Genomic DNA, 144,179 nt, shown 5'->3' with positions numbered 1-144,179 from the left:
TTTCTTTTCCTGTGATAAAAAGCCTTCTGTTTCGACCGCCAAACCTTTCAGGGGAGCATATGCAACCGTTTGGCACCATTTTTGAGTGAGTTTCAGAAAGTCAGATTTTTGATGAAATTGTGACCCCGGGGCTTAAGGATTTTTTCAAAAAAAATCTTTTTCTGCCGGTTAAGTTGTCTAGGGCTGATTTCTTTTCATGTGATAAAAAGCCTTCTATTTCGACCGCCAAACCTTTCAGGGGAGCATTTCCAACCGTTTGGCACCATTTTTGAGTGAATTGCCGAAAGTCAGATTTTTGATGAAATTGTGACCCCGGGGCTTAAGCATTTTTTCAGCATTTAAGCAAGCGTTTTTAAGCATTTGCAAGCGTTTGGCACCATTTTTGAGTGAATTACCGAAAGTCAGATTTTTGATGAAATTGTGACCCCGGGGTTTAGGGTTTTTTCAAAAAAAATCTTTTTCTGCCGGTTAAGTTGTCGAGGGCTGATTTCTTTTTCTGTGATAAAAAGCCTTCTCTTTCCACCGCCAAACCGTTCAGGGGAGCATTTGCAACCGTTTGGCACTATTTTTGAGTGAGTTGCTGAAAGTCAGATTTTTTATGAAATTGTGACCCCGGGGCTTAAGGATTTTTTCGAAAAAACATTTTTCTGCCAGTTAAGTTTTCAAGGGCTGATATCTTTTCCTGTGATAAAAAGCCTTCTGTTTCGACCGCCAAACCTTTCAGCGGAGCATTTGCAACCGTTTGGCACCATTTTTGAGTGAATGGCCGAAAGTCAGATTTTTGATGAAATTGTGATCCCGGGGCTTAGGGTTTTTTCAAAAAAATCTTTTTCTGCCGGTTAAGGTGTCAAGGGCTGATTTCTTTTCCTGTGATAAAAAGCCTTCTGTTTTGATCGCCAAACCTTTCAGCGGAGCATTTGCAACCGTTTGGCACCATTTTTGAGTGAATTGCCGAAAGTCAGATTTTTGATGAAATTGTGATCCCGGGGCTTAGGGATTTTTTCAAAAAAATATTTTTCTGCCGGTTAAGTTATTGAGGGCTTATTTCTTCTCCTGTGATAAAAAGCCTTCTGTTTCGACCGCCAAACCTTTCAGCGGAGCATTTGCAACCGTTTGGCACCATTTTTGAGTGAGTTGCTGAAAGTCAGATTTTTTATGAAATTGTGACCCCGGGGCTTAAGGATTTTTTCAAAAAAATATTTTTCTGCCGGTTAAGTTGTCGAGGGCTGATTTCTTTTTCTGTGATAAAAAGCCTTCTCTTTCCACCGCCAAACCTTTCAGGGGAGCATTTGCAACCGTTTGGCACCATTTTTAAGTGAATTGCCGAAAGTCAGATTTTTTATGAAATTGTGACCCCGGGGCTTGGGGATTTTTTCAAAAAAATATTTTTCTGCCGGTTAAGTTGTCGAGGGCTGATTTCTTTTCCTGTGATAAAAAGCCTTCTGTTTCGACCGCCAAACCTTTCAGCGGAGCATTTGCAACCGTTTGGCACCATTTTTGAGTGAATGGCCGAAAGTCAGATTTTTGATGAAATTGTGATCCCGGGGCTTAGGGTTTTTTCAAAAAAATCTTTTTCTGCCGGTTAAGGTGTCAAGGGCTGATTTCTTTTACTGTGATAAAAAGCCTTCTGTTTTGATCGCCAAACCTTTCAGCGGAGCATTTGCAACCGTTTGGCACCATTTTTGAGTGAATTGCCGAAAGTCAGATTTTTGATGAAATTGTGATCCCGGGGCTTAGGGATTTTTTCAAAAAAATATTTTTCTGCCGGTTAAGTTATTGAGGGCTTATTTCTTCTCCTGTGATAAAAAGCCTTCTGTTTCGACCGCCAAACCTTTCAGCGGAGCATTTGCAACCGTTTGGCACCATTTTTGAGTGAGTTGCTGAAAGTCAGATTTTTTATGAAATTGTGACCCCGGGGCTTAAGGATTTTTTCAAAAAAATATTTTTCTGCCGGTTAAGTTGTCGAGGGCTGATTTCTTTTTCTGTGATAAAAAGCCTTCTCTTTCCACCGCCAAACCTTTCAGGGGAGCATTTGCAACCGTTTGGCACCATTTTTAAGTGAATTGCCGAAAGTCAGATTTTTTATGAAATTGTGACCCCGGGGCTTGGGGATTTTTTCAAAAAAATATTTTTCTGCCGGTTAAGTTGTCGAGGGCTGATTTCTTTTCCTGTGATAAAAAGCCTTCTGTTTCGACCGCCAAACCTTTCAGCGGAGCATGTGCAACCGTTTGGCACCATTTTTGAGTGAATTGCCGAAAGTCAGATTTTTGATGAAATTGTGATCCCGGGGCTTAGGGATTTTTTCAAAAAAATATTTTTCTGCCGGTTAAGTTATTGAGGGCTTATTTCTTCTCCTGTGATAAAAAGCCTTCTGTTTCGACCGCCAAACCTTTCAGCGGAGCATTTGCAACCGTTTGGCACCATTTTTGAGTGAGTTGCTGAAAGTCAGATTTTTTATGAAATTGTGACCCCGGGGCTTAAGGATTTTTTCAAAAAAATATTTTTCTGCCGGTTAAGTTGTCGAGGGCTGATTTCTTTTTCTGTGATAAAAAGCCTTCTCTTTCCACCGCCAAACCTTTCAGGGGAGCATTTGCAACCGTTTGGCACCATTTTTAAGTGAATTGCCGAAAGTCAGATTTTTTATGAAATTGTGACCCCGGGGCTTGGGGATTTTTTCAAAAAAATATTTTTCTGCCGGTTAAGTTGTCGAGGGCTGATTTCTTTTCCTGTGATAAAAAGCCTTCTGTTTCGACCGCCAAACCTTTCAGCGGAGCATGTGCAACCGTTTGGCACCATTTTTGAGTGAATTGCCGAAAGTCAGATTTTTTATGCAATTGTGACCCCGGGGCTTAGGGATTTTTTCAAAAAAATATTTTTCTGCCGGTTAAGTTGTCAAGGGCTGATATCTTTTTCTGTGATAAAAAGCCTTCTGTTTCGACCGCCAAACCTTTCAGGTGAGCATTTGCGACCGTTTGGCACCATTTCTGAGTCACTTGCCAAAAGTCAGATTTTGGATGAAATTGTGACCCCGGGGTTTAGGGATTTTGTCAAAAAAATCCTTTTCTGCCTGTTAAGTTGTTGAGGGCTGATTTCTTGTCCTGTGTTAAAAAGCCTTCTTTTTCGACCGCCAAAACTTTCAACGGAGCATTTGCAACCGTTTGGCACCATTCTTGAGTGAATTTCCGAAAGTCAGATTTTTGATGAAATAGTGACCCCGGGGCTTAGGGATTTCTTCAAAAAAGTATTTTTCTGCCGGTTAAGTTGTCGAGGGTTGATTTCTTTTTCTGTGATAAAAAGCCTTCTCTTTCCACCGCCAAACCTTTCAGGGGAGCATTTGCAACCGTTTGGCACCATTTTTAAGTGAATTGCCGAAAGTCAGATTTTTTATGAAATTGTGACCCCGGGGCTTGGGGATTTTTTCAAAAAAATATTTTTCTGCCGGTTTAGTTGTCGAGGGCTGATTTCTTTTCCTGTGATAAAAAGCCTTCTGTTTCGACCGCCAAACCTTTCAGGGGAGAATTTGCAACCGTTTGGCACCATTTTTGAGTGAGTTTCAGAAAGTCAGATTTTTGATGAAATTGTGACCCCGGGGTTTAGGGTTTATTCAAAAAAAATCTTTTTCTGCTGGTTAAGTTGTCTAGGGCTGATTTCTTTTCATGTGATAAAAAGCCTTCTTTTTCAACCACCAACCCTTTCAGCAGAGCATTTGCAACCGTTTGGCACCATTTTTGAGTGAATTGCCGAAAGTCAGATTTTTTATGCAATTGTGACCCCGGGGCTTAGGGATTTTTTCAAAAAAATATTTTTCTGCCGGTTAAGTTATTGAGGGCTGATTTCTTTTCCTGTTGTAAAAAGCCTTCTTTTTCGATCACCAAACCTTTCAGTGCAGCATTTGCAAGCGTTTGGCACCATTTTTGAGTGAATTACCGAAAGTCAGATTTTTGAATAAATTGTGACCCCGGGGCTTGGGGATTTTTTCAAAAAAATATTTTTCTGCCGTTTAAGTTGTTGAGGGCTGATTTCTTGTCCTGTGATAAAAAGCCTTCTGTTTCGACCGCCAAACCTTTCAGGTGAGCATTTGCGACCGTTTGGCACCATTTCTGAGTCACTTGCCAAAAGTCAGATTTTGGATGAAATTGTGACCCGGGGGCTTAGGGATTTCTTCAAAAAAATATTTTTTTTTCGGTTAAGTTGTCGAGGGCTGATTTCTTGTCCTGTGATAAAATGCCTTCTGTTTCGACCGCCAAACCTTTCAGCGGAGCATTTGCAACCGTTTGGCACTATTTTTGAGTGAATTGCCGAAAGTCAGATTTTTGATGAAATTGTGACCCCGGGGTTTAGGGTTTTTTCAAAAAAAATCTTTTTCTGCCGGTTAAGTTGTCAAGGGCTGATATCTTTTCATGTGATAAAAAGCCTTCTGTTTCGACCGCCAAACCTTTCAGTGGAGCATTTGCTACCGTTTGGCACCATTTTTGAGTGAATTGCCGAAAGTCAGATTTTTTATGAAATTGTGACCCCGGGGCTTAAGGATTTTTTCAAAAAAATATTTTTCTGCCGGTTAAGTTGTCGAGGGCTGATTTCTTTTTCTGTGATAAAAAGCCTTCTCTTTCCACCGCCAAACCTTTCAGGGGAGCATTCTCAACGTTTGGCACCATTTTTAAGTGAATTGACGAAAGTCAGATTTTTTATGAAATTGTGACCCCGGGGCTTGGGGATTTTTTCAAAAAAATATTTTTCTGCCGGTTAAGTTATCGAGGGCTGATTTCTTTTCCTGTGATAAAAAGCCTTCTGTTTCGACCGCCAAACCTTTCAGCGGAGCATTTGCAACCGTTTGGCACCATTTTTGAGTGAATTGCCGAAAGTCAGATTTTTTATGCAATTGTGACCCCGGGGCTTAGGGATTTTTTCAAAAAAATATTTTTCTGCCGATTAAGTTGTCAAGGGCTGATATCTTTTTCTGTGATAAAAAGCCTTCTGTTTCGACCGCCAAACGTTTCAGCGGAGCATTTGCAAGCGTTTGGCACCATTTTTGAGTGAATTGCCGAAAGTCAGATTTTTTATGCAATTGTGACCCCGGGGCTTAAGGATTTTTTCAAAAAAATCTTTTTCTGCCGGTTAAGTTATTGAGGGCTGATTTCTTTTTCTGTTGTAAAAAGCCTTCTTTTTCGATCACCAAACCTTTCAGCGCAGCATTTGCAAGCGTTTGGCACCATTTTTGAGTGAATTACCGAAAGTCAGATTTTTGAATAATTTGTGACCCCGGGGCTTGGGGATTTTTTCAAAAAAATATTTTTCTGCCGGTTAATTTGTCGAGGGCTGATTTCTTTTCCTGTGATAAAAAGCCTTCTGTTTCGACCGCCAAACCTTTCAGGGGAGCATTTGCAACCGTTTGGCACCATTTTTGAGTGAGTTTCAGAAAGTCAGATTTTTGATGAAATTGTGACCCCGGGGTTTAGGGTTTTTTCAAAAAAAATCTTTTTCTGCCGGTTAAGTTGTCTAGGGCTGATTTCTTTTCATGTGATAAAAAGCCTTCTGTTTTGACCGCCAAACCTTTCAGGGGAGCATTTGCAACCGTTTGGCACCATTTTTGAGTGAATTGCCGAAAGTCAGATTTTTTATGCAATTGTGACCCCGGGGCTTGGGGATTTTTTCAAAAAAATATTTTTCTGCCGTTTAAGTTGTTGAGGGCTGATTTCTTGTCCTGTGATAAAAAGCCTTCTGTTTCGACCGCCAAACCTTTCAGGTGAGCATTTGCGACCGTTTGGCACCATTTCTGAGTCACTTGCCAAAAGTCAGATTTTGGATGAAATTGTGACCCGGGGGCTTAGGGATTTCTTCAAAAAAATTTTTTTTTTTCGGTTAAGTTGTCGAGGGCTGATTTCTTGTCCTGTGATAAAATGCCTTCTGTTTCGACCGCCAAACCTTTCAGCGGAGCATTTGCAACCGTTTGGCACTATTTTTGAGTGAATTGCCGAAAGTCAGATTTTTGATGAAATTGTGACCCCGGGGTTTAGGGTTTTTTCAAAAAAAATCTTTTTCTGCCGGTTAAGTTGTCAAGGGCTGATATCTTTTCATGTGATAAAAAGCCTTCTGTTTCGACCGCCAAACCTTTCAGTGGAGCATTTGCTACCGTTTGGCACCATTTTTGAGTGAATTGCCGAAAGTCAGATTTTTTATGAAATTGTGACCCCGGGGCTTAAGGATTTTTTCAAAAAAATATTTTTCTGCCGGTTAAGTTGTCGAGGGCTGATTTCTTTTTCTGTGATAAAAAGCCTTCTCTTTCCACCGCCAAACCTTTCAGGGGAGCATTTGCAACGTTTGGCACCATTTTTAAGTGAATTGCCGAAAGTCAGATTTTTTATGAAATTGTGACCCCGGGGCTTGGGGATTTTTTCAAAAAAATATTTTTCTGCCGGTTAAGTTGTCGAGGGCTGATTTCTTTTCCTGTGATAAAAAGCCTTCTGTTTCGACCGCCAAACCTTTCAGCGGAGCATTTGCAACCGTTTGGCACCATTTTTGAGTGAATTGCCGAAAGTCAGATTTTTTATGCAATTGTGACCCCGGGGCTTAGGGATTTTTTCAAAAAAATATTTTTCTGCCGATTAAGTTGTCAAGGGCTGATATCTTTTTCTGTGATAAAAAGCCTTCTGTTTCGACCGCCAAACGTTTCAGCGGAGCATTTGCAAGCGTTTGGCACCATTTTTGAGTGAATTGCCGAAAGTCAGATTTTTTATGCAATTGTGACCCCGGGGCTTAAGGATTTTTTCAAAAAAATCTTTTTCTGCCGGTTAAGTTATTGAGGGCTGATTTCTTTTTCTGTTGTAAAAAGCCTTCTTTTTCGATCACCAAACCTTTCAGCGCAGCATTTGCAAGCGTTTGGCACCATTTTTGAGTGAATTACCGAAAGTCAGATTTTTGAATAATTTGTGACCCCGGGGCTTGGGGATTTTTTCAAAAAAATATTTTTCTGCCGGTTAATTTGTCGAGGGCTGATTTCTTTTCCTGTGATAAAAAGCCTTCTGTTTCGACCGCCAAACCTTTCAGGGGAGCATTTGCAACCGTTTGGCACCATTTTTGAGTGAGTTTCAGAAAGTCAGATTTTTGATGAAATTGTGACCCCGGGGTTTAGGGTTTTTTCAAAAAAAATCTTTTTCTGCCGGTTAAGTTGTCTAGGGCTGATTTCTTTTCATGTGATAAAAAGCCTTCTGTTTTGACCGCCAAACCTTTCAGCGGAGCATTTGCAACCGTTTGGCACCATTTTTGAGTGAATTGCCGAAAGTCAGATTTTTTATGCAATTGTGACCCCGGGGCTTAGGGATTTTTTCAAAAAAATATTTTTCTGCCGGTTAAGTTATTGAGGGCTGATTTCTTTTCCTGTTGTAAAAAGCCTTCTTTTTCGATCACCAAACCTTTCAGTGGAGCATGTGCAACCGTTTGGCACTATTTTTGAGTGAATTGCCGAAAGTCAGATTTTTGATGAAATTGTGACCCCGGGGTTTAGGGTTTTTTCAAAAAAAATCTTTTTCTGCCGGTTAAGTTGTCAAGGGCTGATATATTTTCATGTGATAAAAAGCCTTCTGTTTCGACCGCCAAACCTTTCAGTGGAGCATTTGCTACCGTTTGGCACCATTTTTGAGTGAATTGCCGAAAGTCAGATTTTTTATGCAATCGTGACCCCGGGGCTTGGGGATTTTTTCAAAAAAATATTTTTCTGCAGGTTAATTTGTCGAGGGCTGATTTCTATTCCTGTGATAAAAAGCCTTCTGTTTCGACTGCCAAACCTTTCAGGTGAGCATTTGCGACCGTTTGGCACCATTTCTGAGTCTCTTGCCAAAAGTCAGATTTTGGTGAAATTGTGACCCCGGGGCTTAGGGATTTTTTCAAAAAAATATTTTTCTGCCGGTTAAGTTGTCGAGGGCTGATTTCTTCTCCTGTGATAAAAAGCCTTCTGTTTCGACCGCCAAAACTTTCAACGGAGCATTTGCAACCGTTTGGCACCATTCTTGAGTGAATTTCCGAAAGTCAGATTTTTGATGAAATAGTGACCCCGGGGCTTAGGGATTTCTTCAAAAAAATAATTTTTTTCCGGTTAAGTTGTCGAGGGCTGATTTCTTGTCCTGTTATATAAAGTGTTCTGTTACGACCGCCAAACCTTTCAGCGGAGCATTTGCAACTGTTTGGCACCATTTTTGAGTGAATTGCCGAAAGTCAGATTTTCGAGGAAATTGTGATCCCGGGGTTAGGGATTTTTTCAAAAAAATATTTTTCTGCCGGTTAAGTTATTGAGGGCTTATTTCTTCTCCTGTGATAAAAAGCCTTCTGTTTCGACCGCCAAACCTTTCAGCGGAGCATTTGCAACCGTTTGGCACCATTTTTGAGTGAATTGCCGAAAGTCAGATTTTTTATGCAATTGTGACCCCGGGGCTTGGGGATTTTTTCAAAAAAATATTTTTCTGCCGGTTAAGTTGTCGAGGGCTGATTTCTTTTCCTGTGATAAAAAGCCTTCTGTTTCGACCGCCAAACCTTTAAGCGGAGCATTTGCAACCGTTTGGCACCATTTTTGAGTGAATTGCCGAAAGTCAGATTTTTTATGCAATTGTGACCCCGGGGCTTAGGGATTTTTTCAAAAAAATATTTTTCTGCCGATTAAGTTGTCAAGGGCTGATATCTTTTTCTGTGATAAAAAGCCTTCTGTTTCGACCGCCAAACGTTTCAGCGGAGCATTTGCAAGCGTTTGGCACCATTTTTGAGTGAATTGCCGAAAGTCAGATTTTTTATGCAATTGTGACCCCGGGGCTTAAGGATTTTTTCAAAAAAATCTTTTTCTGCCGGTTAAGTTATTGAGGGCTGATTTCTTTTTCTGTTGTAAAAAGCCTTCTTTTTCGATCACCAAACCTTTCAGCGCAGCATTTGCAAGCGTTTGGCACCATTTTTGAGTGAATTACCGAAAGTCAGATTTTTGAATAATTTGTGACCCCGGGGCTTGGGGATTTTTTCAAAAAAATATTTTTCTGCCGGTTAATTTGTCGAGGGCTGATTTCTTTTCCTGTGATAAAAAGCCTTCTGTTTCGACCGCCAAACCTTTCAGGGGAGCATTTGCAACCGTTTGGCACCATTTTTGAGTGAGTTTCAGAAAGTCAGATTTTTGATGAAATTGTGACCCCGGGGTTTAGGGTTTTTTCAAAAAAAATCTTTTTCTGCCGGTTAAGTTGTCTAGGGCTGATTTCTTTTCATGTGATAAAAAGCCTTCTGTTTTGACCGCCAAACCTTTCAGCGGAGCATTTGCAACCGTTTGGCACCATTTTTGAGTGAATTGCCGAAAGTCAGATTTTTTATGCAATTGTGACCCCGGGGCTTGGGGATTTTTTCAAAAAAATATTTTTCTGCCGTTTAAGTTGTTGAGGGCTGATTTCTTGTCCTGTGATAAAAAGCCTTCTGTTTCGACCGCCAAACCTTTCAGGTGAGCATTTGCGACCGTTTGGCACCATTTCTGAGTCACTTGCCAAAAGTCAGATTTTGGATGAAATTGTGACCCGGGGGCTTAGGGATTTCTTCAAAAAAATATTTTTTTTTCGGTTAAGTTGTCGAGGGCTGATTTCTTGTCCTGTGATAAAATGCCTTCTGTTTCGACCGCCAAACCTTTCAGCGGAGCATTTGCAACCGTTTGGCACTATTTTTGAGTGAATTGCCGAAAGTCAGATTTTTGATGAAATTGTGACCCCGGGGTTTAGGGTTTTTTCAAAAAAAATCTTTTTCTGCCGGTTAAGTTGTCAAGGGCTGATATCTTTTCATGTGATAAAAAGCCTTCTGTTTCGACCGCCAAACCTTTCAGTGGAGCATTTGCTACCGTTTGGCACCATTTTTGAGTGAATTGCCGAAAGTCAGATTTTTTATGAAATTGTGACCCCGGGGCTTAAGGATTTTTTCAAAAAAATATTTTTCTGCCGGTTAAGTTGTCGAGGGCTGATTTCTTTTTCTGTGATAAAAAGCCTTCTCTTTCCACCGCCAAACCTTTCAGGGGAGCATTTGCAACGTTTGGCACCATTTTTAAGTGAATTGCCGAAAGTCAGATTTTTTATGAAATTGTGACCCCGGGGCTTGGGGATTTTTTCAAAAAAATATTTTTCTGCCGGTTAAGTTGTCGAGGGCTGATTTCTTTTCCTGTGATAAAAAGCCTTCTGTTTCGACCGCCAAACCTTTCAGCGGAGCATTTGCAACCGTTTGGCACCATTTTTGAGTGAATTGCCGAAAGTCAGATTTTTTATGCAATTGTGACCCCGGGGCTTAGGGATTTTTTCAAAAAAATATTTTTCTGCCGATTAAGTTGTCAAGGGCTGATATCTTTTTCTGTGATAAAAAGCCTTCTGTTTCGACCGCCAAACGTTTCAGCGGAGCATTTGCAAGCGTTTGGCACCATTTTTGAGTGAATTGCCGAAAGTCAGATTTTTTATGCAATTGTGACCCCGGGGCTTAAGGATTTTTTCAAAAAAATCTTTTTCTGCCGGTTAAGTTATTGAGGGCTGATTTCTTTTTCTGTTGTAAAAAGCCTTCTTTTTCGATCACCAAACCTTTCAGCGCAGCATTTGCAAGCGTTTGGCACCATTTTTGAGTGAATTACCGAAAGTCAGATTTTTGAATAATTTGTGACCCCGGGGCTTGGGGATTTTTTCAAAAAAATATTTTTCTGCCGGTTAATTTGTCGAGGGCTGATTTCTTTTCCTGTGATAAAAAGCCTTCTGTTTCGACCGCCAAACCTTTCAGGGGAGCATTTGCAACCGTTTGGCACCATTTTTGAGTGAGTTTCAGAAAGTCAGATTTTTGATGAAATTGTGACCCCGGGGTTTAGGGTTTTTTCAAAAAAAATCTTTTTCTGCCGGTTAAGTTGTCTAGGGCTGATTTCTTTTCATGTGATAAAAAGCCTTCTGTTTTGACCGCCAAACCTTTCAGCGGAGCATTTGCAACCGTTTGGCACCATTTTTGAGTGAATTGCCGAAAGTCAGATTTTTTATGCAATTGTGACCCCGGGGCTTAGGGATTTTTTCAAAAAAATATTTTTCTGCCGGTTAAGTTATTGAGGGCTGATTTCTTTTCCTGTTGTAAAAAGCCTTCTTTTTCGATCACCAAACCTTTCAGTGGAGCATGTGCAACCGTTTGGCACTATTTTTGAGTGAATTGCCGAAAGTCAGATTTTTGATGAAATTGTGACCCCGGGGTTTAGGGTTTTTTCAAAAAAAATCTTTTTCTGCCGGTTAAGTTGTCAAGGGCTGATATATTTTCATGTGATAAAAAGCCTTCTGTTTCGACCGCCAAACCTTTCAGTGGAGCATTTGCTACCGTTTGGCACCATTTTTGAGTGAATTGCCGAAAGTCAGATTTTTTATGCAATCGTGACCCCGGGGCTTGGGGATTTTTTCAAAAAAATATTTTTCTGCAGGTTAATTTGTCGAGGGCTGATTTCTATTCCTGTGATAAAAAGCCTTCTGTTTCGACTGCCAAACCTTTCAGGTGAGCATTTGCGACCGTTTGGCACCATTTCTGAGTCTCTTGCCAAAAGTCAGATTTTGGTGAAATTGTGACCCCGGGGCTTAGGGATTTTTTCAAAAAAATATTTTTCTGCCGGTTAAGTTGTCGAGGGCTGATTTCTTCTCCTGTGATAAAAAGCCTTCTGTTTCGACCGCCAAAACTTTCAACGGAGCATTTGCAACCGTTTGGCACCATTCTTGAGTGAATTTCCGAAAGTCAGATTTTTGATGAAATAGTGACCCCGGGGCTTAGGGATTTCTTCAAAAAAATAATTTTTTTCCGGTTAAGTTGTCGAGGGCTGATTTCTTGTCCTGTTATATAAAGTGTTCTGTTACGACCGCCAAACCTTTCAGCGGAGCATTTGCAACTGTTTGGCACCATTTTTGAGTGAATTGCCGAAAGTCAGATTTTCGAGGAAATTGTGATCCCGGGGCTTAGGGATTTTTTCAAAAAAATATTTTTCTGCCGGTTAAGTTATTGAGGGCTGATTTCTTTTCCTGTTGTAAAAAGCCTTCTTTTTCGATCACCAAACCTTTCAGTGCAGCATTTGCAAGCGTTTGGCACCATTCTTGAGTGAATTGCCGAAAGTCAGATTTTTGATGAAATTGTGACCCCGGGGCTTAGGGATTTCTTCAAAAAAATATTTTTCTGCCTGTTAAGTTGTCAAGGGATGATTTCATTTCCTGTGATAAAAAGCCTTCTGTTTCGACCGCCAAAACTTTCAGCGGAGCATTTGCAACCGTTTGGCACCATTCTTGAGTGAATTGCCGAAAGTCAGATTTTTGATGAAATTGTGACCCCGGGGCTTAGGGATTTCTTCAAAAAAATATTTTTCCGCCTGTTAAGTTGTCAAGGGATGATTTCATTTCCTGTGATAAAAAGCCTTCTGTTTCGACCGCCAAAACTTTCAGCGGAGCATTTGCAACCGTTTGGCACCATTTTTGAGTGAATTGCTGAAAGTCAGATTTTCGAGGAAATAATGACCACGGGGCTTAGGGATTTCTTCAAAAAAATATTTTTCCGCCTTTTAAGTTTTCAAGGGATGATTTCATTTCCTGTAATAAAATGCCTTCTGTTTCGACCGCTAAACCTTTCAGCGGAGCATTTGCAACCGTTTGGCACCATTTTTGAGTGAGTTGCCGAAAGTCAGATTTTTTATGAAATTGTGACCCCGGGGCTTAGGAATTTTTTCAAAAAAAATATTTTTCTGCCAGTTAAGTTGTCGAGGGCTGATTTCTTTTCCTGTGATAAAAAGCCTTCTTTTTCGACCACCAAAACTTTCAGCGGAGCATTTGCAACCGTTTGGCACCATTTTTGATTGAATTGCTGAAAGTCAGATTTTCGAGGAAATTGTGACCCCGGGGCTTAGGGATTTCTTCAAAAAAATATTTTTCCGCCTGTTAAGTTGTCAAGGGATGATTTCATTTCCTATGATAAAATGCCTTCTGTTTCGACCGCTAAACCTTTCAGCGGAACCTTTGCAAGCGTTTGGCACCATTTTTGAGTGAATTGCCGAAAGTCAGATTCTGGATGAAATTGTGACCCCGGGGCTTAGGGATTTTTTCAAAAAAATATTTTTCTGCCGGTTAAGTTGTCGAGGGCTGGTCTCTTGTCCTGTGATAAAAAGCCTTCTGTTTTGACCGCCAAACCTTTCAGCGGAGCATGTGCAACCATTTGGCACCATTTTTGAGTGAATTGCCGAAAGTCAGATTTTGGATGAAATTGTGACCGCGGAATTTTTCTGCATCCAGAATTGTGCCCTTCTCAGCTCACCCTCCACCATCAACCTCCCTATTTTGACGTTCTGGGTATGTTTGCAGCTCCTCTGTGTGGTAAACTACAAATTATTTATTGTTGTTATTTATTAAATTTGTATACCGCCCTTAATCTGCATCTCTCTCCCCCCCCCCAGCTATAGAGTGGCGTAATCCCTGTTTATCAGAGAACTTGGGGCATTGTAGTTTTGGGAAGGACAAGGGGCCTCATGGCAACTGTCAGCAATCTTAACAAACTACTGTTCCTAGAATCCTTTGGGGGAAGCTATAACTATTTCAGGTGGCAAGTTTAAATGTGTAGTGCACATAGGGCCTAAGTCAGACTGCCCCTATTGAATAATTCATCCGCCATCTGAAATGGTTGTTGTTGTTGTTTAGTCGTTTAGTCGTGTCCAACTCTTCGTGACCCCATGGACCAGAGCACGCCAGGCACTCCTGTCTTCCAATGCCCCCCACAGTTTGGTCAAACTCATGCTGGTAGCTTCGAGGACACTGTCCAACCATCTTGTCCTCTGCCGTCCCCTTCTCCTTGTGCCCTCCATCTTTCCCAACATCAGGGTCTTTTCCAGGGAGTCTTCTCTTCTCATGAGGTGGCCAAAGTATTGGAGCCTCAGCTTCAGGATCTGTCCTTCCAGTGAGCACTCAGGGCTGATTTCCTTCAGAATGGATAGGTTTGATCTTCCTGCAGTCCATGGGACTCTCAAGAGTCTCCTCCAGCACCAGAATTCAAAAGCATAAATTCTTCGGCGATCAGCCTTCTTTATGGTCCAGCTCTCACTTCCTTACATCACTATTGGCAAAACCATAGCTTTAACTATACGGACCTTTGTTGGCAAGGTGATGTCTCTGCTTTTTAAGATGTCTTTTTTTAAGATACTTTTTAAAAGATGTCTCTGAAATGCTACATAACACTATTAAAGACTGCAACCTTGTGAGTTCCTCATTTACTGTCACTGTGAGCTGACAATAACATCTTACAGCACATGCAATATTATGATCTAGCACCTGACTAGTTCACTATCTTTGTATAGCTGCAGACCCACAGAAGTGTGCAGATATGATTTGCCTTTTGCAATCCCTTCTTTGTGCCCATATCCCATTCGCTCCTTTGCATGCACGATCCACACATTGACACTGGGGGGTGGGGCGGAACTAATGGCCTTTGGTGCAATGTTCCCACATTGAGATTGTCTCCGGGGAAGGAAACAGTTTTGTAAGCTGAAACAAGTTTCTGGGCTCTATAACAAGAGTCAATACAATTATCACAATTTGTGGGGTACAACCTAGTCAGTTCACTAAGACTGCATTTTTATTCGTTTATTTATTTATTGCAAAGAAATAAACCTAGCGATGCTAGTAGTGCTATAGCGCAATTTTAGTAAACTAAGCATAATCCTTGTTCTGCACATTACAGCAATTGGATTATTTTATTATTGAGGTTGCTCAGACGTTTCAGCACCACAGATAGCTCCAGGTGAGCAACTTGTTTCAAGACAGGTTGAGCGCAGACTGAGCCTCTTTTGCTCATAAAACATCTGTTTCTACCCTTTTGTAACTACAGTGCCTGGATCTGGAGACTTCTCTACTCCTCAACCTTTTGCCTGGTGCCCTCCCTTCATCACTGACCGGTGAGGTCTCAGGGGGAGCAGGGGTTAGTTCCTCAGGCTCAGAGGAAGGTGCCTCTGAAGGTTCAGGTTCAGGCCCTATAGATCCAGGGGGTTCTTCTAGGGCAGGGGTCAGCAAACGTTTTCAGCAGGGGGCCGGTCCACTGTCCCAAAGACTTTGTGGGGGGTCGAACTATATTTTGAAGGGGGTGGGAACGAATTCCTATGCCCCACAAATAACCCAGAGGTGCATTTTAAATAAAAGGACACATTCTGCTCATGTAAAAACATGCTGATTCCTGGACCGTGCTAGACACTGGGGGCCATGACACCCACCAAAGTACAGTGGTACCTCGGGTTAAGAACTTAATTTGTTCCGGAGGTCTATTCTTAACCTGAAACTGTTCTTAACCTGAAGCACCACATTAGCTAATGGGGCCTCTTGCTGCCGCCGTGCCGCCAGAGCACGATTTCTGTTCTCATCCTGAAGCAAGTTCTTAACCCGAGGTACTATTTCTATGTTAGCGGAGTCTGTAACCTGAAGCATCTGTAACCTGAAGCGTCTGTAACCAGGGGTACCACTGTACATTTAATAGCTGGTATTTGTACTTCAGCAAAAAAAAGGTATGGCACACAACCTCCCGAACCCCCAATTGAGAAATGTCTTGGAGCATGACACCATTGAAATTCTGATTCAGCAGATAGTCACAAATCCAATTTCCACGCTACACATTTATGAAAGCCTGAATGAGGGGGTGCTTTGCTATCTAGCCCCATTCTGGAGTGGCGTAGGAATTATGATTCAGCAGAATCTTATTCAGTGGGACCCCCCCATGCCACTGTATTGGCCAGGAAACCATGGCTTTAATTGCATATTACCCTCGGCTGCTACTCACATCCCACTCACTCACTCACTCATTCACATACACACACACACACACACACACACACACACAACCCACACAAACTAATAGCTGGCTACCACTGTGACAATGATGCTTCCCTCCTCTGCATTCTTTCCTATTAACAGCCCCACCGATCCCTATATCTCTCCTTATAATGTAGCAAACACAACAGTAATTGTTCACACTTTTATAATCGCCCTGTAACTTCAGCAGCTCAGCTGATGGGGAACAGGAGATATTTCATTCAGCTGAATCTAGATTGGCTACTAACCCTGACGGCTAAGTTCTCCTTCCACTATTGGACGGTAGTATACTTCTGAATAGGGACACAGGTGGCGCTGTGGGTTAAAGCCTCAGCGCCTAGGACTTGCCGATCGAAAGGTCGGCGGTTCGAATCCCTGCTGCGGGGTGCGCTCCCGCTGCTCGGTCCCAGCGCCTGCCAACCTAGCAGTTCGAAAGCACCTCCGGGTGCAAGTAGATAAATAGGGACCGCTTACCAGCGGGAAGGTAAACGGCGTTTCCGTGTGCAGCTCTGGCTCGCCAGAGCAGCGATGTCACGCTGGCCATGTGACCCGGAAGTGTCTCCGGACAGCGCTGGCCCCTGGCCTCTTGAGTGAGATGGGCGCACAACCCCAGAGTCTGGCAAGACTGGCCCGTACGGGCAGGGGTACCTTTACCTTTACCTTATACTTCTGAATACCAGGTGTGGCGATCACACAGGGTCCCCGGATGTTTAACGGTCTATTGATCCCTGTGCCACCACTGTGATCGCTTCCCCGCTGCCACCAACCCATTACTCTCGGGTAAAACACTGAGTCCAGTCAGTTGTTAAAAGTGAACAAAAAAACCCAAGTTTATTTTACAAACATTAACAAGTTTATGGTTTCTCAGATAATATTCCTGTCAGTATCTTAACTTTAAGGTCCGTATAGTTAAAGCTATGGTTTTCCCAGTAGTGATATATGGAAGTGAGAGCTGGACCATAAAGAAGGCTGATCACCGAAGAATTGATGCTTTTGAATTATGGTGCTGGAGGAGACTCATGAGAGTCCCATGGACTGCAAGAAGATCAAACCTCTCCATTCTGAAGGAAATCAGCCCTGAGTGCTCACTGGAAGGACAGATCCTGAAGCTGAGGCTCCAATACTTTGGCCACCTCATGAGAAGAGAAGACTCCCTGGAAAAGACCCTGATGTTGGGAAAGATGGAGGGCACAAGGAGAAGGGGATGACAGAGGACGAGATGGTTGGACAGTGTTCTCGAAGCTACCAGCATGAGTTTGACCAAACTGTGGGAGGCAGTGGAAGACAGGAGTGCCTGGCGTGCTCTGGTCCATGTGGTCACGAAGTGTTGGACACGACTAAACGACTAAACAACAACAACATCTTAACGTTAGTTTCTTTACCAGCCTATACCTTCCTAATACCTTCTGACTGGTTATCTCAACTGTTTGACTGACTCCTCGTAACAAATTCTCTCCCTCTCTCACACCAGACTAGCCCAACCCACAAACTTATCTTCTCTGTCTCTCCTAACTCCAGACTGTCTTCTCAACAACTCTAACTCCCTCCAAAAAAACTCTGTGCTTTAAACCTTATACAAAGTTAACTCCATCCCTTGGGTTCCCATTGGTTAGTCATTTCACAATTAGCTATCCCTTTCCTTATGAACCCAGTATGATGTCACACACCTAGGAGGACAAACGCCACACCAGGTATTAGAAACGGAAGGAGGGGAGAGTGCTTTGGGGCTCCAATCCAGCTTGCAGGTTTCCTACAGGCATCTGGTTGGCTGCTGGGAGAACAGCTGGGCTGTTTGGGCTTCTGGCCTGACCTAGGAGGTTCTTCTTATATTCAGAGCTGTCGGTACAAACAAGCTAAGAAGGCTTCAGAGACCGAAACATATTTCTCCTCTTTTTATCATTTTCCTTCTTTGCCACTTTCTTTTCCTTTTTAGCCTCCAAATATTCTATTATATTCAAAATATTCCTTATATTCTCCTTCATTTGTCTTCCTGGTAGGAACCCGGCTTGATCTTGATGTATATATTCATTTAATATTTTTTTTAATCTGTTAGCTAGAATATTTGCAAACAATTTGTAATCGTTATTTAACAAGGAGATAGGCCTATAGTTTTTAATTTGCAGCAAATCTGCGCCTTGTTTTGGAATTGCTGTTATATAGGCCTGTTTCCATGTTTCTGGGATTTCTCCTGTTTTCAATATTTCATTCATGACATCTTTCAACGGGTTCGCTAATTGTTCACTAATTGTTTATCGTTTTCCTTCTGTGCTATACAGTGGTACCTTGGCTTGCAACCGCTTTGGATTACAACCGTTTTGGATTAAAACCACGTCAAACCCTGAAGTGTGTGTCCCCTTTTTTTGGATTACAACTCATATTTTTTCAGATTACAACCATTTTTTGGCGGGGGGGAGGCCCAATTGGCGAACGCGCGCCTTGGGTTACAATCTGTTTTGGTTTACAACTGGACCTCCGGAACAGATTATGGTTGTAAACCAAGGTATCACTGTATTATGAAATCAGATTTGTAGTGTTTGCTTGAAATGGATCCCTGTTTCTTTGTTGTAAGCCTCTTTGAGCACAAGCAACTGTCAACCCATGCCACTTGGAGCATTATTATTTGTGTGTGTGGAAAAGCAGCATACAAATAAATCGAATAAATGAATGAAAGAATGAATGCCAGTCACCTCCAAACCCTACTTAGCATCCCATGGGCTGGCAGTCTGGCTGGAGCAGGATGTTAGTTCCATTATTAGGAAATGTTAGGAAAAAAGAAATTTCTGCCAAATGTGTAATTAGTGTTTATTGTGATTTAAAAGCCCATTTTTCATTCACTCTCTCTCATATGCCATCTAAAATGTCCTCCTATTTGGTCCTTGGCTATTCCCCCCTTTTTGTTACTGCATACCCATTTTTAAACATCTATTTTTATTTCATTTTTTCCTCCTTTTTGAATTATAGGCATTTAGCCTGATTTCTGAAGAGAGCAAGTTATCCTTAGCCTCTGTACCAGATTGAAGGAGTGGGTGTTTGGCAGAGTTCACTCTCATAGTGAGCAGTGAGAATCAGCTGACTTCCTTTTTTCCCCTTCAAATAAAGTGAAAGTTGATTAAGCAAATTGTTCTTTTTTGACATGTGAAAAGATGTCACTCCATTTATGCAACATAAAGGTAAAAGACCCTTGGACGGTTAAATCCAGTCAAATTTGCCTTTGTGTGCAGTGCTCATCTCTGCTTCCAGGTTGAGGGAGCTGGCGTTTGACCGCAGACAGCTTCCTGGGTCATGTTCCCAGCATGACTAAACCACTTCTGGCACAACAGAATATCGTGGCAAGTGCCAGAGCACATGGAAACATCATGTACCTTCCCGTCACAGTGGTACCTATTTATCTACTCGCACTGGTATGCATTTGAACTGCTAGGTTGGCATGAGTAGCCAAAGTGATCCACTCTGGACATGGTTGGATTCCAGTTCTCATCAACCCCAGACAACATGGCCAAGGGCCAGGGATGATGTAACCCAGCAATAGTAGGGACGCGGGTGGCGCTGTAGTCTAAACCAGTGTTTCCCAACCTTGTGCCTCCAGCTGTTTTTGGACTACAATTCCCATCATCCCTTGCCACTGGTCTTGCTAGTCAGGGATGATGGGAGTTGTAGTTCAAAAACAGCTGGAGGCACAAGGTTGGGAAACACTGGTCTAAACCACTGTGGTCAAACCTATCCATTCTTAAGGAAATCAGCCCTGAGTGCACACTGGAAGGACAGATCGTGAAGCTGAGACTCCAAGACTTTGGCCACCTCATGAGAAGAGAAGACTCCCTGGAAAAGACCCTGATGTTGGGAAAGATGGAGGGCACAAGGAGAAGGGGAGGACAGAGGACAAGATGGTTGGACAGTATTCTCGAAGCTACAAACATGAGTTTGACCAAACTGTGGGAGGCAGTGGAAGACAGGAATGCCTGGCGTGCTCTGGTCCATGGGGTCACGAAGAGTCGGACAACAACAACAACAACAACAAATCTCCCTACAAACAAATTGGGATGTATGCTATCTATCTACAAACAGGAAGTATCTAGTCAATGTGATATGTGGGCTGGAATTTAAGAACAAGCCTTGAAGGTGATCTTGAGAACTATTACTGATTTAATAAAAGGCGAAGGTCCATAACCAAAAATGCCCAATATTTTCCTTCTCCTTATAAACCAACATGGCTCCCTTTGCTCCTAACCTTCTAGCTGTCAGCAAGCTGTAAATGTTAAATAAAGCAGTACAGATATCACTTCCCTCTCCATTTCGTTTTCGCTGTCCTTTTGTAAGTGTCTTCATAGACCATGTCTGAAAACTGTTGGCTTGTTTACCGGGAAGATTTGTAGGCATGTAGTGTCGGCTGTTGGGTCCCAGATCTTCCCGACAAGATTTGTGGCTTTCATTATAACTTTCTGCAAACTGGATTGGTTTGGCAGCTCTTGCAGGCACTGAAGCAAGGTTTCCCCATTGGGACTTGGAGGAACATTTTAAAGTTTGAAGCAGCCATCCTGACATCTACCCCTCAAACCCTGCCAGCAGCAGCGTTTGAAAAATGATCTGTAGGGGAGTTGACTGACACATGACTCTTTTTTTGCCATTATCTTTGTTTCTTACCTGCTTAACTGTCAGCCTATGATTCATGAACTCATCCGCTACCTTGCAGATCTGTCTTTCGACAAAGACAATAGGTTGTTTTTTAAAAGCAGGAATAACGAACGATTTTAACATCTGTCAGAGCATTGTTTCTTCTCCGGTAGATGCCGCAATGCAGTCGGGGGCGAAAGTGGACAGGAACGGAGAGATATGGAGCACTAGGGAAACAATTATGAAGCGTATAAAACAAAACGTTTGATTGCAGCACAGCGGTATGGGATTGCAGGGGAAAGACGTTAATCAAAGATTAATTGGAATGGGGATACACTTATGTGATGTACTGAAGTTCTCACCCTGGGCCAGCAGGGGATACTATAGTATAGATAGTTCAGGTCCACATATGCAAATAAGGGATCGAAAGTGACGTTCAGTGATTGGATAGTTACAGAAAGTTGTTACAGTTACATTGTACTGGAGCTCTATATAAGCAGGCTGGCTGAACCCTTCATTTCAGTTCTGTTCTGGCCTATGAATAAACAAGAGCTGTTTGAAGAATCGCTGTGTCGTCTGATATGTTCACCCACAACTTAACAACTTACACCATAGCTCCATGGTAAAGCATTGGTTTTGCACACAAAAGGTCCCAGTTTCAGCCCCCAACATCTCCAGGGAAGGCTGTGAAAGGCCCCTCTGTCCCCAAACCCCTAAAACTCAGACCTTGGTGATTTGGCTGCCATATAATGTCCAGGGTCTAGCACCAACTGTGCAAGGTAATACACTGCCCCTACTCCTCAAATCCAAGCAGCCTAGGCCAGGATGTTAGAATTCCTGCTCCATGATTGCAGTCATGGGATTGTTGTCTATCTCATGATGGTATATGTTTTGACTCCACAGAGTGGGAAGTGAGGGAGACAGGATGTTTGTGTGTTACTGTGTTTCCTGAAGTGGGACTATTGTCTTTTTTCTATTTGTTGTCTGATGCTAGAGAGAGAAGGAGCTATTTTGCAGTACTCCGTGTGTGTTTATATGTAAATAAAGTAGATTAGCCAATATGCTGAGTCGCTGAGGTCTGTCACGCGCATGATGCGCAAACTCTGCGGATCCCTAAGTGTGCCGGCGTTGGTTGGCATCGGTCGCTGTGATGTTTGGGCTGAAGAAAGCTTTAAGCAGAGGCTTGGCAACCATATGTCAGGAGTGCTCTGATGGTGTTTCCTGCTTGGCAGGGGGTTGGACTCGATGGCCCTTGTGGTCTCTTCCAATTCTATGATTCTATGATACTTATGAAGCTCCCAAATGATCAACCAGAAGGGAGGGAACGGGCCAGTTGGGCATGTGTCTCTGCCAGGGTCCTACTCAAGTGTAGGCTGAACACCTGACACAGGAGACTCCCAGGCCTTACCAGACACCCCTAAGATTCCAGAAAAGAGCTAGCGTCTCCCTGAAACTCAGGTAAAGAACTTACGCAGTAACAAATAATAAAGAAGTTAGAGGATGTGGGCCCAGTACTAAGGCTTGACCCAAAATGGAAGCCAGTTTTAAATGAGATAGATTTATTTTTAAAGAAAGGAGTAAAATCGAATAAAAATAGTGCATGTAAGGCGACGGAAAGGCCCAAAAACTACAGATCTAAAATACAGTTGACAATGATGGGCATAAGAATCAGTCCATGACACACACAATATAATCTCCCAGAGGTTGCATAGAAACAGGTAAGAGACAAAGGAGACAAAGGCGAAAGCTAGCTTTATGGTAAAAAGTACTTTCTGGCACTTGGGTAGACGGTTTTTCCACAGAAATGAGTCCCTAATTAGTAGGCTTCCTCCATGGCCTTGAAGCCCAGAGAACACAGGTGCTTCAACTCGATGAGATCATCCTAATTACTGGGAAGTAGCTCCGTTCCAAAAGGCCAGCTTTTTACCCAGAGACCCAAGCTAGGGAACAATTTTCTTGGCAGTTTCCAAATGCATAGTGAACAAACAAACAACTTTCCAAAATACATAGAAGATTCTGACTGGCAGAAACACTTCAAGGTCATTACAGATGGTCACACAATATTAATGGGAAGGCTACTTGGTGTGTTATAATCATATTATTATTATTATTATTATTATTATTATTATTATTATTATTATTAATACCCAGCCCATCTGGCTGGGTTTTCCCAATCACTCTGGGGGGCTTACAGAATATATAAAACATAATAAAGCATCAAACATTAATAATTTCCCGTTATAGGTGTCTTCTAAAAGCTATGTAGTTCTTAATGTCCTTGACATCTGAAGGGAGGGCATTCTCCCATGTTGGCAAACTTGGAAGCATTAGCACATCCGTAAAGTTCTAGCATTTTTCAGAAGCTTTCCCCCCCCCCCTTTGACTGTTAGTATATGTGGGTGGCGCTGTGGTCTAAACCACTGAGCCTAGGGCTTGCCGATCAGAAGGTCGGCGGTCGTTGCGCGGTCCCTGCTCCTGCCAACCGAGCAGTTCGAAAGCACGTCAAAGTGCAAATAGATAAATAGGTAAGGTGGGAAGGTAAACGGCATTTCCGTGCGCTGCTCTGGTTTGCCAGAAGCGGCTTAGTCATGCTAGCCGCATGACCCGGAAGCAGTACGCCGGCTCCCTCGGCCAATAAAGCGAGATGAGCGCTGCAACCCCAGAGTTGGCCACGACTGGACTTAACAGTCAGGGGTCCCTTTACCTTTACCTAAAGTTCTAGCATTTTTCAGATGCTTCCACCCCCCCCCCTTTGACTGTTAGTACATGCTTTATTTTATTTTATTTTTAAAAAAAACTTAATACAAAGTTAACGTACAGTGGACACTCGGGTTGCGAACGTGTGCATGTGCGACTGCCTAAACTCGGAAGTAACCCATTCTGGTACTTCCGGGTTTCGGCGGGTCCGTAACCCGAAAAAATGCAGCCTGAAGCATATGTAAACCGAGGTATGACTGTATACTAAAATTACCCATAAATACCAGAAGAAAAGTATATTCACAGTTCTATTATCCTATTTTCTCTTTGGTCAGGAAAAGTAGTTTTATCCAGCGAAGCCAAGAACTGGCATCCCAAATGGTACTTAGAGGTCCCACACTTCTGCATAATGTGAAGACGCTCCTCTGTTGTATTCTTTCTTATTTATATGTGCACGAAAGTCTTACCAGTCCACTTTAAAGATGCCCAAGTGTTTTTTTTCCTTCTAAAAAGCAAAGCATCCGAGTAAGTTTTTCTCTTAAGGCAATGTGCCACATTTTGCTTTACCACTTTCCCAGCGTTGCTCCTTTCATATCCTTCCAATACAGCTTTTATTTAAAATGCATCTCTGGGTTATTTGTGGGGCATAGAAATTCGTTCATCCCTCCCCCCAAAGTATAGTCCGGGCCCCCACAAGGTCTGAGGGACAGTGGACTGGCCCCCTGCTGAAAACGTTGGCTGACCCCTAGAGGAACCATTTAGGTGGATTCCTCCCTTTTACTTTGTGTTTTATCTGTTGTTTTCCAGTTTTTTTGTTTTTATATTTATTGTTCTTAGTCTTGAGACCTTGAGGCTGTCGTGAAAAAGCGAAAAGCAAAAGTGAGCAAGCGAGCGGGCAGAGTAGCAGTCTTCAAATATTAAATAAATTTATATCTGTGCCCAAAGTTAATGGAAGCAATCCTTTCGGTTAACAGATCTGCTTCTGCTTCAACAGAGGACAAAAGAAATATCACAAGTGGCAGTGTCATATGGTACATTCTCCCTCTTGCCTTGTCCCTCAAAGCTGGAGAAGAAAGCATTCCTCATTCCTGCTCCAGGCTACAGAGATGACTGTTTGTTTTGGAACATGAAAAAGAGTTCCTTTCACTATTCTCCTTTAAGTCATACCCTGGATGCAGTAGGGAACTCATCTGGATTTATTTAATCTCCACAGACAGTAATGGGGGAAAAGAGGTTTCCTTTACTCTCAATTTTGCTACAAAAGCTTCCTTAGGCGCTCTCCATAATTCAGAGATATTAATTGCCCAGCCAGCTGGATGAGTAACTGATCCTGGGGCAGCCTGACTCGACACACCGCCATCAGCTTTCTCCTGCAAAGGTCTTTTCAATTATCGCTTCAATTAATCGTTTTTCCAAGAATGCAATAGTGAATCACCACCGGAATGAAGGCAAACTTTTTGCAGCTTGAATATTTTGCTGAAGGTTATTACGGATAACTTCTAGTCTCCAGGATTTACCTGTGATAGCAGCACCTCACAGGAGATGGAATGGCCTGTTTTCCGTGAAAAAAGAGGCAGGTGATTCATGCTCCTCCTTTATCTTACATCATAGCTGTCAAGTGTCCCTTATTTGAAGGGACAGTCCCTTATTCCAGCACCATGTCCCGCTGCTGTCCCTTATTGATGGATGTCCCTTAAATGTCCCTTAAATGATGTCCCTTAAATTTCAAATGAAGCAGCTCCTCTCCCTCCCTCCCTCCCTGCTGGCCAGGGAGGAGGGAGGCTCCAACTGTGTTGCTTGGCTGTGTTGCTCACCCAATAAGAAGTCTAAGAATGGCTGGGGGGTGGAGCTTGCATGCCTTGTGTGTGGCTAGTTAATGCAAGCTGAGGGGTTTTTTGAATGCTGGACGCCATTTTGTTGCACGTGCTGCTGCAAACTTTGCAGTGCAAAGCCAGGCCGGGGAGCCATCTTAAGTTGAGGCTGCATAGGCCTTGTGGTGCATGTGATTCAGATTCTGTTCAGTTGAACCTCTGGTTACAAAGTTGGTTGGACAGTGTTCTTGAAGCTACCAGCATGAGTTTGACCAGACTGCAGGAGGACAGGAAGACTGGATGCCTGGAACAGGTGAGGCTGCAGGTCCCTTATTTTGGCTGCAGGTCCCTTATTTTCAAGGCTGCTGGTCCCTTATTTTCAAATCTGTAAGTTGACAGCTATGTCTTACATTACCCCTGCCCCATTGTAGCAGGAAACACGTATAGGATTGCCCCAGACAAGACCCAGATGTTTGAAATATATTGAAAAGAAACTCATCTGATTTTCCAATTATCACTTTTTTTAAAATGTGTGTGAAAATAACTTTTTAAGGATTTTTCCGTTTGTAATCTAATCGAGCACATCTTATTAGATCCTTCCGTGCATAATCTTTTCCCCAGTGCAGCTGCATGATGAACAAGTCTGGTCTTGGGAGTAATGATTTTTAATAACATCTTGTTCCAGAAGAAGCCAACTGTAGCAGTCACTATCATGTGATGCTCGCAGATGTAGCCTGCCCTACTGATTAGCTTTCTTTTCTATGTCGTCTTCCACAAACTGTGCAGCACACAAGGCTTAAAAGGGTAAAAAAAGTCAACTGAAATGAAAGAGCTGGTCTTCTACCACATAAAAGCCACTCCTTAAACCAACGGTCACAAGGTTGGAGTAGATTTTAAATACGTTGCATGTCAGTAGATTATTTGATACATCCTTACAAAAGAATATATTGTGCTCTAGCAAAGCAAAATGTGCTGTAGAGGGCTTGGTGCAATTATTTGCCTGTAGCAATGCAAACCCACTACTGGATTTTTGGTTAATTTGGACAGAATTTTCTACTGAAGCTGTTCCACAAAAGCATTTAGTGCACACATTGCTGAAGAACCTGGGGCTCTTCAGCTAGTATTCTGGAATAATATATACTCAAAACCCCGCTTTTTCTTGTAACACCCAAAATCTGACTTTGTGAAAGATCTGGCATGGATCCTCGATATTTTGTAGTGTGGCGCGTGCACAAACATCATCCCACTTTTTATAGGGAGGGGTTGGGGTTATGGTTTGGGAGACTTCTCTGTCTGTGCAAGGTATCTGCTTGCAAGCTCAGTTCAGAGGAGAGAGATGGCTGAGAAAGACAGTTGTACTGAGTCCATGACAAAACTTCACTCTGATAACCAGGTTTGCCATAGCTCAGGAAGACGTGTAGTCCCTCTTCTAATCCCCTATGCTCCTATAAAATCAGCAGATGGTATAAAGGTAAAGGGACCCCTGATCATTAGGTCCAGTCATAGCCAACTCTGGGGTTGCGGCACTCATCTCGCTTTATTGGCCAAGGGAGCCAGCGTACAGCTTCCGGGTCATGTGGCCAGCATGACTAAGCCGCTTCTGGCAAACCAGAGCAGCGCACGGAAACGCCGTTTACCTTCCCGCCGGAGCGGTACCTATTTATCTACTTGCACTTTGACGTGCTTTCGAACTGCTAGGTTGGCAGGGGCAGGGACTGAGCAATGGGAGCTCACCCCGTCGTGGGGATTCAAACCACCGACTTGCTGATCAGCAAGTCCTAGGCTCTGTGGTTTAACCCACAGCGCCACCCTTGTCCCTAGCAGACGATATACTAGGCATTAAATAGGGGGAGGGGAGAGAGGACTGTCACTGTGCCCATAACCATAACTCCCAACATTTACAGAGTGGGGGAACATGAGGGTACATTAAGAGTGTGAACACTGGAACATTGGAAATGGAACATTTCTCAATTCAGGCACAACCCACAATTAATGTGGAAAGGAAACACAGTGACATACGAGTAAAGGGCAATGTGTGCCCTGAGAAGGCTTATGTGTAAATGATAAGGAACTATACAGTATGTGTCCACTCCAGTCTGGAGGAGCTGAGAGATTCAATTTGCTCTATCCCGTGTTCTCTTTCATCTGCAAACCCAGCTCAAATGATTTCATTTACCCATGTGTCACTCACGGGACATCTATTTGACAGGAAGAATGTGAGACTTGCTGCTTGCTGCTAAAATGATCCGTTGGTTGATTTTGCTTAATGAGATTTTAATTTGAAGATCACAGTATGCTTCATTTCACAGAAGGAGCTGAAAGTTATTTATTTATGTAGGACAGACACGCATACTTACACACCGCCTGCAACCCAAAGGTTTCCAGAGTGATGCACACCAGCATACAAAAGGTCAAACATAACTATTCACAGTAAATAAAAGCATTAAAAACAAACAAACACATTCGCCAATGTATTGAAACTATAAAGCAATTTATAATGCAAAACAGCACCTCAGCAGAAAGAGACATCAGTTCTTTAAATGCCCCCCAAAAAAAAATCAGAAAGGTAAATGTCTCGATGTCAAAAAGCTGTTAATGTAAGGGAGAAGCATAGCTCTAATGGCAAAGAGATCCAGGGTGCCACAACAGAGAAGCCCCTGCTTCACATTATTGCACAGTGAACTGCAGTTGTTCGTTGAATGACAAGCATAGCTTCCACCCCCAGATCTTAAGGCACAGGTTGGTAGCTATGGGGAGAGGTGCTCTTTCATATGTTTGGGTCACAAATAATTTAGGGTATATACTGTGTTCTTTTGAACTATGGTGCTGGAGGAGACTCTTGAGAGTCCCATGGACTGCAAGAAGATCAAACCAATCCATTCTTAAGGAATTCAGCCCTGAGTGCTCACTGGAAGGACAGATCATGAAGCTGAGGCTCCAAGACTTTGGCCACCTCATGAGAAGAGAAGACTCCCTGGAAAAGACCCTGATGTTGGGAAAGATGGAGGGCACAAGGAGAAGGGGACGACAGAGGACGAGATGGTTGGAAAGTGTTCTCGCAGCTACCAGCATGAGTTTGACCAAACTGCGGGAGGCAGTGGAAGACAGGAGTGCCTGGCGTGCTCTGGTCCATGGGGTCATGAAGAGTCGGACACGACTAAACGACTAAACAACAACACCTTAAACTGGGCTTGGGAACCAACAGGCATCTAGAGCAGCTCTTGTAAGACTTGTGAAATATGACCCCATTTTGTAGTGCCAGTGCACTTTGTACCAGCTGCAGTTTTCAGATCTGTCTTCAAGGGCAGCCCCATGCTGAATCACTGCAACAGACTAAACATGAGCTTGCCAGAGTGTTTGCAACCATAGCCAGGCTTTCCTGGCCCAGAAAGGTTCATAGTTGGCAAAAACAGCTGGAGCTGGAAATAGGTGACGTACCTGAGCCTCAAGTGACAATCGTGACTCTAGGCATACCTTAAAGGTATAAAAGTGTAAAGGACCCCTGGATGGTTAAGTCCAGTCAAAGGCGACTATGGGGTGTGGCACTCATCCCACTTTCAGGGCAAGGGAGCTGGCGTTTGACAACAGACAGCTTTCTGGATCATGTGGCCAGCATGACTAAACCGCTTCTGGCGCAACAGGACACCATGACGGAAACCAGAACACACAGAAATGCCGTTTACCTTCCTGCCACAGCGGTACCTATTTATCTACTTGCACTGGTGTGCTTTCAAACTGCTAGGTTGGCAGGAACGCAATGAAAGCTCACCCCACTGCGGGGATTCGAACCGCCAACCTTTCAATTGGCAAGCCCAAGAGGCTCAGTGGTTTAGACCACAGCGCCACTCGCTTCCCATGACACCCTAAGCCATGAGCCTTCTCCTTTAGGGGCAGCCCAACACCTCCAGAACATACTGTCAACCCAACTCTTGGATTGAGAACTGCCTACCATCAACAGGGCCTCCATTTTGGGTGGTTTCATCTTCAGTTTCCGGACTCTCATTCAGCCACTTTCTGCCTCCAGATACTGTTCTAGAAACCTGAACAGCATCTCATGGGACTTTCTTTGGAACATTCATAATAGGATTATGCTGTTAAGTGATTATTAAATGACAGGCTTTTGAATTAGGTGATTCTTTTTGTATTCAATTATCTTGTTGTTGCGTTTGCGCTTCTCGTACAGACCGGTTTGCTGCACATTTCATGAGTTCTCGGCGTTATTGAAACGATAACTTTACAAATAACTGTTTTTCAGACTGTGGAGGTCACTGAGGAATACCATGTTCTTTTCAGCTAAGCCTATTTGCAGTGCAGGCGGGAGTTTTCTGTTTGACACATAAGAACATAAAAGGTCATTCTGACATATGCTCGTTCTCTGGTATTTCCAAGCAGAAGTGGTATTTCTCTGGAGACTCTTGTGAGACAGGCAGCCCAGTTCCATCTCCTGCTGCTGCGATTCTGGAGCAAGCAGAAGATTGTGCCTCAGGGTGAAAGTGGCAACTTGAGCAAGTAGAGCAGAAGCTATCTAGCTCCCTATCAGCACCCCTTCAATGGGATCTTACACAGCTGAATGCGTGATTTTACTATTCTCCAGAAGCTCTGGAGCCAAGTGAGGATTCCCAGGTAAGATCCTCCCTCTATTGTGTGGGCAGGTAATCTCTCCCCTACCTGGCCTGGTCTCCTTGGCAATGCTTCCCCCAGGTGGGATTGGGCAACTGGCTGAGGTAGGCGGAGACCTCCAGGTATCCCACCTGAGGGAAGCCAAGCCAAGCCTATGCTGATGGAGCCGCTCCAGATCTAGGGGCTGCGCGCGTCCACGCAAAGGGCGCCCCCCGTTTTAAGCAGGGAGCGGTCATTCTGTTGGGAGCCGCCCAGAGTGGCTGGGGAAACCCAGCCAGAGGGGTGGGGTATAAATAATAAAATTATGATTATTATAGTTGTAAGATGGAAAGAAGCAAGAGGGGCTACCAATTGGTTTGGTTTCACACTGCAGGGCAGACAAAAATGTGTTTACCTCACAGGAATGCTATGGAATGGATAATTATTATAATGTTGATTTTCACAAACAAGATGGGGGGGGGAGTGGTTGAATGGTGGGTGGAAAACAGATTTGAAATTTACGGCATGTTGTTCATTGAAAGAAGACTACATGAAAATCATGTACCGGTAGTATTTAACTTCAGTCAAATTAACAAAGATGTATAGAACGAGCTCAAATACTTGCTAGAAATGTAAAGAAAAAGAAGGTACTGTACCTTTCACCATATGTGGTGGACGTGTAATTAAAAATTTCTGGGGAATGATATATAATGAAATGAAAAAAATATTTAAAATAACTTTTGTTTAAAAAACCAGAAGCTTTCTTATTAGGGATTATAGGTACTGAGATTCCAAAGGACCAGAAAAGACTGTTCATGTATGTGTCTACAGCCGCACAGATACTTTTAGCCCAGAGATGGAAAGAAGAGACAACCCCGACCAGAGAAGAATGGCAAACCAAGTTGATGGACTATGCCGAAATGGCAAAATTAACTGGGAAGCTCAGAAATCAAGAAGACAAGAACTTTAAAAAAAGAATGGGGAAAGTTTATAATTTATATATGAGATCATCGTAAGCAATTTTAAACACTGGCAGGATTTTAACCACACTTGTAATGTAACGGAATGTATGGATAATTTAGAAAGACGAAAAATTGGAGAAGTATTGATATGCAGTTGAAAATATTATCAATACGACCCGTCGAAGGAATGAATGGAAGTCAGGAGATTCAGAGTAATCTCAATATTTGGATTCTGAATTGGTTTTTGGTGTATGTTTATATTTTTGAAAATCAAATAACAATTTATTTATTTTTTAAGTGGTTGAATGGTAGCATATGGCTGTCATGAACTTTTATTGTGTCAAAAATAAGGCAATTTCCTATAAACATATTCTCTCTCTTCGCTCATGCATTCATATATCATTGGTTTAACTGCCGATGCCATGTCCCACACTTGGTTTAACCAGCCCATTATTGATGGGGTATATTTTAAAGAGGTATTCTTGCACCCATCTTACATAGGTGGCACTGATTGTGTGTCACCAAAACCAAGGGAGGTGGAGAAATGCCTTGTTATGGCCTTAACTACTGAACCTAGCAAGGCCTTCTTTACTCATTCTGCTTGTTCCTGTGACTTGCTGAATCCCATAAAAATCTCCTTCATTGCATGCTTTAATTCCCAGGGACAGATCCCCTGAGAAAAGGACACTGTTAGTCCAACCCTGTGCATTCTTATTCCCAGGTATGTGGATATTGTTAAATTGTGGGTGAACGTATCAGATGACACAGCGATTCTTCAAACAGCTCTTGTTTATTCACAGGCCAGAACAAAACTGAGCTGAAGGATTCAGCCAACCTGCTTATATAGAGCTCAACTACAAGTCAACAGTAACAATTTTCTGTAACTATCCAATCACTAGGGACGCGGGTGGCGCTGTGGGTTAAACCACAGAGCCTAGGACTTGCCGATCAGAAGGCCGGCGGTTTGAATCCCTGCGACGGGGTGAGCTCCTGTTGCTCGGTCCGTGCTCCTGCCAACCTAGCAGTTCGAAACTACATCAAAGTGCAAGTAGATAAATAGGTACCGCTCCGGTGGGAAGGTAAACGGCGTTTCCGTGCGCTGCTCTGGTTCGCCAGAAGCGGCTTAGTCATGCTGGCCACATGATCCGGAGGCTGTACGCCGGCTCCCTCAGCCAATAAAGCGAGATGAGCGCCGCAACCCCAGAGTCGGTTACGACTGGACCTAATGGTCAGGGGTCCCTTTACCTTTACCTTATCCAATCACTGAACGTCACTTTCAATTCCTTATTTGCATATGTGGACCTGAGTGAAAACTATCTGCAGTATCCCCCTGCTGGCCCAGGGTGAGAACTTCAGTACATAACAGATATAGGATTGCAGCCTCTAGACAAGCAAAACTTGTCATTCATTCATTCATTTGATGGCACTGCTCTTATGCCTTCAACAGTATCCTACACAAATATAAACTAGGACAAACTTTTCCCACTTCTTTCATCTGTGTCAGGAAAAGCTTTACCAGTTTGTTTCAGGCAAAAAATACAGTGGAAGGGCCAGTAAAAATGGGATGTCCACGTAAATTTGAGTGTCGTTCTACTATATTATTTGTCATGATATAAACTTTTTTTAAAAAAATCTTCAGTCTTAACTTTTTATTTCCCTTCCCATTCTTTCCATCAGATAAGTTTGCTAAGAAGAAAAACCGCAACCCAATAAAAATGTGCTCAAAACCTAAAATCCAACAAAAGAATTCTTTCTAGAAATACAAGGCTAGGTTTGTATCACACCACAGGGAAGAATGCCCCCCCTCATTCTCCTTGAAGGCTGGTCAAAAAGCAATGTGCTAAAAGGTTTCCTTTGAAAAGTCAGTGTTCCATCAAATTCTATTATGTAGATTTGTGTTATCCTTTATTGTACATCATCACAATAATCCATGGCTCTGAAATGCAATCCCCTCCGTTTTCCACATGTACAGACGAAAAGCTCTCTGTGGGTATCCATTAAATGTTTTTCATATTTATTACTTTATTATTTTAGAGATGTTAAGTATAATAACAGCAATAAATTGTTTGGTAATCCTGTGGTGCCAGCTGAATAGAATAAACATTACTATTTTTACCTTCGTAGGAATGACATGCTTTAATCCTTTGGAAAGACTGTGCTTAAAAAAAAAGGAACTAGAATTCTTGGAATAGAAGCAGAGGGCCTTCCGGAGATTAAAATAATGGTCTCTCAGTGCTAGATAACAAAAATATCAGAAATTAAATATGAGCAATGATATACCCTGTGATCTTCAGCAATACTAACTCATAAACAAAGGATTAAAGAACTAACAGAAAATCTAAGAATCTAAATTGTTTCATGGGATCTACTTTAGATTAATTTCTTACGGTCTTTCTAAGTCAATGATGCTGCTATAATGATCGCCGATGGACTATTTCTTCACAAGTGGAAAAAAAACCTTGTAAGTATCTACTTTTTTTATTGGTTGAAATGCTAAAAGAGTAAAAGACAAAAACTACATGGCCTCATGTACCTTGAGACCATATTCTGGGCGAACACATCCAGCACAACCAAGAACCTATTTCAGTTGTATCCATTGATCAGGTGGAGGATGAATGGAGAAGAAAATTAAGTAAGGAATTGTTATGTACTGAGTTGAATAGGATCCAAAATGCAGCAGTCTGATTGGTCCTAGAACAATAGGATCCAAAATGCAGCAGTCTGATTGGTCCTAGAACAATGCAGCAGTATGATTGGTCTGCAGGAGCCACCCAATCCAGCTCCAGATTGAAGTGAATCCACAACCTGATTGGCCTACAGGAGAATTCCGGAATTAGCCAATCACGTGCAGCCCATTGTGTAAATAATGTATATAAAGCAGATACTTTGGGGAAACTTTCATTCCTCCTCACCAAGCTCATTCAGCTCCCTATGAGCTGAATAAAGAGCATGAAATCCACTCTCGACTCTGAGTATATTTCAGGAATGCCTGCATTTATCTTTCTTTTGTGATCTACTTCAGTGACTGCAGCATGCTTGCTTGGCTAAGGCAGCCTTGACTAAAGATCCTTTACTGTCATTGGAATTGCTTCCGCAATGAGATTTGTTGTTGTTTTTTAATTGGCACTAATTGTGAAGTATAAAATCATTACTGTTAGTTGTTTAGCAGAAACTTGAAAGCTTGCATATTTTAAAAGGAATCATTTTTACCTGTTTAGAAACTTGTGGGTGCAGTTGAAAGAAAGTTGTCCTCTCTGAGATTAGCCGTTGCTGTTATCGCATTACAGTGGTGCTCACTTGCCCAGTTAAAGTTCCTCCCAAACTCTTCTCCCCATGTAAAATTGGACACAAGAACTGATTAAGAGACAGGTAACAAATCTCATAGTCAGTGAGCTTCATCTTCTAAGCCATCATCTCATTGGCGTAGCGTGGGGGGTGCAGGGGGGGCCGGCCGCACCGGGCGCAACATCTGGGGGTTAGGGGGCGCAAATCCATGGGTTAGGGGTCGCAAATTACTTGCCTTGCCCCGGGCGCTGACAACCCACGCTATGCCACTGCATCATCTTGATTTTAGAGACCGCTATCAAATCTAGCGGTGGGGGAGCCTGTTTTGCTATAATTGTGCTATCTAACATGTGTCAAAAGTTTACTGGATGGAACCCAAGACCCTTTGACTTTGGGAATCAAGACACATGGGGATTTCTCTTTCTTAAGTCTTGGAATTTAAAGACTTTTCTTAAGATATTCGCATGCACGGTTCTACATTTATCTTAATCTTTGTAAGCTAATCAAATGAATGAAGGTAGCCTTGACACATGCAGCTATAAGACTAATTGTGGGGGATATGGCCATGATGGAGGCAGTGTGCCTCTGAAGACCATTTACTGGGAATCACAAGGGAAGAATGCTGTTTTTGCGTGTCGATGTCCCCAAGCCACCCACCTAAATCAATCACAATTCACAAATAATTTTTGTTTAAGGTTTTTGGCATAATTTTGGCCACAACTTTATTAAAATACATAATGTGAGTGGTTCCTTAGGCATTGGTTAAGACTATCTGTCCCCGCTCCTGGACAGAACTGACTTCCAGATTCCAGTGAAACCAGTAAGGGAAAACAATATTGGGGAGAGAATGGGACTGGGCACCATACCGTCACCCCTCCCTGCATGCTCCCAGGGGCTTGTACGACCCTAGCTCCTTGCCGGGGATACTGACAAATGTATGGCAAACCCCTGGATTCCTTTAACGGAATTCCCTTGCAGCAGCATTGGAGGGGCAGGCACAGCCAACCCTTACCCCTCCACCAACCAAATTTTAACCAATGCCTAACCGCAACCTTACAAGTTGTGACAATTTGCTACGCAGTAGGCAAATACCAAATGGCACCAGCCAATCTGCCAAATGAACAAAAATCCTACCAGGCCCCTGCCCCAAAAGCAGATGACCCCATGATAGGCATAGCAAGGTCAAACGCAACAGCCCTAAATTAGGGAGGGTGGGCGGGCGATCCGATGCATGCAGCAAAAGAGACTGAAAAAAGCTGTGTGCCAAGGATATATAACCTTTGTGCCAACCCTCTAAATTGTAACATCAAAATCTCCCCAACAACCCAACTTGGCCCAATCACAGTCATGGCCACTCAAACGGTTCCACCCAGAAACCTAGAGGGGGTGTCTTGCTAGACCCCACCGCAACACGTGCTCTCCATGAAGGAGAACATGCTTTCCCTAGTATTACTTTTCAGCTTCCCGTAGATATCTGGTTGTAAAAACAGGGTGCTTGACTAGTTGGCCCATTAGCCTGATCCATCAGGTTCTTCTTATGTTTTTAAAAATCTACCATGATAGGTTCTGAAGTGTAAGTGGGTTCCCACAAGGCAAGACACAGTGATAACAGCAAGAACCTTTATTGAGCTAACAGAACTAGACAACAGGGGCAAAGCAACTGCTTATATAAATTTCTGAAGGCCTGAGCCACTCCCAACGTGATTGGCTATCTAAACTTCCAAGCTGCAAATCATAATTCGGAGTTTAAGGGCCAGTGGCAGAGGCCCCAATCCTGAATTGTTCTGTGATTGGATATCATGTATCGAATCAGAACATGGGGACTCAGAATCCTTAGTCCAGACTCAAGCTCAGGCAAACACAGGCCACTGAATATATAACAGGTACGGTCATGTATTTGCCATCTAATGCATAAGCTGTCTACTTCCTTATAAGCTCACGCAATACTACACAGATAACTTACGTAACCAGGAGGCAAGTGAAATGTGTATTACTACTTAGCTGGGAACAAGTCCCCAAGATCAGACCAGATTGGGCATGTTCAGGGTAGTATGGATTGATGGCGAAATCCAGCATCACCTGAGCTCTGCAAGTGCGGCTTTCTCCCAATTGAAGTGCGGAGTGTTTGAGGAATGGGACATTTGCAGGGAAACAAAATGTTTGTTTACAAAGCTATTGTACGACCAATCTTACTGTATGCTTATGAAACACGGACCACTTATAAACGCCATCTCCAATTCCTCAAAAGATTCCATCAGTGGTGTCTCCGAAAAATTTTACACATCACTTGTGAAGACAGGTGAACTAATTACCAGTGTACTGGAAGAAGCAAAGATCACCAGTATTGAAGCAATGATTCTTCAACATCTACTTCGTTGGACTGGTCATGTTGTGCGGATGCCTGATGATCGTCTTCCAAATCAACTACTCTATTCCAAACTTAAAAATGGAAAGCGTAATACTGGTAGTCAACAAAAGAGGTTTAAAGACTGTCTCAAGGCAAATCTTTAAAAATGTAATATAAACACCAACAATTGGGAAACACTTGCCTGTGAGCACTTCAAATGGAGAACAGCCTTTACCAAAGGTGTCATGGGCTTTGAAGACACTCGAACTCATGACGCAAGGGAGAAACATGCTAAGAGGAAGGCACGCTTGGCAAATCCACACTGTGATCAACTCCCGCCTGGAAACCAATGTCTCCACTGTGGAAGGACCTGTGGATCCAGAATTGGCCTCCACCGTCACTTACGGACTCATTTTTAAAACCATGTTTATGGAAGACAATCTTACCTGGCTACGAGTGATCAAAGAAGAAGAACAAGTCCCAGTGAAATCAAGAGGACTTGCTTCTGAATAAACACACATTGGAATGGGGTGCAATGCAGAACCTGGGAATACTTGTCCCTTGCAATGCGTTCAGAAAACATTCTGAGCTGAGTGAACTGTCCTCTGTATATATGAATCAGGGATGTAGTTGGCAGGGATGACAGTTTTGTTATTTAAAAACCCAACAAAACAAAAAGCCTTGTTCTGGAAAGAATAGAACCAGGCCTTATACTATATATTTTTTATTTGTTAAGCCTAATTTTTCAACCACTAGGAGGCATAGTGATCCTACCAGTACTACTTTCAGAGAGTTTCAGACATGTAATTTAAACCCTCAGAATGTCATTGCATCTTCTTTTGTTTACCCCTGGCTCTGTCTCCCCTCATTCTCTGTTGTTTCCCTTTTGTCTATTCTCCTTAAATGCATTAACATTTCTAGAGTCCCATCTATGCACTACCTGGAGTGTCACAGCTGTGCCACGTACAGAGGTGGCGCTTAGATAGATTGATAATATGCATACTTTCTTAGGAATAAGTCCCATTGAGCATTCTGAAATTTACATCCATACAACTGGGTTGTATTTCATCCTGCTCCATGTTTTATTCCGTATTATTTCATTGCTATGTTTTTATTGCAGAATGAAGATTTGAAAAAGTTTTTGCGAAACGAAGAGATCTAGTATTTTAAAATTTTCACTGACAGGCCTCTTTATTTTCTTAGCATCCTGTTAATTTTCAGACTAGGGCGTATATCAAACATGCTTTCATAAGCCATCCAATTAAAAATGTCTAAAAGTGAGAGAGAATGTGAACCTGAAAGGTTTGTTTAACAGAGCTGGATGAAGCAGAAGCAATTTTAAATGAAAAGACACTCAGCTGAGGCTTTGCTGGTTTAATCTGTTGTTATAAAAATAAGGAGCATTTTTGCAACCCTCCTAAGAAAATAAATTAGAAATTGTCCTCTTTCCCACTGAAAAAATCTTGCCCATGGGCTATTTGCATGCTTAGCTTCCAAGCTAATGAGTTAACAGGGAAAAGAAGTTTGGCTACATGAGAGAAAACCAGCTAGACAGGTTCAAAACCAGTTAAGTAGAACTAATGTCATTTGCCTTATATTTTAGCCCAGCAATTCTCTATTCAGAAGCAAGTTCTATTGCACCCACATGTCATTGGTGTTAAAATACCATATTTTTTCTCATTTAATCTGGATTTACCCTTTTTGCGGGGGAAAACAAAACTTTTTTTAAAAAAACTGTTGCCAACAGCTTGTTTTCTATATCTGAACAACTTGTTTGCAGTATTAAGCCCCCATCTGGAAGCACTATAGGGATGGGGAAGGGACGAAGCAGAGGAAGGAAGGAAGGAAGGAAGGAAGGAAGGAAGGAAGGAAGGAAGGAAGGAAGGAAGGAGAAAGAAAGAAAGACTTTCTAACTGGTAAGGGAAGATCCATACACTCAGTAAATTGCATCCTCCACTGGAGTTTTACACAAGACTTCCATCCCCACCTTTAAAGAATTTGGGGTTCTAAAATCTGAGGCCTAACTGTGCATCCTCACTTTTGACTTTCAGGAGTCTCTTAAAGACTTTTTTATGTCAACAAGCCTATCTAGTTATTTAAAATGTGCCTTAAGCAGCCAGCCATTTTAACCATCGCTTCAAACTGCTTTAAAAATGTTTTATGCTGTTGTGCACTGCCGTCACGCTTTGTGAAAGTGTGCCATATGAATTTTTTTTTATATAAACAAAACAACAATCTACTCAAAAGCAAGTCCTATTGAATTCCAAGAGAGTGTGCAATGGAACAAATTTTCTACTGTAGGGATGGCGAACCTACAGCCCTCCAGATGTTGCTGGATTGCAACTCGCATCAGTCCCAACCAGTGTACGCGATGTTGGAAATACTGTATCTGAAGCCGGAGTTGGAAATACTGTGTCTGAAGGCCCACAAGTCTCCTATCCCTATCCTACTGCAATTCCTGTACTCAGTGAGATTTGCCACAAACTACTCAAGCTGCCAACGTGAATGGGATTGACATTTTACAGCCTGATCCTGTTCATATTTACTCAATAATAATTGCAGTCTTCATTTTGGTGGTTCAAGCTGTTGTCCCTAGTGCAGTTAGGTAATTTCAGACTTAACAGTTTTCTGTTTTCTGGAAGCCCTTCTTTAACATTTTACTTCACTTTGGAGCCCCTATTTTATGGGAGGGATTCCAGCACATACCGGAAATTTAGGGTTGCACAGTTAGTGGATCAAAGTGCTCTGTTGCATTGGCAAACTTAAACAAAAATGGCTTTGGGGGGTTAGCATAGCGAAGGGGATGCCGGTGGCGCTGTGGATTAAACCACAGAGCCACTTTTTTTAAGAGCCTAGGACTTGCTGATCAGAAGGTCGGCAGTTTGAATCCCCGCGACGGGGTGAGCTCCCATTGCTCGGTCCCTGCTCCTGCCAATCTAGCAGTTTGAAAGCACGTCAAAGTGCAAGTAGATAAATAGGTACCGCTCTGGCGGGAAGGTAAACAGCGTTTCCGTGCGCTGCTCTGGTTCACCAGAAGCAGCTTAGTCATGCTGGCCACATGACCCAGAAGCTGTACGCCGGCTCCCTCGGCCAATAAAGCGAGATGAGCGCCGCAACCCCAGAGTCGGCCATGACCGGACCTAATGGTCAGGGGTCCCTTTACCTTTATAGAGAAGGGGAAACACACTGGAAAATGTGGAATGAAGATTTTTTAAAAAATAATCAAACAGCAACCCGCAACAAAATCAGGATGACACCTCTTGGTTGTATAAGTCCTCCAGGAAACAAATCAGAGCAGGGAAGGCGTGGGATGAATGCTTCAAAATGTGACATATGAGTTGAAAAAAATGTTTAAAATAACCTTTTCTGAAAAGAAAAAAAGCCTTCCTTTTAGGATTCTAGGTGCCGAAATCCCATAGGAGCAGGAAAGACTATTTATGTATGTGACCACAGCTGCGCAGCTGTTATTGGCCCAGAGAGGGAAAGAATAAAGTCCTACCAGAGAAGAATGGCAGATCAAGTTGATGGATTATGCTGAAATGGCCAAAATGACCGGAAGAATCAGAAATCAGGAAGACCAAAATTTTAACAAGGAACGGGGGAAATTGATAATTTATCTTAAAAGACCATTGTAAACAGTTAAAATCCTTCATAGGATTGGAACATGGGTAGGCAAACTAAGGCTCGGGGGCTGGATGCGGCCCAATCGCCTTCTAAATCCGGCCGGAATCAGCATGTTTTTACATGAGTAGAATGTGTCCTTTTATTTAAAATGCATCTCTGGGTTATTTGTGGGGCACAGAATTCGTTCGTTTTCTTCCTTCAAAATATAGTCTGGCCCCCCACAAGGTCTGAGGGACAGTGGTCCGGCCCCTTGCTGAAAAAGTTTGACAACCCCTGGATGGGAGTATCACTTGTACTTTAATGGTGAATTTTGGAAACAACAGTTCTGGATTATTATAAAAGATGCAGGAGGAAATGATGGACAATAGGGCCCACGAAGGGGAGGAGATTTCTTGGAATCTTGTTTTCATGTCGCATGTTGGATATGTGAGTGTGACCTTTTAATCTGAAAAAAACCAAATAAATATTATTATTATTTTAAAAAAGAATGCTTCAAAATGTGCTGGCATTTGGGCCCCTCCTACAGAGCGGGGGGGCCTGATCCCCCCCCCGCCAGTCCTGCCGTGAGTTCCAGGGGCGGGATCCCCGTGACGCGTGGGCGTCCAAACCCACGCGATCCCTTGCCACGGATTTCAAAGCCCCACGCGGACCCCTGAGGGAGCAGGAACGGGCCATTTCCCCCCCCCCTCAGCGACCACTCCGCGCGTGCTCAAAATACGCCTTCCCCGCGCTTGCTCTGTGCCTGCGAGGCGGCGGGGACGACGACGACGGGAAAGGGATATTTATTTATTTTCCTGAGGGAAAGAATGTATAAAAAAAAGAGGTGGGCGGCTACACACCAAACACACGCACAGGCCGCCCCGCCCTTCGCCCCGCCTCATGGCCGCCTCGCTCGCTTCCTCGCTGGGCCAGTCACGGGCTGAGGTGGCAGCTCGCTCCTGGCTCCTTCCCTCGCTCGAGGCCCCGGTGGGCGTGAGGCGGCGGCGACGGTGGCAAGCGGCGCTCCTTCGCCTCAGCGAGCGAAGAAGAGGAGGAGGATGAGAGGCGGCTGCAGCAGCGGCGAGGCGCCTCGGCAGCGAGTCGCGCACTGAGCCGCCTCTCGACACACGCCGCCCGCCTGACCGCCATCCCGAGCGGGGCTTTTACCTCAGGGCGCTTCTTCCCGCGCCCGCCAGCAGAGGCCGCCGAGGAGGGCTGGCGGCGCCGGCTGCCCCATGTCCCGCAAGGCCAATGTGGAATATACCCTGAAGAGCCTCAGCAACCTGATGGGGGAGAAGCGCCGACGGCAGCAGCAGCAGCAGCCGGCGCCCGCCGCCGAGGGCTCGGCTAGCCTGGGCGAGAGGAGCCTGCTGGCCGCCGCCGAGTCGTGCTCCAGCCTCCACAGCCAAGCGTCCGGCGGCGGCAGCGGCGGCTGCTCGGACTTGGAGCGGGCGGCCCGGCGGCAGTTCCAGCGGGACGAGACGCCCAGCTTCGTGTACGTGGCGTCGGTCTTCTCGGCGCTGGGCGGCTTCCTCTTCGGCTACGACACGGGCGTGGTGTCCGGGGCGCTGCTGCTGCTCAAGAAGGAGCTCCACCTGGACGCCTTCTGGCAGGAGCTGCTGGTCTCCAGCACCGTGGGCGCCGCCGCCCTCTCGGCGCTGCTGGGCGGCGTCCTCAACGGCTGGTGCGGCCGGAGAGCCTGCATCCTGCTGGCCAGCGGCATCTTCACGGCCGGGGCAGCCGTGCTGGCGGCCGCGCAGGACAAGGAGACGCTGCTGGCCGGGCGCGTGGTGGTGGGGCTGGGCATAGGTAAGCCACCCTCCCCTCGCTCCCCCTGGGAAAACTTGTGGCATTGCTGTCATCTTTATTTTTTGCATCCTCCGCGCACCCCTTTCCCTCCAGTGTTGTTGTTTAGTCGTGTCCGACTCTTCCTGACCCCGTGTATATTATTTTGGGGGGTCATCTTGTTCGCAGGATTGTTAAATGGTGGCTGCCTTAAATATGTATTGAATTCCGAAGCATCCTAGCATGTTGTGAAATAGGGTAGGATTGGAGGACTTACTCAGACTAAGAGAACTTGTTGTTGTTTAGTTGTGTCGGACTCTTCGTGACCCCATAGACCAGAGCATGCCAGGCACTCCTCTCTTCCACTGCCTCCCGCAGTTTGGTCAAACTCATGCTGGTGGCTTCGGGGACACTGTCCAACCATCTCGTCCTCTGTCGTTCCCTTCTCCTTGTGCCCTCCATCTTTCCCAACATCAGGGTCTTTCCCAGGGAGTCTTCTTCAAAGTATTGGAGTCTCAGCTTCAGGATCTGTCCTTCCAGTGAGCACTCAGGGCTGATTTCCTTCAGAATGGAGAGGTTTGATCTTCTTGCAGTCCATGGGATTCTCAAGAGTCTCCTCCAGCACCTTTATTCAAAAGCATCAATTCTTCAGCGATCAGCCTTCTTTATGGTCCAGCTCTCACTTCCATACGTACATCACTAGTGGGAAAACTCAGTGGTCCTTAACTCATTCACATGTTGTTGTTGTTGTTTAGTTGTTTAGTCGTTTAGTCGTGTCCGACTCTTCTTGACCCCCTGGACCAGAGCACGCCAGGCATCCTGTCTTCCACTGCCTCCCACAGTTTGGTCAAACTCATGCTGGTAGATTCGAGAACACTGTCCAACCATCTCGTCCTCTGTTGTCCCCTTCTCCTTGTGCCCTCAATCTTTCCCAACATCAGGGTCTTTTCCACGGAGTCTTCTCTTCTCATGAGGTGGCCAAAGTATTGGAGCCTCAGCTTCAGGATCTGTCCTTCCAGTGAGCACTCAGGGCTGATTTCCTTCAGAATGGATAGGTTTGATCTTCTTGCAGTCCATGGGACTCTCAAGAGTCTCCTCCAGCACCATAATTCAAAAGCATCAATTCTTCGGCGATCAGCCTTCTTTATGGTCCAGCTCTCACTTCCATACATCACTATGTTCTGCACTGCACACACCACACTTGCCCCCCCCCATTTCAGCTCCACTTTGGGGCATTGCAACAGACCTGCGTGCCTGTTTGTTTCAGTGGAAATGGACTGAGACTGTTTCGTGAAGGAATCTTGCAGCTCGCCTCTTTTAAGTCTCTCCCCCCCCCCAAAAAAAAAGCTAGTTTCTTTGCACATATGTAGAGTTTCCCCGGCTATTGTAACCAATGCTTTTCTTAGAGAAAAAGGTGCCTGTGGCAGTGCTCGCCATAAAGTGGTTACAGTAAGTGCCACACTTTTAACCAGGGATTTTCTTCTTTGGCGATCACCTGTAGCCGAGTAAGATTGTCTTCCATACATATGGTTTTACAATGAGGCCTATTCTGGATCCACATGTCCTTTCACAGTGGGAACATAAAAAAGGTGCCAGAGCTTGCCGTAAAGTCGTTAAGTGCCACACTTTTAACTAGTGTTTTTCTTTTAGAGAAAAAAAGTGCCAGTGTTCACCATAAAGTGGCTACAGTAAGTGCCACACTTTTAACCAGGGCTTTTCTTCTAAAAAAACGTGCCTGTACCTCATGCCCTTGAGTATCCCTAGAAAAAAAAGCACTGGCTGTAACATACAGCAAACATTTCTTGAGAGTAGTATTGGTGGGGCTAGAGGAGAGAACTCCTCTTCCTCAAAAGGCCCCCAATTCTGTGGTGTGTGCAGTGCAGAACAGGTAACTTTATCAAACTGCTCGGGGTTTGCACCCTTGTAACCTCAGCGTTTTTCCATTTAGAGCGAAGAGATGGCTCTCCCCAACACCTCCCCTTTCATCTGTCCACTGCTTAGTCTGGATAACTTTAGAAATTAAGACTTCAGCTCTTAATGTCTACTGCCAAGTGAAGAGCCTGACTCTAATGTAAGAAGGAAGTTGTTAACAGGATGTTAGTCATTATTATTTATCATCATTGTAATTGTCTTTTTAAAAGAAAAGCCCTATGTTTATCTGTTCTCAAAGGGAACTGTTTGTGCTGTTAAGTGACCCTCATTGTCCTTTTGCAAGTCAGAAATTCATTTTAAAGGTGATCATTGTTGTCACTGCCAGTGGTGCTTTCTTTAGCATAGAATATTTAATGTAGTCTAGCTGGCAAAATACAATTATATTGTAGCTTGAAAGTGGTGCTTTATATTTTTGAAAGATGTTCAGGAGGGCTAACCTTGGCTCAAAAGACCCTGAGTTAAAATTCAGATGATGCAACTAATGGTATTGTGGGGAGAAACGTCACATCTCTGAAAATGCACCATTTATCTGTACAGCTGGGAAAGCAATTCCATAGTTAACTTGTAGCATTACTTAAGTAAGTTTAAGTACAGTAATGGCAAACAGTCTTTACCTGTTTCATTTTTTTCTCCTAGCATATTGAAGGGTCCTTGCTGTTTCTTATGATGCCATCGTTCAGTAATGCACAGTATCTGAAAGTTGAGCTTTCCCAGAACTTACTTTATGAATTGACGTTGGAGAATAAACTTGCTAAAGTCTTTTAACAGTTGACAACACATAACCTCCAACCATACAAACTTGCCTCAGAGTAAGTCTCATTGAATCATGTGGGACATCTGCATAGATGTGTGTAGGATTTTGCATTTAGTGGCATATATTTTTGTAGAAGGAATATTTTTTGTAGAACTTTTATTCAGTCCTCCTGGCAAGGAGTTTAGGGAAGCCTATATGATCTTCCCACTCTCTTTTCCCCATAACTCTCTAGGATAGGCTAGGACTGAGAGTGTAACTGTGAAAATAGTTTTAAACCCAGGCATCAGCCCTGTACAGCTTACTATTTGTGTAGAAAAATGCTGAGGAAGAAAGCCTAGTGATAAGTGCTGGTCAGATGATCAAATTATTAACAATGGAACACGTACACCTTGTCTACTTCATTTTTTAACAGTTCATTTGGAATTTTGTTTAAGTATGTCTAGGTGTCTACCTTCGGTACTCTCAATCTTGGACAAAGGCAAGATGGCGATAGAGAAACCTCTTTTCTCTATCTTAAAAGTTTGTGGTTTTGTTATTTTGCCCTTATTTACCTTTTCTTCTCTTGGTATATTTTCTTTTTTTCTGGCTGTTTGCAGTGTGAAAACTTTGTCACTGATTCAGCCCATGCCTTCAGTTACATCTTTTCTTGGAGATCATTCAGCACTATGCTGTTCTTTTTGTCATACATATTCTGATTTCAATCTTACTTCCATTTGTCTCCTCTAATGTGGTCTGTTAGAATTGGATCCTGTGGGCAGAGTCTGTTTCCATTTTTTTAACCCTTTGACAATATACAGTGGTGCCTCGCAAGACGAAATTAATCCGTTCCGTGAGGCTCTTCGTATAGCGGTTTTTTCGTCTTGTGAAGCAAGCCCATTGACAGCTTAGCGGATTAGCGCTACAGCTGTCAAGCGGCTTCCAGCGATCAGCTGTTAAGCGGCTTATCAGCGGAAAAGCTGATAAGCGGCTTAGCGGCTTAAAAAAAAGGAAGAAAAAAGCGAAAAAACCCCGCAGGGGGATGCAAGATTTTTTTCGTCTTGCGAAGCAACCCCATAGGGGAATTCGTTTTACGAAGCGCCTCCAAAACGGAAAACCCTTTCGTCTAGCGGGTTTTTCGTCTTGCGAGGCGTTCGTCTTGCGGGGCACCACTGTAAATGAGAACTAAACCTTGTAATCAACAAGTACTACAAATACGTGAGATCATACTTGTCTCTTGCCATTGGTTTTTCATTACATAATTGTTTATTACACTCCTTTTTTTTAATAACTTGCTCAGTTGTGATGCATACTTCAAGCTTATTTCTTGTTGGGAGACAGAACCAGCTAGTTGAGAACCATTGTTGCATTGCTTTTCACAGTTTGCATCTGTGAAGCTGTACTGTTGCAAGCTTTTGTTATCAGAAGCATGGGATGTGCTTTTCAAACAGAGCAGCAACTTTTTGAAAACAGATAGAGGGAGCCTCTGCTCTCAGCCATTCATTGAACAATTACAGGAGTTTGTAGAATACTCCTTCTAAGAAGTTAGTGTAATTGTATTGGCATAAGGCTGGTGAATCGTGAGTAATAATTCATAATTATTCATACTGCTCAGCTGTGTTTATTTCTGGGAATTCATAATTTAGTGTGTTTACACTTGAAGTACATATATTTGACTCTTCGTTCGTTGTACAAAGCTTTTGGGTACTGTAATTATTGGGACTGAAGTGCAGTTAGACTGGATCTAACCCTCTGCAGAAAAGGTAATTTGGCAATTAGTCTTAAAAGTAAAAATGAGCATTATTGTTTTTCTCTTTTTATGTGCACCTACTTTTAAATTGATATAATTTGCATAGACTAACTAACCTGTATGTCAGTCTGTGTTCTGCACGTCTTGTAAAGGAAAATTAATCAACATGTTATCTCCTTTAATAGGTTTGAGTTATCAGGTTTTGGTCCAAACACTTACGCTTTAGTGGGAGTGAAAGCCTGGCTTGCTGCCCTTCTTTATTTGTTTGATTCAACCAGATTTGCCCATTGAGTCATGAATAGCATGGATTTAAACAGTAGTCCATTTAATTCAGTAGTCCTAGGTCACCAGATGGAACCACTTCAGTGTGAATAATGGATTTCAGCCTTAGGTGCTCAGCAAATGTATCTGATGTGAATTACTTGGTTGTAAAATGGTCTAGAAAAATAGTGAAATAGTTTAATGATGGTGTCTGTGTGTTTATAGGTGTAGCCTTCAGCAGGCTTTGTTTTTTTCCTGGTGGTAAGATAAGAACTTAAAAAACTTGCTTTAGTCTGCAGGGTGTCTTAAAAGTGCCTGTTGCAGTATAAAAGCAAGCAGGAGTGGACCTAGTTTGTAGCAGGATGCTTGGAAGTCAACTGGGTTCTTTGTAGAAAAAGATAATTAGTTCAATTCTTGGGTGGAATGCAACATCTCTGAAAGGCTTAATCAATTATTTTCAGGTTCTGATAAGCTGAACACAACAGCTAATGGAAAAAACGTAATCATACCAACCAAATGGAAATAACCCAAGACTACTTCAAGTATAAAGTATTCCTGTGACTGTAATTTGTTTTGAACTGTTTTAAATACAGAATTTAAAATTGATGTAACCTGTCCTGGGACATTATTGTAAAGAGTGGGTAATTAAAAAATAATAGTAGTAGTAGCAGCAAGATTTAGAGCAGAGATGAGAACCTGTAGACTTTTAGAGGTTGTTAGACTAAGTTACCATTGACCATGCAGGTTGGGACTGATGGGGCTTGGGAATTCAACAATATCTAGAGTGCTTCTAGTACCATATCCCTATATTTAAAGGCCTCTTTTCTGTTCTTGGAAAAAAAAAATCACAATTAACTTTTTCATTGTCAAATCGACCATCAGAGGGAGCTAAGGGGCTTAAGTAACTTCTTGAGGACTGTAAAAAAACCAATAAACATAGCTGAACAGTAAGTGTATGTTCAAATTAGACATAATAGGTTGGAACACTAAAGAGCAATAAGGAAAACTGACTCATCTTTTCTGTGTTCTTGAGCTATGGGGCACTAGTAGAAGTTTTCATTTTTTGTGTATTGTGGCTTAAAGTTTTGGACAAGGCTATTGTCTTTACTGATTTTATATTTTATCTTTCAACTTTCTTGTTTTGATATATTAAAAACTGAGTTAAATACTCTTAAATAGAGGCACCGTATTAAATTATCACCTCTGCTCTCAGTATGAACATAGTTGGTGATACTGAATTAATGCCAAATAACTGCTATGTAGTTGATTAGTATAAAGTGCTAGACATTATAATTCATGTTGTCATGTTGATTGTTGTTCAGTAGAGCAGCTTTGCAATTAAGTCCACAAAACTTAATAGCCAGCACACTTGTGTCAGTGCTTTTGTGGAATTCTGATGGAAAGGGGAGAAACAGAGAATCCAGCTACCTTTGCCGATAAGAGGTTTATTGCCTTGTTGTATGGTAAAAGTTCTTATTTGCCACTGGTATATACACTAGCTCCTGCCAACCCAGCAGTTTGAAAGCACGTGCAAATAGATAAATAGGTACCGCTCCGGCGGGAAGGTAAACGGCGTTTCCGTATGCTGCTCTGGTTCGCCAGAAGCGGCTTAGTCATACCGGCTCCCTTGGCCAATAAAGCGAGATGAGCGCCGCAGCCCCAGAGTCGGCCACGACTGGACCTAATGGTCAGGGGTCCCTTTACCTTTATATACACCAGCATTTGAAATTTGCCAGGTACATTTTGCACCTGGCTATCAGCCACCTGCGACCAAGTGAAGATGCCTGGGTGCCATCCTGGCGCCTGACGTCACCACCATCTGGAGTTGCGTGCCTGGGGATCCTTGGATCTTGACTATTTTCACAGACTAGCAACACATATCTGTTATATTTTATCTGCACAATCAGAATGAATTTCAGGATCAAAAAAGTCATATTGAAAAATGACTTTCGAACCGTCTGGAACCAAAATGACAACTAGGCATTTCGTTTGTGAACTGTGTAAACGTTTGCTTGTGACTGTAAACCTGGTTTAAAGAGCCATTTGGCACCTAGCTTATATATCTGTGTTTCTAACACTAATAGAGTGGTACCTTGGGTTACATATGCTTCAAGTTACATACACTTCAGGTTACAGACTCCACTAACCCAGAAATAGTGCTTCAGGTTAAGAACTTTGCTTCAGGATGAGAACAAAAATCGTGCTCCGGCGGTAGCAGGAGGCCCCATTAGCTAAAGAGGTGCTTCAGGTTAAGAACCATTTCGGGTTAAGAACGGACCTCTGGAACGAATTAAGTACTTAACCCAAGGTACCACTGTACCAGTATGTGGCTATCAGCTAGCCACATACCTGTGATTTAGTAAAATGGCTGTATAACAACATCCAGCTCATGCTTCCTCCCCAACAACAGATTAGTGCTTAATAGCTTTAAATGAAAAACTTGTAGTGAGTTTGCTTCTAATTTTGCATTGAAAATACAAAGTATAACTGTATGGGATGCAGGTACAAACTACTGTTTAATGTTTTTGTTTAAGGAACAGTGCGTGTTGTATCCATTTTCTATAACCTCCACACTGACAAGTGAGGAGAAATGCTAGAGGTTTGCCCTTGGGTGAGTTGTATGCATTAAAAAAATAAAACACTTCCATATAGGCTTGTTTCTTAATTCCAATTCCAGTTAGCTTTCGCCAGAGCTTGCTTGTGTAGATGTTGCTGAAGTTTTTGCAGGCAATTAACATACTTTGAACACTGGAAACTATAGCAGCCTGAAACCTTCTAATATGTCAGCTTTTAAAAAATCACTTAAAACTCTAATGCCCTGAACGACCACTTTTGAAGTGAAATATTTATCTTTTTAGGGACGCAGGTGGCGCTGTGGGTTAAACCACAGAGCCTAGGACTTGCTGATCAAAAGGTCGGCGGTTTGAATCCCTGTGATGGGGTGAGCTCCCGTTGCTTGGTCCCAGCTCCTGCCAACCTAGCAGTTTGAAAGCACGTCAAAGTGCAAGTAGATAAATAGGCACCGCTCTGGCAGGAAGGTAAACAGCGTTTCCGTGCGCTGCTCTGATTTCGCCAGTAGCGGCTTAGTCATGCTGGCCACGTGACCTGGAAGGTGTACGCCGGCTCCCTCGGCCAATAAAGCGAGATGAGTGCCGCAACCCCAGAGTCGGTCACGACTGGACCTAATGGTCAGGGGTCCTTTACCTTTATTTATCCTTTAGTAAAACAGAACCTTGAAATTTACTGCTGAATGCTTAAAAAAATGTTTTACATTTAAAGCACATTTCTCTTCCCTCCCCCTAAGACATGGAAACTGTAGTTTACCCTTTACAAAGCTACAATTCCTAGCACCCTTAACAAACTGCAAACAAACTGTCTGATGTGTGCTGCCTCTCACATTGCCTGAGGGTATCCTCTCCCTCTCGTCTTGGAAAAACAGATTCACCCAGTGAAGCAGCTGAGTGAGTTCTGGTTTGTGATGGCCATCTCCAGTTAAGAATTCTATATGTGATATTTAAATAATTGTAGCTACGAATGGCCCAAGACATTACCTTCTTGAAGCATAAAGTTCCAAATTTATAGTGAATGAGCACACTATTTCCCATTTGATATCAATCCAAATTCAAGTTGCTTATGCTGATGTGTGAAGCCCATGCCTGACAGAAATCACTGTAAAAGTGACTTGTTTTTCTCATTATCATGTTAGACAGCCATGACTCTGTACAAGGGTATTACATATGCAGGAAGACCACTTGTTTGAAGGTGAAGTTTGCAATCCTGGGCATACATATTTCAAACTATTGAACAAAGTAGGATTGACTTTGAGGAGATTTGCACAGGCAGGGCTCTAACACAGATCCAGGTATAACGCTGGACAAAATGGAATGAGATGGAAAGTACATACCTATGCTGGTTGAGTAGTCAAATCATAAATAGTCAACTAGACAATGGAAAATAGTGCAGAACTCAAATAGTTGGAAGGCATAAAAAAGGAGTAGAAATGTGGCCTCAGCAGGTGTCCTGATATGCGGGAGGGTATACCCTAGATTCTAGGATTTGTGAGTTGCTACTCCCTAAGCCTGGGCATGGGACGCAGGTGGCTCTGTGGGTAAAACCTCAGCGCCTAGGACTTGCTGATCACATGGTCGGCGGTTCGAATCCCCACGGTGGGGTGAGCTCCCGTCGTTCGGTCCTAGCTCGTCGTTCGGACCCGGAAGTGTCTGCAGACAGCGCTGGCCCCCGGCCTCTAGAGTGAGATGAGCGCACAACCCTAGAGTCTGTCAAGACTGGCCCGTACGGGCAGGGGTACCTTTACCTTTAACCCAGGGCATGATACAGTACATGACACTATCTCATTTTTCTATTCAGAACACCACTGATTTTTAACTCTTGGTTTGGCAGATATTTATGAATAATTTTTAATACCTAAGTTAAGACTTGAGCATCTTTTTTATTCTGTTTCCTTTCAAATTAGGTTGCTTTGAAACATGCTTTATTTGTTTTTGTTTTTTAAATCTGATTTTAAAAATCCATTCCATCCACTCAGTGTGGCTAGGAGCGATTACAGTACGAGAGGTCAAACTTAAAGTGCAGCAGCTACCAAATTAATGGGGGCTATGTACTGACAGCCAGTATCTGCAGTAAATAATGGGAGTGATGCTTATTACTAATGCATGAACAGATTTCTGTTGTTACTTGACAGTCAACCTATGTTGACTGTTGTTCTTCAGTACATCTTCTGTACAGGGACTACTTTGTAAGACATACAAATGAGGTGTGGGTTTTCTGTTCCTCTTTGGAAACTGCATAATGAGCATTCCAGTATTTGAACTGCTTCTGGTTCATTAGGGAAATCAGTAGATGCACATGAATTTAAATTAAGATGTGTAAGTTATTCAAATTACTTGACTGCTGTATAACATCTTGCCCTTAGAAGGCGACAGATATTTTCAAGGTGAAAAACTTGAGCAGAATAATTGGAAATCTACAGAAATTGAGGTCCCTATTTCTGTCTGTGGGATTGATATTTGGAGTGTTTAAGCATGTCATCCATGTTGTAATGAAAATCCAGAGACTGGTTGCAAGAAGGTTGCTACTGATGTAGTAGTAGAACAGTGAAGATAACCCAATTTTCCTGTTCGTAGCATGCTGGAGTTGCCGAACTCTGGACTTGAGATACTCATGTTTTGCAAGTAGAAGCACAGTAGATAGATACACTAAATTTCCTTTACTGTCCAGCTTAGATGCTTTCTATAGTACAGTATAGACAATAGAACGACTTCTATTGAAAATATTTGTCTTTTTGTGTATGTGCTTGAGAAAACCTGGGATTCTCAGATAAGTAGAAGGGGAAGATGCAGAGTTGAGGCAATGAGGCTTGTAGTGACTTCTCTGTCCACTTCTACTAGTCCTTTACATTTGTTTTATGCTTCTGTTTTATATTTGGGAAAACCTAAGACTTGAGATTTAACAGAAGGGCATAGGTTTCAATGCTAAAACAGTTTCAGATTCTTAATGACTGCAGTAATGTCAGCTTCCAGGGAAGTCAACTTGGAAAGTGCAATTAATTACCAAATACATTTTGGTAATATGCATTGTTTCTTTGCCTGGAAAACAGCAAGCAGATGTTTGACATGATTCATTGCACTTTGAGTATTGCTTCATGTCGGCGTATTAAATCTCTGAAATTATACACATAATCTACTTGGAGATCTGATTACAGTTCCCAGTTTTTAATGACATAGTACAAGAACCCTTCCACGGGGATGCGTTTTGTTGTTCCATGGTTTCTCATTCTGTTGCATGGTGATGTGAAAAAGATAATGAAGCATTCTGTCAAGCAATAAGCTTTTTGGAAACTGAGTGTGAAGTGACATGTGTCATCGAGAAGCTGCATTGTAGGGTTGTTTTAGTTATCCTTGAAATGGTTGGTTACCCAGACAACCAGCAGCACTTTTTCTATTTCCCTGGGCGCGGACTGTTGCCCAAATAGATGTAGAGCTGGTACAGACGTAATGCTGCTGATCTCTTCACCATGGTTAAAAGATCAGGAGCAATTCATGGACTCCCTTCATTTGCTAGTGTTAATTAGGGTGTAGTAATATTCCTGCAGTGAAGGCAACCAGCATTCATTTCCTACTGATCTGATGGTGATTTTAGAGACTTGTTCCTTGCACATTCCTTATTCACATAACCAATAAAACCAGTAGAACAGTAAAATATAATGTGCACCCCTGCAGCAGAGTAAAAGCTGCTTTTTAAAAAAAAGATGTTAGGTAGCAAGAAGCCACACAGTTGGAAAGGCATTTTATTATTATCGCTACCTGCAAAACTGTTCATACAATCTATTAAGCATTGTAAAAGATTGGTAAAACATGCCTCAAGCAGGCCGGTGTGGCGCAGCCACAAGCCCGTGTTTTGGTACGATAGGGTGCTCCTCAGAACGGCATTGGTTTTTCAGCATTTCGGTGTCTGCTTATAGACAATGTGTTTTTGCTGCGTAATTGCTTTGAGTTTATTTACCTCTCTTGCCCCAATATGAAAAAGTATTAACTGAGAATGTTAACCATCCATGTCATAGGATAGGACACTTGATGCAGGTACTTTTACATGTTGTAGGGGCATAAGCTTTTATTCAGAAGCTGTGACTAGTTTATATATAGATTAGACTTCATGAATTAAGATTTTGTCTTTTTTCTTTATTTGCCCTCGGTGTTCATTGCTTTTATGCTCTCTTTAATTATTGGCTCGAGGAGCAGTCATTAGACAAAGGAAGATAAAGTTAATCACTTCATTGTCCCCAATGGGAAGTGACTGAACACTGGACCAAAATTGACTTGAGTGGGTCTCTGAACTGGAGGTTACCAGGTTCAGTTAATTAAACAGGAAGGATACCACTCCTGTGTCTGATTGTAGTTGGACTTGAACCTGTGGAATAGGGACCTTTTTAAGGGACTTTTTAAGGTCTGTAAAGCTGGTGTAGAAGTGAACATGCAAACTACCTTCTTAAAGTCCCTCATATTAACAAAGCTTGATAAATAGCTGTCAGTGGAAAAAGCCTTTTGTTACTGTGACAAACCTCAAAGATACCAGCAAAGAGGGAAGGAGACATCAGGGTTTCCTCTGGCAAGACTCTCAGCTCCCCATGATAAGAGTCTGTCACTCGGCTATGCTACTAACAGCTGCCATGATGGAAGGATCCTGATGACACCAGTATATCCATATTATTGTGATTTTTTAAAAGTAGTTAAATGTTACTTGGAAATTGCCTTTGAAGGACTTGTATCCAGGAAAACAGGATATAAATACGCTTCTAAAAATGATATCCTTGTTCGTTTTTGCTTTGTATAATACTATTCCTGAGCAGTTGGTTTAGTAGGTACATGATAAAAATATACCTCCTTCAAGATGTTAACTTTCTAGTGAGTTTAAGGTATCATTTTTATCCAACTTTTCCCTCTCCCAGTCACTTTCCATTCAATAACAATGATTCATACTCAAGCCTAGGGTGTAGTTCATGAGCACAACATTGAAAGAAAATTATTAATGAAAGTGTCTTTTGGTCTGCAGAGAAGCAAAAAAGAAGCTGAAGGCACTTGAAGATTAATATTGGATAAATTCTCTTGCATCTTCAGTGTTGGATTTCCTCTAAAGTGGCTAAGTATCTTAAAACCTAGTTTTATATGTAGAAGGAGTCCTTTTGAATTAGCTGTGGAGATTGCATTTTAGGAAATTTCCACGCTCAAATGCAAAGCCTGAGAGTGGTTCATATATTAAAGTACAGGAGTTGTCTTCCTCTGCTATTCATGGTGCTGTACTTGCTCTGCTATTCATGCTATTACCTCTGCACTCTCCCCAATTTTACAAAATCAGTTTATCATGAATGAGCCACTGTGGCATCCTGGCAAATAAATACCTTTGGTCTCCTAACCACTTTATAACTATGCTGCAAAATTGATATTGAAACACCATAAGAAAGACAGGCTACAAGAAGGTAGAGTGGAAATTAAGTCAAGCACCCTTCAAACCTATGGATGAATAGGAGAGATTTCAGCACATGCTTAATCCTTCCGTTGAAATAGACATAAAAAGTGCCAAACCCTAGTAGGGCACAATTCAGCCAATCACTTATTACTCTGCCACTTGGGTTATTTTTCAGTAATCCCTCATATTACATGCATTTGTATGGGCGGGGTATAAATAATAAATTATTATTATTATTAGTCTTGCACGATTTCAAACAAATGTGGTAGAAGGCAGGATGGTTAAAATTCCACAAATCAAATCCCAAGCATAACAGAGAGTTTAAAAGCTCTTTTCATTCTGGGTCCACTTGTGGTTACCTGAAGCAAAAATATCTTTTAAGCTCTCCACTTTGCTTGCTGGGCAATGTCTGCTCAGCGCACCACCTATGCAAGGCTCAGGGATGCTTTTGCAGGACAATCTCTAGCCTTCCAAAACTGGCACATCAAGTGGGCCTCCCCCCCCCCCCCGCAAGTCCAAGAGCTTGAAAGCTTTTTTTAAAATGTGGGTAATCTAAACACGCATCAGCAGTGGTGACCACATGCTTGAGGTCCTAGACAATTTTGTCTGCCTGAGCTCCACCATAACCAGCAACCTTTCCATTGATGCTGAGCTACACAAGTGTATTGGCAAGGCTGCTACAGCAATAGCTCGCCTCTCCAAAAGGGTATGGGAGAATGTGGTGCTAATGACCAATACCAAGATGAAGGACTACCAGGCTTGCATGCTGAGCACACTGCTTTATGGGAAAGAGTCGTGGGCAACTTACATCCACCAGGACCAATGCCTCAATGCCTTTCATATGTGCTGCATTACAGGGGCGCCGACTTATAAAAAATATTGGGGGGGCGGGGGCCCATACCGACTTATAAAAAATATTGGGGGGGCCCAAGACCTCCAAACCGCTGCTGCTGGGGGAACGAAAGCCCGGGCTGCCCCGACCTTAAGTGAACCTGTGAGGGCCCGCCCTTTGCGGCAGCCGATTGGCTGCCGCCGTGGGCGGTGAATATTAATGAGCTAGGGGGAATCCCCGCTTCTCGCGGGGCTGACGCCAGCCCCACGAGATTGTTGATGGGTCGAGAGCCCGCAACCCCACCCCCTCTCTAGATCGGGAGTGGCTTTGTTTTAACTCATTACTGAATGTATTTTAAAAGGTAACTATCGTCAAACAAGGAAAATAAAAAATAATTTTCTTAAATTATTGGGGGGGCAGAGCCCCCCCAAACGAATTTTTGAGGGGGCTTGGGCCCCCTCAGGCCCCATGGAGTCGGTGCCTATGCTGCATTAGGAAAATTTTGAGCATTGCATAGCAGGACCAAACAGTGATATGCTCTCTGAAGCACGCATTCCCAGCATCTTTGTACTCTGATCTCAGTGACGTCTATGCCAGCTTGGTTATGTCCACAGAATGGAAGATTTATTTATTGAATTTATATGGCAGGATCACCAAGGACATGCTCTATGGGGAGGTGGCTTCAGGCACTAGGCCTGTTGGCAGACCAACTCTGTGTTACAAAGATGTCTGCGATCTTGACATGAAGGCTGGCAACATTAAACCCGCCATAGGAGAATCCCTTGCAGACAGTTACAATGCCTGAAGGCAGGTCGTGTATCCATAGAAGTGACCAGAGGAGGTATGACTGCTGGGCGGAGTGCAAACTGAAGAAACACCATTGTGCATCCGTCATCTGACCCTGCTGCAACAATACATGTCTCTTCCATATCGGTCTCTACAGCTATAGCAGGTGCTGTAACTCACCAACAGTTTGATTTTACCCCTGAAGGTGCACCCTTCCATTGTCTCCCAAGACAGATAGATGCCAGCAACAAGGACAACAAGAGACTGAATATAACCTAAGAACACATTTTTGTGTTCATCTTTGAATCATGCTGCTGAATTTTATTTGCTTAGAAACAGCAGCCAGATTTCTGTCGGGTGCAATCCTTATGGATTTGCAGTTCTTATGGATTTGGCATTAAAGACTAGTGAACAAAGTGGGACTGAGTTCGGAGTATATGGCCATAAGATGGCTGTAACAAGTGTTTTCAAGAAGCAGCAGATGGTAGTAACTGTACAAAATAGTGCTGGCTAAAATAGAATGTGATGGAAAGTAAATATCCTTGTTGAAGTACAGGACCATCCATATGGGCTCAATGGATGATCTTGCCAAGTTACACTTCCTAAATTTCTGCACCGTGATGAGTAGCTAGTCGTGGGTTCATTTGGAAACTCATAATGATAAATACAATATGCAGCCTACTGTATTTATAATGCCCACACCTAAAGTAGCTTTTATCTGTCTGACAGATGGTCATGATTCAGTTTTATGAGATAAATGTAGACCAACATATTTATATTCAGGTTATTTTTTTTTCAAAAAATACATACTAGAAAAACAGAGTTCAAATTGGTTTTTAAAGCTCTTCAAATTATTATCCCATTGATGTTTGGAATATTTGGATTTGTATGATAAGCTCAAGAGCTCGCAAGGCTCCAAGCAGGTGAAAATATGATGGCACCCACCTTAACGGTCATGTTGTGTAATCCTAAAGTTTTGTAAATGTAAGCATTGATTTCCCACTTCCACTATACCATGTTGGCTCAATTTGCCATGAAAAAATATACATATAAAGCAAATTTTACGAATGTAATAGTCTAGAGTCTACTGTTGCTAATATTTTTATTTAAGACTTACAACCCTTAGTTTCCTAAAAGTAATCCAAGGGAGCTAGCATCTAAAACAGTGCGACATGGGGGGGGGGGAAATACAAAAGTTTAAGCAGCATACATCAGTGAAATAAAACAGAACAGATAAAAGCAGCAGAAGGAAACAAAACGAATGATTGATACCAGTATCATAAAACCATCTCAGCCAGCCAAAAACCAACCAGAATGTCAAAAGGGAGAGGATGAAAGGTAATGGGCACATGGCTTGGAATGCTATTGCCCCCAAAATAAACACATAGAAGGATTAAATCGCTTGTTCCTTATGGTGATACTCAATTATATTTTATTCAGAGTAGACCTGTTGAAATGAATGAACATTACTAAGTTAGGTCCATTAATTTCAATGGGTCTACTCTGACTAAAATTTAGTTACTACCACCAGGACCTCCATACACACTGTCCAGGCTAGCACCATAGGAAGGTCACTTCGGTGTTGCTATTGCAGTGGTTTGACTTCACCCCCAGAGGTGGTCTATTATCTTTTGAGCCAGAGGATACCAACAATATGATAGCGAAGCAGCCAGGTCACACTCAACTTCTAACTGGTAAGAGCAGTTCTTAATGCCAGTTGTTTTATTGGTGGCTTTTTTGTGCAGAAAATACTACAGTATATTGTTGAATCCACACCCACCCACCCACCCACCCACACCCTGCCACCTCTGTGTTTCTACTGCGTCTATTAACACTCCTTCCAGATCCTGCAATTGAACAGTAAAAACTCTTATCTCAAACTGTCATGCAAGTGATGGAAAAATCAGAAGTGTTAATAGACCTTTCTGCCCAGCAGCTAGCAAAAAGCCTGAGGATTTATTCATCCCATGTGATTTGGAACTGAGAGTTTGCTAACCAGGAGGTGAAAGAGATGAGGCAGCACGTACTGAAATTAAATATTTGTTTAAAAGGTAGAACTTCATTAGTTACCAGCAAGAGCAAGTTGGGGAAATGATGCACTCGGAACAGCTAAAGGTAATCTTTTATAACCAGCATAGCTGGGAGGGCTGAGCTGAAGTGTAGCCTATTAATTTTGGGGAGAAAGGGAGGTTTTCAATGGATGCACTGTTTCCTGAATAGTCCCTTTAGCGTAGCTCTTTACATTTTCATCTGTTTGCAGGGATTGTTTCCTCCTCTGTGTTGCTGCTGTTCCTAGTGCCCCTTTCCTCTGGCTTTGCTCTTTTGAATGATCCTAGCCACTCAAAAATAGTGAAAGGTAAAGGACCCCTGGACGGTTAAGTCTAGTCAAAGGCGACTATGGGGATGCAGCACTCATCTTGCTTTCAGGCTGAGAGAGCCGGTGTTTGTCCGCAGACAGTTTTCTGGGTCATGTGGCCAGCATGAGGAAATGGCTTCTGGCGCAACGGAACACCATGATGGAAACCAGAGCACACAGAAATGCCGTTTACTTTCCCGCCGTAGCGGTACCTATTTATCTACTTGCACTGGTGTGCTTTCAAACTGCTAGGTTGGCAGGAGCGCAATGGGAGCTCACCCCATCACGGGGATTCAAGTTGCCAACCTTTCAGTCAGCAAGCCCAAGAGGCTCAGTGCCATCTGCATCCCTTTTTAATACTATTCAAAAATAGTATAATAAATGTGGCAGTATCATAAAGCTATGTCACCAGTCAGATTTTGTTAATGGCAAAGTCTCAAATCCAAATCTGAGGGGTGATTGGCTGGTCGTATCCTAAGATATTTAGCAGCACAATAGGATAACACTGCACTTATATTGTTTACATTTTAAAGATTTGTCTAGTATCCTTCCGGTTGCCTAATCTGACTTGAATTTGTCTTGAATTATACCACTGATTTAATTTATGAAACAAGTCGTTTCAAAGTAGATAATTGTTCATGGAGCATTTTTGACCCCACATCAGTGGCTGTTATATTCATAGCTTCTTCCTTTATACTGATGCTGATGTACTTGCCCAGAGCAACTGCATTTATTTAGACAAACAAAAGCTTATTGGAAAATGCCAAGGTGTAATTTAAACACCCCCTTTTGGAACACAGGGATAATTAACTTATCTTTTGTTAGGAATGTCCTGTATTATCTAAATATAGTTCACATAAATTAATGTGCACTGCTTGATATGACATTAATTGATTCAGTTAATGTGTATAAGAAGCAGCACTACTTTGAAGTGACCTGCCTATTATCTTCACGGCCACATCTGGAACATGAGTTGGTGGATGTGTCCTTTAACTCATTAAGTGTAAGCTCTGAGCTTGATATGACACATCTTTTGTTATTTTCGCTGTTGGATGCTGCGTGTTGTTTAAGTAATCTTGTTATCTTTGTCATGTTGAAATGTGGGGGTTTTGTATATTAGTATATTTGCTATCGTTTTGTGGTATGTTATTATGAATTTTTTTTGTGGTGTTTGTTTGAAATGTATTCCTGTTTTCTTTGTTGTAAGCCACTTAGAGCATGATTTTTTTGTTTGTGGAAAAGCGGCATACAAATAAAATGCATAAATGAATGATTATACAACCAAGTTTTTGTATTTCTCTTGTAAGAAATACAGAGGGGCTTCTCGGTAGTGGCACCCGCCATGTGGAACGCCCTCCCAGCATCATCATCATCAGTATTATTATTATTATTAAGTATTATCATCATCATCATCATCTTAGGACATACGATATCAGAAGCTTGCTAACATTGGCAAAAGTATTATTTTAATAAGACTATCAATTTCTTTTTAAAGTTATCTACTAGTGTGTTTGTGATCCATGAACTTCAGATTGACTTTGGCATTCGAATATACCATCGTAACTAACAAACTTCATGTTAATGCCTGTCATTTCTGATACATTTCTGAAGCATGTCACGGTTCTCTATTCTGAACATGAACTCAAGTTTTCCATATTGTTTTATTTTGTCTAAAAGTTAATGAAAGGTTTTGGGGATGCAGCCCCATCAAATAATTTATGGGGGGGGGGGCACAGTGGGACCTTGGCCCATAGGAGTTGGCTCTTATGAGTATAGCTAAGCAGCCATATTTCCTTGGTTGTTCATTAACTTGTACATCACCTGAAAACTTTTATCCGCTGCAAATTCTTTCCCTAGAATGAAATATTCTGCCATAGTGCAAACATTTCACAATGAGAATGATAGACTTTGAAAAGCAGTGTGTAGTGTTAATAAGTTGAATTAGCTGGAGGATCTTAAAGGGGGAAAATAGACATTAAAATGTTCAAAGCTGCCACCATTCCTCCTACCTTGTAATGTGTAATGTAAACATTGTGTAATGTGTGAATCACCATCTGCCATCCCCTTGATTTCTGGCTGGCAGGGAGAAGCCAAGTCTTAGAAAGAAGGCAGAGGAAAAAATATATAGAAAGACAGTGCAGATAATGCACATTTTGTAATGTTTAGTTTGGCTCTAACTCTTATTAGGTCCGTAAGCATTAACTTGCACTCCTTCATCCCATTTCAGTTTAACATGGTGGGACAGAGTTGGCAGAAGAGAGGTTCCAGCAACTTTGTTGTGTGGAACTGAAAACCATAACCAGCTCTTTTGTATCTTTCAATTTATCCTATCTCATAATTTCCTGTAATTGGTGGTTTAGGCCATCTGTTTGGCTAGCATAATACCGTGTACAATATGCTGCTGGCAGGTATCTGTTGAACGGTGGCCACAAATTGGGGAAGCTGACATGAGTAGCCTGGGCTCATCTATCACAAAGCATTTGAAGATGAAAGGGATTTCATCTTGGTTGTAACATGTACAAATGGCTGCTGGGAGAGTTTCTGCCACATGTTTCTAGTTTGTCCCTTGCGGAGTCCTGCAAGCTTAGTACACAGTGTTCTTCAACCATGGCTGCCCAGATGTGGTCCCATCATCTTCAGCTATAGCTTAGGGATGATGAGAGTTGTAGCCCAACAACATCTGGGTACCCAAGGTTGAAGAACATAGAGTATGGCAGTTCAGCTTATTGAGGCTGTTCAAAAGAAAGCTTATTTTGTTTGTTCGTTGCTGTCTTTAAAAATCTTAGTGTTCTTAGGTTCAAGATATTAGTCGTGCAACAAAATCCATGCCAAGGCAGCCAAATTGAGAACCAAGAATAGTGAAGAGTGTAATTCAGATAAAATACAGCTTGTCCCACAGAGGCTGCCTGGCGCTCAACTCACCTGGAATTGAATTATTTCTGCAAGCTCATTGCAGATAAAGTATGGGCCGACAATTCAGTGGGTCACTGGACTTCTTAGCATTAATAATAATAATAATAATAATAATAATAATAATAATAATTCTTAAGACTCCATTTCTGCAAAAGGTACTTCAGGCACAGAGATCTGCTCTATGCCCTTCCCTGTGAAGACAGAGACAAAGTGTATCTGATACAGTTCTTCTGGCTTTGGTTTCGAAAAGGGGTTGGTTTCTAGCATCTGACTTGATACAGCTGAATTGGCAGAATAAGTAAGTTTTCGATGGATATAAGATTATAATATTCTTAACTCTCTAAGTACTTAGACTAATCTCTAAGTACTAGGTGTGCTTTGAGACATGAGCTGGAAAAAACACAACATAAAAAATACAGCCACAAAAACCAGTTAGCTTACTTTTTTCTTAGGAAGTTTTAGCAATTTGGTAAGATGCCTGTTACTGAAATCTGTTTTAATAAAGTGCTTTGTGGACCTGCTGGTAATTTAGTTCATGTCAATGGAAATACACCAGTATGAGGGAGTCATAATGTAGCCCGGGTTGGTATTGGGCTAAGATATGTTAAGGTGCCAGATGACATATGCCCTGTTTTATTAGGCTTTAATTGCCTTTGATGATTTTTAATGGTTACAGATATCCCTTAATGGATTGCTTACAACTCATTCCTTTTTTAGTCGGTTATGTTGTTTGCTACTATTCTTTTGTATTATGCTTTGAGATGAGGGATATAAATCCCTTCAAACATATAAATAGTCACCACGCTTCCTACATGTTCAGCTTCTGTTTGCTTATCTATTGACAATCTCTTTTATCTGATTATTTTCAACTTGCAGTGCAATTCTCTATGCTGTATTCACGATCAAATGATTTCTCCTCCGTTTGGAACTCTGATCTTTCAGATGCGCTGTAAACATGCTATATTTATATAGCATGTACTTTGGTTTGATTACTTATTTGAAAGGTAGAACGTTTCCTCCTGTTTATGATTGAGTGTCATGATTGTAGATAACACATGCCAATGATAAAATAATAGTTCTTCTTTGTAAATAGGTTCATACTGAATTTTAATTACTTTCTTCCAGGTATTGCTTCTATGACAGTCCCAGTATACATTGCAGAAGTTGCTCCACCTCATCTAAGAGGCAGATTAGTTACTATAAACACACTCTTCATCACAGGAGGACAGTTCTTTGCAAGCGTTATAGATGGAGCCTTCAGTTATCTTCCAAAGGATGGATGGAGGTTAGTGTAACCTTTTTGTTTGTTATTGAAAGTAAAGTTAGAGCTGCACTGCCATTTAGATTCACATGCTGTGTGTGTGAAATGTGTGTGTAGTACACACAAATATTTATTTGTATACACACATGATATATATACATTTTTTGTTTGCAATGTCTTTTGGACTCTTTAGTGAAAAAAATTAATTACCCTTTCTAAATCACAATAAGGAGCAATAATAATGATAATAATAATAATAGTAATAATAATAATAGTGGCAAAGTTTTTATCGGTGGTTGCAAGAACCAGTGATCCCTATATTCTGAACAAAATGCTTGTTTAACCTGGAGGTAGGCTGTATGAATTGTGTATTGCTTTGTAACGATTTGCTGGGTCTTTGGATCGTAATAAAGATTGATGATGATGATGAATAATAATAGGTGACAAAGAAACTATCCAAATGTGTTACATTTTACAGATTACATTTTTATTTTAAACCCAACAATTTTAGATGCAAATCTAAATGATTTAAATGTAGACTTTGTTTTTGCACTCTTGGAATCTTCCTTTTTGTGGTTTTAAGTTGGTGCCCTTAGAATGCTAATTGGCTTTGAATAATGGCAGCAAATCCAGCTGAAATTTACTAATGGATTGAATTAAGGAGCTATGGATTTTATCTTTCAACATTGTAATTTGCAGGGTGGCAAGATCTATAGCAAATGTAATCAAGATGCATGCTAGCTTTCTTGGAGACCCATGGCTTCAATTCTGTGGTTCTCAGTACAATATCATGTAAAGTCTTGATTCTTCTGTTACCCAGAGAACTAATTTTAAGAATCCCCGAAGCTAATTTTTTAAAAAAATTGCTTGGTTTTGAATAGACCATCTTCTGTCTGTGATCTAGAAAAATCATTAAATGTAGCAATAGCCACCAGCTTGGATGGCTTCAAAAGAGTGCTAGACAAATTCATGGAGGATAGGGCTATCAGTAGCAATAATAATAATAATAATAATAATAATAATAATAATAATAATAATAATAATAATTTATTATTTATACCCCGCCCATCTGGCTGAGTTTCCCCAGCCACTCTGGGAGGCTCCCAATTGAGTGTTACAAACAATACAGCATTAAATATAAAAAAAACTTCCCTAAACAGGGCTGCTTCAGATGTCTATAGGATAGTTGTCTATTTCCTTGACATCTGATGGGTGGGCACCACTACCAAGAAGGCCCTCTGTCTGGTTCCCTGTAATCTCACTTTTCGCAATGAGGAAACCGCCAGAAGGGCCTCGGAGCTGGACCTCAGTATCCGGGCTGAATGATGCGGGTGGAGACGCTCCTTCAAGTATACAGGACCGAGGCCGTTTAGGGCTTTAAAGGTCAGCACCAACACTTTGAATTGTCCTTGGAAACATACTGGGAGCCAATGCAGATCTCTCAGGACTGGTGTTATGTGGTCCCGGCGGCCACTCCTAGTCACCAGTCTAGCTGACACATTCTGGATTAATTGCAGTTTCTGGGTCACCTTCAAAGGTAGCCCCACGTAGAGCGCATTGCAGTAGTCCAAGCAGGAGATAACTAGAGCATGCACCACTCTGGCGAGACAGTCCACGGGCAGGCAGGGTCTCAGCCTGCGTTCCAGATGGAACTGGTAGACAGCCACCCTGGACACAGAATTAACCTGCACCTCCATGGATAGCTGTGAGTCCAAAATGACTCCCAGGCTGCGCACCTGGTCCTTCAAGGGCACAGTTACCCCATTCAGGACCAGGGAATCCTCCACACCCGCCCATCCCCTGTCTCCAAAAACAGCACTTCTGTCTTGTCAGGATTCAACCTCAATCATGATGGCTGTGTTCTATCTCTGCATGCTTCTGTGAATGCCCAGTGCTTGGAATCACAAATGGGAAGAGCCCTGTTTCACTTAGCTCCTGCTTGCAGTCTTCCCTCGGACATTTGGTTGAGCACTCTGTGAGTGTGATCCCACAGGGTGCTTAAGTATTTTTAAATGGTATAGTTTCATGCCTGTTTAGTTAGGGAAGAGAACCTGTTTGTACTTTAAAGATGCATTATAGAACCCTGAGTGATAGCCAACTAACTCACCATAAGATTTCCTCCTGCATGGTTTGTGTATTTTTAAACTGAACTGTAATAAAAATAATATTTGAATTATCAGGGGAGGGGAGCTCCTTTTTATAGAAAATTGCAGTAGTGTGCTTGAATTGATTTAAGAGTGAGTGAGTTGGGAGGTGTGGATTTCAGATTCAGTTTTTTCCACTTGCCATTACAAGAAATTCTGTCATAATTGTGAATGGAACAAATATTGCATGTTAGTAACATTAAAGTAAAACATTTACTTAAAGCAAAACTTACTTGTATGTTAGTAACATTAAGTAAAAACATTTTAAAATATAATAACATTAACCATTTGTTAGAAGCCATTGCAATCTGCAAGTCAGTAAATATCTTGAAAAATAGAATGGCCAACTTTTGGAATACTAATTACCAAGATAAAATTCAACCATGCTGCTGGTTTTGAGTGTTTGCGTACTATAGTAATCCATAAGATTTTCATTAAACTTAAAAGTATCTGAACATTTTTGCTATTTGAAATGCAACACACTTAACAATGTAATTTTAGCAGGAACAGCAGCTTAACTTATCAAGGGACAAAAGTGAAATGGAATTTTTCTCCCCCAGAATGAAGTACTTTTATGGTTCCAGCCCAATGTGGAACAATTTGGAAAAATAGTTAATGATTCAGTATGTAAGGAATTGTCAATTAATGTTGTTTACGATGCGTCAAGCCCTGTCTGACAAACATGATGGCAGATGCGGGTGGTGGTTGCTCGTGAGTAACCAGGCAGGACTCCAACCTGTGTTTTGTCGGTGCAATAAGGTTTTATTGGTGCAAACTATTTACAGTGCATAACCACAAAGTTCATGTCCATCTTAGACACTTGCAGAATCCGGGAGTGGCCCCTTCCGGCTTTTCCCCAATGTAAGAACTTAGACACCCCAAATCTCCACCTCTCCTCCTTGGATCAGGTTTAAGGTGCTGGTTTTAACCTTTAAAGCCCTACAGGACCGCCCATCCTGGTATGTCCCACAGAGGAACTTACAGTCTTCAAACAAAAACATCTTGAAGGTCCCAGGCTACAGAGAGGTTAGGCTGGCCTCAACTAGAGCCAGGGCTTTTTCGGCTGCAGCTCCAATCTGGTGGAACGCTCTGTCACAAGAGACTAGGGCCCTGTGGGACTTGACATCTTTCCGCAGGGCCTGCAAAACAGAGCTGTTCCACCAGGCCTTTGGTCAGGGCGCAGCCTGACTCCCTCCTTTAGCAATCTTTACAGAACTTAAGCTTATGGTTGCCATCAATTTGATTTTAATTAATTTTTATAATGAAATGTTTTTAGAATGTTGCACTATTTTATTGTTGTTAGCCGCCCTGAGCCCGGCTTCAGCTGGGGAGGGCGGGATATAAATAAAATCTATTATTATTATTGTTGTTGTTGTTGTTGTTGTTGTGTTTCACATCCCTGTGCAAGCTGGGCGACGGAAGTGGCGCACATCCCTCCTGGCCAGCCGGGCTAGGTGAGGCGCTTGGGCTCTCAGTAGCATCTTTGAGCCCTCTCCTCGCTTGGCTGGCCCCTTCCCTCTCTACTCTACTTGAGTTATGGCTTTCCCCACCGCTGGAGCTGGCGTCGAGGTTCTCTGTATTCCCCTGCCTCCCTCCCCTGTTCCGATGGCAGTCCCCTGACACATGACAGCTGTGATTGTCTTCTATATTAGATCCATAATGGGAGAGAATAATATGTCAGCTGTCATGCCACTGTAGTTGTAGGCCTCTTTAGTTGGTCTGGAGTTGCATTTGTTCAGCGTATTTGTTGTTTGATACATGTAAATAATTGTAGTTCTCAATCTAATATAAGTTAACTTTGGGCTAAGTTTATGTTATCTAACAGTAATTGAAATAACTGATTTGCAAACAGCAATGTTAAAATTATGTCTGCAGGGAACAACTGAAAACCTGTTCAAGAGTTCTTGGAATCGTCTGATACGGAAATCTCAGGATATAAACTATGTTACCTCCATCTGCTTATTTAGAGAAATACTGAGCGTATTCAGAAAGCGGCTTAAAGCCTTGCTGTTCTTTATGGAGAGAATCTTGATAAATTTGCATTAAAAATGTTTATTTTCTTTCCCCCAGATATATGTTGGGCCTCTCGGCAGTTCCAGCTGTAATACAGTTTTTTGGCTTCCTCTTTCTCCCTGAAAGCCCCCGTTGGCTTATTCAAAAAGGACAGACTCAAAAGGCAAGAAGAATCCTGTCTCTGATGCGGGGTAATCAAACAATAGATGAAGAATATGATAGCATCAAGAATAACATAGAAGAGGAAGAAAAAGAAGTTGGTGCAGGTAAGGCTGAATTTCTGCTTTCTTTGTACATTTATTAATGAGTGACAGTGTTAACAGTATTTTAGGTTAGTTTGAAATAGATTTTATATTATTACTACTACTACCACTACTACTAATATTATTTGTATAGCACCTGCAGGTCTCAGGGCAGTTCTCAACTTAAAATCACAATATTAAAACACAACACACATAATAACAATAAAAACAAGAAGAACCAATAATTTGCAACCCAAGGTTTCAGGCAATCCTAATTGGTTCTAACCATACTCCCAGTGAAAATAAGATTAAACTAAGCTCTATGCTTTATACAGCCTTGCTCCTACATCAGTTCTATTGGTATTTTTCAGAAGAAATTAATATGTTAATATCAGACTTGGTTCCGTACTTTAACATAATGAAATTATAATTGTCTTAAGAATTGCTAATGAGTTTCAAGGATTCAGTTAAACAGGGGAAGCCAATATAATAATCAGCCATATATTCGTTTTCAAACAAATTAATAATTTGAAGGATAATTTTTGTTCTGTTTTCAATTGACTGGGTGTATATATTCTAATTGTCACAACCTAATTATATAATTGCTTGTCAGGAGTAACTCACAAGTGCACGCTAGCTCTGATATCCTTCAGTTGCGATATTAAAACTTGGGATTCTACAGTGACCTTTCAGTCTGTTGCCTCTCTTTATTCGCAGTGGATTTTGACGTGTGAGGTTCCCAGTATGGTTACAAAGAAATAAAGGCAAATTCCAACTAGCATATTGAATTCTTGTGAGTTGCTTCTGTTAGCTTTTGGGTCATGCAAATTATACTTGCCTTATACAGCCACTTCTGTGCATTTTCTGTAACCAAACTGGAATGAGACTTCAGTCATAGTGAACATGTTTGTGAACGGAATAAACTTTTCAACCCATGCTACTAGTGTTTGAACTTCCCCATTTATACCAGTCTCTGTTAGAGTTTATTTAACAGGATTAGGTTTTTTAATCTGTTAAAAAGTATATAAACACGGACTGGCATTGTACAGTACAGATCCAGTGGCAGGGAAAAGCAAGAGGCAGATTTATGTTTTAGATCAGGGGTCAGCAAACTTTTTCAGCAGGGGGGTGGTCCACTGTCCCTCAGACCTTGTCTCTCAAACTTTTTAGCAGGGGGCCGGTCCACTGTCCCTCAGACCGGACTATATTTTGAAAAAAAATAAAAATGAACAAATTCCTATGCCCCACAAATAACCCAGACATGCATTTTAAATAAAAGCACACATTCTACTCATGTAGAACACCAGGCAGGTCCTACAAATAACCCGGAGATGCATTTTAAATAAAAGGACACATTCTACTCATGTAAAAACACCAGGCAGGCCCCACAAATAACCCAGTGATGCATTTTAAAGAAAAGCACACGTTCTACTCATGCTGATTCCTGGACTGTCCACGGGCCGGATTTAGAAGGTGATTGGGCCGGATCTGGCCCCTGGGCCCTAGTTTTCCTACCCATGTTTTAGATGCTTCTTCAGAGAGAAGGTGGGTTGGTCTATTGTTGTTATCAAATGAGCCGTGCCAACTAGGACTGATGCTTCTGCAGGTGATCCCACTGGCTGCTCTGGGATAGAAGGGTTAAGGTGGTCTCAGACGTAGCTTGGACCTAAATGGTCCAGGGCTTTGTAATTCAGTACATGGACCTTGAACTTGGCTTTGTAGTAGATGGGCAGCCAGTGCAGATTCTTCAACAATGCTTTCATATGTTGTCAGCCAGATGCCCCCATGAGCAATCTGGCTGCTGCATTCTTCACCAGTTGGCGCTTCCATACCAGGCCCCAAGGACAGCCCCACGTAGAGGCATTGCAGTAATCCAGCCTTGAGGTTACCAACACATGGGCTATAGTTGGTGGCCCTGTAAGGAGGATGCTGTGAAGTAGTCCAACTGGAGCGGGCAGGGAGGTACCGTATTTTTCTCTCTATAGGACACACTTTTCCCCCTCCAAAAATTAAGGGGAAATGTGTGTGCATCCTATGGAGCGAATTCAGGCTCCTTGGCTTCAGCGATAGCAATGCGAAGCCTCCGAAGCGCAAAGAGAGCGCTCCCTCCGCGCTCCGGAGGCTTCGCGTTGCTTTCGCTGAAGCCTGGAGAGCGAGAGAGGTCGGTGTGCACCGACCCCTCTTGCTCTCCAGGCTTCAGGGATAGCCGCCTGACGCCTCTGGAGCGCAACAGGAGCTCCCACTGTGCTCCGAAGGCTTCGGGTTCCTTTTGCTGAAGCCGGGAGAGCAAGACTCTCCTGGCTTCAGCAGAGAGGGAGAGCTGCGCAGCGCCCCTTCAGCGAAGCGGGAGGAGAAATGGAAGGGGCTCCGTTTCTCCTGCCGCTTCCCTGAAGGGGCGCTGAGCAGAGAGGGGGAGAATTTTTTTTCCGTGTTCTCCCCCTCTATAACAAGGTGCGTTCTATGGTCGGGTGCGTCCTATAGAGCGAAAAATACGGTAATCTTTTCCATCCCAAGCCTTCGTTACTTGGTCCCAAGATAATGACACAGGATGAAAAACTTGAATGCAGTCTGTTTCTACCACAGCAGTTCCCAGTGCTGGAAAAAGGGGGTGAAATCTTAAAATCTGCAAAACAGCCTATCTCTTCTGTGGCCTGTGTTTACAGATCCCCATGCAAGTGTTTCGGTTTCTTTGGAGATCCAGAAAGCCCCCCCACAACTAGTTCTGCCAAGAGGTTTTGGCTTCTGTTTTTGTGAATTGAAACTGTGCAGTATTGCAAACCACTTCTGAAACCATGTGGACTTCTAAGAGCTGTTTGTGTTAAGTCTCCGGGGTCTGTAGCTAAAAAAAAATAAAATAAAAATCCTCTGGGCTTGCCCAAACTGTGCTGCTTAATGTTGCTGTTTGGCGTCTAGCCCATGATGATTTTTCCATGGAGAGATGTGGGTCTGACATAAGAGTGTTAAACTGAATCATAGGTTAAGTTTTTTTTAATGCATTTACTCACTTGCTGTTCTGCACACTAAATATGTAACATAATATTATGTGCTGTTGACCATAAGGGGGAAATGGCTTATGGCTTTTTCTTGGATCAGAGTTTATTCTAAAAATGGAAATAAAATCAAATTATTGTGATTTAAGGGTTGTTATTATGTTTGTGTTGAGATATTACCAATTCTTGTTTTTCTCATTGATGGTAAAATGGGGTTTCTTAAAAATGACCCATGAAGTTCCTTCTGGTACTGTACCCAAATAATTGCTTAGGAAAAATATATTTTTCTTAAAGGGAATTTTGCATTGGTGAAGAAGCTCTTGACACTGATATGAGAGGATATAAGAGGATTTTCCTCATTTACCATTCAAGATGCAAAACAGATTCTGAAACACTGGCCTTTTATTTATAGTGTATGGATATAAGCAGATTAATGTATAATTCTTATTTCCTGTAAAACAGATATTAGCAGGATAGGTCTGGTCTCAAATTCATGCAGCCCTGACTACTCAAACTTCAATTTATCAATATATTTCTTGCTCATGGGACTTTGGAAAGTCATGATGAAGGGTTTCAGATAAGTTCCTTTCTCCTTAAAAACTCAGAAGATTTTAACATTTCAGAGCTAGCAGTTTTAGTGAGCTTCGAATGCAGGATTTCCTCTTCCATAATGTGAAGCTGGGATAGGCAGCACATGAACCTTAGTACTACCACAAATTTCATTATGCAGGGGTGGAGATTTCTTGAATTTACATCACAGCCTGAAATACAAACAATATGAACATTGCACTATTTTTGCATCAAAAAGATTGCTTATAAATAATGGAACTAAAGCTCAAGCTCTATTGTGTTTGAGTGGTTTTCTGTGACTTCAGTGATTATACCGGAATTGGATTATTCTCTTGCATATTAGCATTTTTTTTATAAGAGCGAACAAGCAGTTCTAAGAGGGAGCTCTGAAGTGTTAACATTCTGTTAAAACTAAATTAGATCTGTTAGAAGCAAGAATAAAATGACAGTTTATGGCAGATTCTAAACAAGTGAATAGCTACAGAAATGCCTGTATAGAACATCTTTATTCACATTTTATTTCAAAAGCGCTGCACTTTATAGTATTTAGCTTCCATTGCTATGACAATGGAAAACAGTTTTCCCAGTAGCTTGCAGCCTTTGTAAATGCAGAGCAAGAAAATGTTTGGATATAGCTACAGTCCAACAGCCTTGAAAAAGAGTACAAACAGATGTATTAAACGGAAGTTACAATTTTGGCAATACCTTATTTCTAGAAGTATGAACACAGAAAAGGTTTAAGTTGACATGTGTTGCATTTGCCACGCATTGATATTTTTGAATTGTTATTTAAAAAAAAGACAAACCGAAATCATTATGACTCTACCAACCAAATGACATGGACTTTCACTTTGTATCTCATTGAGAAACACTATTTTGCTGCCACCCACTGCTTTTAGACACCTGTTATACCCTAATCATGCATGTATATTCAGTATATACTGTATGTCTATTGTTCTCGTATGTACTTTGTTCAAAGGGACTAGTTTTCAAATAAAGGTGCATAGGATTCAAGCCTTAGCCTTCAAGTAAGTAACCTTTCTTAGCATCCTATACCAAGCTGAAGAGAAGAAAGCCTTAAGCCCCAGGCAACTGAGGGTTTGTTCCAGTCTACTGCTGCAGGCGCCGGCCACAACATGTGGGTAGCATTCCCCCATGGTCCTGGTTTTCTGATAGTTTGGTTCTTTAAGTGCTCTTAAAAACATGCTTTTCCTACATGCCTTGAAGGTTCCTACTTCAGCTGGCTTTCCCCTTTCCTTATTTTGCCATTCAGCATTTCATTATCCACCTTAGAAGGAGCAATTTGCCCTTGTTTGTTTCAGAGCCTGTTCTGTTTTATTTTGTGCCTTTATATCCTTCCTGGCTTCCGTTGAACTCCAGGCAGCATGTATAGGACTCCTGGGGAGTTTCCAAGCCAATCCAGGCCTATGTAGTTTCAGCAGAGTTAATGTATTGTATGCCATTCCCTGGGATCTGGAACCCTGATGCTACATAAAAACAGTGCTCAAGTAGGTGACTAGTTCCCAGTTCCTTATTTGCTTGCAAGTTCAAAACACTGAAAAGAATGAAAATTCATTCATCCCTGAATCCCCAGATAGCATTTGGAGCGCCCCATATAGTATATTTCCATGACTGGGGACTCCCACCTTTGAGTCCTAGAACAGTTGTTTTTGGTCCAAATTATCTTGCTTATGAAATGCTCATAAGAAATTAAATCAGCAACTGGTTGTGCCTACCCCACAACATGAATCACACACCCATCCATCTGGGGGAGTGTCCCTTGTGTGCCCTGCAGGATCTGATTTCTTTCCACAGGGCCTGTAAGACAGAGTTGTTCCGCCTGGCTTTTGGCTTGGAGCCAATTTGATTCCCTCCCCCTCTTTCTTTTTTCTTTTTTCTTTTTCCTTTCTCCTCCTGTGATGAGGCTGCATTTTAATATTTTAATGTTGTATTTTAATCTTGTTTTTAAGTTGTATTCATTCAACCTGTTTTTATTATTGCTTGTTAGCCGCCCTGAGCCCGGCCTTGGCTGGGGAGGGCAGGGTATAAATAAAAATTATTATTATTATTATTATTATTATTATTATTATTATTATGAGATGACATTGGATCCTGCCTAGCCCAGAGCTTCCTGCAGGCACATAGCATAGTCAGCTGCATCTGTACATACCAACAATAGCCAAAATGTGTAAAAAAGAAGATGATGATATGTTTTGGGCAACAAACACCAAATCATGCATCCACCCACAAAATAATGTATAATGATATTGATGATCATATTAATTGTTCCTAATTATTTTATGTAGATTATGTAGATTGATGGAAGATTAAATATGAGGATATACTAATCTAATTGAATATTTTTATTCCTGATAAACATTGAAAAGGGGATATTGAAGAGTTGTTGACCTTACAGCAGTGATCGTAGCATTACGCAAAGCAATAATACATGTAGATGGTGTGACTTGTACAGTCATACCTCGGGTTATAGACGCTTCGGGTTGCGTTTTTTAGGGTTGCGGACCGCTGAAACCGGGTTACTTCCGGGTTTCGGTGGTCGTGCATTTGAAGAAGCGCTAAATCGCGCTTTGCGCATGCGCAGAATCGCAACCCGCACATGTGCAGACACGGGTTGCGAACGTGCATCCCACACGGATCATGTTCGCAACCTGAGCATCCACTGTACTGGTGTTCGGAGTGGTTTACCATGTACAGTGGTTTGAAAGCAACCTATGAATTAGTACAGTGATAGGTGGCAGCGGCAGCAACAACAACAACTCCTTTCCAAACAGGGCTGGACGAGGCAACTGGGTCAAGTGGCAGATTCAGGGGTTGTTACTTCCCGGTTGGCGATTCCCCTCTGTTGGAGGACAGAGCTTGTACATGCTATGTATCCTCTCCGGTTCCCCCAAACCTATCCTGGTACTTTAGGTGCAGTGAATGATGCTAATCTGCTATCATTGTTGAAGTAAGATTCAACTGTCTGTCCAGGCCATTTTTGAATGTGGAATAGGGAAGGAGTGGCAGTCCTTCACCGCTAAAGGCAAAATATTTGGGGCCAGCCCTGCTTCTAAAACATGTTTTTGTGGTTTTCCAGAGCTTGGTTTCAGCTGTGGGGAAGCTGAAGTATACTCTCTGCATCAGTGAGATTGCTTCTGAGTTCATCATCGTCCAACCTTTTGTAGAATCCTTTTCAGTGTATCCTAGCAACAAGAATGGCAATATGCACAAAGGCCATTAGGGACCCTTACTTTAAAAAATTTAATCTACCCTCAGTTAAAAAAAAAAAATCTACAAATTTAAGATAACTTGAAGTCTAAAGCATGTCTACTAAAGGATTTTCTAATTCTAGTCACTTTTTTCAGAATAATAGGAACTACAAAACATTATATAACAAATATTATATCCCTTGGAAAGGTTAATCAGTGTAACAGACTTAATGGTTTAAAATCTTTATTCTTATGACTACATGTTTCACAAATGAATGTTTGGTTAATTGTGTTTGCTTGAGTACTTAAATGATAATCTGAAAAATAACATTTCCACTCAGCATCCGTCATCTAGATAAATATTTAACAAACTGTTTGGACACTGGGCAATAGCAATCCCTTGAGTCCTAAAGAGCTGCTGTTTCCCCCTTTAGTGTATGTTTACTGCTTCTGCCTTGTTGTCTGGTAGTCCTTGGAAGCGCTGTGGTTTGCTCTTCCTTTTTTCCAAGCAACCAGAATGCATTTTTCCTGTGGTGTGTTTGTCTGAGGTCAGATACACCTTAGAAAGTATTTTCTGCACATAAGAGGTAAAGGACCCCTGGCAGTTAGGTCCAGTCGCGAATGACTCTGGGGTTGCAGCGCTCATCTCGCTTTACTGGCCGAGGGAGCTGACGTTTGTCTGTAGACAGCTTCCGGGTCACGTGGCCAGCATGACTAAGCCGCTTCTGGCGAAACCAGAGCAGCACACAGAAACACTGTTAACCTTCCCGCTGGAGCGGTACCTATTTATCTACTTGCACTTTGACGTGCTTTCGAACTGCTAGGTTGGCAGGAGCTGGGACCGAGCAACAGGAGCTCACCCCGTCACGGGGATTTGAACCACCGACCTTCTGATTGGCAAGCCCTAAGCTCAGCGGTTTAGACCACAGCGCCACCCACGTCCCTAAGGTAAAGGACCCCTGACAGTTAAGTCCAGTCACGAACGACTCTAGGGTTGCGGCACTCATCTCGCTTTACTGGCCGAGGAGCTGATGTTTGTCTGCAGATAGTTTTTCCGGGTCATGTGGCCAGCATGACTAAGCCGCTTTTGGTGAAACCAGAATACTGCTACACAATAAGTGCAGAATCTCCAACCCAAATGGAAAATGCAAAAGGTTTAACACTTTACAAAGAATCATAGAATTGTAGAGTTGGAAAAGAGTTCATCTAGTCCAAAGAGACTTAGACATGTCTTCTGCTCTACAGCAGACACTCATTGAGATTTCACTTACACTACAACACATTATATGTCTACTCAGACGTCGATTTCTTTGTGTTTGATGGGGTAAGTGGTTACAGGATAGCAGCCTAAGGTTTGTTTAAGGGTTGGGGTTTTTTTGAGGGAGGGTGGTTCCTGTTGCTTTTACAGCTGTAACTCCACAGTCAGGGTCAATGAGACATTGCTGACTTCCCATGGTATGCATGGGGTCAGCACAGTGTAGTTGGTTTTTTAAAAGATCATTGTCATGCTTCATTATCCCCACCAGCCACTTTCGGTTTGTATTATTTAGCTCTTGTTACAGAACTTCTTTCTTCCATATTCATTGCTGGCAGGGATGAAGTATGGTGCATGGCTCTCATTCTGCTAAGAAAACAAGGAAAGGGGCCTTTATTCATTCATCCATATTTTTCTTGGGAAGCGTGGCTTGACGTTCTGATTTTAATCCTGAGAATAAATGGTTACAGTGACATTTCTAGACTTTATAATATGATAGAATATTTTGACATAATTGAAGGTGTTCCATTCCTTTGAAAATAGCCATGCCCTGTACCTGTGAGAAGTTAACAAAACACCCGGGTAATTTAAACTGTGCTGGAGAGTAGAACAATACTCTATTCCAACAGAAATAATTAAATCAGAGCAGGATGACCTTGGCACCATGTTATTTTCCTGTTGATTTCTTAAGTATCTGAGGAAGACTTGGAATAAAGAAATAAGCTCTGGAACCCCTACTGGAAGATGCATAGTCTTTGTACAGTTGTAATAAAGTGAGCATTAAAACCTCTGTTTCAAACAATTAAACTGTATTGTATAGCATAATAGGAAAATTCTGGAGAAATAATTAGTTATGCATGCTATTTTGATTTGAAAAACTTTTATAGAGGTTTATAGACCACAGATATAATTTTTAAATGACAAATCAAATAAATAAGCACTTTAATGTTATTTGATAGGAAAACATATCATGGGAATAACAACTTCTCATCTGCAGTTGCTGATGTGTTTTGGAATTGTGTAGTGCTTTCGTTCATTAATGAGAACTTCATTGGATTTTGTTTAGTGATAAATTGCCTTCAAGAAGGGTAACATATGGTTCTGCCTAGGTAGAATAAAATTGTGGTTGTGAAGTAAATTTCTGGCATTGGTAAAATGGGCTAAAAGGCTGCATTTGGTTTTCAAGTAGAGCTGTTTGGAGTCAAATCTGCAAAGTGAACTTTCTTGTACAGGCAATTCTCAACTTACACTGGGGTTACATTTCGGGGATAATGCATAAACTCAAAATCACATATAGCAAAGTGCATGGGATTCAGTGGGGGGTGGGATTGCCAAGGTCTTTTTTCCCTGGCCTTCCCCCTTCCTTCCTTCCTTCCTTCCTTCCTTCCTTCCTTCCTTCCTTCCTTCCTTTCTACCTACCTACCTACCTACCTACCTACCTATTTTATTGCCAAGTGCATAAAGCTGAATGCGCACAAGTTAAATAAACATAAGTTGTCAGTTACCTGTATCCTAAAACGTTGGTAGGAAAAAACCCAATACTTTTAAGATAGCACTGAATGACCATAAACCATGCATCTTGTTATGAACTGCTGTACTTGACTGTTTTGTCTCCTTGCTTTTAAATTGGTGGTACCTTTTGAAGAAGCGAAATCAGACTCTATGTTTTAGATAAATGAATTTATTAAGCCAACAGTAAGTGTCTTACAGTTTTTTTTTTACTAACAATTAAATAATTTATACCGTACATTATTTATAATGGAAAGGTTGGCTCTCCTGAATTGGATAGTTGTGATTTAATCTTTTTTTTTTTTTTTAAGTGAGCAGATTGGACCTCCTTAAAAGGTACAATTGAGAGATCTAAATTTGAGGCTGATGAGTTAGGTTTTTGTGTTACCTTTCGTCCAAATGCAGCAGTTAACTGTATTTTAATATAACAGTGAATCAACCTTATTGGGTAGCGAATGAATGCTGTTAAGCAAATAGAAAAAATCATATCTAAGGTTACGTATAATTTATTCCCTATAAATATTGATTTTGAGCCGAACTTCATGGACAGTGTTGTCTGAATGCCATGCATTTAATCTCTTGTGTATATATTGACCTAGGAGTCACTGTACTGAAGACGGTTGAGCTACCTCAGCTGCTTTTATTTCTCTTGGTGAATTCTCCAACCCTCACCATGTATAATTAAGACATGCTAAAGATGGTTTTCTATATGAAGGCAGACAGATAATACAAGAAAAGAGAGTGCTTAGGGAAGGTCCTAGAGGAGCAATAAGCTTGAAGAAACAATAGCTGCTTCGTTTACCAACAAGCAATGCAGGGGGAGTGAAGACATCTCTTATATCTTATTGATTGGAAGAGAACTGACTGATAATTTGTCATTTAGTATACTAAGCACTCATCCTGCTGTATATGGTAAGGATGTGTGTACCACCACATCTATTCAGTTTTTGAGAAACTTAATGACTTCTCACAGCTGTCCATGGAGGCGCAGGTCAATTCTGTGTCCAGGGCAGCTGTTTATCAGCTCCATCTGGAACGCAGGCTGAGACCCTACCTCCCTGTGGACAGTCTTGCCAGAGTGCTGCATGCTCTAGTTATCTCTCCCTTGGACTACTGCAATGCACTCTATGTGGGGCTACCGTTGAAGGTGACCTGGAAACGAAAACTAATCCAGAATGCGGCACCTAGACTGGTAACTGGGAGCAGCTGCCAAGACCACATAACACCAGTTTTGAAAGACCTACATTGGCTCCCAGTAAGTTTCTGAGCAAAATTCAAAGTGTTGGTGCTGACCTTTTAAGCCCTAAACGGCTTATGAAGGAGCGTCTCCACCCCCATCATTCACCCCTGGGTGCTGAGGGCCTTCTGGCGGTTCCCTTGCGAGAAGCAAAGTTACAGGGAACCAGGCAGAGGGCCTTCTCGGTAGTGGCACCTGCCCTGTGGAACGCCCTCCCACCAGATGTCAAAGTGAAAAACAACTACCAGACTTTTAGAAGACATCTGAAGGCAGCCCTGTTTAGGGAAGCTTTTAATGTTTAACAGACTATTGTATTTTAGTATTTTGTTGGAAGCCGCCCAGAGTGGCTGGGGAAACCCAGCCAGATTGGTGGGATATAAATAAATTATTATTATTATTATTATTATTATTATTATTATTATTATTATTATCATTAAGACTGAAGATTATCAGTACTTATTTTAATGCCTGTATTGTTGCAGTAGATACTTTTAATTACCATGTTTTATATATGTGGGGAATAGTGTCATAATTTAAATTTTTAGAACAATGCATAATTTTAAAGACTAGAGCAATATCTGAATTATAAAACCTGCCGTGAGTATGCAATGGCTATAGTATTATATTTTTATGGATTTTAGTTGCATTGCTAATCTTAAAATATGGACATTAAAATTAACAGGGGAATAGCATAGAGAAATAACCTTAGTGCTTCTTGTTTTTTATATAGATTTCAGCAGCAATTGTATAATTAACCAACTTTCATTTTCCCTGCTGGTATTGTATATCATAAGGTCTCCCAAACTTGGGTGTTCAGCTGTTTTGGGGCCATAATTCCCATAATCCCTGACCACTAGTTCTGCTAGCTAGGAATGATGGGAGTTGTAGACCTAAGACTGGGAAACCCTGGTACAGTGTATCCCTTCTTTCAGGTCCTGTAGTATTTATTAAACTAAAGTTACCCCCTCCTCTGGCAATCTGCACAGAATTTTGCTTAATGGTTGCCATCAATTTGATTTTAATTAATTTATAATGAATGTTTTTAGAATTTTGGATTATTTTGATTGTTGTTAGCCGCCCTGAGCCCAGCTTCGGCTGGGGAGGGCAGGATATAAATAAATTTTATTATTATTATTATTATTATTATTATTATTGGAAAATTATTAATTTAAATTCTTATCCTTAGACCAGTATATGAACAATTGTTGTATATATATATATATCTGAAATTAATTAATTTTGTAAGCCATTTGTGATGTGGATTTGATGGCACTATCATTTTTGGCTTTCTGCTTTCCTGAAATATCCACCTTTATATATCATTTGTCTTCCAGAGGCTTGAAACATTTTATTTCATTGATTGTTAAGTCCCAGCATGACAACAGTCTTGAAACCACTTGATCTGTGGTTAGTTATTCATCTACTATACATAATAAAGTATGTATGAAATCTGCTGTGGAAAAGCGTGTGGAAAAGTTCAAAATATGGGATGTGGTTGGCTGCCATAATGGGAAATACTGATTGATGTAATGAATTTCATTTTTCTTCACTTTTTCAAGCTGGACCTGTGATCTGCAGAATGCTGACCTATCCTCCAACTCGAAGAGAGTTAATAGTGGGCTGTGGTCTACAAATGTTCCAGCAACTGGCAGGTATTAACACAGTCATGTATGTATCACTTTTTCAACTTTGGTTTTTTTTATTTAAAAGACATGTTTCATTTGGTACAACAGAAAATAGACAAAAAGCTTTCAGTGACATGTATATTTTTCAGATAGTATAGAGGGCGAGGGGTGACCAGTAGAGAAAATGTCAGCAAGCCCAGAAACAATGGAAATAGTATAAAGGTGATTTATAAATTGACAAACTCCACTTGTAAGAAACTCTCCATTTGTTGCGATAAAGCATGGGATGCAGTGCAGGAAATCTTGTCATATTAATTTGAGATGTTTGGAGATACTGTTGTAATTGTTACCCAACAGTGGCAACTGTTTAAGTTTATATATACATTCACATGTAATAATATTTTGTAAATTTAATAATCACTTTTCTACTGTTTACATTGTTCTGTAGATTCCTGTGGTTTTCTGTTTTTCATATTCCTGGGGACCTTCACCTTTGTTTTAGATGTGTGCTTTTCAAATTTTACATGAAAATGCATTGTCAACTGCATTTAGACTAATGTTCAAGGTAACAGAGCAGATTTTTCTGCAGTGCATCTATTTAAGCATGCTTCCCTAGGAGGCGAAACAAAATCCACAAAGTATAGGACTGGCATCAAATTACTTTGAAAATGTGATATGTGCATATGGTAAATGAGAAAATATCTGAAGTTCCCGAAGAAAAAACACAGTTTTTCTTTTTTCTTTCTTTGGAAATATATTGAAACCCTGTAAGATTTATGGTACTCATTAGCTGACTTTGCTTATCCTAAGCTTACAGATGTGCTTAGATCAGAAACACCTTACCAAGCAGTAGTTTTTGCAGACTGTGAATGGAACAGATCTAGTTGACAATGAGGAAGTGGAGAAGGGCGGAAGTTACTGCAAAAAAACCTCTTAAATTCTCAAATGCGTTACAGCAGCTCTGGTGTGGATTTATTAAGTAAATCTTTAGGCACCAAGTATTAGAAACACACAATTCAGTGTAAATTGATTTCCCCTCAGTTTGTTTTTTGGTGTTTGAGATACAGACACACACAAATGTATGTTAGGGGACTCGCACTGTGAATGATTTGATTGAAAACCTGTCGCCTTGCTAGATATGAATTGTAGTATATGACAGCAGACTGCTTGGTAACCTTCAGCACATTCTATGACCTATACATTTTTATGGCTTACTAACGTAAAGATGCAGCACTGCACACATTTAGCCTTCTGCCATATCTTTTCCAGCTGACTGTATTTTAAATGAGAGGACCATGGTAGCAGAGTGAACCATCACTTTTGCGTGTTGGGCAGGGAGGGAAATGTGCTAAACAAGGTTTTTCCATGTGCAGCTGTTGAAGAAACTGGTCTCATTATATTTACTACATGTTTTGTACAGAAGGGTCATAGTTCAGCGGTGGAGAATCTGCTTTCCATATAGAAGATCACAGGCTGGGAAAGTTTCCTTTTTGGAAACCTTGTACAACTAGCTGCCAGTCAGTTTAAGCAGTTCTGAGCTAATGGACCGATGCTCTCAGCCTGTATAAAGCAGCCTCCTGTGTTCCTATATACTACTTTTTGTTTGCATTTTTATAACAGTGACTTGTGATCTGATACAAAGGAGGAAAATAAGCAAATTCAGGTACCAATTATTTCATGCTATTATGTAATGAAGGTACATAGCAACCAGCTGGAATAGCAGCTGATGGAGATGGTTCTGATAGAAGAGGAACCACATGGCATTTGAACCCAGCTGAGCTGATAAAGGAGGACTAACTGTTTCTTTTCTGTCTGTTGCTACCAAGTGGAAGATTCAGAGAGCCTGATATTACTGCGTCCTAAATCCTAATTGAACTCTGACTCTATTAGTTTGCCTGCATAACTTTTACGATCTTCAAAATTTATTATTGCTCATTTTATGCCTGCTGATTGTCACTGGTGTGGCGAACCAGTGTTGAGAACTTGGGACTGGGCTAACATCCTTGAATGTAGTTCCATAACCCTTTCTAATATCCCTGCACAAAGAAGGGTTACAGCCTAGGCTTCTTACTGTGATTTGGTATAGCAGTCAGAGTGACACCAGAAATGTCAAGGTTTAAGGATCCACTTGATAGATGACGTGGGGCCAATAATTCTCTCAAATGAAGGTGCTGTGCTCCCTGGAAGAAGGGCAGGACAGTTCCGCCCCACCCCAATCTCATTGACAGATGCAGTGATTTTTATGTGGACGGGCATCATGTAAGCTTATATCTTGCAGCCTAGCTGGTGGCATTGCTATGTGAAGAAAGTCTTAAATAAGTTTAAAAACAAACAAATGGGAGAATGCCATAGGCAAAATCTAGTCTGTTTTGGGAAGGGTATTGGAGATAGGAAACTCCCGACAGTAATTGTCATTCTAATAGTGGAGGTCATTTAGAAATGCTTTATTGGCCTTGTAGACTTGCATCCTCATAATGTGACACTTGATCGTGGGGATTCAATGATAGGAAGTATAATTGAAAACTGTAAATCAGAGTGAGGATGTTCAAATGTCAAAGGACTAGGAGATTAAATGACCTGCTGATAAACTCTAGCAAAATGATGTTGCATGAAATCGTACAAAATTAGTAGAAATTAGTATGAATGTTGTACTTATAACCTTAAGAAACTGATAAGTCTTAAATATGAAAACTATCAGTTATTTTAATGATTTCAGACAATATTTTTGTGGCTGTGAGATCCTGTGTAAGAATTCAGTAGTATTGCAGACTTAATAATTTTGCTTTGGGAGAAATGTATCTTGCTGGTGCCTTTGTATTCTTCTCTGTTCCTATTTTTAAGCCATTTGTGTGAGTCTTTCACAGTCCAGCCATTTCTCCTCCTTGATCCTGCCAGGAAGTCATAGTACTATTTGATTTCAGCCTGTTGCCTTGGTAATAACTGTAATGTCACAAATTCAGCATTATTACTTCACTGCACGATCAAAAAGCTGTGAGTGTGTGCTATGTGGGAGAGAGCCCAAAGGCTTTGTTGTAATACACAGCTTTGATAATTAGTAAAACTGAGAGAGAACGACTTGCTTTTTTCAAACATAGCAGCCTGCCAGATTTGAGGTGCTGAAATTCATCTCATCTCCATTAAAAAAAAAATGTAACGTTCAGTCAATCGGTTTCCCTTTCACAATATTCCTATGCATCCTTCCCACTATTCATCAGATATTTGTTGATGTTTGGAAGAATATATAGCCAACATTATTTGTAGCAAGAGCAAGATATGGAAGGTAGGTATGTTTAAAAACCTCATTGTCACTTAAGTCACTTCCGTATTTAAATGCACACTTGAGATGTAAGCCAAATTCATAAATTTGTTAATGAGGTTGTGCAGGACGTTTCTTGGGCTCGTTTCTCGTATGTTTTGAAAAACACTGATCAATCAGGATGTTTACTCAATTGTTCATCTTGGAGTTGGAGCTATAAATACTGCACTTTATACAACCCATTTTTCCTTTTTAAAAAAAGGGGGGGGGAGACACGATTTGCCTTGAGGTGAAATCTTTTGAAAGATGGTCAGTGTGACATCTGATGATGGTTGGCAGGAATTGAACGCAACCCTTCCTGCTAAAGTTATTATAGCAAATGGCACCATGTCTTGCACTTTGTGGATTTTAGTCACCGTTATTTTGAGAGCGTCAAAACAGGTTCTGCTGGTGAGAGACTGACATATCTAGGTAACCAAACTCAGTTGGAGTTTAACAAGAAACAATCTCACACCAAGATTAAGTGAGTGGGCAGGACTTGATGAAAAAGAGTCACACCTGTGACATGCTTTTCTCCCCCAGGAGGTCTTTTGAAAATAAGGTCTTTTATCTTCTGACTGAGGCGTACCTTCCAATAGGAGGCAACTCCTTTATATATTTTATAAAATGCGTAGGCAGTTAGCAGAAGAGACTTGCTATATCAGTTGGTCCAAATAGGTTCCAGTTTATTTCAATGCACGTTGTGCATTAAATTAATAGTCCACAAATATTTATTTGTTTGACAATTATGACAACCCACAGTTGGTCTTTTCATGTTAACTGAACCTTCTCACTTCTAAGACACTCCTTCAGTACAGTATTGCTCTACAATGACAATAGCAAGATGAAAGGGATACAGGATCCATTCAAAAATTTGACTAAAATATGATAGAGGATAGTGCCCCTTGTGGTATTTTGTATCCTTAATGCTTCAACAAAATGTTGCCTGTAGCATTTCTTTATTCTCCCCACCCCTCGGTGCAATATATAAGCTGGCTAACACCTTTTGAAGAATATTAAAGCTTAGCTAGAAATGACAAAAAAATATTATTGCACAAGAAACTAAATTCCCTATCCAGCTTGGGAACTGCGTATCTTTCTAATCTACCCCTGAAAGGCATCTTACCTATCAGTTCTCCTGAACAAGAAGTAGGCAGAGCTCTCTTTACATATCTCTTACATGTGATCTGATAGCTTATGAATAGTCTCTGAGAAGGTACCTGCTTGAATAGCAAGGTATAGAGAGTCTGGGGAGGAAGGAATATCGCTCCTCTATGCCAACTCTGCCCCAGCTTCTGCCAACCTAGCAGTTCAAAAGCATACCAGTTCAAGTAGATTACTAGGTACCACTGTGCACTCTGGCACTTGTCACGGTCCTCCGTGCAGTAGCGGTTTAGTCATGCTGGCCACATGACCCAGAAAGCTGTGGACAAACACCGGCTCCCCTTGGCCTAAAAAGTGAAATGAGCACCGCACCCCATAGTCACCTTTGACTGGACTCAACCATCCTTTACCTTTACTAGCACATCTGTGACCTTGGTGGCTCTTGGAGAAGGGAGGATTATTGCCAGTGCAGCAAGTTGCCTGCTTGGTTGCTGCAGGCGATGCTAACAATAAATCATGTGGCAGTTTTCATATGCATGCGTTCCTGAAAAGTCTAGGTAGCATGTTAATTTATATTTTATAATTTATATCTGGTATGCCCCACGGAGAGCCTCAAGGTCCATAAATAGCAACACCCTAGTGGTCCCGGGCCCTAAGGAAGTTAGATTAGCTTCAACCAGAGCCAGGGCCTTTTCATCACTGGTTCCAGCCTGGTGGATCTGATTTCTTTCCACAGGGCCTGTAAGACAGAGTTGTTCTGCCTGGCCTTTGGCTTGGAGCTAATTTGATTCCGTCCCCCTCTTTCTTTTTCCTTTTTCCTTTCTCCTCCTGTGATGAGGCTGCATTTTAATATTTTAATATTTCAATATTTTAATTATTTCAATCTTGTTTTTAAGTTGTATTCATTCAACTTGTTTTTATTATTGCTTGTTAGCCGTGCTGAGCCCGGCCTTGGCTGGGGAGGGTGGGGTATAAATAAAAATTATTATTATCATCATTATTAGTCTTTAGCAACAGTAGCCTGGTGAAGAGGGGCCACTATGACTCCTGCTGCTCTTGAGGTTTGCCTTTTTAGGAAATCTTAAAACCTCCTGGAGGTTGTGTTTTGATACGTCCGTTGTATCCAGGACTTAAGTGTGTTGCAGATGTGGTAGTTCTGGATGGGATCACTGCTTGCCCTGCCAGCAGCTTTGAAAACGACTCCTGCTGTTCAGCATTCATTACTTCCTACCATTTACCCTGTAACAAGTTTATATGTGGAGTTCCTCTCCCCCCATTTAGAAAACACATACACAGACAGAGAAATGCATTATGAGATGTGATGCGTGTAATGTGCCTGGGAGTGGAGTGTGGCTTATTAGTAAAATAGGACAGTTCTCTTGGGAAATATGCTCTCATTTTGAATCATTTCACCCTCCTCTTGCTGTGTTTACTTCATCTTAAATATGTCCATTATAGTAGAATAGTTGCTGTGAGTAACACACACATAATTGGAAAATGTTTCACATATATTTTGATTTGAAGTAGTCTTGTAAAAGTCAACTGAATTGTTCAGAAACATAAGTAGGTTTGGACTACTATATTTTCAGAGATGAAGACTTTTTTTGCAAAAAAATCTTTGTATATTCCTTTTTGTTCTTTTTTTCCTATGGGATTAATTAAATTTAGAGATCTAATCATTCTCTCATGTGAGGAAAATAATCTGATAAGGAAGCGGTAGCTCAGGGGTAGAAATAGCTGTTACGTTTTGCCTGATTAAATATATAAAAATTAAATATATTGCAGTGATTAACAAAAACAGAGATATTAAATTCTTATAGCAACTGTTCTCTTTATTTATTTATTTTTTTAAAAAAAACTATAGGTCAAGCAAAACTGTCTAGAATTTTCACTTTGGGCAGCATCTCATTCAAAGAGTCTGAAATTAAAAAAAACAACACATTTTATAGTGCAATCCTCTACATGTAAACTACATGTAAACCTATTAGGTTGAATAGAATTTACTTCCAAGTAAGTGGAATAAGATTACAGCCTCAGTCACTTTCTGCAGGCTTTGAAATTCTAATAGGTGTGGGGCTCTTTAGGTTGCTGAACTACAGCTCCCATTGACCCTGAACATTGGTCATATTTGCTAGGATTCCCCCTTGGTGTAACTTCCAGAATACACAGTCTTAGATGATGGACCCCTTTGAGACCATGATTGAGATGCTTTTGATTAACATAAAGGCAATAATGAAATAACTGAGTTCTTAATCATTCCTGAATTATATTTAGTGATAAGGTCAGAGTTGCCACAAAGAGCAAAACCCTTTTATTAATCCTTATTTGCATTGCAACAATTATTTAAAATATTGTCTTTTGCAAATCCAAATATTTAGTTTATAACCTGATTGGATGAAATTATGGCAATGGTTTATTTGTAATGGATTATATTTTAAGGTATTTTTCACTTTTGTGATTAGAATTTCTCCACACTCATAAAGTTGAAAAACTTCTAATGAAAGCCAGAAAACTGCTGCATTCACATGTAGCTCCAGCGTTTTTAATGAAAGTTTGATATTGATCGGATCCAAATGGGATTTTTTGAAATGATGAAATTTTTCAGCTCTCTGAAATGTGCCACGGATAATATGCTGATCTCCTTGAAGTGTGTGTGTTGTCTGTATTTAAAGTTTATTGTTTATTCCTTAGGCAGTACCTCCTGAATCACATTCTATTCTGTCTCAGTCTGCTTCAGCAAAGATGATTGAGGGATTGCAACCTGGGGGCAGTGGAATATATCCCAGAATGCTCTGTCGATAGTCTCATCTTTCTATACAGTAGCCCTTTTCACATACTTTTATTCTTTATGCATGATAGAACAGTGGAGCTGTGCCCACTTGGATTTAATATGCAATTATTAAGTCCAGCATGAGAGTCCAACGACCTCTTGCTTGTTGTCACCAATTTAACCAGTGTAGTTTATTGGTTGTGTGTATTCTAAGCATCCATGCATCCAAGAGGGTGAATGAGTGTGCAAAAAGCATGTGCATACTTGAGGCAGTGTGATTAAAGCTAATTTGGCCGTGTCTTTATGGCTTTTTCTGTGTTTGCCTCTTGGATTTGTAGTATTTTTGATATAGAGCCAGTTAATTTAATGATTTAATTGAAGAGCTCATTTCTGTCAAGGAGTCTTTAAAATGTGCTCCAAAATATGCAGATTGGGGTCTAGTGCTTAAATGCAGAGTTGAGAAAGACATGTTCAGAAAAATAAGTGCAGAAGAACACACACACGAATAAATATAGTGGGCAAAAACTGAAATTCCTGTCATATTATTTACCCCCAGTAGGAAGGAAGCCTAATTTATTTCAACAGAGCTACTTCTGAGTAAAGCATACCAATTGTGTTTTATTCTGCAAAGACAGCACATTGAATGAATGAAATGATAATGAGGAAGGTGCTCTAACAAGCATACCCCAGTATCCTCCTCCTTCTCTTGCCTTTCTTTCTTTCTTTCTTTCTTTCTTTCTTTCTTTCTTTCTTTCTTTCTTTTGCAGCTCTGGGAGGGACCCTTCCCAAATCATAGATAAGGGCATCCACATTTCTTCCTCTTAATGCTTAGCAACAGTGGTTAAGTGATGGTCATTTGCAATTGTGCTGCCTGAGTGCTAAATCATAATGGCTACATCTGCATGTTGTGTGCTAACTTTCTTCAGAAATGTCTGGTCAACCTTTTTAAAAAAGAAAGAAAGAAAGAAAGAAAAAAGAAAAGAAAAGAAAAGAAAAGAAAAAAGAAAAGAATCTGGGCCCTGTGCTGGCCTTGGTCACACCAGAATCCTAACCCTTCCACCCATCTGTCTGTAGACCTGCCTCAATTCTGTTACTCCATTTCCCTTCCAGTTCTTCAAATCCCCTAATAGTTCATGACTTTCCACATTCTGTATCGCAAAAGATAGCAATAAGGTGACAACCCTGGATTTGACTTACTTTTAAACCTTTTCCAGGCCATATTCAGTCCAGATTTCCTCTAAACAATTTATGTTGGTGTAAAGAATGAAGGTATACACATTTTCTTTGAGGAGAGGCGGCTGAAAGTTGGGATGGCTATCAGCCAGCCTGTTCCTTGCCTTGATAACCCTTCCTTTTAAGTGAGAGGGAACTACGGACTGGCCCAGCACATGCTTTCAAAGCCCTCATCTCTGAGCAGCCTCCTCACCTTAGGAAGGGACATCTGGGAACGCTTGAAGGTATAGATTGCATTGTCAGAAATAGAGGGAATATTGCTACTTCAAGATGTGTATACAATGAAGCATCCTGAACCAATTAACAAGGCTGTGGATGTTGGCTGTTCTTGATCATAACTTCCAAAAGTTAAATTCTGGGATTTGTAGCTGCCAGACATTTTCTTTGTAAGTTCCCATGATCACTGAATAATATGCCAAAACAGATGGAGCAGAAGCAAACATTTTAAGTTTGTGTGCATCAGGAGCGGATGCTACCAAATTAGTACTCAGATGGCATACACATTAATATTACTATGCAGTTAACTACCAGGGCCTAAATAGTAATTTTTGGTACATTTTGTGGGGATGGGGCAAAAATACCCCCAAGATTGAATTAATGTTTGGTGTGGGTGTGGTAAAATCAAATAACCCTTCCCGGAAAGTGTAGGTTTAAGAATTTTTAAGCAGCAAAAATGCTTCAACACTTCAAGCAACTCACTTGCCCTTAGCATCCAGCAGTCACCCCCACCTAAACATTCATCAATTTTAGGAAAATTAGTACAGTCAAACCTCGGTTGTCCATTCTGGAAGCCTGTTTGGCTTCTGAAACGTTTGACAACCAAGGTGCGGCTTATGATTGGTTGCAAGAGCTTTCTGCACTGAAGCGGAAGCCACGTCAGATGTTCAGCTTCTGAAAAATGTTCGAAAACCAGAGCATTTTCTTCTGGGTTTTCAGCATTCAGGAGCCGAAATGTTCCAAAATGGAGGCGTTCGGGAACCGAGGTCTGGTTGTAGTCTTATACTGAATCAGACCACTGGTCCGTTTAGCTCAGTTTTTTATTCTGGCAGGCTGCAGTTCTCCAGTGTTTCATACAGAGGACATTTCCCACCCTATCTGGAAATGCTGATACCTTCTGCATAAAAAACTGATGCTGTATGAGCTACATCATCACCAAAACCCCCACATTCCATGGATACGAACAGTTTTGTGAAAGTGGGGATGATACTCAGTTCAGTTTGATTTCATTTACATTGTGTCTTGAAAGCACAGAATAATAAATTTAATTGGTCTTGTGGCACATTGCTTATTACTTACTTATGTAATTGTTGGTGTTGGCAACACTCTCTGTCTCGAAAGACAATGGAGTGTGCTTCTGGGGGGTGAAGTCAAACTTCTGCATTAGCAGCACCAAGGTGACCCCCCTTAGAGTCCAAGCCTGGGCAGGGTATATGGAGGTCCTGGGCTGCCCAGGTGACTAAAATCCCCCCTCTCTTGGCTTCATTGATGTGGTCCAAAGGAAAGCACAACAATACGTTTGGCACCAGGTGGGCTGCAGGAGTTGCCAGAAGGAGGCGTACAAGGTGCCATCCGACTATTTTAGGGACTCCACTCCGGATTTGTGTAGAATTTACTATTTAGCCTTTTCTTCTCCTGAAGATAATTCCTCAAGGCAGTAGAGGTTTCGGATCAGAGTTTTCCTTCCGCTATATGGGCTACCTTCCCAGTTTATACTGCCCAATGGATAGCCTCACTTTCTTCCTCATGTGTAGTGAGTGGTAGATAATATCCGAGCACCAAAGGAATAGCAATATGTAACCTGATTTGCAGGCGGTTTGCATGAGGTGTATGCCTAAGTAAATGCATAAAAGCCTTTAACTCACACGGGTCTAGATTGTTGCTGCAGATGGTGAAACAGTCTCTAGGCAACTATGCTGAAGAAATACATGACCCAGATGCTCTTTCATAATGTATGTGAGTAACATGAAAACTCGGGGTCAAGTCTGCTATAGGTCATGAGCCACCTCTTGGCCCCACTGAACGTATTTAGTAAATGTGTTGTACACAGCCTGGGAGCAATCTATACTACGATATTTAAGCATACTGAAGCTTTAGTAACTTAGTTTCACAGCTTAATTTTGCAATGATTGACACTGCGTGTTAAAGTTATTTCTTATATCAACTCCTGATTCGTAGCTGGATTGTTTTAATTACTAGTGTGCCCCTACCCTGAAATATTTGGATAGAGAGTGGGTTCTAAATATTTTAATAAATATAAGGTAAAGGTACCCCTGCCCATATGGGCCAGTCGTGTCCGACTCTAGGGTTGTGCGCCCATCTCACTTAAGAGGCCGGGGGCCAGCGCTGTCCGCAGACACTTCCGGGTCACGTGGCCAGCATGACAAGCTGCATCTGGCGAGCCAGTGCAGCACACGGAAACGCCGTTTACCTTCCCGCTAGTAAGCGGTCCCTATTTATCTACTTGCACCCGGGGGTGCTTTCGAACTGCTAGGTTAGCAGGCGCTGGGACCGAGCAACGGGAGCGCACCCCGCCGCAGGGATTCGAACTGCCGACCTGACGATCGGCAAGTCCTAGGCGCTGAGGTTTTACCCACAGCGCGACCCGTGACCCATTTAATAAATATACACATACACAAAAATGCTATTCAGAACTAACAACTATACCTGTTGCTTTAAAATTTAAGATTGGTGGGCACCTAAAGATATGCATTTATATTCTTTATATATAATTAGTCTAATATAATATCTCAATGTTTGATTATGAAAAGAAAACCAGTATTCCCAGGAATTGTCTGGTTTTAGGCTGGCGGCTCTTACTGATGTTAATTAAGCAGTCCTAAAAGTTTAGACGTGTTTCTTTTAAAAAGTTAATTTATGCAAGGTAAATATTACTGATGTAGCACATTTAATTAAAAGTTGAAAAAGGAGAAAATAATGAGATGGTTTCTGTGTGTGAACTTAAACTTGAAGTGTTCCTAGAATTTTAAATACCTTCACTATGCTATTCAAGAATAATTTGGTTCAAGAGAATGATTTCATTAGGGGATAACGCTCTGTATGCAAAGAAGTCTGTGTGTTAATGCATTTTCATAATGTTGAGGAATTGTGCAGTCTTTTCTATTTTTTTTTACTATGTCATCATAGTAAGGGATGTTGGCAGGGGGGGAGGGGGACATAGAATGTGTAATTTTCTCCTTCATCATACACTGTGCAAGGGGGAAATGACACTGTGGAAACAGGTGCCAAAATAACTTTGTACCATCCCACGATCTCGGGACCGAAGATGTGTAAAGGTCACAGCCCAAAATGTATCTGCCTGGTTTGCATATTTGTCTCAATAAAAGGAGGCTCCACAGGGCTAGCCAGCAGCTTGCTTCAGCTCACCTGTGTGCAGCTCACCTGATGACCAACCCCCAGTCTTGTGCCTTCACTTCACAAGCATAACCATACCAATCTAGCAGTAGAAATACACAGGTGTGTCCTGTTGTCTTGCCTGTTTCTTTATTGCTTTTTCGTTTTTTATGTCCTTGTCTTATTTGTATTGTGGGTAATGCACCATTGACTGTTTAGTTGCATCATAAAATTTCCAGTAATAATAATAACAATTTCTCACCAAAATTGACTTATTTTTTTTTCTTTGCTAAATGATATCAATAAATAGGTGGCCTGCTGTGTTAAGAAATTAGGATAAGGTTTATAGGAGAGATGTCTATTCACTGTGCAGCAGATTGCCTCAGCTGATAAAACGGTGGTGTTTCAATCAGTACTGGTGATTAACACACGGTAGTGACATAATCTTGGATTGTTTTCAGGCTTCCTGTTTGTTCAAACAAATGTTCAACAGTGTTTGTGGGGAGGTTAGACAAGGCTAGATTGAGCATCCATTCTGGTTGCCGGGAGGTTATAAAACGTTGCGTCAAGCAATGGTTATCCAACTTTCTAGCACATTTTCCTGACACTCTCCTTCAGCAAAATGTTCAGTTTTGGTGGAAAGGGGGTTTGCTACACAAGAGCACCAAATCAGCTTTAGTTGCACAACCTGGATTTGTTGGTATGCAATTAAATTCCACCTGAACATAGCCCTTAAATTGGTTTAATGTTTCATATTATTGTATTCATTTATTTATTTATTGTAACTGTGTGTATTTGCTAAGACCTTTCACCAAAAGCAATAAATACAACGCAGTACTGGAATGGATGAGGCACAATCCATTCTGTTTAAAGATTGTGTAGATGTGCAGCAGAGGAAGACACGCCACATCTGAGAGAAGAGTAGCAAAGATTAATAAGCACTCTGATGAAAGCGGTAGAAGTAAAAAAAGAGATACAAGTCAAGTGCTTTAGCATGATTGCCTATACTTGACTTGAACTAAGAGATACTCATACATGGCTACACCTTTATCAAGCTATCTTGCTCCAAAACACTGGAACATCAAGGAAGAGTTTAAAAATAGCTATGTGGTAGCCGCTAGATGAGGATTTTGTCTCGGCAAATAGATTCGAAAACCACATTAAGGATTGAACATGGTTATATTGTCACAGAAAGCGTTACTGAAGCAATTTAGATGATGCTCCAAACCAGGGGTTTCTAGTTCTGGTTTGAATGGAAAGCAGTAAAGCACAGTTTGCTAACTGGACATCACAGCAGAATGTCAATATCAAGTCAGGAAATAGAAAGTGGAGTTGCATATAGTGGGGAAAGGTAGCATATGGCCCATCAGTTTGTTCCTGATCCATCATATCATGGTTTGGGCTACGGGATGGTCTGAACTGAGCTAGTGTATGTGTTGCTTTCTTCTCAGAACTTCAGGAAATTTTCTATACAGTCACGGATGTGAATGTGCAAAAGCCCAGAAAGATGGTGAATGTGTTACCTTAAAGGGAAAAAATAAGTTCGCTAATCCTTAAGAAATATAGTTTACCTTTATTGGATCATGAAATTAAGTATGCATGACTACCGGTATATTAAATACACTATTCATGAATATATTACAAGACCATTGTGGGCTCTTTTTGTGTGTGTGATAAACTGATTTTTAACCTCACGTGTTGAAACAGTTGTGGGACAGTTTTTGCTACTCAGGAAAGAAATAACTTGCTGCACATAATGAATGGACTGTACTCTTTTAAGTTCAGCTTTTTTTCCAGTTACCAAGCTTTAAATGGAACACTTTCAGTTCAGTGATTTCTCCCCTCCACCCCTCCCAATTTTGTCATATATCACTGCCTTCTAAAATGTTCCTTTGGTTTGCGTGAGACTAACCTGGGCTCAATGGTTGCAAAATTTGCAAGATAGCAGCCCTGTTTTTTGATTTGCGGAAATGGAGGCGAAGAATAGCCAATAGCTGGGTTCAGACACTGGGTTTTAGCATAATGTCAATCAACCGACTTTTGTGCTTCAATCTTCCCCTCTCCTTCTGACAGGAATTGTATATATTAACAACATAAACCTGATTTGGTTAAGCACAGTCATATTTGAACAGCATTTTGAATTTCAGTATCTCACTGTGTTTCTACAAGATCCCTTTTTTGGAGTCAAATGGATAAAATAGTCCCATAAGAATTGGTATTGTGAAGACAGAAAAAGGTACATGAGTCAGTTGTAAAACTATTTGCTCCAGTTCTTTTCTAAAGCTTTAACAATTTTGCTAGAGTGCTGCTTGTGGTATCATTTTGCCTTGAGCTGAGTTCGCAGTTGAGTTACAAGTTGTGGAGAAAGCGGTTTCCTAGACACTTTCCTAAACTGCGTTAATGCGTTAAGAAATTGTTCTTGCTATTTTTGCATTGTAAAAGGTATGTAAGAATATCATGGCTCTGAAAGAGAAACTACTGTAACTGCTGAAAGGTGGTTTTGCCCTGGGAACATTCATCCTATTTAACTCTGATTGAAAAGTCTGTCAAACCACTGAAAAGCCAACTTCATTAAGAATCAGTTTGCAAAAGATGCTCCTCCTATAAAGAGAGGAAGTATACTATGAAGATTAAATAATTACAGAGTTAAGAAACTAAGAGGATGAAAGCATAGTTTTCACTGAGGAAGCACAGCGTTCACTTGTTTGGGTTTCATATCCAGCAGTTTGATGAGCTAAACAGAAAATCTAAATTATGAATGATACTGACATTTGGGATTTCCTCTTTCTCTTACCTGCTGTGACACAGTGACATCCAAAGAAATAGTTTAAGATTTCAGATTGAGGATTAAAAATTGCAGGCAGTAATTTTGAGCCAGATGTAATTCAGAGGAGGAAAGGGACTAACAAGCGCATATTACTGAAATGTCAATATGTAGTGAGTAGGAACATTTGAAAAAGGGAAAGAGTGGTGATTGTTCTGAAATACATTGATATATAAAAATTACCTTTTCACACATTTTAAAGGTCCGCCTTTCAGCCTTTGTCTAATTTTCCTGTAGACCTTAGTCTTGTCTCCTCTTTTGTCCCAGTTCCAGTGTGTCTCTTGTTCCTGAATTATGTTCTTAGCCTAGAATACTTAGTCTGTTCATTCCATCATGTGAAAGCATGCTTGCTTGTGCTTAAATACAGAGTTGATACTTATAGGTGAGAGAGTGTCTCAAAAGCACCACTTCCTCAGAAGTATACTGTTTATTGTGAGGGCTCCCTCTGGTGGTCTCTGCTACCAACTCTGAGAAATACAAGGAGCCGTGGCTTGTCCACTGGAATCTTTTTCAATTTAAAGGTTGGAGCATCTGAGAGGACTTCTATCAAGAACAGTTTTAAGGGTCGTTAGTTGAGCAGGTAGCAGCTCTCTGTTTGGCCACTAAGCTTGAAAATGGAGTTTAATCAGTTAGACTTTTGTCATAGTCAGGAACTGATAGTGATTTATTCCAGACATAATTATGGCTTAGCATTATGTGCACAAGGCTGGAGTGCCCATATTTCCCTTTCCTGCTGCTCTGGTGTAGCTGCAAAGAGATTGGAAGCTCTTTTTTCTGCTTTCAGGCAACTCTGGTTAGGCTTGCACTGGGATGCAGGAGCTGTGCTCCTCCATGTGTTGCCATGCTGAAGGAAGTTCAAATCCAATAATATCTGGAGGGCCACAGACTTTCCCCATCCCTGCCTTAAACTATAGTTAAGATTAACCACTTCTTTTCTGAGTTCAGATATAATGAATAATTCTGGTTATCTTGAAACAGATGCAAACCCTCCCAATCTGCTCATGGCTATGTCAGAGAAGAAGGGAGCATATGAGATAGGGACGAATTCACTATGGTTTAAGATTGTGTCTAAACAATAGAGACCCTTTCTCATGAATAGGAGGCTAAATGGAAGCTTTGTCACAGTTTTCTTGTGGAAAGCATGGATAAATTGAATCTGCAATCAGACCCCTGCCCTGAAAGCAGGAGGAGAAGGACTAATGTAATAATAAGGGAAAAAACATGAGCAGAAAGAGGAATTGGCTCTGAGAGGCTTTGAAAGTACGAGCATCCTTTGGTATTTTATATGATGGTAAAATAGAAATGATTTGGTGATTCCAGAATATTTCAGCTATAGCAGAACAAAAGATCACAACCATTGCATTTCTTTGGATCATAAAATCTTTGTGTGTTGATGAGATGGCATTTCATACAAATGAGGTACAGACTTAAAATGAAAGCTGGACTCTGCAGCATTTTGTTTGCTGGTGACTTCATCAAAACTTGAAAGATTTTGCAATTTGGAATCAAGAACTTGAATGCTTAAAGAATTCTCACTGAAGCATTTCAGAGTGCTAGCATTTGTAGTAGTAATTTAGAAATCCATTTTGAAATTTGACATGCAATCTTGTCATAAGAACACACTACCAGCCGTTTAGGACAAAGATGAATCCTTCTGCTTTAAAGGTTGGCTTAAATTTGTCATGTCTAAGCATAAGATTTCAGACTCCCCCCCCCCCCCAGTTTATAACACTTGTTAAATTCCATTATTTTGAAATGTGTACTAAATAGACTGCTCAGCAGACCCACTAGTGACAAGAACTTTTATCGCCTGCAACAGCAACACATTTTGTTTGAATGCAGTATAGACACTGGAAGAGAGTAGCCTTTTGTCAACATCAAAGGCCCTTCTTTGTGTTCCTCCTCCACAAGAATGGGCCTTTTCTGCAATGGCTCCCCACTTGTGGATTACTTTCCCCAGGGACGCTCACTTGGCACCTTCATTACATATCTTTAGGCATGAGGCAAAAACATCCCTCTTTTCCCAGGCCTTTGGCTGATTAAACAATCTATGCCCTTTTAAACTGTTTTTGTTTATTACTATGGAATGTATTTTTATGTTTTTATATTGTAAATTGTCTTGTGATTCCCTGATGAATGGCAGTATAGAAATTATAATTTAACTTACAGGAGTTGTTGTTTACTTGTTTAGTTGTGTCCAACTCTTCGTGACCCCATGGACCAGAGCAGGCCAGGCACTCCTGTCTTCCACTGCCTCCCGCAGTTTGGTCAAACTCATGCTGGTAGCTTCGAGAACACTGTCCAACCATCTCGTCCTCTGTCGTCCCCTTCTTCTTGTGCCCTCCATCTTTCCCAACATCAGGGTCTTTTCCAGGGAGTCTTCTCATGAGGTGGCCAAAGTATTGGAGCCTCAGCTTCAGGATCTGTCCTTCTTAAAGGAGTGGAGAATAGCAATTAAGAGTTTTTAATTCTTAAATTTGTTATGAATTAACACTCTTAATTGGTGTCACGTTCTCCATGGCAACATTCCATCCCTTTCTCGTGTTCTTCTGTAGGAAGATCTCTCCAGTGTTGTCCCCAACTGGCCTCAAAGCAACAAGGATTTGTGAGTGTCCGGAGAATAGTGTTCCTAGGACATGTGTTGGAAATTTCAGAGCCTTTTAAGCGACAAGTTTCTGGAGTCTCCCGAGTCAAGCTGCCCAGCAAAGCACAGGACGTATTCAGTTCCTTAGTGCCATTGTAAAAGAAAACATTGTAACTGCCCAAATGTAGAAACCTCATACAGTACTCTCCATAATGAAAACCCATATATGAAATCATTTTATCATTGACCAAATCAGGGGCAATGCTTTTTATTCTCTTTTATTTAACTTTTCAGGTATTACAGTGCCACCATTATGCAGATGTCCGGTGTTCAAGATGACCGGCTTGCAATTTGGCTTGCTGCAGTGACAGCATTCACTAATTTCATTTTCACTCTTGTTGGAGTCTGGCTTGTTGAGAAAGTGGGCCGGCGAAAACTCACCCTTGGAAGCTTAGCAGGTACAACTTTCATTATTGTGTGACATGTTGTTTCAGGCCAAGATGGACTGCATAGAAGAAAGTTTATTGAGACAGGGAAATGCAGTAACGATGGCAGACGATTGCTCTTAAAGCTTCTTAAATTAATAAGCCAAGTTGGTGTCTGTAGGTTTTGGAAGTGGCAGGCCTATGTTCAGTTGCTTGATCAGGTGTGGCATACTTGGGGTTCTTTTGGATGAGTTGCCTCTCTGCAGGTTTAGAATGAAAGGTAATAAGCATATATGCCCCCATAAGCAATCACATTATAAAATTGTAGAGTTGGAAGGGACACCAAGTGTCATTTAGTCCAATCCCCTGTGATGCAGGAGTTTAAACTACAGTGATACCTTGGTTTACAAACTTAATCTGTTCCGGAAGTCCGTTCTTAAACCAAAGCGTTCTGAAACCGAGGTGTGCTTCCCCATAGCAGCGGGAGGGACTCAATTTACAAATGGAACACACTCAACAGGAAGCGGAATGTGTTCTGTTTCCAAGGCAAAGTTCACAAACCAAAACACCCTACTTCCGGGTTTGCAGCCAAGTTGTTCATAAACTAAGCTGTTCTTAAACCAAGATACCACTGTAGATCATACATGACAGATGGCCATCCAACTTCTGCTTAAAAACCTCAGAGGAAGGTGAGTCCACCTGGAACTCCCTCCTGGGAGTCTGTCCCACTGTCAAACAGCTCTTAACTGCCAGAAAGTTTGTCCTGATGTTTAACAAGCATCTCCTTTCTTGTAACTTGGATCCATTGCTTCAGTTCCTAGCCTCGGGAGCAGGAATAGCAACCAGTAACAAGCAGTTATGAATCGAAGACCTGGGATAGCCAAGTTGTTAGAGAATGAGACTCCTAATTTTAGGCTTGTGGGTTTGAGCCCAACATTAGGCAAAAGATTTCTGCATTGCAAGGACTGGGACTATACAGTGGTACCTCGGGTTACATACACTTCAGGTTACAGACTCCACTAACCCAGAAATAGTGCTTCAGGTTAAGGACTTTGCTTCAGGATGAGAACAGAAATCGTGCTCCAGCGGCATGGCGGCAGCAGGAGGCCCCATTGGCTAAAGTGGTGCTTCAGGTTAAGAACAGTTTCAGGTTTGGAGGTTCTAGCAGGGGAGCGCAGCTATCGTATACCCTTGACTGAAGAACGGTATACTCCTTCTATCTGGGATGGTCGTCCTCTTCCACCGAGCGCGCAGCTTCGGGAGGGACGCACATGGAGTGGTGAGGGAGGAAGGGACACCCGCCTAGCCAGCCAGATCAGCCGAATCAACCCTGGCGATCAATGGGGTGACAGATGTCGCAGCCAGATCGCCCTCACATCCTCCCGCCTTTTGGGTGCCTTGCTTGGTTCTTGCAGGCCAGTGAACCCCCTGGGGTGAGCAAGTCTTCTCAGAAGAAGAGTTGGGTGCCAGATGGGGGGCTTCCCCACAAACACCTTCATTACCTTGTTGTGTTTTCTTGTGGTTGTTTTTTTTAGCTTAGATGCTCCCCACCCCAGTGTTTCAATGTCGCCTGAAAACCAAGCTTACATAAAGTTCTTCTTGAATCCAGCTTTTGAAACTTGTTCTGTAAAGTAAGAGCGGGGGGGGGGGGGATGAAACCAGGTTTCGTCATTTGTTCCCCCTCTCCTTTTTTTAAAGGAAAAAAAAATGACCGAGAACAATCTAAGTAGAGCAAATGAGTTTCAGGTTAAGAACGGACCTCCAGAACAAATTAAGTACTTAACCCGAGGTACCACTGTATGACCCTTACAGTCCCTTCCAACTCTACAGTTCTATGCTTCTTAAGTAACAATGTAGAATGGTAAGACTTCGTAATAGCTAATCTTGATAACAGTGTTGCACAGTAAAATAATGTAACTCTCAGTCTTCTGTGCAAATTCTTAAGAGTTTCTAAATTAACTTGCCTGTGTAAATAGTTTTTATCCAGCCTGGTTTGCATTGATAAGTGAACTAGCTATGGCGTGCTCATCTTTATTTAGTGTTCACTGTTGTATGCCTAGACCTGGTTCACACAACATGGTAAACCAAAGTTAGACTTCCCTAGACCATGTGAAAGGACAGGCACCCAGAAAAGAGCTCACAGCTGCTTTGTTGGTCTTTTTCGTTCCTCCCGAACAAAGCCAAGGCTTGGCTTGTGTGTGTGCACTGCAGTTTGTGGGTAAGCTCTCTCCTCAACCCCGAGCTGGAGCCAAGAACAAACCTTGGCTACAGCTTGTGATCATGAGGTGATAGCTGACCTGTGGAACCCAGTTTGGATGACATACCAAGCCAAATGTTGACCTGGTTCTGCATAGTGCAGCAGTAAAAGGGGGAAAGGAAGAAGAAAGACTGTGAGCAGCTCTCCATGGCCTCCACATCTGCATGCTCTTGGTAAGCCATAGGTTTGCATTATATAAGCCAAAACAAATAAATACCAAATACAGCTTCTATTTAATCAGCTGTCTGCTTTTGATTTGATTGTGCTTTCTATGTTAAAATTCCAAGAGAAACCCTGTTCTGTTTGCCCTAAACCACCGTAAGAGCTAGTAATGTAAAGCATTTTGGAAATAGTAATTTTCAGTAACAATGAGTAACTAACTTTTCTCAGCTGGTGACTGTTTTCAATTTCCAGTTGCTTTTTTGAAACCCTGTAGTAATCCAAGCATTTTTTAATAAAGAAGTCAGTCTGCTGTTTTTCTGAAAATGGGTTGTTGAAACTCCATCCTATTCAAACCTGTAGAGTACTGTAAGTTCTGCTGATAGATTTCAGTGAATACATCTTACTATAGAGAGACTGGATTTCAGACTGAATGTCGCAGATTTTTCAAGTGCTTCAACATGCTTCAGCATGTTTCAGAGATGAGAAGGAAGGGTCATTGCCCGCCTGATCTAAATTTTCAGTCCTGCTGAGAGGCAGAACTATCCTTTCCCTCAAAGTACCTACACTTAGCAAGTGAGCTGCAAGAAGAAGCCAGTATATAGCATGTTGTTAATTCATGATTTAAAAAATCCGTAACATTTTTAACCACTTATGAACACCTGCTACTTGGCTCGCTCTGACAAAGTGTTGTGTTCTCATTTTCGAGGAAAACCTGCAGAGGGCCTCACTTGTCTCTTGTTTGGGGAGGCTTAAAGTTACAGGTAGTGTAGGACTCTGCAGCCATAAGGTTCCAACCTCCTTTCTCATATTGTAAGGATAAATCATTTCTTGCCTGGTCTACGCAACATCTTTTTCTTGTTTATAGATGCCATAGAATGAATTTGGGCCTTCAGGAATGCAAATCTCTGAAGAAATGTTGTCCTCTTAATGCTACTTTCCATGTTTTCCTCAGATAAACAGAATTCTGCACTCAGTATTTCTTAACAAAAGGACTATTTAAACACCTGTTTACTTCAGCCTCAGCTGTTACAAGGCAGATTGGATTGTCAGATGCTAGAATTGGATGCTATTGTGACATTCGCCTTTTTGTAGATATCATTGTATCTGAGCATGTGGATGAAGTGCCAACATGTTGGGAGGAATTTTTAATCAAAGCAGCAACCCGGTCCCATGTTCCTGACCATTCTGTGTTATGTGATGTTTTTGAGCATTGCATATGTCAAGGAGTTAGGTGCCTAATATAAATACTTTATTGCAACGGACAAAGTCCGCTCAACATTGTCAAGTTGAACAAAATAGCAGTTTTCTGCTAAAGAAGCACATTTGTGTTAGTAAAATTCTGTTCTGAACTAAAGTGCTTTGTTTCTTTCTTGTAGGCACTACAGTTGCACTTCTTATTTTAGCTTTGGGATTTTTGCTGTCAGCTCAGGTTTCACCACAAGTCACTCTTAATCCCGAAGCTCCTTCAGGTCAAAATTCTACCTGCACAAAATACAGGTAAGTTGCTGTGATTTCCTCATAAAAACCTCTGATGAGAATCCAATTTATTTTTCTAATGTGTTCAAAACACATTAGGGACATTCTGTTCCTTCCTTCATAGGGTTTGTACCTTTGCAGTTGAGGTGTGCCAATGAGCAATGTTAGTAGCTCATTGTATTTTGATTGCTATTAATTGTATGTCAGCAAAAGATGTACTGACGTCTTTGGTAGTTGTCTGTCTGCAGTAAAAACATAGAAAGAACTCAACTTGTGCAGAACTTACTCCATGCACCTTTCCTGTAGAGAATTCCTAAGTTGGTCCAATTGCTTTCCTAGGGTTCAGGAAACTTAGTCTATTACTTGGGTCAGAGTGGGGGCCCTTCAGCCTTCCATTTATTTTATTTATTTTTTTGTTCCATTTCCTATTAGGCCCAAGTGGTCAGGAACGATGGGGAGTTGTAGTCTACAACATCTGGAGGGCCACACACTCCCCATTCCTGATTTAGGCAAACACTTTGGCCGAAGAGCCCCTGGCACAAAACAAGGCAAGGCATGCTTACTCACAAGACTCATGCCCTGCAAGATCACCAAGCAAGGAGATTCCCTCTGGGTTGGGGAGGATGCATCTTTCCCAGCGACAGGAGTGCCACTGGGTCTTGGGCGACCAGGCTGTGCCCTCCCCATCACCCCATGAGATGCCCATTGTTGTTCTCGTCTCCCTGGGAGGAAAGAAGGAAGATGGGAGTCCTCATTCCCCAGCCAGGGCAGCTGCCTTCTTCCCCCAGTATTAACTCCCCATGTCACCTCTTTTTCCCCTCACCTGTCTCAGCCTGGTACTCCACTTCTGATTCTGACGATGCCTCAGGACTCATGACAGGGTAGTTTCTACATTGTGCAGTTTGTGCAAACTGCTACAGCACGATTGCTTGACGAGACTTCAATTCTGTCGGCATATTATGCTTCTGCTCAACAATCTTCTGTGGTTTCACTGTTGGTATATAAAGCTCTTAATAGCTTGTGACCTGGTTACTTAAGGGACCCCCATGCTCCATGTATGCCTATTTGATCACTTTGTTTGAGAGAACTTGTACTTTTACGATTTCCACATAATATTTGTTCCACATTTCTGAGAAGTTGTTACTTTAATGTTCTCTGCTCTTGTGAGCCATTCTCACTACATTGTTTTAGATGCTTGCTGCAAACTTTTCTTATCCGGGAAAATGATTTGATTACTTATTATTTGTTTTAAAGTGTTGTTGGTTTTTTATATTTGTTTTTAATTATGATGGTTTTTAATATAGGCCGTGACTGATTTGCGCGAGGGTTATGTTCTAGACCTCCGCCCCTTTCTGTGACGTTTGTGGGTTACATCCAGGTTTGGCGTGGTTTGCGCATGTGAGATTATGTACATAAGATGCATCTGAAGTGGTCACAGCCTGTTTTTCTTTCACAGATTTTAGCCCTATGTAGGTTTGGAAAATTCTTTTGAAGAAGTGGTTTACAAATATTCTAAATAAATAAGCATTTCTTTGTAAAGAGAAGTTGTCAGAACAACAAAGGAAGAGGGCAGTATTATATTTTAAACTAAACATATTTATAGAAATATAATGACTTTTTCTCTTCCTGATGAAACACTGACTGAATTGCATTTGGCAATACAGGAGGCATAGATGAAAAAATTGTAAATTAAAGGAATGCTTGTAGAAACTGATCTGAACTTGAGCTTATGTCTCACAAAGCTGATTCTTGCAATATTGCCAGCTCTCCTCTAAGGGATACATTACTTGGATGAAAGCATGATATTATACTGTATCTCAGCTTACATTTACAGCGTATCTGCCACCTATAAGCATATTGGAAACCAATAGCAGATGCCTGGAGTGTTGGAGATGAAGCAGCTGTGCAGACTTACTACTATATAACACTGACTTGCTATTTCACAAGTAATACCTAAAAAAGGTGAATTTTAGTGAGTTCAGTTTGTGGGTGCAGACAATTGCTGAAGTAGGGGACAGTGATACTTTTATGTTCATGGAGCTTCTGATGTGATATTTCTCCTCCTTGTAAGGTTTTACAGCTGTCAAAAGCTTTGGATATCGCCCTGCAATTCCAGCTGACCATGTCTATCTAATTTATAATTGCTGGAAATTTAGTCAAATGAGAACGGTAATTCCCATCTGCATGCAAACTGCCAAAGAAATGCGGTTCCATGTATAGCTTTATAAACAAACTTCTGCCACAGAAGTTTCTCTAATGCCAGCGTAGCATAGCTTTCTCATTTGTGTGTTGATTGACCCTATCTCTCTTCTCCCAGTACATGATTTCTTTGCTATTACTAGAACAAGATTGAAGACGGAACTAACTCCAGATGATAAGAACAGAATTGCTTTCACAACTTAGGGAAAGCAATTTTAATGCACACATCTCTTTTCGTGGTAGGGTGTTTGAAGGGCAAATAGCCTACTGCAGAGAAATGTGTTAGAGATGCAACTTAATATGGTAACTCCTCAATTTAAAACCTAGTTCACATAAAATGAAAAACAGGTTCCGCTTATAGTACAAATTAGTGGAGAAACGGAACCTGAGATTGTAGTTTATTGGTGGCATTGTGGAAATTACATCAGGGGTAGAAAGCATGGTGTTCTTCAAATGTTTTGGACTACAATTCCCATCATGCCTGACCGTGCTGGCTGGGCTTATGGGAGCTGTACCCCAAACATCTGGAAGACTTTACATTGGCTACATCATCTAGCAATGGGTGAGGTACACTTTCAGTCTAACAAATGAAGTTGAGAGCAGAAAAGAAACAGTTAATGGTACTCAGATCATATTCAGGTGCGCTGGATGAAATTAAGGTTGGATTATGCTATTAGATTCTAATAGGTATGTTGAAAATACTTGACTTTTGTGTTTCTTTCGCTGCTGTGGCTTGGCATGAATACATTTTAAGCAATTTCATTAGACGTTCAGATTGTGGATTATATCTGATTGTACTGAATTGCCATAAATTGCTTTGGGTGCCCACTGCCTAGGGGTGGAAAATTTGTGTACGTTCCTGATCACCTGTCTCAAAAAAGATATTGTAGAGCTAGAAAAGGGCGGAAGAGGTAGAGCACTTTCCCTGTGATAAAATGTAAAAGCATTTGGAGCTCTTTTCTTCGGAAAAGAATAATGTGGAGAATTGGGTGGAGCACTTCTTACTCTCATTGTAGCTGTTAAATTGCATTCTCCACTGGCAGTCCTTTTATTTCAGCCTTTATTAAATAAAAGAACACCCAGTTACTTTATTGATGTAATAAAAGAGAACCAAAATATCTACCTGTATTAGACTACAAACTCTGCAATTACTTTCGGGGTTTCAGGCAGTGGGTTTAAAATGTGTTGTTTTTTTAAAATCAGTTATACTAAGTAACAAAAAATCCCAAACTTTTAAACTTCTAAGGTGTCACATACAATCTTGCTTATTAAGTTAATTTAAGGTCAGTAGAATAAGCCGATTACCTTAATTACTATGGAAATATTTGTGAATCTCTCATTCCAGATCCTTATTCCACGCTGTAATACTTAATGGTTTGGAAATTAATCATAATTTGATAAAAGTCTAGGCAACCCTTTTGTTCAAAATAACTTTTACAAACTCAGTTTTCTTTCTTGTTAGATACCCATTTACCGTATTTTTCCCTGTATAAGACTAGGTTTTTTTCCTAAAAAATAATGTCAACAATTTGGGGGTGTCTTATACACAGATACATCTGCCCCATTTTCTTAAATCAGAATCCCCCCAAACAGGGAGTGTCTTATACATGGGGGCGTCTTATAGATGGAAAAATACGGCAATTTTTTAATGCATCCACTGTCTTAATAGAAAGTGGAGATCTTAAATAGTATTTACTCTATTTAATACTCTAATAGTATTATGGTAATATTCCAAATAGGAGATCTTAAATGCTTGTCTTGCTACATGAAACTCTTTTACACCCTAATGGTATTATGGTAATATTCCAAATAGAATGAAGCCTTGTGTAATAATAAATATTGTTCCATATTTACATAATTGGTACACTTTTTCCATTACTACAATTTCAATTTTGAGCAAGGACTGTTAGAGGAGCAGAAATGTACTTTATTGAGCCTGCTTTTTAAGGTACAAGGGTGCCCTAAGACATAGTAGATTAGCCCTAAGAAGCAGGGTCGGGGAAACAAATTGACTTAAAAAGAATTTTTTTAAAGCAGGCAGCGCATGCTCAACTATGAGACATGGTAGGGGATTCTAGTTGTGTTAATTTACCATTTACTACTCAGTAAATGACGCAGGTGGCGCTGTGGGTTAAAGCCTCAGCGCCTAGGACTTGCCGATCGAAAGGTCGGCGGTTCGAATCCCTGCGGCGGGGTGCGCTCCCGCTGCTCGGTCCCAGCGCCTGCCAACCTAGCAGTTCGAAAGCACCTCCGGGTGCAAGTAGATAAATAGGGACCGCTTACCAGCGGGAAGGTAAACGGCGTTTCCGTGTGCGGCTCTGGCTCGCCAGAGCAGCGATGTCACGCTGGCCACGTGACCCGGAAGTGTCTCCGGACAGCGCTGGCCCCTGGCCTCTTAAGTGAGATGGGCGCACAACCCCAGAGTCTGTCAAGACTGGCCCGTACGGGCAGGGGTGCCTTTACCTTTACCTTTACTCAGTTTTGCAGCCTTTGTGGATCAGTGTAAAAATGCGAACTTCTGTATAGATATTTGTGTGTGTGTGTTTTCAACAAAATAGAAATCTAAATGTTCTGTTGTGTAACTTAGATCCAGACATTAAATGGGGTGGCATTCCAACATGCGTTTTCCTCCAGACAAATGTCTTCTAGAGCCAGTTGTGTGTAGAGTTCATGTGAGGCAAAGATGACAATCTGTTGCCCCAGCACACACAATTTATGGAGATCACCAGTGGATGAGTCATCTTCACAGAATTAACTTTACAAATTAGTCATACCAATCTTCACTGCTGACTGAAATGAAAGTTTTGGTATAATAGATGCATGGTGTGTCGAAACAGCACATTGTTTGCTGCTGCAAGATTTAGCGATGGCCACCAGCTTGGATGGTTTTGATTAGGTTGATAGGGCTACTTAGCCACAATAGTTGTGTCCTGTGTCCACAGTTGGAGGTGGTATGCCTCTGAAAATGGCTGATCCCACACGATCAGACCTCATCTGTTCCGATAATTCGGGGCTGATATGGGGGTAATTAGCGCTGGCAGCCTCCCCAGGGCAGGGGAGGACTGTCTCAACGACCCGCGGTCTGCCCCAGATTGCCGATGTGGCAGACGGCAGGGGCCGGAGTTAGGGACGGCTGACACTCCTGCGACGCCACCCCATAGCCGGACGCATCTGTTTGGGAAAATATAAAGATTTGGAAAAAGATCCTCATCACGACGTTTGGAATGTGGAGGGGCTTGGTATGTAAAAAAACATTCTTTTATCCTTAACATCAACAATCCGTAATGCATGCCAAGCCTCATTAAGAACTTAAATTGCTCTTCAGAAAGTGAGTTCAGATGGACCTTCATATATAATTGGGATCTACTCGCAGCCACTTCTCTTCTAAGACCGGAAATGTCTGTTAAAGACGAAAACAAAGGACAAAGGTCAAAATGGCTTCTACCCACTACATCTTTATTGAATATCTGAAATACTTCCCTGATTAAGAGAAACAGGAGCTAACTGATGGTTGGTTATAAAGACTGGAAACAATATTACATATACAACTGTTTGCAAAAAGATGTTTTTTTGATTACGAGCGAGCGAGAGGGCTAAATGGATGTCTGGCAGCCCCCCTCTAGGGCCCGGAGGGGGGACTGGGAGGATTCCAAAGGCCAATTGCTAACTGTCTGATATATGGCTACATTGCAAACAGTCTGTTTAAGATAAATCAACAAGGAGGTTACAGAAGGAAATTTCTCTCTGTTTCTTTGATAACACCTGGACAGGAAAGATTAACGATCTGGGAGCTGCCAAAATAACAACTCTCAAAGAGCTGGACAAAACTTTGAAATTGGATACAATTAAATGACGCGGTGCGATGAAAAAACAGCTGAAGGAGTACAATATACGGACAAATCTGCACTCCATAGAAAAAAAAAGTATCTGTTTTCTGACATGAATGAGGATCGTAGAACCAGAGTCAAAATGTGGAGGAGAAAAATTGGACATGGAATTATGAATAACATTGAGGATGATGAGAGGCAGGACTATGATGTTGAATGCGCTTCGAAATTCAGACCGTGGGAAGTCAAAACAAAATTATTACAATTTGGAAGACAATTGGACCTTTTTTATTTTATTTTTTATTTTTATTGGATTTGATTTGATATGTTAATTGGTTGTTTTTATTGGAAAATTAATAAACACTTTTTTTAAAAAAAAGAGAGAATTAGAGGTATGGAGTGTACCATTGCCCTTTTGGATTTCCTGTACGCATCTGATTGGCAATTCTGCAAACAGGACGTTGGACAAAATGAACACTTGACTTGACTGAGCAGGGGTGTTCTTATATTCTTTAATGTAGCAACCAGCAGTGCTCCATTAAAAACTGGTCTGTATTCCATTGGTCTGCTCATCCATGGTCTAATCTGTACCAGCATTTAAGTGCCCTGGGAATTTAAAAGCCACACTTTACTCCAGTTACTGCCCTTTAAAACACTTCTATGTTTTGTTACAATATAAAATACAAGCCCCATGTAGCTGAAAAATAGAGGTTCTGGTGGTTTCCATGAAAAGCTCCGAAGAACCGAATCCCAGAATGAAGCACATGTGCCTGTTCCAACCATTTTCCACTGCTCTAATCAAAATGTAATTAAAATTCTATTGGAAAGCTCATGCTGTAGAGCTGAAGAATGACCTTATAATAAATCCTGAAATTGGCTAAGCAATAAAAGCTGTTCCTGGGTACTATCATTTAACCTTTCTTTAGCATGTTTCTCTCTCTATTAAATCTCCTAATTTAATTTCAAACCCTGGAGGGTAGCATCTCTCAACACAAAGAGTCCAGACATCTGTCATGTTAGTAATAAAATATGAAATATGAAATTAATTTTATTTTTAGGTCAGCCTCAACATGAAGAAAGGAGTATTTTTTTTTTTTAGTATGTAATAGAATGTTGACATTTTGCAATGCCACACTCTTAATTTTTGATAGGTTAGCTGTCACAGGTTAGGCAGGCAGCTAATGGATCATGGTGGTTGGTTTATACCCCTCCTTTTTCTGACATAGACTTAAGGTGGATTACAAATAAAATAAGAACAGGTAAAAACGGGGGGGGGGATTAAATAATAATAATTGGTAGGCGTCCCTACCAAGCGTGTCTGTGGTGGTGGGCCTCTCACAAAGATCTCAAAACCCAAGCAGGGTTTGTATGAGAGAAAGCAGACTTTCAGATAGTTTGGACCTAAGCCATATAACCAGCACTTTGAATTGTGGCTGGAAGAGAACTGTTAGTCAGGAGTTGTTCAGTTCCATATAGCCAGCCCCACTCAACAAATCTGGCTGCAGCCAGTTGAAGTTTCTGAGCACTTTTCAAAGGCAGCCTGACACAGAGAGTGTTAGAGTATTAGATGAGGTATGCTTGATATCACCAATGTGCATTGGAAAACAAAAGGTTTAAAATAAATAGTATAAGGGGGAAAACACTGACCTTGAGATACAGTGGCACCTCGGGTTACATACGCTTCAGGTTACATACGCTTCAGGTTACAGACTCCACTAACCCAGAAATAGTGCTTCAGGTTAAGAACTTTGCTTCAGGATAAGAACAGAAATTGTGCTCTGGCAGCAGTGGGAGGCCCCATTAGCTAAAGTGGTGCTTCAGGTTAAGAACAGTTTCAGGTTAAGAACAGACCTCCGGAACAAATTAAGTACTTAACCCGAGGTACCACTGTATTTTAGATCCGAGAACACTAAGCAGTAATAGTAACACTTTCCTCAAAAGTTAGTGTCAAATCACACATCTGGTATGTATATTTATGTAATCTTGACATAATAGAACAAACATAAGGAAAACATTGAAAAATTTAAAGCGCTGGCAGTCCTACCAAGGGAAAGGTTTGTATGAGAAATTATAGTGCTTCCCTTACGAAAGAATGAATTGCAACATCGGGAATCTTGCAATTCAATGGGAAATGATTTCCTCCCATATATCTTTAAATTCTGATGCATTTTATATTTAAACCCACCACATACAAGTAATAAGATTCCAGTTTCAATACTATATGTATGTTGTTCCATTAAAATACCCAGAACAGTATAATTCACTATCAAAACCATATAATAATAATAAAAAACCTTTCCCCCCTAAAATATTTATCCCTGTTGATATCTGTCTTTGAATGACATTGACTTTATGTGCTGTTGTTTTAAACTGCTTTTATATTTATAATTGTTTTATAAAATTATTTTTATATTCAGTTTTCTACAACTTTTTAATATATCCAACTGTTTTGTTTTTTTATGTCCTTACATTACAAATTGCTCTGGGATGCCTCATGGGAAGCTATTCATAAATGAAATAAATTATCATATAAAACACGACAGATGAAAAAGCAATCTCTGAAAGCAATAAAATACAACTAACACTTAAGAACAAAGCAAACAGAAATCTAGGAGCAGCAAAAGTGAACAATGATACATTCAAACTAGGGAAGGAATTCAATGTAGTGCTACGGCAATTTCTCTGTTAACATTTCTACTTTCCTTAAGCATAGCTGTTAACTTACAGATTTGAAAATAAGGTATCGGCAGCCTCAAAAATAAGGGATCAGCAGCCAAAATAAGGGATTTTGGCTTAGCTTATACATACATGGAGCTTATACTGATGGAGCCATGCTGCTTTGGCTGCGACTGACAGTGTTTTGCAGGGGGTTGGACTAGATGATCCTAAGGGTCTACTACTCCGACCAAAGAAGAGTGGCAGACAAAACTGATGAACGACGTCGAGATGGCAAAGCTTACAGGCAGAATTAGAAACCAGGGAGAGGACCTCTTTAATAACGAATGGGGAAAGTCTATAATTTAATTGAAAAGCTATTTTATAGAGTTACATACATTGGTAGGATTGACAGAAAACTTGTAGTAAAAATTTGAATTATGGATCGACAAATGATTTATAAAAATAGAGTTATGAAAGGGATGCAGAGGGGGAAATCACTACATTAAGATGCTGCACTGGTTGGAGGGTCTGCTAAGCAGCACGTCGGGGCTGCCGTCGTCCTGGCGCGAGGACTTCCATCGGCCCTTCCCCACCTGAGAGAGAGGGAGAGAGAGAGACTCTTGCCCACGCTGCCCGCAAGCCTGGCATGAGGCGGTTGCCGCCGTAGCCACTAAAGTGCCGCCCTTCTGCGTCCCTCCCCATCCCCTCCTCTTCCTCCTCCCTCAGGCCGCCTCCTCAGCCACTGCCACCGCCACTGCCGCCTCCAGTTTCCCCTGGCAGCGCGGCGGAAGTCTCGCAAGGGAGGGGCTGCCTGCCCGCCACCAGTTTCCTCACGACGTGCCCCTGAGGGGGAAAAGGGACAGACGCGGCAGCTCGTGCTCTCTTTCTCTCAAGGCGGAGGACCCCGAGCCCCTGCTTCCCTCCCAAGCCAGGCGAGCATGAAACCCAGGAAATTTGAGGGACATCATCAATCCGGGACAGCAGCGGGAAATGGCACTGGGATAAGGGAATTTCTCGCCAAATAAGGGACGGTTGACAGCTATGCTTATGGAAGTCGGATGTGGAACTTGGAATGGGGAACAGAGCAGAGCAGGGATGGGAAACCTATGGCTCTGCAGATGCTGCTGGATTACAACTCCCAACAGGACCAGTGGTCAACGATGATGGAACTTGTAGTCTAATAAGAACTTGAGGGCCACAGGTTCCCTGTCCCTGGAAGAGCTTTATTTCAGGGTACTCTATCTGGAACGCTGAAAAGGAGCACCCTACCCAGCAAGATTTTGTTCTACTTCCCCCTTGTATTATATAATAAAAATGCAATACAGCAACACAAGGGACACTTTATACAGTGGTACCTTGGGTTAAGTACTTAATTCGTTCTGGAGGTCTGTACTTAACCTGAAACTGTTCTTAACCTGAAGCACTGTTCTTAACCTGAAGCACCACTTTAGCTAATGGGGTCTCCTGCTGCCGCCGCGCCGCCACAGCACGATTTCTGTTCTCATCCTGAAGCAAAGTTCTTAACCTGAAGCTCTATTTCTGGGTTAGCGGAGTCTGTAACCTGAAGCGTATGTAACCTGAAGCGTATGTAACCCGAGGTACCACTGTATGTAACTTATGAGCCGTATTTGACATGGGCAAGATACCCATCTTATTTAGACACTCGGCTAAACCTGATATCAAACCCTAATATAAGGAGTAAGGAGATTTTTATGCAAAGGTTATCGCTTTCTTTTTCAGACTGGGCTGTGTGGGCTCCACATTTTGTCTTTTTAATTATCTCAAGCCCCTTTTTCTTCCTTGGCATTTGGAGTGGGGGGGGGGGGTTGTTTCTACAGGCAGCACTCCCAGCAGTGGTTTTGCTGGGCTCAGAAGGTAAAAGACCTTGTGATATTGGTTCCAGGTTATGGTAGGAAGGCATATGCAGAAGCTGAGCAGATCTCAGTATGGTCACTTGGGAACCACGTGGATGATACCTTGGGCTCCATGATGGAAAAAAGGCAGGATATAAATAATGCACCACCGTATTTTTCGCTCTATAAGACACACCAGACCACAAGACGCATCTAGCTTTTGGAGGAGGAAAACAAGAAAAAAAAATATTCTGACTCTCAGAAGCCAGAACAGCAAGAGGGATCGCTGCGCAGTGAAAGCAGCAATCCCTCTTCCTGTTCTGGCTTTTGTGATAGCTGCGCAGCCTGCATCCGCTCCATAAGATGCACACACATTTCCCCTTACTTTTTAGGAGGGAAAAAGTGAGTCTTATAGAGCAAAAAATATGGTAATTTTTTTAAAGTACATTTTCCAAAGGCCACTTTCAGTCTTGTAATGCAGTTTGCAACTAGGTACATGGGAAATAGCCCTGGAATAGAATAGACTGTGCAGCATTTCAGTACTAGTTCTAACAGCTAAAGAATGTGAGTTACAGCTGTGACAATTTCCCTCTCTGTAGAGGACAAATCTAAGCCTGATTTTTATGTAGCAGACTGACAGTCCGATTTTTCACCTTGCTTTCCTCCATAACAACAGCCTGTCGGGGGATTATTACCCATACCCTTGTATAAGCACACAGAAAATTTAGTGTTTAAGGAAGAGGCATTTAAATATATTTTGTTTACTTAATAGAGCTTAATCAAGCATTCCAGAAGATACCTGAGATTAATAGCATACAGAACTTTATACATTACAAATCTAAAATATTGGTTGATGCATTGCTGAGAAACCCTTAATTTCCTGATTCAGCAAGGATACAATTGGGCAGTAAGCAAAAGATGATATAAAATGAGAGGGTGGTGGAAGATGTTCAAAGAAAGGCATGTTTATACCCAGTTATTAGTTACCAAAGAAAAACAGCCCCATTCCACAATATATCCAACTTAATGAAAGGTTGATAAACCATATACCCAAAACACACTTCTGCAACAATCTTGATTAAGCAAGAGAATTTTAGCAATATCTAATAGAACTACATCAAATACCAACGATTGCTTTTTTTAAAAAAGGCATGTCTAAAAAAACCCTCCACGGTCATAGACATATTATCAAAACCTAAATTATACAAAAGTGTGTTTGGCTCACATCTAAGGGTACTAAAAATATCAATGTTAAAAATAACATTTGATGTAAATATAACTTGTTTAACTAATCTATAAAGGTGGGTTGAATGAATCAGGCCAATCCAACGTTTTCTTTTTGTACCACGGGACAGGCGTATTGATGCTAAATAGGGCAGGTAGAGTAGCAGTTGTTTGAACGTTTGTTGATATCAACTAGATCTGCACCTGCAGCGGCTCCACTCATGCCCTAGGCTTCAAGGCTATATGGTGCACAGTTCTAGCCTGTCTCTGAAGTACATTAAAGGTAAAGGGTAAAGGGACCCCTGACCATTAGGTCCAGTCGTGGCCGACTCTGGGGTTGCGGCGCTCATCTCGCTTTATTGGCCAAGGGAGCCGGCGTACAGCTTCCGGGTCATGTGGCCAGCATGACTAAGCCGCTTCTGGTGAACCAGAGCAGCACACAGAAACGCCGTTTACCTTCCCGCCGGAACGGTACCTATTTATCTACTTGCACTTTGACGTGCTTTCGAACTGCTAGGTTGGCAGGAGCAGGGACTGAGCAACGGGAGCTCACCCTGTCACGGGGATTCGAACCGCCAACCTTCTGATCGGCAAGCCCTAGGCGAATAGAAATATGTATTCTATTCCCATTTTGACAGAACTAATTGTGCTGCATTGGGGTACAGAAAATTAGCCATAGGGCCTGTCTCTGGCACCAGCATAAATGGGTGCTTTGCAACATAGCACACTGTCTATATCGCTGCAGGAAGTGGCTGACCAGAAAACACGTCCGATCTTCTGCAGTAGTTGGAATATATTTTCCTCTTCCTTCCCTGCTGTGTGTTGCTGGGTGAGAATCCTCATTTATTGAAATGTGTGACAGCTTTAAAGCGGTGGACCTACTACTTGTAGCTTAGCCTTTTGCAAGGAAATCCCTCTCTCGTTTGTCAAAAGAAACGAAACTTCCATAAATACTCCGTACACCAAGGAATACAAGATGTTCTGAATCTGAAGCACTTCTGCTCTTCTTGAAACTTAATTATAAGTTGTATTGTGGTTTTTAAGTATTTTGAAACTTTTCCTTTGACAGGTTGATTCATACTCCTGGAAGTATGATGAAATTTTTGTTGTGTTTCTTTTTATGCAACTCTGTTTACATAAGCAACTAGGTGTAAGGTAAATTATTTTTGCAGGTTGCAATATTGTGTAGAAACAGTTAAATTAAATGTTGTGCTTTTGGTTGATGCTGAGTTAGTCTGCTACCTAAAATAAAATAAAATGGTATAATATAGGTAGTGACTGCTTATTTTACTAAACAGTTGGCTGTTTGCTTTATATATAATGAGAGGCAGCTACTTTAGGTCAGTTCCAGGGACGCGGACTTATAAAAAATATTGGGGGGGGCCGGGAAAGCTCATGAATAATAAATAAACTCATGAATATGCAAATAAAGTGGCGCCGCCTCCTCGTGAGCGAATAGGGGAGAGCGTGCTGCGCCTATTAATCAGCTCCAAAGGAAATTGGGTGGAGCTTTTGCTCGGGAGGGAGGGCAGGAGGCATGCAGCCCACCCCTCCCTGTGCATTTTGGGCTGGGGGAGGGGCGGCGATGGCGCTCTGCTGGAGGGGCGCCGGAGATTATTGGGGGGGCGGAGCCCCCCAAACGAATTTTTGAGGGGGCTCGGGCCCCCTCAAGCCCCATGGAGTCGGCGTCTATGGTCAGTTCATAACATTTCAGAGTAGTTCTAGTGGTATCCAGTCATGGGGGAGGGAAGATTTTCCTTAAGACAGTTGTGTATAAATTAAGGTTACCAGATTTTTTTCAATGAATCTGGGGACACTTTTCAACTTCAATGGATTTTGTATGGGGACTTATTTGTAAATCCGGGGACTGTTCCCGGGAAACGGGTACGTCTGGTAACCTTAGTATAAATGGCCTTTCCACGCTACTGCATTCTTGATCATGCTGGCCTCCACTGCAGTTCAGGATGGGCGGACTATTGAGAAGGAAATGGCTACAGCAAGTCACACAGGCCATACCTGAGCAGAATAGCAGTGTCATAGCCAATGTACACCTGGGAAACTGTGCGTTTACTGCACTGAGTTATAAACAGTTGGATTTCCTGAGCTTAGGGAGGGGGGAGCAAAACTGTCTCATAAGTTTAAGTAAACAAAAGTGTGGTTGTTCCATAGTGTGTGTGCCCAATGTGGAAGCACACTTTGAGAGGACCAGTTTTGTGATAAAAGATTGTGAATTTATCATCACCTGAACTAAGGTAAAGGTAAAGGGACCCCTAACCGTTAGGTCCAGTTGCAGACGACTCTGGGGTTGCGGTGCTCATCTCGCTTTATTGGCTGAGGGAGCCGGCGTACAGCTTCCGGGTCATGTGGCCAGCATGACTAAGCCACTTCTGACGAAACCCAGAGCAGCGCACAGAAACACCGTTTACCTTCCTGCCATAGTGGTACCTATTTATCTACTTGCACTGCGTGCTTTCGAACTGCTAGGTTGACAGCAGCATGGACCGAGCAACGGGAGCTCACCCCATCATGGGGATTTGAACCGCCGACCTTCTGATCGGCAAGCCCTAGGCTCAGTGGTTTAGACCACAGCGCCACCCACGTCCTGTTCATAGGTCCCTATAAAATCAGTGCTGTGATTCCTACTTGTCACAATAAAACTACCCAATTTTTACGTGGTCTCCTTAGAAGAACAAAATAATACATCTCCTTAATCAGACAAAGGTCCTATCTAGCCTAGGATCCAGTTTAAAGTGGCCTAGCAGAAGCTCACAAGAGAACCTGAAGGCAAGACCTCTCCCCACCATTTACTCAGGAAATAGTTGCAGTCATTGAACAAAAGGACAGAGTATTTCCCTCCCCACACCATACATAATTAAACCTCTTATCGTCCTCTCTGTTGGGTTCTTGTCTTTTTTTCTAACATAAAAAGCTTCAAACCTTTTAACCTTTTCTCATATAGAAAGTGCTCCCAACCCCCTAGATAATTTTGCCTGCCTTTTTCTTCAGCGTTTGGTTCTCCAGTATTACCTAACCCAATATTCAATATGAGGCTAGATCAGGTATTTACATAAGAACATTATTACATTGGCCAGTTTTATTTTTATGATCCTTCAGTCCTTCTCCTAATAATTCCCAGCATGGCAATTTGCCATGTTCACTGATTAAACATAATGAGTTGACAAGTCACAATTGCTAACAGTACTTGGAATCTATCCCTTTCTGGAAAGTAGTAAGCATACTCAATTGATTGGTAGCTTTGAAGTTTATTTTTGTCAGATCTGTGTAAAAAACTAGTAAATTTTGTTGCTGTTTGGTGTAAGATGTGTGTTTGGTTTTATTGTTCATCTGAAGTTAGGGATTTATATAAGAGTGTGTGAGTGCGTAGAGATGTGCACAAACACACAAAATATATGCTATTTTGACTGATGATCAACCCTGCCTTAATTATCATTGCTAAAACTTAATTTCAATTCAATAGTGTCTTAATTCCTTCCTGTCTGCAATTGGTAATTGTAGGGATATTTTTCTTATCTGTCTACTTATTGAGAGGAAAATTTCACTGCTGTCCAATGATGACTTATCCATCAAACTGGGCTTTTCTGTTTCTCCAGATCCAGAGTTGGCCATCCCTCCTCAAACCACTTTATAACTGCTGTATGGGGCAACCCATCTGTCAGTTGCTTGATGTCATATGATATCAGGCACAGGAAAGATGGTTGTGGTTCACCCAAAATTCCAGAGGTTCGCCACCACCAGTTTAAACCATAGTTAAAAATGAACTATTAACATGAACAAGCAGTGTGCTGATGTACACTTTCCAAGCAAAACACAAGTTGGAGGCAAACCATTAAACTTAGATCATTAGCATGATTTATATTGCTAGTCCAGCTTCATCAAAATTTAGCAACAATATTCCTGATCCAGCTGATGTTTCCCCTATCTGTCTGCTTCTGTTTCAAAGGGAAGCTTTCAGCATGCTTAATTATGTAATTAAAACCATGGGAAAATCTGTACTACTTAATTTTGACGGGATTTTTTTCTGTATGTTCAGCTTATTTACCTTTTATTTTCAGCAATTGTGCAGATGTTCTCCGTGCAGCAAAACTTTCTCAGTTTTAATGTTAGCAAGAGTTACCAAAAGTTGTTGATATCCAAGGTACAAACTTGCCCTATGGACCAGTCTGATTGCTTCCATTGGCTAATTGATGTTTTGCTGTGAAAAGGTTGGGCTTATTCTTGTGATTTTTCATTTCTTTCAGCTACTGTAATGGGTGCATGCTGGATCCAATTTGTGGCTTTTGCTACAAACTAAACAAGTCAAGTGTTGTGGAGTCCTCCTGTGTCCCTGTTGATAGGAAGTCTACAATGGAAGCAGCCTGGGGCAGGTAAGTTGCTTTTGTGTTGCTTAATTTCATATTAAAAGGACCTTAATATACTTTTATAAGAAGTGCCACTGTTGCACTTGTCCTCAAACTGGTATTTTGTCATTATAATAATAATGTGCACCAGAGGTTTCCTCTTGTCAAAAACCCTCTCATTTTGCTTCCATTTCCCCCTTTTCTCAGAAAATAAAAACGCTGTAGGATGGAATCATTTGTGAGTGCTGACTTAAAGGTCACATCACACTTTCTTTTTGAACATCAATGGCAAAGACAAAAACAAACCTTAATAACCCTTGTGCCAAGACCCAATGCTGACTCTGGCAGTGGAGGAACTTAGTGCACATCAAATTGATGAGGTGGCAAAAAGCAAAAATAATTAAAGATGACACAATGTTGCAACAGTAAATATTGCACCATGCACCCTGATCTCTGAGCAGCTTTCAGGGGTTCCAGCAATTACCTTGGTTTTTGGTTTCTGGAGACTGGTAGGGTTTTCTGTGATCAAAGGTTTATTTTACACATATGTTCAGGCTTAGCATTAGATGGAAGGCTCACAGCTGTATCACTCAAACAGATTGCATTCACCTATTTGTCGTTTTTTGGGGTGGGGGTACCAAACCCATAGCTTTATTTTCTCCTAGAGAGCAAGCCAAGCCTCTGCATCTGTCCAGCCCAGTTTCTAGTGTTCCATGCCCTTCACTCTTACTCCATGACATCACATCCAGCCAGAAGAGGGAAAAGAAAGACATGCCCCCATCTAGAAGGATGCCCAGCCATTAGTTCCTATGACAACAGAGTACCTGTACTAATCAATCGCTTTAGTTACTCAGAAGCCCATTATTGTTTGACAAAGAAGTGACAGTAATGATACTTTGAGACAAGTTTAACTGAAACATAATTCAGGATGACGTATTTCACTACTTTGGCTGGCATCTACCAGAATATATTTCTATGTCTGGTAAAATTTTCTGAAATATTTTGTGCTATTGGCTACCCCACTCCCAGTTAATATGGAGGTGGCTGGCAAGGAATTGAAACAATCTCTGTCCTCAGTTTCTAACTCTAGAAACTCATTCTGAATTTGGAAACCATATAAGGGAAGTATCCTATTTGACTCCAGTATGGTTAACTGGGTTTGTAATTGGTGACTTCCTATCAACAAGTAATCCTTGCAAATTCTGAACACCCTCAAATGCTCTTTTGCAGAAATTAAGAAGCGAGCCCATTTCCTTCTGTCGTATAAACTGAACAAAATACTTTTAAAGAGTTTTCTGTTGTACAGACTGTTGTTCATGAACCATTTTATTCCCATTTTTTATTCCCAGGTAGAGGGGCATAGAAAGTGATAGTAGGGAGAAAGGCTAAAGGAAATAGATAGTGGTAAATTCAAGAACATGCTACTCACTGAATTTCAATGAGCCAAAAGGCAGCCAGTGTGTGCATTCACAAAGTAGCCATCTCTGATGCTACCTTCTAATGTGCCATATCCCTTCATGCTCCTTTAATATGTCCCACCAACCCAAAACTTGTGATTTATGGTTATAACACACACACACACACACTTCTTTTCATTCAGATACCTCTTGAAAAGCAAATACCAACTCATAACAATGTGAAAGATTACATACTATTTTGTGTCATCCGTGTCCCATTGACCTGCTGAAATTTCACTCCTTTTTAGTATTTTCATGTGATGCATCAAACTGCATAGCTGTCAGAATGACTGACTTAAACTGTGCTTGAGAAGGTGGAATTATCACTTGGGTTCATACAAATCTAGTCACAGTTGTCAGAAGTAATGGGCTGTTTGTTAATGAGTGTCACACTCTTTTCACACCATTAGTGCTTTTTTAAAATATGTCCACATCAGTGTTTATAAAAGTTTCTAATTTGGTGCCAGTAGAAGTTCGGTCTTACATCAATTGCAGCAATGTATAATACCTCTCAGTTTTAGGGGGGTTTAAGAATATGGCCCCTCTCAATATGTATTGTTGCATGCCATCCCAATCTCTGAGCGGTTCGAGATTCCAGGGTTTCCAGGTGCTTATTTACCCAGGGTTTGGTTTCCTTGGCATGAGGGACAGCGGAGACTGTGGTGTCTTAATGATATATGGTTTATTTACACATAAATGCAACCTGAGCCTATGATGGAGGAGCTCACAGCATTAACACTGCAGAAGGTCTTGCTTCTCCCATAGCCACAGTCTTTGATTCAAGCAGAAATCAAGAATGGCTCTCACTCTCAGGCTTCTGCCTGCAGCCACTTCCAGTCCAGCTCACACACCGCACTTTTGTCTTTTTCACTACCAGCCAAGTGAGGGAAAGGGCCCACCCATTTGCTCTCTGGCACAGTGCAACTTCTTTTCTTATACTAGTGACCAATACAGCCAATGGGATCCTCCATTAGGTTTTAACCCTTGCTGGATCCAGGCGTTAGAAAGGGCTTCGGCATCATAACAACTTAACCCACCACTCCAACTCAGAACAGTATTCTCTTTAGTCTTCCACTCCTTCCCCCCCCCTTTCCTCAAAAGGCACAGATATTGAAGAATTGTAACCATTCCAAAAAGTTGAGATATTTTTGGTTATTTTCATAAGTCTAATTTTCCTGAGATAGATTAAATAATCCACTTTAATGAAAAGGTATTTTTTTAAGATTGGATCTACTAATTGTATTTGTAACATAACTTCAATGCAGTTGTGAAATATGTTAAGACTGGCTAGTTTAATAATGTATCGGTTAGTCAGGTTGGCAAATGGTATTTGTATAATGTGCTATAAGAACGCATGAAATTTATATTTAGTACTCAAAGCTGCACCAATGAACTGCACTACCTTTTGAAAGTATCATTCAGGATTAGAGCACAATCATGCTGTTAGTTCATTCATGTGGGAAGAACCTAGTTCTGTCATCTGGAAGCTTCACAATTCACCTTCCGACTCTAAAACAGTTGAAATATTTCAAGACAAAAATCAACGTCAAGTGTGATTAATGTAATCATTGTTCTTCTGACAAACATGTCTCTGTGCTCTTCTATTCTTGTGCTGTTGATTACAGCTGTTATAATTGTACTTAATGATGGCTAATGACTGAAATAGCGTTTAGAATAATAGGACATTAAAGCAAGGCTATGCGCTGTTCACTTCTTTCTGTTAAGAAGACCTTTCACAATGGTGAGAGCATAAAAGACCAACTAAATACTGTTGCTTGCATGCAAAAGTTGCTTTCTTGCAATCCAATGAAGTGTGAGCCTTGTAACATAAGGAAAAGGGAATATCACATTGGAAGAAGAAGAAGAATACAACAAATTGAAAAGAAAACCCAACTTGGTTTACTCTGTAAGGACTAAAATCAAAGTCATGTTTGAAATTGATGGCATTGGAGAACAAGCTTATGTCAGGACATTAGAAACACTTTAGCTTTAAGTCTCATTAAACCTGGGCGAATGCGAAAAGCTTCTTGGCAACCTAAGTAATCATTGCAGTATTCTTGGGAGGTGTTATTCACTACTGAATAGCTTGTTTTCTATTCCCTGATTTTGATCTGCTTAAGGACCAGTTTGCTAAGTATATCGCTGGGTGGTTGCAATGTGTTCAAGGGTACCCTTCTCAATTGAAAAGTGGAGGAGTTACAAACCTTTATAAGAACAGGAGGGTGGATGTGTTCAGAATGCAGACAATATATTTAATGTCCACCTCGCTTAGTGTCTTTGGCCACACTGTGACATTCTGGGGTGTTAGATGTTCATGAGCATTTTCTGCATTGGTGTCAGGATGATTGGTGATAAAAATTCTGAAGGCTGCAGAGCATAGCTCCTGGTGTTTCGGCTCTAGACTAACTTTCTGGTTTGTATACAGTAGCAAATGCCTTGTTTGGGCGAAACTGATTAAAATGACACCATTGTGCCCTCAACTGCAGTTCAGTTGCCTAGTCACTTGCTTAGTGTCATAATAAATTGTATGAAAGCTGGAGAGAGTTAAGCAAACAGTCTTCCCTGTTCATGCAGCTGTGCTTTTCCCTGTGCTGTGCTGAGGACAGACAGCGCACATTTAGTGCTGAAATTCAGGATTACTGAAATTCAGGATTACAGTGGCCCAGCTGCACATCATGGTAAACCATAGAATTCTGTGTATGTTCCCCTACCCCTAGAGCAAACAACGATCCCTGCCTTATTTCTGCATCTAACCTGGGAGTTATAGTTTGTTTCTCTACAAACCAACCATACTTGGTTAGTCAAGAGCCAACCTTGTCTGAACATGGTTGGGTTTTTTGGAACACGGCAAACCATGATCCTCGGTTTGGATGTAATACTAAGCCAGGGATTTTTTTTGCTACTGCTGGGGGAGCAGTGAAGCAAGAGCCATCTGTGTGCTCACAGTAAACCATTAGCTATAGTTTGGCTCTGTTCGTCTGTCACAGTAATGCCTGTGGGAAGTAGGTTGGCCACTGTGAACAGGATTAGGTGTGCCTTTGGGTTCTTCGAGACACACAAAAGTAACAACATATTTTCCGTTTGCAGCTGGTTACTTATGTGCATTTAATAGCTTACTGGCCCACTTTCTAGAGCTGCTAAACTTAAAAATGAGTTGCTGTTCATATAGAAGAACAGAGCCCTTGATGAAATATACACGAGCAGCATAATGTGTAAGGTGAATAAAAGGTAAAGATAAAGGGACCCCTGACCATTAGGTCCAGTTGTGGCCGACTCTGGGGTTGTGGCGCTCATCTCGCTTTATTGGCCAAGGGAGCCGGTGTACAGCTTCCAGGTCATGTGGCCAGCATGACTAAGCCGCTTCTGGCGAAGCAGAGCAGCACATGGAAACACCATTAACCTTCCCGCCGGAGCGGTACCTATTTATCTACTTGCACTTTGACGTGCTTTTAACCTGCTAGGTTGGCGGAGCAGGGACCGAGCAACGGGAGCTCACCCCGTTGCAGGGATTCGAACTGCTGACCTTCTGATCAGCAAGTCCTAGGCTCTGTGGTTTAACCCACAGCGCCACCCGTGTTCCTGTAATGTGAATACTTGTACAGTTAAGTCTCAATGACTTTGGTTCACACACAAAAACAACATCCATGTTCTCAGACTTCCTGTTCATATACTTGAGAATCTAAGTATGGCCATTCTGAGTCAGACTAATATCTGTCTAGTTGTCATTGTTTCGAGAAGTGGACAGCTGGTAATCAGATACAGTGGTGCCCCGCTAGACGAATGCCTCGCAAGACGAAAAACCCGCAAGACGAAAGGGTTTTTCGGTTTTTGCGACGCTTCGCTAGACGATTTTCCCTATGGGCTTGCATCGCAAGACGAAAGCCCATAGGGAAATCTCGGGGACCTTTTTTTAAATGCTGGCGGTGGGGAGCAAAGCCTTCCCCCCCCTCCGGACTTCAGAAGAGGTCCAGGAAGGCCGGCGGGGGCGAAAGGCTTTGCTCCCCACCGCCAGCATTTTAAAAGCGGTCCGGGATAGCAGGGAAGCGCTTCCCGCTATCCCGGACGGCTTTTGAAGGCAGGCAGGGGGGGCAAAGACTTTTGCCCCCCCTGCCTGCCTAACCGGGGGCTTTTAAATCGCCCCGGGACTGTCCGGGGCGATTTAAAAGCCCCCGGACGGCTTTTGAAGCCTCCCCCCCGCCCGGCTTCGGGGCATCATCCCGATGCCGGGCGGTGGGGCAGGAACGCCTCCCCCAGCCGCCCGGCTTCGGGGCATCGTCCCGATGCCGGGCGGTGGGGCAGGAACGCCTCCCCCAGCCGCCCGGCATCGGAACGATGTCCCGAAGCCGGGCGGCCGGGCGGGAAAGCCTCCCCCCCCCCGCCCGGCTTCGGGGCATCATCCCGATGCCGGGCGGTGGGGCAGGAACGCCTCCCCCAGCCGCCCGGCTTCGGGGCATCGTCCCGATGCCGGGCGGTGGGGCAGGAAAGCCTCCCCCAGCCGCCCGGCATCGGAACGATGTCCCGAAGCCGGGCGGCCGGGCGGGAAAGCCTCCCCCCCCCCGCCCGGCTTCGGGGCATCGTCCCGATGCCGGGCGGTGGGGCAGGAAAGCCTCCCCCAGCCGCCCGGCATCGGAACGATGTCCCGAAGCCGGGCGGCCGGGCGGGAAAGCCTCCCCCCCCGCCCGGCTTCGGGGCATCATCCCGATGCCGGGCGGTGGGGCAGGAACGCCTCCCCCAGCCGCCCGGCTTCGGGGCATCGTCCCGATGCCGGGCGGTGGGGCAGGAAAGCCTCCCCCAGCCGCCCGGCATCGGAACGATGTCCCGAAGCCGGGCGGCCGGGCGGGAAAGCCTCCCCCCCCCCGCCCGGCTTCGGGGCATCGTCCCGATGCCGGGCGGTGGGGCAGGAACGCCTCCCCCAGCCGCCCGGCATCGGAACGATGTCCCGAAGCCGGGCGGCCGGGCGGGAAAGCCTCCCCCCCCCGCCCGGCTTCGGGGCATCGTCCCGATGCCGGGCGGTGGGGCAGGAAAGCCTCCCCCAGCCGCCCGGCATCGGAACGATGTCCCGAAGCCGGGCGGCCGGGCGGGAAAGCCTCCCCCCCCGCCCGGCTTCGGGGCATCGTCCCGATGCCGGGCGGTGGGGCAGGAACGCCTCCCCCAGCCGCCCGGCATCGGGGCATCGTCCCGATGCCGGGCGGTGGGGCAGGAACGCCTCCCCCAGCCGCCCGGCTTCGGGGCATCGTCCCGATGCCGGGCGGTGGGGCAGGAAAGCCTCCCCCAGCCGCCCGGCATCGGAACGATGTCCCGAAGCCGGGCGGCCGGGCGGGAAAGCCTCCCCCCCCCCGCCCGGCTTCGGGGCATCGTCCCGATGCCGGGCGGTGGGGCAGGAACGCCTCCCCCAGCCGCCCGGCTTCGGGGCATCGTCCCGATGCCGGGCGGTGGGGCAGGAAAGCCTCCCCCAGCCGCCCGGCATCGGAACGATGTCCCGAAGCCGGGCGGCCGGGCGGGAAAGCCTCCCCCCCCGCCCGGCTTCGGGGCATCGTCCCGATGCCGGGCGGTGGGGCAGGAAAGCCTCCCCCAGCCGCCCGGCATCAGGGCATCGTCCCGATGCCGGGCGGTGGGGCAGGAACGCCTCCCCCAGCCGCCCGGCTTCGGGGCATCGTCCCGATGCCGGGCGGTGGGGCAGGAAAGCCTCCCCCAGCCGCCCGGCATCGGAACGATGTCCCGAAGCCGGGCGGCCGGGCGGGAAAGCCTCCCCCCCCGCCCGGCTTCGGGGCATCGTCCCGATGCCGGGCGGTGGGGCAGGAACGCCTCCCCCAGCCGCCCGGCTTCGGGGCATCGTCCCGATGCCGGGCGGTGGGGCAGGAAAGCCTCCCCCAGCCGCCCGGCATCGGAACGATGTCCCGAAGCCGGGCGGCCGGGCGGGAAAGCCTCCCCCCCCGCCCGGCTTCGGGGCATCGTCCCGATGCCGGGCGGTGGGGCAGGAACGCCTCCCCCAGCCGCCCGGCATCGGAACGATGTCCCGAAGCCGGGCGGCCGGGCGGGAAAGCCTCCCCCCCCCCGCCCGGCTTCGGGGCATCGTCCCGATGCCGGGCGGTGGGGCAGGAACGCCTCCCCCAGCCGCCCGGCTTCGGGGCATCGTCCCGATGCTGGGCGGTGGGGCAGGAAAGCCTCCCCCAGCCGCCCGGCATCGGAACGATGTCCCGAAGCCGGGCGGCCGGGCGGGAAAGCCTCCCCCCCCCGCCCGGCTTCGGGGCATCGTCCCGATGCCGGGCGGTGGGGCAGGAACGCCTCCCCCAGCCGCCCGGCTTCGGGGCATCGTCCCGATGCCGGGCGGTGGGGCAGGAAAGCCTCCCCCAGCCGCCCGGCATCGGAACGATGTCCCGAAGCCGGGCGGCCGGGCGGGAAAGCCTCCCCCCCCCCCGCCCGGCTTCGGGGCATCGTCCCGATGCCGGGCGGTGGGGCAGGAAAGCCTCCCCCAGCCGCCCGGCATCGGGGCATCGTCCCGATGCCGGGCGGTGGGGCAGGAACGCCTCCCCCAGCCGCCCGGCATCGGGGCATCGTCCCGATGCCGGGCGGTGGGGCAGGAAAGCCTCCCCCAGCCGCCCGGCATCGGAACGATGTCCCGAAGCCGGGCGGCCGGGCGGGAAAGCCTTTGTCCCCCCTGCCTGCCTTCCCAGGGGCTTTTAAATCGCCCCGGACAGCGGAGAAGTCCTCCGCTGTCCCGGGCGATTTTAAAATGCCGCCCGCCAGAAGAGGTCGGGGGAAGGCTTTTTCCATAGGAACGCATTAATTGATTTTCAATGCATTCCTATGGAAAACCGTGCATCGCAAGACGAAAAACTCGCAAGACGAAGAGACTTGCGGAACGAATTAATTTCGTCTTGCGAGGCACCACTGTACAGGGTATTGACATAATTATCCCTCACAATTTTAATCTATTTTAAAAGCAGATAAGGACTATGCCCTAAATATTCCTCTCTCTTAATTTCGTGAGCTTAAAAGTGCTGTGAGGAGAAAACTTCAAAAAAACATGATAGCAGTATTCCTCCTTTTAATAACGCTCAGTGCCATATTTTTAATTTGCTGTTGGTCTGGCGCTTGTTGCTGCTTCTTCCTGGATAAGTCACAAGAGAAGATACGAAGAGGCCTTCCTATCTAGTCCAACATCCTGCTCCCATAGTTGTCAGATGCCTATGGGAAACCCAGAAACAGGACACAAGGACAGTAGTCCTCTCCTTCTGTTGTTACCAAATGATTGGCATCTCACCCTGGAAAGAGTTTATCACTATTGCTTGGTCCCTGCTCCTGCCAACCTAGCAGTTCAAAAGCATGTCAAAGTGCAATTAAATAAATAGATACTGCTCCAGCGGGAAGGTAAACGGCGTTTCCATGTGCTGCTCTGGTTCACCTGAAGCGGCTTAGTCATGCTGGCCACATGACCCAGAAGCTGTACGCCGGCTCCCTTGGCCAATAAAGCGAGGTGAGCGCCTCAACCCCAGAGTCGGCCACGGCTGGACCTAATGGTCAGGGGTCTCTTTACCTTTTACTAGACACATGGTCTTGCACTAGCTGTTTAGAAATGCATACACTACAGTCAAACTCTGGTTCTCAAACGGCTCCGTTGCCAAACATTTCAGCTCCCAAATGCCAAAAGCCCAGAAGTAAATTCTCCGGTTTTCAAACCTTTTTCGGAACCTGAACATCTGACAAAGCTTCTGCTTGAGTGCAAGAAGTTCTTGCAACCAATCGGAAGCCGCGCCTCAGTTGTCGAACGGTCTTCCGGAACGGATTACATTTGACAGCTAAGGTTTGACTGCATTGAAAGCTAAGGACAGCATGAGCATTCTGCCCTTGGTTCTTAAAAGCAAGAATAGTAAGGTAAAGGTAAAGGGAACCCTAACCATTAGGTCCAGTTATGACCTTTATTGGACGAGGGAGCCGGCGTACAGCTTCCGGGTCATGTGGCCAGCATGACTAAGCCGCTTCTGGCGAACCAGAGCAGCGTACGGAAACGCCGTTTACCTTCCCGCTGGAGCGGTACCTATTTATCTACTTGCACATTGACGTGCTTTCAAACTGCTAGGTTGGCAGGAGCAGGGACCGAGCAATGGGAGCTCACCCCGTCGCGAGGATTCGAACCACGACCTTCTGATCTGCATGTCCTAGGCTCTGTGGTTTAACGCACAGCGCCACCCGTGTCCCAAAGAATAGTAATGACACCCAATAAATCGGTGAATATAGAATCATAGAATCATAGAGTTGGAAGAGACCACAAGGGCCATCGAGTCCAACCCCCTGCCAAGCAGGAAACACCATCAGAGCACTCCTGACATATGGTTGTCAAGCCTCTGCTTAAAGACCTCCAAAGAAGGAGACTCCACCACGCTCCTTGGCAGCAAATTCCACTGTCGAACAGCTCTTACTGTCAGGAAGTTCTTCCTAATGTTTAGGTGGAATCTTCTTTCTTGTAGTTTGGATCCATTGCTCTGTGTCCGCTTCTCTGGAGCAGCAGAAAACAACCTTTCTCCCTCCTCTATGTGACATCCTTTTATATATTTGAACATGGCCATCATATCACCCCTTAACCTCCTCTTCTCCAGGCTAAACATGCCCAGCTCCCTTAGCCGTTCCTCATAAGGCATCGTTTCCAGGCCTTTGACCATTTTGGTTGCCCTCCTCTGGACACGGTACTCCAGGTGAGGTCTGACCAGAGCAGAATACAGTGGCACTATTACTTCCCTTGATCTAGATGCTATACTCCTATTGATGCAACATGGGGGAGGGATTCAAAAGGGGACTACTTTTGCACATCTCTACAAAGTAGTTTGTGCTTAGCCGAAAGCAGTCTAAATTAATGGTTGTCACCACACTGTTTGGTGGGGGGATTTCATATGTGCTGTGAGGAATTACTTTCTTTTGTCTCTCCTGAATCTCATCTTTCCTCAGCCAATTCTGTTAGGCGGCCCAGAGTTCTGTGCTGTACAAAACAGAGTAGAATGTGTCTGTAGCTACTCTGCATACTAATAATTTTATAACCACATCAGGGGATTTCCTTTTTAATGAATACTAGTTGCAGAGGGCTCCGGTTGTCATTGGGAACACATGATATAAGGGGCAAAAGTTTAGCTGTATTTTTGACAAAAATCACACACAATTAACCCCTTAAAAAAGAGAGTGACTCTAATCGGCGCCAATGGGAGGTTTTCTTCGTAAGGCTTTTCTTATTCATTAGAAGCACAGCTGGGGATGGAACAGTTAAACATCACTGGAGATATTCTGCAGTATAAAGAATGTATATTGTGCTATATTTATTAATTTATTGTGGCAGTTACACATACACACACACCCTTTGCATGATGTCTGTGGAAAGTACAAGAGGAGCAATATGCATAAATCTGTTTTAACAACAAGACTGCTATGCTTCCACTTTCTCAGTAATTTTGAGGGAAATGTTGTTATCTAGCCTTATTATTTTATAATCCACATAAATCATGGCATGTTCTTGTTTACAACTCTAGCCCTGACTCAGATAATTTTTCTGCAAATTATTTTGCCATAATTTTTCTCCTTTTATGTTTGCATTTCCATTAATCTGAGTTAATTGTTAGAAGAGTGTCTAAATAATTGATATACGCAAAAACTAAATAAAACTCATGATGTTGTGGCAACACACGCAGTGTCGGGTTAGGGCATCTAAGCAAAGAGGCCAAAATAACTACATTTTTACGGTACTTCCATAGCAGCAGAGTTGTGAGCATGCTCTGTTTGTTTGCATGTGGTGATGCTATGCTCAGAATACACTTTTCACAGAATTCACTGTTGTCTCCATCCAAATCACCTTGATCAGGCTGTGACCTAGTGGAGGAAGTGTTCCTGGCCAATGGCCGCTTAATGCTCAAAATACTCTTTCCAAAACTGCTTTTTATATAGGGCAGGTGATGGGTGAAGAGACAGGGACCACAGCTATTCCCCCCTGTCCCCTAGTTCCCAAAGGCATAGTGATTCTGAGCTGGAAATAAATGACCATGTGAGAAAGGTCTGAGCAGCATCTCCCAAACCATACTTCCTCCACTTAAAGCAGCTTGGTAAGGCCAGACAGCATCACCTTGCCAACAAAGGTCGTATAGTTAAAGCTATGGTTTTCCCAGTAGTGATGTATGGAAGTGAGAGCTGGACCATAAAGAAGGCTGATCGCCGAAGAATTGATGCTTTTGATTTATGGTGCTGGAGGAGTCCCATGGACTGCAAGAAGATCAAACCTATCCATTCTTAAGGAAATCAGCCCTGAGTGCTCACTGGAAGGACAGATCCTGAAGCGGAGGCTCCAATACTTTGGCCACCTCATGAGAAGAGAAGACTCCCTGGAAAAGACCCTGATCCTGGGAAAGATGGAGGGCACAAGGAGAAGGGGACTACAGAGGACGAGATGGTTGGACAGTGTTCTCGAAGCTGCCAGCATGAGTTTGACCAAACTGCGGGAGGCAGTGGAAGACAGGAGTGCCTGGTGTGCTCTGGTCCATGGGGTCACGAAGCGTCAGACACGACTAAACAACAACAACAACAAGGCCAGGTCTTACATTTGAAAAACAAAAATATTGCTGGAAAGAATAATGGAAAAGGCTGTTACACAGTGGTAGAGCAACTGTTTTGCATACAAAAAGTCCCAGGTAGACCAATGATGTGACTTGATTTCCTGTGGAACACACGTGTAATGTGTCATTTCAGCCTCAACCTGGATCTTTTCCTGTGTTCTGTGTTGAAGATTCCGTCCCAGAAGGCGCATATTCGCTAGACTTTGGCTATAGTTACAAGTTTAGAGCTTGAACTAGTACCTGGCATCTCAGGTGGTGCAAAGGTTCATTGTGGCTGGCTGTTAACCAGAAGGTTGGTGTTTCAAGCCCACCCAGGGATAGCTGTGGGCAGGATTATTGCATCACAGTGGGTTCAACTAGATGATCCTTGCAACTTAAAATTATTTGATTCTGTACACATCAGAAATATATGCTGCTTTCTCTCCATGCCAAGCCAGCTCCTATACCTGATATTTAGAAAACATTTTGTGGGTATGCCATGTTCCCTGTTAGTAAAGAGCAAGTTGAAGAGTGTCTGCCTCTCTCCTCCACCTCCCCATGATTACTTTTAACAGTTATTCTGGAAAGTGACTGCACCAGCCCTTTAATAATGCATCCCTTGGGCTCCTTGGAATTCCTGCTTGCTTTTGCAATAGCAACAAAGCTGATTTAAAACCGGCTGGCATTCTGTTTATACCTCTCCAGGGGTTTGCTGAAAAAATAGGTCTGAGGCAGATGGAGAAGAATTCCTGGAGCTCTCAACTTGCCAACACTAATGAGCATGCTCAGAAGCAACAAGCTCTGGGAATGGCTAAAGAAGCTATGGGAATTGGAGAGGCTAATTAAATGCGACAGTTGGGAAAACAAGCTGCCAGGCATCTTGGCTTTCTGATCCTGTGTGACAAGGAAAGTGGGGAGTTGGTGGAGCCAAAGTCAACAAAGCAATTGGAAAATGTATCATCCAGGGAACACCTGACTCCAGTTTGAGCTAAGAGAAGATAGCACCTTTGGCCCTGGGCTGCCATGGCTTTTCGGTTGCTGAAGGAAAGGCTTTGAATCCCATCAGCCCTGACTCAGCTGGAAGAACGGAAATAAGAGCCAAACTCAGTGGAATGCTGAAGGTCTCAAGAAACAGCAAAAGGCTGAGATTGCTTTGACTATGTGAGGACTTTTTTTTGTGGGAGCTGTTCTTTGGACATATGCAGTGTGACATCATCTAAATAATCCATCAGAGGTTGATGGATTGATCCAACATCTTTGTCTCATATAATAAGGTACAGGGCTACATGCTATGTGGCAGGGGGTTAACCCTTTCTCCTGTGCCATATTTCAAAAGCAATCCACTCACCCTGAAGTTGCTGTTTGTTGCATTAAGGCAATCGTGGCTGCTCCCATGACTGTTTTTTTTATTTAGAAAAATAGGAAATAATTACTACTATCAGCAGATCACCATCATCTAATCTAATTTGGCCTAAATCACCTGCTGCAATATGCATAAGTATCTGAGGCTGGTGAAGAAAAGAATCCGTAAATGAGGTGAGAAGTTGTAATTCCATTTATCTGCCCTATTTTTCTTCCCATCTGGTAGAATATCTCAGCATCTTTGCCCATTAACCCTTCTTTCCAGAAATACCACCTCGTACACATTGGGAGAGTGAAGGCTCAGGTTTCCTAACAGTATAAATAGCATGTTCAGTTATTTGCTTTTAAAAGAAATTAAAGGCATGAGAGCCTATCATGAATCTCTCACGTTTGTCATCCTAGTTTGTGTTTCAGGGCACTGTAGCCATTAATGGAATGACGAAGGAAAGAAGATTTTTGGTGTTTCCAGCAAGGTTGGGAGGAATGAGTAAGCAGCTTCATTTCCTGCTGCCTTCCATGCAGTATTTTGAAGTGCTCCAGTTGAGTGAATAGGTCTCTCATCTTCACATTCCCTCCTGCATTGCAGCTCAGCTAGAAATCCTAACTTTATCTGCACTTCTCCTAAGTCAGGGCAGGAGAATTTTTTGGCCCTCCCGGATGTTATTTGCCTACAGCTGACATAATCACTGTCCATTGACCATGCTGACTGGGGCTGATAGAAGTTGTAAGGCCACAAGTTGTCCACAGGAAGACGCCTGCTATCTTCAGATGAAGATGTAAATGGAGAACATCCTGAGTGCTACACATGTGAAGATGGAACTTATTTCTGCCCAGGGTTATAAGTCTCTGCATGCCTGTGAATATGGAAACCAATTTGTAGAGTTTCACCATCCTTTAGAATCAGGTCCCCAGATAGAAAGGTGAGGCTATGTAGACAGGAGAGGCTTGATTCTTGACTTGCAGTCTGGGACACGGCCAAACCCTGCTGATTTTCCCGGTTCCTAGGATCTCTATTGTGTTAAAGGCAGAAGACTGCTCTCCAGCCTTGTGCCTGCAGTAGAGATTTCAAAGAAAATGCAGTGGCTCCCAGGTGCAGAGCATATAGAGAGGCACTGCTTTCCTTATGACAGGGGTAGGCAGCCTAAGGCCCATGGGTCACAAGCGGCCCACGGGGGTCATTTAACTGTCCACCAAGCTGCCCCCGAAATGAGCTGCCTGCTAGGCGAGTCCCCACACGCTGCGCTAAACTGGCACAGCACGGGGACTCACTTCCACGGTGCTGGAAGTCGCATCTGTGCAGACACCGGAAATCGCAGCCGCACGTGGCCGATCCAGCCCATGGAGGGATCTCTGCTGGAGTGAACCGGCCCAGGCAAGGTCAACCTTGCCAACCCCTGCCTTATGAGACCTCAAGATGTGCCTGTGCTCTTGCTTTGCATATTCTGCCAGTTTTAAGGATGGGCGTTTTGATAATTACAAATGTAAGCTACTGAGCAGACAGCTTCATACCGCCTAAGAGGGATACAAGATGACAAACCGACTAGCATCTTTATTTACTGCATTCCTAAGAAAACATTGGACTTCACTTTAGTGGGCAGCTGCAGTGCTGCCTGAAAGGAATCTACTAAGCCAATTACAGTATTGTTTGCTTCAAGACACTTCAAACATGGATAATCAGCCACTATTCATCACTGTGCACCTGCTCAAAAAATACTAACGGCAATACTAAAAGGAGCTGATGGGATGTGAAGCTGTTATCCTATTGTCCGTGATTTAAACTGACGTAAATGCAAGAATCTGGCCATACAAGGTGGGTCAGAGAAAGAGTTAGATGTGTTGAATCCACTTGTTTAGTAGGGGAGAAACCCACAGCGCTTGTGCGTAGTGCTGCTCTTCAATGCAAAGACAAAAATTGTCTCCATCACCCTTAATTACTAGCAATAATGGGAGAATATATAACTATTTTACCGTGTAAGGCTTATCACAAAGGCTCTCATGGTTACTGGAGTCAGCCATCACACTTCATACAAAACAAGCGGATGAAATGTGAAAGAAGAGATTGTGGTTGCAGCTGATACGATCTTTACAATATGTGTTTAAGCCTACATGAGATTTGATTTCTTTATTTTCTATAAGGGACTACCAGATATAAACATTTTCAAGTTCAAGGTGGCTAATGGTATGAAAAGTACCAAATACAGACAAAGCACTCAAAAATTAAAGCCAAACTGATGGGGGGAAACTAGACTGTGAAGGGGAGCAGTTTAGGATTTGTATTGGACACCTGCCTCCATTCAAAGCATGCTCTCTCCCTGTGGCTTTCAAATCTGATCATAGACAGGTTCCCCAAATCAAAGAACTGGCTGAGCTTCCAGGAGAAACAATTTCCCAATCCCAATTCTCACTTTCCCCCCATTCTCCGTGTGATAATGGATCTGCATATGCAGTTGCATAGAGAAATAGGAACAGCCATGCATGAAGTAGAACTACATAGGGAAGTACTTACCAGCTGGCATCTGCTGCTGTTGGTAGTCTCTGAACAAAGGAAATGGGGCCTATTTATTTTGACTGCACGCTTGCAGTCAGAATTCGGTTAATTTTTTACATTCTACAGCATTCTGGTTTTTACGTGCTTCAGAAATGTTGTTATTCTTTCCCCATGTGAGAAACTTGATGATCATGGCATTCCGCCTTCTGGGCACTTACGCCTTCTGTAGCGTGGGGAAACACTTCCACAACGGTGTGTAGAATCTTACTCCAGGGTCCTGAAGGAACAGTGTGTGTGTGTGTGTGTTTCACTTGCAGAAAAGGTTTGAGGCAGTTCTGAGCTTTAAAAAAATCTCGGAAGAGCAGCAAAGCAACAAGAGTCTTGAGGCATCTAACAAATTAATTATACAGCACAAGCTTTTATGGGCAAGTGGGCTTGACTGCTCAATGCCACCAGTTCGTTACTGAGCTCAGTTCAAGATTCTGGTGCAGATGTACAGTGCCCTATACAACTTAGGACCACGATATCTAAAATACCACCTCATCCTTTGTATACCTGAGAGGCCCTCCTGCAGATACCATCTCACCAGGAGGTTCATTCTGTATGGTGTAGGAATCATGCCTTTAATGTGACAGCACCTACCCTTAAAAACTCCATCCCATAACATATCACACAAATATCATCTCTGTTTTCTTTTCAGCAGCTGTTGAAGACAAGCCTTTTAAGTGGAGATATTTACCCCACCCTGTTCTGTATCTGTCTGGATCCGAAACTGGTTTTCATTATATTTTTATGGCTATGTTTTTATTGTATTGGCTTCGGGATGTTTCATGAGCAACTGTTCCTAAGTAAAATAAATGAATAAAATTATTTATTAGCTTTTTAGGTACCACGAGACTTATTTTGTTATGGGTGGGGGGTTTTTTGGGAGGGGGTGCTGTGGGAGACTGACACAGCTACCCCTCTAGAGATCAGAAGAGCAGCAATATTTGTCCACCTTATCCTCTGAGACAGGAGAATAAGCAACACTTCTGAAATACACAGGGCATCAATTTTTGTCAAGTTTCTGTCTATAAGAATAATTCAGCAATGGAATAAGCTGCCTGCGGTATTATGGAACGGTCTTCTTCTAGAGACTTTGCCTGCATGCAGTGATCTGCTTTTAGCCAGTAGGTACAATGTTTCTTTGGTCTGAGTCTGCCTGCTATAACTTAATGATTCATATTCTTTCCTTGTAGCACTCACTTTATCCTTAAGCCTTTGTTTTGCTCTTTGCTTATAGATGTTGGTTTTACCTTTAAACCTTTGTTTTATATGCTGGCTATCTTGCAGATGTTCAAATGAGACCAGATTCAAAACTGAAGAGACATATTGGGCATATAACTTCTGCCCTACACCATACTCTTGGACAGCGCTCGTGGGACTTATTTTATACCTGGTTTTCTTTGCACCAGGTAAACAGATTTGGCGTGTTTAGTTTTCATGTGAAATAAATTGGACCTATAGAGCTGATATATTCCAGGAAAAATTCTAGGACTGATAAAAGTCTTAGACATATGTGTGCCTGCCTCACTTCGAGGAGAAAATGATGAGCGAACTGCCTCTCTTGCCTTTATTTGAACACACTGTCTCCTTGGCCACCGGATTGAAAACCTCTGTTCTCTGACAAGAGTGGGCAGGGAGATATTGCTTTCAAATAACTGGTATAACCCAGTTCACTCACTCATCACTCTCCCCCCCCCCCCCGAGAAAGACGTCCGTGTGAGAGCCTCAGGCTCATATTGGATCAAGAACTCTCCTGGAATGTAACAACTCAACAGATTGACCTTTGCAATAATGATTAATATTATCTTGCTACTCAGCCTTTGTTTTACTATACCTTTTTGATTTTATATTTTTTCCCCAGTGTTACAGGAATTTCTCCCCCTTTTCCAGTTCCCTTAATGTTGCTGTTCACTTCCTTGATTTTAAATTTAAATGAAAAATCAAAGGAGGGGGATTAAGGCTACATTCTCCTGTCATTTCTGCATATTGTTAACACATTCCATACCTCATTCCTTTACTTAAAATAATCCCCCAAAGGCCCACGTATCTCTTTGTTTTCTTGGTGCCCTTGCCAGTTTCAATATCCTTTGTATATTCCTCTTGCTAAAACTATCAGCTCCATGTGCTGAGTGTCAGTGTGTTGAAGAGTTAGTTCATTTTAGCATTGTAGGAGCAAGCATTTAACTACACCTTAGTTTACGAACGTAATCAATTCCGGAAGTCTGTTCTTAAACCAAAGCGTTCTTAAACCAAGGTGTGATTTCCCATAGCAGCGGGGGACTCTATTTACAAATGGAACACACTCAACAGGAAGCGAAACATGTTCTGCTTCCAAGGCAAAGATTACAAACCAAAACACCTTCTGGGTTTGCAGTGTTCTTAATCCATTAATCATAAACTAAGCTATTCTTAAACTAAGGTACCACTGTATTTAAATAATTCTATTCAAACGACGATTTTCTGAACTACAGAAATATGTACAATAAAGAGTCATCTTTCTAAGCCATAGGAATACATACAATAATGGTTGGAATACCTCCATCTATGCATCTATAAAAACAGGTTGACTTCCGCCTTTCTCTTCCCAAAAGTATCCCTTAATTAGATCCACAGTTAGGTACAGTATTCTTCAATCTCCATTTCCTTCTGTCACTCCCAACAGACACTAGTGTGTACTGAATACCGTAATATCCCCACCCCCCAATATAAGATTTAGATCTCTGAGTAACTTAATTTTTCCTCATATGGCAGCTTTCTACTGAAGTAAAATATTACTGTTCCAACATTTTGTTTGTACCACATCCGATTTTTGAAGATCCTTTGGTATTTGATGTGAATGTTTATTAAAATTAATTTTGTGGCATGTTTCTTTTAAAAGGAATGGGACCAATGCCATGGACAGTAAATTCTGAAATATACCCCCTTTGGGCTAGAAGTACAGGAAATGCCTGTTCTTCCGGCGTGAACTGGATTTTCAACGTCCTAGTGTCACTTACATTTCTGCACACAGCTGAATATCTGACGTACTATGGTAAGAAGTGTGTTCTGTCTTAAATAGTACCAAGATCATTGCGTTTAAGATCCTTGGAATTTTAGCTTTTCATCAGCTAAGGTCTCGATGGGCAGTTTAGCTTTCCTTTTTCAAGGCCTCTAGAAAACTTGTGTATATATCCTCATTTCAAGACTTTGTGTTGCTAAGTTCTGTTTCTAAAAAGCATTCCCAAAGCTGTATTAGTGCTTTCGGTGGTTTGTGATTAGTTAAACTTCCAAGTAGTAGATGTTTTACATTTTTTAATCATTTGGCTTTAAGGACAGGGCCACCCATCACTGAGTCATCCCAGGCCAGTTTCAGGGTTGAGATGCCCTTGGCCACATGCTCTCTGTTGGTTCCCCAACAGTTCTACCCATAAATTCTAGCTCTCCCAAAACGTAATGCTTGGCTGTGTGACATTGTGGTGACAAAAACCCATGTTAGCATGGAACAGTGGAAAGTCTGGGACATTACACTTTAGGAAAACTTAAGGTGGCATCCAGGGCCTGGTGTGGAGACTCAGCAGTTACCACCATTGACAGGGGAGCCTTGCCAGCTTCACCACGATGCCAGGACGTGCCTGGGGCCACATTCCTGAGTGCAGGCCTTCAAGCCATGCTGCTTGTAATCTAGCTGATAAAGGTAAAGGGACCCCTAACCATTAGGTCCAGTCGCAGACGACTCTGGGGTTGCAGCGCTCATCTCGCTTTATTGGCCGAGGGAGACGGCGTACAGCTTCTGGGTCATGTGGCCAGCATGACTAAGCCACTTCTGGCGAACCAGAGCAGCGCACAGAAACGCCGTTGACCTTTCCGCCAGAGCGGTACCTATTTATCTACTTGCACTTTGACGTGCTTTCTAACTGCTAGGTTGGCAGCAGCAGGGACCAAGCAACGGGAGCTCACCCCGTTGCGGGGATTCGAACCGCCAACCTTCTGATCAGCAAGTCCTAGGCTCTGTGGTTTAACCCGCAGCACCACCCACGTCCCATAATCTAGCTGATAGGTTTGCCCTTTTCCCAAAAACCCATATTACTGAGTTCCCCCAGTCTCTCTCTGTGGTAACTTGCATTCTTTAGGAAGTCTCTTTACAAAATACATTTTAAATGAGATTTGAGTGTTATTGGGACGCCATCATGGTTTTGCAAAAATTAAATATTTGGAATCTTGACCAATACAATTATTTGAATGCATATTAAAATAATTATTTGTTTCTGAAACCTTCATTTTAACTTTGCTAAGATATATAGTAGATCTTTTATTGTTGTGACCTTGTATTTTGTTTTAGAGGAAAACCTTCTATTAACTCTGTGTCTGGGGGGTTGTTTGTTTGTTTGTTTGTTTGTATTGCAGGAGCATTCTTCCTTTATGCGGGATTTGCTTTTGTGGGACTCATTTTCCTCTACGGCTGCCTTCCTGAGACGAAAGGGAAGAAACTGGAGGAAATTGAATGCTTATTTGAGAACTCACTGTGTACATGTGGCATTTCAGATTCAGATGACGGGAGGTATATTGAATATATCCGGGTGAAGGGAAGTAATTACCATCTTTCTGACAATGATGCTTCTGATGTGGAATGATTTTCAGCTGCTGGTGTATTTAATCAAGCCGGGGTGTTGTTGTTTTTGGCAGAGGGTGGTGGTGGTGAAGGAGCTGTTCTTGATGACCTCACTGCCCTGCTTCTGGTCTAGTTCTCCTGTCTACTGTCTTATCCAGCTTCACTTTCCTGTTCCAAACCATGTCATTTGAGACGAATACAGCAAAACAGGACACTGATCTTTCAATTAGTCAAAATGGGACAATTGTGAGGGGGAGGGAATTATTCTGGGAGGATACAAACATTCCAGGTGGGTGTATGTCTGAGGTCCTAGAATTGACAATACCAAACTCAATTGATGATATATACCATGCATTTTTGTCCCACTTGAAAAAAGTGAAAAAGAACAGTTAGTCAGAAACCAGATGAATCATTAAAGTACGGTTACCTGGCAACCAAGGGTTGATACAAAAGTGCTCAGCCTCTTACAAAACAAGCGGGAGAGAGAGAGAGAAATCGGCTGCCTGCTGTGGAAATTGTAATTTAATATTATTACTTCTTTCAAAAGTAGATTAATTTGTATGCAAGGAGAAGGCAGGGTGTTGCAGCCCTTTGGGTTCCTTCCTTCCTTCCTTCCTTCCTTCCTTCCTTCCTTCGGGCATGCCTATCTTTGTAATAGCTTGCCACTGTTTTACGACCATTGCTATGCACAAGGGACCCCCGAGAACAGCCACAGGGCAGGTCTGCAGAGAATTTTGGCGCTGGTTTTTAGCATTCTCTCTTGGGTAGTGTTGTGGGTGGTTGCTTGAAACACAACTTCACATGGGCAATTCTGGGTAGCAGTCTGTTTTGTTCAACAGCAGATCCATGCACATTGCTTCCTTGAACCTGGTAAAATTTGACAAAAGCTGATTCCTTCATGAAGCCACTTCTCCTTTATGAAGCTATGGGTGAGCTAGAACTTCTACCATAAATAGGGTGAAGGGGCAGATACACAGAGCTTCCTAGCGTCCATTTATTTCCCCTTATTCTGCCCTCCCCAAAGAATGGAAAGCACCATTGGAGCAACTAATGTTCATCTCTAATCCTCCCAAAGATCAAACAAACAAGTAGGACCTGTGCACAGGAAACGTTCCATTAACTTGGTTGAGCACCTTTTATTGAATGAAACTTGCTCATGGATAAACACTACAGAAGACTCTTGGCCATTGAAGAGAGCATGGTTGGTAATATAGTTCTGGATTAAATCCTGTGCAGAACATTCACTTCCAGCTAAACACAGAAAAGTAAAAATGAAAGGGCTCTAGTACAGAAATGAGTGTGAAGCACTCTAAGCACTCTGAAGCCTACTTCAGGAGGGGGGGTCCAGTGGCCCTTGGGATGCTGTTGAACCTAAATTCCTGTCAGCTCCAGCCAGTGTGGCCAGTGGTCAGAAATGGTGGTAGTTGTAGTCCCAAGGCCACAAAGTTCTCCTCCTGCATATAATTGTATGCCTAAGGAAAAGGTGGTTCTGCAGAAGACCAAGAAGTTAAAAGCACATGCCTAGGTTATCAACTAGGGACGCGGGTGGCGCTGTGGGTTAAACCACAGAGCCTAGGACTTGCCGATCAGAAGGTCTCAGTTCGAATCCCTGCAACAGGGTGAGCTCCCGTTGCTTGGTCCCAGCTCCTGCCAACCTAGCAGTTTGAAAGCACGTCAAAGTGCAAGTAGATAAATAGGTACCGCTCTGGTGGGAACGTAAACGGCGTTTCCCTGCGCTGCTCTGGTTCGCCAGAAGCGGCTTAGTCATGCTGGCCACATGATCCGGAAGCTGTACGCCGGCTCCCTCGGCCAATAAAGTGAGATGAGCACCGCAACCCCAGAGTCGGCCACGACTGGACCTAATGGTCAGGGGTCCCTTCACCTTTGAGGAAAAGGTGGTTCTGCAGAAGAACAAGAAGTTAAAAGCACATGCCTAGGTTAGCAACTGCACCAATCAAAGAGTTAGTCCTGCCATCGAATTTCTGCTGTGTCGAATGGGTGTCTCCTCTTATTCCCCCTGCCCCTTCCGATTCTGCTTCCCTTGGATAGCATTTGGCTCAAGAGACTTTTGGGATTTTTAAAAAAGCCAGTTAAGGAGATAATATTGTAGACCCCAGATCTGTAGTTTATAGCCTCTTCCAAATTGCATTTAAGGCATATGCATCCTCCTTTGTGACTGGGAGAAAGGAAATAAGAATTTCCTTCAGCAAAAGATACCTTTGAAAGGCAAATTATTCATTCATTTTTAAGTGCTGCTTGTAAAACCCACATTTGAAAAACTGTTTGGGAGGTTTGGCATGAGAGTGACCCCAAAGAGGACTTGCATTCCCACTGGCTCTTTCTGCTAAACATCCACCTGCCCTTTTAACCTTTTGAAGTTTCAGGCAGGGAACTGATGGAAAGGAAGTGCTGTCTTTCTCAAGTGTAGAGCTCCACCTTTTCAAGCTAGCTGCTCTGTTTCCAGAACAATTCCACATTTTCCACAGCCACCGTTCAACTTTGAAATGTATGGTTCCATCAAACGAACAGTGTTGCCTTAAAATGGGTTTAATCTGCACCTGCCTTTTAAAAATGGGCAAATACACCAAACCGGTCTGCTGTTATGATGAAACTGGTTTCTGCCTGCCCCTTAAACATCCTCTTGGAATTGGTTGCTATGACCAATAAAGTCCAATGATAATCAAATCTGTGCCAAAATGCTGCCTTTAATAGGGCCAGTCCTTAAATAGGCCTTCACTGGTTTTCCTGCCTAAAGCCTTAATTGAGGGGAAATGTGTGAAAGGTATGCCCAGGAGGAGATTTCAAACTGATCTCAGAAATTTGCAGGGTTGGGACTTAAAGCCACATAGGATATGGGTGTTTAATTGGTGATCTATTCGTCTTCTGTGGCTCTGGTTATCTGCTTTGGGACAATAAAAATTGCTCCTTGCTCTCCCAATCAGATCAAAAGACGATTGCTCTAGACCAGTGTTTCCCAACCTTGGGTGTCCAGCTGTTTTGGGACTACAACTCCCATCATTCCTAGCTAGCAGGACCAGTTGTCAGGAATGATGGGAATTGTAGTCCCAAAACAGCTGGAAACCCAAGGTTGGGAAACACTGCTCTAGACAGAACCTTGTCACAAGCCCATGCATTGAGCATTGAAAATAGTGTTCCCATTTATATTAACTTTCTTATTTTCCCAGACTGCGCTGAAGTCTTTATCAACGGAAAAGCATTAGCCAGCATTTTGGTTCTTTGACATTCTCTCAAATGACGTTCAGCCATCCGCCATCCTCATCTCTTTTTCTGAAACATATTTTATCTTCTTAGGGAGTATATTTTTTCAAAGCCAGGCCTGACATTTCCCCCCTCTCTCTACCTGTTAGAGGCCGAAAGCAGTATATTTGAGCTCACTAACAAGAGCACAAAATCCACAGCCACCTTTTTTCCCATTGCTTTATTTTCCCTTCTAGACACGCTGGCATAAGTCTTCCTTTTGATGTTGCTTTATGCTGTAATAATGCCTTAGTCACAGTACCAAGAATTACTTATAATAACAATGAATCGAATGTTACTTGAAAAAGTCCTACAAAATTGGGGGTTTTATTTTTGGAATCTGTGAATGTTTATAATCAAAGAGTAAAGGAGAAATGTTTCTATTTTACAGCATATTTTTGTTTATATTTTACATCTTAACTTTGTCAGAAAAGCCTAGTTTTAATATTCGAGATACAGCTATTTAATTACAATAGATGATATGTATTTTAGCCCTACTCAAGAGTAGACCCATTGAAATCGGTGGACGTCACTTAAGTATGACTAATGTTGAATGTTCTCCAGTGTAGCAGGTCAATTTCTACTAGGACTTTTATTTGTAACAGAACACGGACAGCATACCTAAGCACAACACTTTTATTCAAACTTTCTGATGCCCACATGTTTCTCTAGGTCTGTTTGATTCAGCTCTATTGTGCTTCAGGACAGTTAGTAGTTTCAGATATGGTATATTTGAGAAATCTTAAAATACCTCTTCTAAGAACTCATCTTAGCCTAGCAAAAGCAATCAGGTCCTTTGGGCACAAAAATTTGCAGTGCAAGATTGGAGTGGTGGCATCTGTCTACACCTAGGGTTGTGTGTGCAATGGACCATACCAGTTCGGGTCCAAGGGAGCACATTTGATAAGGCAGATGATTGGTACTGTGTGCTCACCATCTTATGGCTCTAATTACCTGCTTTGGGACAATAACACTTATTTGTTGCTTGTCTGATTGAATCAGAAGGCGATTGCTCTAAATAGATGTTTGTCACAAACCATGCAGCCCACTCTAAAATAGCACATCATTGTTACAAACACACCTTTGGAAAATAATGATAATTCAGGATTGTTGGTTAATTCTGTCTCTCCCCCTCCCGCCCCAGTTTATCCATATCTTCTATTTTATTCAACATTCAGGTAGATTTTTATTTGTCTCATAGTATGATAGAATGGTATCATACTATACAGGAATATTTTACTCAACATGGGGCTCAAACCCGCAACCATGAGATTAAGAGGCCCCATGCCCTACTGATTTAGCTAAGTAGAAAATATTCATTTATTTTCTGTTATACATCCCCCCCCTTAAGTTATTAAGCATGAGTAAATAGGGTGAGTTCTTAGGAACTTAATAAAAACAAGTAGCCTTGCTTGTTATATGTCCGCCAAACTAAATTTCCATAACTTTTATTGTCCTGTAAATTATAGTGAAAGCACTGTTACGAGCAAAATGAGAGCAGGAGATCATGTAGAATTTATTTTGAAGGAAGCTCACATTAGGAATGGGAAGTCAATATGTTTTTAATGTCTAAGACCACTGAGGGAAATGCCAAGGAAACAGGTTATGATTGATGCCCACTATTAGTAAGGATGAGGTGTTGTCGTTGAGAATTCTATAAAGATTAAAGAACATTAAGCGGGTTTGGAATGTATTCAGTAAATATACCAAAATAGTAGACTCTGTCCCATAGAAGGCTTTGTACAAGGATGCGTGGCATCTTGGACATAGAGCAGCTCGCCTATATAGGACCAAAAAGAGGGGTCTCAAAGCAGGCATTGGGAAAGAGTTGCCAACTTAGTGCCAGTAGGTGCCAGTTCATCCTCCAGTATCTCCTACCGTGACCTCAGAAATCCACAAGACACCAGAAACTGTTGGCTGTTTCTGCTCTGTTCCTGTTTGCACTGGCTTGGCCCCTCCTATATTGACCATGGTCCTTTAAACATGCCCACGTTTCATTGATGCCAGGACAACCCACCCTCCCATCTGTTCAGAACAGAAATGATGTACAAATTCTTGGCGAGTGAGTGCAGTAGTAGCTGATACAGATGCCCTTTTCACCATTGAATGCCCTCACCATTTTCTGGTCCCATGTCTCAGAGATGTGGCATCCATTATGCCATGTCCCCATGGTAGCCATTTGTGCCTGCTGCCCATGGCACCTTCTCAAAACTCCAAGAACGCCCACTGGCCCAGAAAGCTTGGTGGCTCCTGGTTGAGAATTTTACAGACTGCGTATAAGCATATAGCCAACATACATGCCAAGCAATGAGTCAGCATTATGCACCAAGAAGAACTGAGTTGGCTCTCAGAATTGGATGGATTCAGAAGGGTGTGCCCATTTAAAAATAAATAAAGGAGCACCATTAATTACAGCGGAAACCCATATTTGGCCTGATGGTTTTTTGGACTCCAGGTTCCCCTGTTTCCAATTTCCCTCTCCCCTTTCTGAAATTTACCTAGTGGAAGATCGTTTCAAGGCATGTCAAAGGGCCAGCTTTAACTTCCCAGTGTCTCTAAGCAACATAATGTACCTAATGAGCATGCTTCTGGATCCGTTGCTTCTGGATCTGTGAGTTTTTATTTTGACGTTTTTGTACATCTTCCATTTGACTTGATGGCCCTTCGTAGGAGAAGCTCCCAGTGGACTGTGCCCGTGGTTATCGCTAAATGTCAAATGTGTTTCCCAGTAGTCCTTAAAACTTCTAGAAATGTGAGAGAAGCTGCAATGAAATCAGTATTTGAAAAATTAATGTGAAGATAAATTATCTGAGTAGCACTTTAATCAATTGATTTGTGCGTTTTTCTTTCTTTTGCCTCTTTTCTGGATGTGTATCAGGCCAGAAGCAGTGAGGCTACAATATGTGTTTTATGGGGTTTTTTATTATTAAAATGTGTGTTATTGCGGGTAACTTTGACAGCTTAAATGTAGCTACTGATGACAAAATAATCCTGAATTATTCTTTGGATTAAACAAGTCACATTTTTTTTCCTTGCAAAATTGTTGTTTTCTATAAATAGCCTTGTGTACAGCTACCATTTGGTGTAACCTAGAATGGTTTCAGTTGAGATAATGTTTTCAAGGTAAGAAGTCAGCAAAGTATATTCTTCTCGGTAAAAATGGCTCCAGTACTGGAGAGTAAATTATTTAAAGGTAATTACATAGATTTAAAAATAAGAAAAATATTGGGAAGTTATTTATTTTGTGTATTTTCATATAGAGAAAGGTTTTTAATGTGCCAATAATAATCACTGTGGTGTTTTGTAACAAAGTGCTAATGTTGTTCCAAGTACTGTATATGAAAATATTTTAGCCAACAGATTTGTTAGTACAATATGAAAACATATTTCCTAATCTGACTTGCATCTCTTGAAATCAAAGCAGTTAAAATTAGGTTAAGAAACTAGTTTCTATAAATTTTTGTATGTAATAAATATAAACTATATTACATTCAGGAACTGGGCATGTGTAACTATAAAGCTTTACATATAAATATATAATGTTGGAGTACATATATTCTTTGGGTCTTTTCCAAATAGATGTTGACATTTTATTTTATTTTATGTAACATACCAAAGAAGGGAAGTAGATGTTTTCTACTTCAAGGGTCACATGGATTGATATAAAAGAGAAAAATCTGTATTA

General features: G+C 42.3%; 1 protein-coding gene across 2 annotated transcripts; it reads left to right on the top strand.

The window, feature by feature from the left end:
- Nucleotides 1-40,631: 40,631 nt before the first annotated feature.
- Nucleotides 40,632-140,150, top strand: SLC2A13 (solute carrier family 2 member 13). 2 transcript variants are annotated; one of them, XR_014172619.1, is made up of 11 exons: nucleotides 40,632-41,554; nucleotides 62,199-62,358; nucleotides 66,549-66,757; nucleotides 79,063-79,171; nucleotides 96,584-96,747; nucleotides 100,510-100,630; nucleotides 116,630-116,755; nucleotides 133,936-134,057; nucleotides 135,527-135,679; nucleotides 137,032-138,719; nucleotides 139,132-140,150. XR_014172619.1 is itself a non-coding variant. In XM_081929141.1 (10 exons), the coding sequence occupies exons 1-10, from the start codon at nucleotides 40,981-40,983 to the stop codon at nucleotides 137,256-137,258; spliced, it is 1,965 nt and encodes a 654-aa protein (XP_081785267.1). In that variant the 5' UTR covers nucleotides 40,632-40,980; the 3' UTR covers nucleotides 137,259-138,817. The 2 variants fall into 2 exon arrangements, 1 of the variants encoding a protein (XP_081785267.1); XM_081929141.1 differs by lacking the exon at nucleotides 139,132-140,150 and having other exon boundaries at nucleotides 137,032-138,817.
- Nucleotides 140,151-144,179: the final 4,029 nt, after the last annotated feature.

The sequence above is a fragment of the Podarcis melisellensis genome (assembly GCF_964234715.1).
Source record: "Podarcis melisellensis genome assembly, chromosome: 10".
In the NCBI taxonomy this organism is placed as follows: domain Eukaryota; kingdom Metazoa; phylum Chordata; class Lepidosauria; order Squamata; family Lacertidae; genus Podarcis; species Podarcis melisellensis.
The sequence above is the reverse complement of the archived record's forward strand: the minus strand, read 5'-3'. Positions and strand labels throughout refer to the sequence as shown.

What these genes read in the sequence shown, in the direction of transcription:
- SLC2A13 (XM_081929141.1), top strand. Translation starts at nt 40,981, where the DNA reads ATGTCCCGCAAGGCCAATGTGGAATATACCCTGAAGAGCCTCAGCAAC. An exon ending in TCTACCTGCACAAAATACAG is followed by an intron (nt 100,631 to 116,629) that starts GTAAGTTGCTGT and finishes CATTTCTTTCAG; the next exon opens with CTACTGTAATGGGTGCATGC. An exon ending in ATGGAAGCAGCCTGGGGCAG is followed by an intron (nt 116,756 to 133,935) that starts GTAAGTTGCTTT and finishes GCTATCTTGCAG; the next exon opens with ATGTTCAAATGAGACCAGAT.